General features: G+C 48.2%; 1 protein-coding gene and 1 non-coding gene across 2 annotated transcripts; both read right to left on the bottom strand.

Annotated features, from left to right (window-relative positions):
* Positions 1–14,709: 14,709 nt before the first annotated feature.
* Positions 14,710–100,778, bottom strand: Rcor1 (REST corepressor 1). The gene is made up of 12 exons (XM_042696879.1): positions 100,502–100,778; positions 100,363–100,422; positions 59,555–59,638; positions 46,099–46,151; positions 38,386–38,547; positions 36,959–37,077; positions 32,060–32,138; positions 29,292–29,486; positions 24,645–24,722; positions 24,136–24,193; positions 23,283–23,512; positions 14,710–18,596 (listed from the first exon to the last, which is right to left on the bottom strand). Exons 1-12 carry the CDS (start codon positions 100,776–100,778, stop codon positions 18,555–18,557), a joined length of 1,437 nt encoding a protein of 478 aa, XP_042552813.1. The 3' UTR covers positions 14,710–18,554.
* On the bottom strand, positions 76,126–76,194 carry Trnaa-ugc. The gene has a single exon. It is a non-coding gene; the product is annotated as a tRNA-Ala (tRNA).
* Positions 100,779–104,200: the final 3,422 nt, after the last annotated feature.

Genomic DNA, 104,200 nt, shown 5'->3' with positions numbered 1-104,200 from the left:
GACTACCTTCCTTACCTGCTTAGAATGTTGTTTTTTTTTATTTGTTTTTTGTTTTTTTTTAGGTCCGGTCATGGGGCCTGAACTCGGCCTGGGCGCTGTCCCTCAGCTCTTCAGCTCAAGGCTAGTGCTCTACCACCTGAGCCACAGCGCCACTTCTGGCTTTTTCTGCTTATGTGGTGCTGAGGAATCGAATCCATGGCCTCAGGCATGAAAGGCAAGCGCTCTACCACTGAGCCACCTTCCCAGCCCTAGAATGTTTTTATACCAGTCCTGGGGCTTGAACTCAAGGCCTGGGAACTGTTCTTAAGCTTCTTTTGCTCAAGCCTCATAGTGTTCTACCACTCAAGCCACAACTCCACTTCTGTTTTTTTGTTTTGTTTCCTGTCGTTGGGTCTGAACTCGGCCTGGGCGCTGTTCCTCAGCTCTTCAGCTCAAGGCTAGCGCTCTACCACTTGAGCCACAGCGCCACTTCCGGCTTTTTTCTTTTTGCTTACGTGGTGCTGAGGAATCGAACCCAGGGCCTCAGGCATGCAAGGCAAGCGCTCTACCACTGATCCTCCTTCCCAGCCCCTTTTTCTGGTCAGTGGTAGGGAGTGAACTTGTGGGCAGGGCATTATCCTTGAGCTTCTTCTGCTCAAGGCGAGTGCACTACCACTTTGAGCTACAGCACTATTTCCAGTTTTCTGGTGATTCACTGGAGATAAGAGTCTTATGAACTTTCCTGCCAGGGCAAATTTTGAGCCACAGTCCTCAGATCTCAGCCTCCTGAGTGACCAGGACTACAGGCGTAAACCACCAGCGCCCAGTTTATCTGCTTATAATTCTCGAGTAAACCCAGCTGCCCTGTGCTTCTGCTCTGGTGGGGCACTGGCCGGTGCATGCGGGCCTGCGGCCGGGTGCATGCGGCTGCCGCCTTTTCACCACGGGAGAGAGGCTGCGCGCTGCGCTTCACCTGAACAGCTCACTTAGCTTTTTTTTTTAATGTCAAGGAGCTGCTGGTTCTCCCGTTTGGTTTGGAAATGCCCTTCTTCCTCTGTCCTCCTTCTGAGGGACACTGTGCGTGAGGTCAGCACTGGCCGGCTTTGCTTTGGCGCTGTGGCTGGGCAGGGTCGGTGCTCTGCCACTCTGGTCGTCTCTGCGTGCGGCCAGCTGACTGGCACCCAGGGAGCCCTGCTTTGGTTTACTGAGACTCTCAGACCCAGACTTTAAGGTTTCCCACCAAATCTGGGGTGGCTTTAATCACCATTTCCTTAATAGCTTCCTATCTGGAGCTCCGTCTCTTCTGAGACAGTGAGGAATCTTCCAGATCTCTCACGCAGCCCTCTCCTTTTGCAGCTATGCTTACTCTCCCTCAGTCGTTCTCCATTTTGTTTGGATTCGTTCATTTCTATTGCCATCTTGAAGTTCACCAACTCATCTGCCATCTCTCCCTTGATAATCTGTCTTTATGGGGGAGGGACCAAACCCAGATCATTCATCTTATTCATAGGACTCTTACCTCTAATGAACCAGCAAAATGACAGAATTGGAAGTGTGGCTCAAGTGATAGAGCAGCAACTGGGAGCAGGGGAGGAGAGCCAAGTGAGAGCAGTAGGCCCTGAGTTTCAAGCCCTACCAGAACAAAAGAGTAACACTGCGCTGCATTGTACGTACTCCATCTGGCAGATAAGTGCCAAGGAGAACTCCAGTGTCTACTTACAACTTTACATTTCCAAGAGCCAGTGGGATGGCTTCCTCACTAAGCAGCTTCAAGGCCTAGACTCTGAGTTCCCAGCATCCTCTGCATGCGCCTTCCTGCAGGCATGCGTGGAGCCGTCCTCTGACAGTCAGATGCAGGAAGGACAGGCGCACAGACAATCCTGCCTTCCTCTCTCACCTGAGGTCCAGGAACAACACCGGTTTTTCAAAGAAGTTAGGCAATCCTCTCCCTTATCTCTCTCCAAGAGGAAGAAGTAAACTGTCCTCAGACATGACACAAAAAAACAGAGCAAACCAGCTATAAGAACTGGGACCACAGCTGGTCTCCTGTGGCTCACGCCTGTCATCCTAGCTACTCAGGAGGCTGAGATCTGAGGATCGTGGTTCAAAGCCAGCCCGGGCAGGAGAGACTGTGAGACTCCTATCTCCAATAAACCACCAGAAAACCGGAAGTGGCACTGTGGCTCAAGTGGTAGAGCGCTCGCCTTGAGCTGAAGAGCTGAGGGACAGTGCCCAGGCCCAGAGTTCAAGTCCCACGACCGACAAAAAAAAAAAGAAAAAAAAACGAAAGCCGGAAGTGGTGCTGTGGCTCAAGTGGTAGAGCGCTCGCCTTGAGCTGAAGAGCACAGGGACAGCGCCCAGGCCCAGAGTTCAAGCCTCATGACCGACAAAAATACAACACACAAAAAAACAAAGGTTAAATGAGGCCACAAGGGTGAGGCCACAGGACCGCGGCGCCCTACAGGAGAGGCCTCAGTGCCAACTCAGGGCCTGGATGTGGGACACCCCGCACCCCTGGCCCGCAGGGTCCACATGACGGGGGGCCGTCACCCCAGGGAGGCCGCCCAGCAGGGACCGCACTCACCTGACTCAGAGAGAGAGCACCCCACACACCCCACTCAGAGAGAGAGAGAGAGCACCCCACACACCCCACTCAGAGAGAGAGAGAGCACCCCACACACCCCACTCAGAGAGAGAGAGAGAGCACCCCACACACCCCACTCAGAGAGAGAGAGAGCACCCCACACACCCCACTCAGAGAGAGAGAACACCCCACACACCCCACTCAGAGAGAGAGAGAGAACACCCCACACACCCCACTCAGAGAGAGAGAGAGCACCCCACACACCCCACTCAGAGAGAGAGAGAACACCCCACACACCCCACTCAGAGAGAGAGAACACCCCACACACCCCACTCAGAGAGAGAGAGAGCACCCCACACACCCCACTCAGAGAGAGAGAACACCCCACACACCCCACTCAGAGAGAGAGAACACCCCACACACCCCACTCAGAGAGCGAGAGAACACCCCACACACCCCACTCAGAGAGAGAGAGAGAACACCCCACACACCCCACTCAGAGAGAGAGAGAGAACACCCCACACACCCCACTCAGAGAGAGAGAGAGCACCCCACACACCCCACTCAGAGAGAGAGAACACCCCACACACCCCACTCAGAGAGAGAGAACCCCACACACCCCACTCAGAGAGAGAGAGCACCCCACACACCCCACTCAGAGAGAGAGAGCACCCCACACACCCCACTCAGAGAGAGAGAACCCCACACACCCCACTCAGAGAGAGAGAGAGAACACCCCACACACCCCACTCAGGGAGAGAGAGAGAGAGCACCCCACACTACATTGCATGGCTGGCCGGGCCCCTACCTGAGGGTGGTGGGGGGGCGCAGGGCCCTCAGGGCACACAGCAGGTGGGGTCAGCAGAGCCACCGCCAACCAAGATGGCCTCCCACAAACAGCCTCAGAGCACCGGGCCCACTGCACTGCCAACACCCAGCCTCAGCCCTCACGGCTGTCAGCTGCCCAAGCCAGCTGGGGCTGGGCTTTCCCATCCCCTGGCCAAAACCCCTGCAGTGACCTGGAGTCAGCTCAGAGTCAAAGGCCAGGGGACCAGACCCCTGCACAAGGACCAACGTGGATGATGATAATTAACTCAGGCATACACAAAAGAGTGGGTAAGGAAGCCCCCAGAAAGCGACAGTGTGAAGCCAGCCTGGTTAGGAAAGCCTGCGAGACTCTCATCTCCAACAAGCCTGCCAAGAGTGGAGGTGTGGCTCAGGTGGTAGAGCTCCAGTCTTGAGTGAGAAAGTGGGACAGCGCCCAGGACCTGAGTGCAAGCGTGCAAGCGCAGCACCAGCGCAAAGTAAGAAAGTGGGCGTGCCTCTGCTTACCTGAGTGTAGAGCGACATCTTTGATCTGTGGTTCCATCAAGCACACAAATGACCCTGGCTGCCGTCCTCCTGCTCTGATTGCTGCAGGTCCCACTGCTCACCAGAAATTTCATTTGTTTTTCATTGCTGAAAATGGAACCCAGGGCCTTGTGCAGTCTAGACAACTGGTCTACCATTGAGCTACAAATTAGCCCCCATCCCTGCCTATTTGGGAATCTTGCCAGTATCAAACCAATATGATGAACCTTTTCTGGGTCTGTGTCTGTGTCTGTGTCTGTGTGTCGGCCCTGGGGCTTGAACCAGGGCCTCGGTGCTATCCCTAAGCTATTGTACTGAAGGCCTGGGCTCTACCACCTGAGCCACAGCTCTACTTCTGGTTTTTTTGGTGGTTACAGCTGTCCTGCCCAGGCTGGCGTCAAACTGTGATCCTCAGATCTCAGGCTCCTGAGTAGCTAGGATTACAGGCCTGAGCCAATGGCGCCTGACTTGAACCCTTTCCTTCCTTCCTTCCTTTCTTTCTTTTTCCTTCCTTTCTTTCTCTCTCTTTTTCCTTCCTCTCTCTCTCTTTCTCTCTCTCTCTCTCTCCTTCTCTCTTTCTTTGTCATGGGGCCTGAATTCTGGGCCTGGTTGCTGTTCCTCAGCTCTTCAGCTCAAGGCTAGCGCTCTACCACTTGAGCCACAGCACCACTTCCAGCTTTTTCTGCTTATGTGGTACCGAGGAATTGAACCCAGGGCCTCATGCATGCAAGGCAAGTGCTCTATCACTGAGCCACCTTCCTGGCCCTTGAGCCATTTCTTTCTTTCTTTCTTTTTTGGTTGTGGGACTTGAACTCTAGGCCTGAGCACCAAGGCTAGCGCTCTACCACTTGAGCTACAACGCCACTTCTGGTTTTCTAGTGGTTTATTGGAGGTAAGAGTTTCATGGACTTTCCTGCCTGGGCTGGCTTTGAACCGCAATCCTCAGATCTCAGCCTCCTGAGTAGCTAGGATTATAGGTGTGAGCCACTGGTGCCCAGCTGAGCCACTTCTTAACACTCTCAGTTTCCCAGGCCGTGTTCACATTGTCGCTGCAGGACTACAGTGACAATGGCTTCCCATGGTTGTGCTGCTCCTGTCATAGAATTGCGGGGTTAGGCCACCGCTTGCTGGCAGCGCGGCTGCTGTCTCTTTAGGCCCTGGGCTGGATGTTTTTTAAAATGCTATTAACCTGAAGAAACCGCACTCCTGTTTTGTGGAATTGCACTCGTTCTAAGCTGGCCTAATTGATTTTTTGGGGCCTCGTGTGAGCCGTTCCTCTATGTCTTCTGGTAGAGTAGTAATTAGATCTAGAGGTTCCTGGATTCAGCTTCAGTTCATCATGTTTTTGGTGGTGCTGTTGTTATTGGAAATCTTCCTGTTCTGAAGTTACAAAGGTTCCTCCTGTCCTTTCTTCTACAAGTTTTGTAACTGTGATGTGTTCTGAGTTGATTCTGTTTTATTTATTTATTTATTTATTGTTGGTTGTGGGACTTGAACTCTGGGCCTGGGCGCTGTCCCTCAGCTCTTCAGCTCAAGGCAAGCGCTCTACCACTTGAGCTACAGCGCCACTTCCGGTTTTCTAGTGGTTTATTGGAGATAAGAGTCTCATGGAGTTTCCTGCCCAGGCTGGCTTTGAACCCCGATCCCCAGATCTCAGCCTCCTGAGTAGCTCGGATGACAGGCATGAGCTACCGGTGTCCGGCTTATCTTTTTTGAGACACAGAGTTTTGCTATGTGCTCAGGCTGGCCTTGATGTCAGCCTCCTGAGTGCTGGGATGTCAGGCATGCCTCATGATGCCTGACAGGTGAGCAGACTTTCAGACATGGAGTGATGCGGGGCCAGGACTGCTTTCCTGCCCATGGACGGCTCCAGCCTGTCCTTGCAAGGCATCCTCATACACACCCCATTGGTTTCACTCACTAAAATGCCCAAACACACTAGCACGGTGTAGTAATGACTCAGAAAGATGGAACCCCCCCAACATCTCCACCAAAACACCCTGGTTCTTTTAGATCTTAACTTTTCCATTTGCAAATGGAAATCAATTTGTAATTAGAAATGATAAAATTAAAAACTGGTAATACCAAGTGTTGGCAAGGACAAGGATGGGCTGAACTTTTCAACAACTAAAATGCTTTTCACTTTGGAAAAGAATCCAAACCTCCATTCCATAAGATAAACATATTGTACTATATGGCCCAGAAAAGAAAAGGAAGAAAATGCATACACATCAACACAGACGTATCTTAAAATGAAGAAAAAAGACTAAAAACAAACAAAAAAAAATCCAAGCCGGGTGCTGGTGGCTCACGCCTGTCATCCTAGCTACTCAGGAGGCTGAGATCTGAGGATCACAGTTCAAAGCCAGCCCAGGCAGGAAAGTCCCTGAAACTCTTATCTCCAACTATCCATCAGAAAACTGGAAGTGGCATTATGGATCAAGTGGTAGAGCATTAGCCTTGAGCTGAAGAGCTGAGGGAGAGTGTCCAGGCCCAGTGTTCAAGCCCCATGACAAATAAATAAATAAATAAATAAAATCCAGTAACAAGTAAGACAGACATAAAATGAATTAGATCAGAAATCACTTTGAAGATCAATAGTATAAATGTGCCAATAAGAGCACAGACTTAGGCTGGGCGTTGGTGGCTCACACCTGTTATCCTAGCTACTCAGGAGGCTGAGATCTGAGGATGCCAGTTCAAAGCCAGCTCAGGCAAGAAAGTCTGTAAGACTCATATCTCAAGGTAATCACCAGAAAACCAGAAGTGGAACTGTGGCTCAAAGTAGTAGAGCACTAGCCTTGAGCAAAAAAGCTCAAGGACAATGCCTAGACCCTGAGTTCAAGCCCAATGACTGACCAAAACACAAAAAAAATACACAGATTGTCAAAGCGGATCAAAAGACAAGGCTCACTGGGTGCTGGTGGCTTAATGCCTGTATTCCTAGCTATGCAAGAGGCTAAGATCTAAGGATCATGGTTTGAAGCCAGCCCAGACAGGAAAGTCCATGAGACTCTTATCTCCAGTTAACTAGCAAAAAACCTGAAGTGGAGTTGTAGCTCAAGTGGTAGAGTACCAGCCATGAGCAAAAAAAGATTCTATTCTATATGATAAGACTTTTCTTTTTGTTGGTTGAGGCCTGAACTCTGGGCCTGGGCGCTGTTACTGAGCTCTTCAGCTCAAGGTGAGCACTCTACCACTCGAGTGGTGCTGAGGAATTGAACCCAGTATGTACCTCATGCATGAGAGGCAAGCACTCTACCACTGAGTCACCTTCCCAGCCTTAAGATCTTTTCTTGATGCTTTAAAAAATCCCTCTCTTTCTCTCTCGGATGTCAGTATTACAGCTTTAAACTCTTTTCTTTTTTTTTTTTTTTTTCACTCAGCGCTGGTGATTTATTATTTAAGCCACAGATCCTCCTCTTCTTCCTCCTCCCCCTCCTCCTCCTTCTCCTCCTCCTCTTCCTCTTCCTCTTCCACATTCTGGGTGTTTGATTATTCTGTGTTCTTCTCTGGATGGTCCTGTCTGTAAATTCTTTAGCTTCATGAAATTCCTTAGCCCTCTGAACACCTGCATGTTTCACTGATCACTTTTAGGTATTTTTTGTGGTGTGGGAGGGGAGAGGAGTCCAGAGGAGACCAAGAGTCCTGAGGAGAGGGGAGTAAAGGAAAGAGCAAGTTCTGAGGGGAGTAGAGGAGAGGAGAGAGTAGGGAAAGCCTGCCGGAGCAGAGCAGAGCAGACCTGTGGACAGTGGAGAGCCTGCAGTGGAGGAGGAAGGGAAGAAAGGGAAAAGCCTTCCCCTTTGGACATTTGGAGCATTGGAGCTTTGGAGGTCTGGGGTTGGAGGTTTGCAGGCCGACTAATAAAGGTCTGGGCTGCCCATTGCAGGCTTGGAGGTTTGGTGGTCGAGGCTGCTCTTGGTGCTGGATATCTAGCCTGGACAAGGTAGTCTCAGGCCGCCTTTCTGGTGTAAATAGTGTAAATAAACTTCTTTTGTTCACCTTTCACTGTGTCCCTCTCCAGAGGTCATAAGTGCGATCAGGAGGTCAGGCGATCAGGCTGTGGCCCAGGCGATCAGGCAGTCAGACGGTCAGGTGTACAGATGGTCAGGCGGCCAGATGCACAGGCAGCAGTCAGGAGTGGTCTGGTGGTGAGGAGGTCAGATGGTCATGTGGCTAGGCAGATGGTCGGGTAGACAGGTGGTCAGGCGATGGTCAGTTGGTCAGGCGGCAGTCAGGTGGTCAGGTGGCGGTCAGTTGGTCAGGCGGTCAGTTGGTCAGTCAGGCGGTGGTCAGGTGGTCATGCAGTCTAGGCCGTGTTCAGGTGGTCAGGTGGTCAGTCAGGCGGCGGTCAGTTGGTCAGTTGGCTGGATGTTCAGTTGGTCAGGCGGCGCTGGGCTCCGGGGCACAGGCCGTGCGCCCTCGCTGCTCAGCGGAAGGACGGACGGACTCGCGCCCGGCACGGCAGCGCGGGGCCCGGCCGTGGCCCAGGCAGAGGACGCGGGAGCCCGGCCGAGAGCGCGGAGCCAGGAAGCCGCGCGTCCGGGGCGGGCTCCCTCCGGGCCCCTGGCCGGGCCGCGGTGACGTCACCGTGACGCCAGAGGCGCGGCGACGTCACCATGACGCCAGAGGCGCGGCGCGGCCTGGCGCGCGGCCCGGGGCGTTTCCAGACCCCGCTCCGCGCCCGCCGCGAGCCTCCCCTGCGCGGCCCCGCGGTGGCCCCTCCGCCCCGGGCCCCCGGCCGGGCACGCGGGGTGGCGGGGGCCGTTTCAACTTCCTCACAGGACACAGAATGTTCCAGAGCCAGCGCAGGCAGGGCCTGGAGCAGCGTCGTGGCCAGAGCGCGCCGGCGGCCGGTGCCCTCGGCAGCGCCGCGCGGGCCCCGCCCGGTCTTGAACTGGTCACCCTGAGGCCGCCGCCCTTCCGTGGTCGGCCGTGGGCCCGAACTCGCGGCCTGGGCGCTGACCCCTGTCGTCTCACGGACGCCCTGCCCGGGCACGTCCCGGAGGCCTGGCCGGGCACCGGGGCCTTGCGGAGAGGGCGAGGGCGCAGAGCCCGGCCCACGGCCCCACGGCGCAGGGCGTCCCCCCGAGCCGGAGCGCCGGGCCTGGGGAGGAAGAGCCGCGCGGGGTGCGTGAACGCAGGCCTGCCGAGGAGGCCGGGCCGGAGCTGCCGCCGGGACGCTCCCAGCGCGGGCCGCGAGCCTCGGCCGCCGGGCGGAGCCCGCGCCTCCGAATCTCCATCCTCAGAGTCGCTGGGACGGCGGCGTGGGCCCCGCGCCTCCGATCCGCGGCGGGCCGCAGGCAGCGCGAGCGGACCCCGGGCCTGGGGCTCGGGGCGCCCTCGGGGGGACACCCCGCTTTCCCAGGGCTGCCAGCCACACACACTGGTCCTTTCAGAAACCAGCGCATCCGCATTTATCCGGTTTCCGTTCCACTCGCTGGCCGCTGCTTACGACCCGCTGCGTGGCGCGGGCCGCGGCCCGGGGGATGCAGCGCCCGGCGGCAGCGCCCAGCGGCAGCTCGGTGGCAGCGCCCAGCGGCAGCCCGCGGCAGCGCCCAGCGGCAGCGCCCAGCGGCAGCCCGCGGCAGCGCCCGGCGGCAGCGCCCGGCGGCAGCGCCCGGCGGCAGCGCCCGGCGGCAGCGCCCGGCGGCAGCGCCCAGCGGCAGCGCCCAGCGGCAGCCCGCGGCAGCGCCCAGCGGCAGCGCCCAGCGGCAGCGCCCAGCGGCAGCCCGCGGCAGCGCCCAGCGGCAGCGCCCGGCGGCAGCGCCCAGCGGCAGCTCGGTGGCAGCGCCCAGCGGCAGCGCCCGGCGTCAGCGCCCAGCGGCAGCTCGGTGGCAGCGCCCGGCGGCAGCCCGCGGCAGCCCGGTGGCAGCCCGGCGCTTTCCTCGCCGCACTCACTGCCGAGTCCTTGACTTCTAAACCGGGATGGCGACGGAGCCGCTGGTGTGTCGGGTTTGGATGAGGGACCCCGGCATCGCAGGCCCCGCAGGTCCGGGATGGACGGAGGGGCTTCGCAGGCTGGGCCTCCCTGGGCGGCGGCTACGCTCCTCGTGGGAGCGCAGGGCCTCGGCCTGGCCTCTCCATGCCCCGGTCAGACACCGTGTCACTCCGGCGCGTTCCCATCTGGCTGTGCTGCCCTCCCAGCCCAGCAGAGCTGCCCGACCCTGGACTTGAACCCTCCAGAACCACGTGCCAAAAGTAAATGTCCCTGGGGCTGGGAAGGTGGCTCGGGGGTAGAGCACTTGCCTCGCATGCATGAGGCCCTGGGTTCGATTCCTCAGCACCACATACACAGAAAAAGCTGGAAGTGGCGCTGTGGCTCAAGTGGTAGGGCGCTAGCCTTGAGCAAAAGCAACTCAGGGAGAGCGCCCAGGCCATGAGTTCAAGCCCCAGGACTGACAAAAATAAATTTCTCCCTTCTGGAAGTACCTCTATCAGGCACATTTCCAACTGGTCTGGGCAGAACGGGAGGCAAGCTAACTTTCAAAGAGTTTAGCAACTGTTACTAAACCGTAAGCACACATACTTTGCTGTACACAGTCACTACCTTTATTCAACCAAGTACAGCGAGCCCCACGGGCAAGGCACGTCTGCAGGCCCCAGCCCGCTGCATCTCCAGGGGGTCACAGTGGCAGGATTGGGGTGCTGGCAGACGCAGGTCCAAGGCAAGGGGTTTCAAAGGCCAGCCGAGCCGGAGCCCCACGCAGGAGGTTCATGTGAGCTGGACGGTGCTCCTGCCTGGCCCATGACCCGGCCTGGAGGCCTCTGGAGGGGGAGCGGCCTGCAGGACTGCCCCACCCCCACCCAGAGCCTCACCGTGCCGACAGGCACGTCTGGGGGGGGGGGGGTGAACATCTGCGCAGCTGCTGCAGGCCAGCACTCAAAACATCTGCTTAAATCTGCTCAGCTTAACACTGGCTTTGTGTGGGGCCGGAGAGCGAGGCGGGTGACTTGGGACGGGAGGCAGAGGGTGTACAAGGCCACCGGTTACCATCTCTAACCATCAGATTCGGTTTGAATTCAATTCCCCATCATTCTGGCAGCATCGGAATGGCAGGGTGTCCCACAGACAGCAAAGAGTCCCCCCCCCCCCCCCCCCCCCCCCCGCAGCAGACCCCGCCGGTGTCCAGCTCCCAGAGCTGGTCATGACCAGTAGGGGACTCCCTTCCCCCAGTGCAGCCATGCCTGAATCTGGGAGGCCCACGCGTGCCTCTGCTCCCCGGTACGCCCAGCGCCTGTCAGTGGCTGGTCACACACAGGGGACAGACAGCTTGCCATGGTGAAGACGGGCCTCCTCATTCCTGGCCTAAGAGTCTGGCACAGCCTCATGCCAGCGCAGGAGTGAAGCTGCATTGCCCTGCACCGGGGCTCCAGTCCCGAGGCTGAGCTCTGGAGCGCCCTGCTGCTGGCTCTGCACCCGTCTGTGCCATCCGCCAGGCTGCTCTACCGCATGCGCCCGGGGCAGAGCTGCCGTGGCGGGCAAGTGAGCCACGGACACAGTGAGGCAGATGTGAACAGAGCAGAGTCTGAGTGTGCAAACACACTTGTGGCCGTGTAAGGAAATGGCCGAGAGCAGCCTGTGGGCAGGACTGGCTGGTCAGAGGACCGGCCAAGTGCCTTTGGGTGTGCCTGCACGCCAGGTATAGTAGTTAAATGTAAAACCACTTTGGGGTTTCTCTTCATCTGGTGGTGAGGGGCTGGAATCAGGAACTCGTGTGTCAGGCGAGTGCTCCAACACCCAGCTGCACCCCAGCCTGTTACTTTGTGCGTCTACGTAGCCCAGGGCAGCCTTAGACTCACTATGTAGTCCAGGATGGTCTTGAACTTCTGAGTCTCTTGGCTTTATCTCCCAAATGCTGGCTAGAAGCCACCTCTTTACAAGTTTGTTACTATTATCAAATAACTAATCACATGGGCTTTACTACTGGACACGTGCAGTATTTCCAACACCAATGATTCTGGCCTATCAATTAACTAATGATACGGGCTTTACTGCTGGACCTTCTAGTTCATTCCATTGATCTTCGGACCTGTCTCTGTACCAGCATCAACTATTTTTTATTATAGCTATGATTGTGATACCACCAGCATTGCTTTTTTTTTTGGCCCAGAATTGCTTTGGCTAGTGGATGGTTTCTCTTAGTGAAGAATGTCATTAAGGAATGCATTCAATTTGTAGATCATTTTTGGCAGCATGGCCATTTTTTCTTTTTCTTGCCGGTCGTGGGGCCTGAACTCTGGGCCTGGGCGCTGTCCCTCAGCTCTTCAGCTCAAGGCAAGCGCTCTACCACTTAGCTATAATGCCACTTCCGGTTTTCTGCTGGTTTACTGGAGATAAGAGCATGTCTCACGGACTTTCCTGCTCAGGCTGGCTTTGAACTGTGATCCTCAGATCTCAGCCTCCTGAAGAGCTAGGATTACAGGTGTGAGCCACCAGTGCCCGGCTAACATGGCCATTTTCACAATATTCACTCTACATAGCTGTGAACACGGGAGGTCTTTGTTTCCTGATGCTGTCATCTACTGAAAGCCAACTCTGTACAGACATCACGAGGCTGAGTGGCAGAGCAGAGGCCACATCGTCTCGAGGCCGGGTCCTGCAGCGCCGCCTGCACCGCGCGCAGGGCTATGGACGGTGGTGGTGGCCGGCCCTCCTACTCCAGGAGCCCCGCACTCACCTGTTGGTTTCCACTGCAGTCCTCTGACCTTACATGCTTGTGGACGTTCCGGACAAGGCACTACAGGGAAGTGACAGAACCTTCAAGTCCCTTGTCCCCCGCCGTGAGACGGGCAGCCTGTTCTGCCACGGGCTTCTGCCTTGGTGAGCTAGTTGCTCACCAAAAGGGCCAAAAAGGGGAAAGCAAAGAAAGGGTGACATTATCCACGAAGCTCTGCACTTATTAACATTTAAAAAAGGGGGCTGACTGGTCACTGAATTAAAATCTCTAAAGTTGTGAGCAAAAGAAATCTCCTTTGGTAAATCTATTTATTTTTTGGGAAATTGATTTACTCAAGTACTTGTCAATTATAATAATCTCCTCATCAATCCATTATCTGGCGAAATCCAGGGAGACCCGCACACACCAGATGTGCTCCTCAGCGACTCAGAGACACCAAGCCCAAGGTGGGGTCACTTCCTTTTTACTTATTTTGGTCGGTCGTGGGGCCTGAACTCTGGGCCTGGGCGCTGTCCCTCAGCTCTTCAGCTCAAGGCCAGCGCTCTACCACTGGAGCCATAGTGCCACATCCAGTTTTCTGGCGGTTTAGTGGAGATAAGATTTTCATGAGTGTTGCTGTGGCTCAAGTGGTAGAGCGCTCGCCTTGAGCTGAAGAGCTGAGGGACAGCGCCCAGCCCAAAGTTCAAGCCCCATTACCAACACCACCACCAACAACAAAAAAACCCTCGACGTTCCCTTTGGGGCTGGGAAGGTGGCTCAGTGGTAGAGCACTTGCCTTGCATGCCTGAGGCCCTGGGTTTGATTCCTCAGTACCATATAAACAGAAAAAAGAAAAGCCAGAAGTGGCGCTGTGGCTCAAGTGGTAGAGCACTAGCCTTGAGCTGAAGAGCTGAGGGACAGTTCCCAGGCCCAGAGTTCAGGCCCCACGACTGGACCTCTCCTCCCCCGTCCCCCTCCCCCCCCCCCAAAAAAATTTTTTTTCATGGCTTTTTGTGCCTGGGCTGGCTTTGAACTGCGATCCTCAGATCTCAGTCTCCTGAGTATCTAGGATGATAGGCGTGAGCCACCAGCGCCAGCTGGATTCACTTTTGACTGCTCAAAAGCAACAAAGGAGCTGGGTGCTGGGGGCTTATGACCATGATCTTAGGTAGCTACTCAGGAGGCTAAAACTATGGATAGTGGTTCAGAGTCAGCCTAGGGAGAAAAGTCCATGAGAGGCGTGGGTCAAGTGGCAGAGTGCTAGTCTTGAGCAAAAGAAGCTGTAGTAGCTTGAATCGCTGAGTTCACACCCCAGTAACAGCACTTAATAACAAAGGCAAGCTGGGTGCTGTGACCCGGGCCTGTAATCCCAGCTACTCCGGAGGCTGAGGGCGGGAAAGTCTCACAGACTCTTCTTTACAATTAACCACCAAAAAACTGGAAGTGGAGCTGGGGCTGGGCAAAATAGTTCAGGGACAGCAACTAGGCCCCGAGTTCAAGTCCTAACTACCTACCAAAAAAAGAAAAGAGAACAAACGGCAATGAAGGCAGTGGTATGGTCTTGCACAGAGCCAGCCTCCAGGGTCAGCTCTAGTAAAGCTGAAGAAACAAGAGCTGCCAACAGTAGCCAGGCCACAGCGTGGCTCAGCCTGGCCTGTAATCCCAGCCTCCCCGGAGGCTCAGGCCTCAAGATCGAGGTTTGATGTCTGTCCCAGCAGGCAATCTGAGATTCTTATTTCCAATTAACTCCTCCCTCCTACCCGCCGGAAGGAGAGCTATGACTCCAGTGGTAGAGTGCCTGTTATCTTGAGCACTGGGAGCAGCACGTGTGTGAGCCCTCAGCTATGCTAAAATTTATGAAATTCTGCACCACAACCGAGGTCAACTACAAGACCATCACACAGGAAAGGACCAGCTCAGAGGTCAGGCACGGCTGAAGACGGACTTCGAGGCCTCCAAGGACCAGCTCAGAGGTCAGGCACCGCTGAAGAAGGACTGCGAGGCTGCCTCAGAGTTCAAGTCCTGGGAAGTCGCACATACCACGCCGCCCCCCCCCCCCCCACCAGGCCTGCTCAGAAGGAAGAACAGCACCCCACTTCATATGAGGGTGGAGATGGGGGTGCAGATACTGTTTCGTTTCATATTTTATTACATCAATGGCTTGAAAATTTTTATTTAACTTCAGCAAATATTGGAAATAGAAAAATGAATTCTGCAGAATTTCACAAATCTTCCAATTTCCACTAACAAATTTATCATTCAATGGCTAAGCAATTATAATGCTATGAACATTCACCACAACGTATGTGCTGAAATAGAAAACAGGCAGAGAGACAGGAAAATATTACTTACAACAGCATTATTACAACATATTTTCTTTAAAATTCCAAAGTGGATTTTTATCACTTCAAAAGATATACAGCATTTCCATTATATTTGCAAACTTAACCTTATACATCTTTTAAAATCTTGAAAAAGTTTTAAGCAATCTAAAAAGCACTTAGCAAAGTTGTAAGTCTACATGGTGGAGCAGTGTCGGCTCCAGTATGAACTTCGCTGTAGAAGGTGACTGTAAACACTCATTATTTTACAACATGCATAGACTAACTGACCTGTCTTCTTCTCAGCTATATAGCGTTCCTGCCATTGTGCTTTACTAGTTAGGAAAAGCCACGGAGGTCCGGGAGTGGCAGAAAGAGCATTGCACGAGGTCACTAGATTAGATTAGGAGGCTCTAACTACTCTGAGTAATTGGAGGCAAAGATTGCTTGATACCAAAAGCTTGAATCCTGGGTCACTACTCATAGAAACAGGCTAGTGGAGAGAGAGAGGCTCGTGTTGGGAGTTGGCTCTGTCTTTCCTTTGCTCACATAAAAGCAGGGATCCAGTTAGTGTAATGCACTGTTTGGCTTATTTTTGGTGTACAATTATACCAATAGTACATCTGATATTCAGAAAGACAAAAATAGGGTATAGTTGAAATTTAAAGTGACAATGAGCACGCAGAATGGCGTGTGATATTTGAGGAACTTTTATATGAACAGAAAGCAACTACTGAATTACTCCAACACAGTAAGCCTTTCGTCTTCTTTTGTGATTACAGGCTTGTGATCCCCAGCGGATCTTATAGAATAAAACCAGTAACTATCTTGAGGAAGCCATGTCTTGACAAACATACAAGACAAGGCAGCGGGCGGACAGTGCTAACCGGGAGCTCCCGCCCACACCGGCACCTGACTGTGCGCCCCAGCGGGCGACTCGGCGGGTGCCAGCTTCCCAGCTACAGCAACGTTACAGAGACGACCACTGCTGCTCGCCAGTCCACGCGACATTCAAGTAACAGGTGTCTAAATGGTAAGTGAAAAGGACTTTTACCTAAGCCTTTACACATCTACACAAAATTAAATAAAACAAACTTTTAATGCATATGCAATACAATTGATCTTTTAGGGATTCCTAAACTAAAAGTTAACTATTATTTGTGTTCATGATACTATATTTTGCACAATAACTTATACTTAGGAGAATTTCCCCCCCAAAATATATATAATTATGACATTCACATTGATAATTTTAAGAACACAAAGCTTGAGTGACATTCTATCTGAAGCAGTTACCATGTCCCAAATGCACCCTGCCAACGCACCTAATTCTTGATATGTTAGAGTCTTCACGTACGTAAGACCAGACCACTCAGCTTTGAAAGCTAAGTGGTTTCTTGCATTATCTCACTGGAAAGACAATGTAATAAAAAGTTTAAAGCACAGTGCTGTTTTACACGAGACCGCAGCAAAAGCAGCTATGCAAAGACCACCTTTCCCCTCTGTCCAATGAGAATGGGCGCCTCTTTCCCTCCAATGAGCGACCATGATCACAAGCGCACCAGCACGTGACTCTTCAGGGCTGGAGGCCGTTCCAAACCAGGAAGCACGCAAGGGGACAGGGCCCAGCCCTGCCGCTCTGCCTGCCACGCCTCCTGAGGGTTAGCATGAATTCTAGATATTGCCATGAGGGATTAAATTGGAAGGAAAAGAGCCTGGGCTTGAAGAAGCCAGACAGAACCACAGGCAGAGGGAGAAAGCCGCTGCCTTGGTGCTGGACACAACCCGCTAGCAGGAGCAAGCACTTGAGAAAGCGAGGAGAGCGGAAGGCGGTGGCAGGGGCTTGTGCAAACCGGGCCCCTCCAGCCCGCCATTCCCACCATCCTCCAACTCCACAGCAGGCTGGCGACAAAGACACAAGACTCAGCTGTGCCCAGTGTGGCTTTGCTACCTGCCCTCGGGTCGGACCAGCAGGCCAGGCCCTGGTCCTCATCTTCACAAGTGCTCCTTGGCCAACAAGCGCATGATCAGCAGCAGCAGGACCGGAAAGTCCTGCCTCGCTCCCTGCCCAATGACCTTCCTCCAGACCTCTCAGAAAGAACGGACACGCCACCAAACCCGAGATTCCTAGCTGAGCCTCTTCCTAAAGAGAAAAACCCCCAAAATCAGTGGACCTAAGTAAATAGAAAAAGCAAGGTGCTTGAGACTCAAAACACACCAATTTCTAATTGCATATTTAAATTCTTAAAAATTGTTTATGCATTAAAGCATCTACTTTTGTTTCCTTTTTGGTATTCAAAGCAGAAAAAACTATTTCAGCGATGCAACAACCAGGCTCCGTCTTGACTGGCTGACAACCCTCTATCCCAGGCAGGCAGACGGGCGGGCAGGCAGGCAGTCTAGTAAGAGAACAGAAGTCTGTAAGGAGCTCCGCTGTTCCTAGCCAGTCCTCTCTAAATGTATTCTGGAGCACTGCAGATGGATTCTTTCCATCCTGGTAGCAGTGGACCAGTACCGATCACTTCTCTGCCCTGAACTCTGCTGAGAAGGGAGGCCATGATGTTTGTGGGACCACACTGTACACAAATGACACAAAGGACACACACAGTCACACACAACAGGCCAGGCACACCAAAAGGGTGGGAACAAATGGTGTGTCTCTTGTAAAAAACCATCTCCAGCTATTCTAATGTCCTGCACTAGCCTGACATTTAAAAACCCTCATTGTCAGAACCTCCAGCTCCCGCCACGTCTTGTCTCAGCGATGTTCTCTTTGGCAAGCAATAAACATTAAATAAGACACTTCAACAGAAAAGGATTGATAACATGGTTGCCAAAAGGAGAAGGCACCAATTCCAAATGTACAAGCACCAGGTACAGTGATATGGACCGAATCTCTCGGGGTGGGGTGGTGGCAATGGTGGCTGGGGGATCAGGAAGAGATGGGGTGCACCCACCCTGGGATCGCACTGCTGAAGGCTGAAGGCAGAAAGCGCCGAGGTCCGTATTCCTGGTAAACTACAGTGTCCAAGGACAGTGGCTGTGAGCGAGCCACTTGGGAAGGGAGAAAGGCGTAGCATTAGAGAAAAAGGGGAAGGGCACCCAGTTTCTAAACCGTAGCTCTACACTTGGGGGCGGTGAGCGGCATCAGGATGGCTGGTACAATAAAGATTGTGAGTCTGCCAATAAACGTTTGATTTCCAAGGAAGCATGATATTACTTAGGTGGCTGCCCCCAAAAAGAACAAGGAGCTTTCTAGAAGGCCAGCAGGGCTGGTTACTTGGAGAATCGCAATACGCACAAAGTAGAAAGTGCGGGCCATGCAAGGGCGGAGCCGGGCCCTCCATCACGACCTGCCCTGCGCTGCTGCGCGGCTCGGGCGGGGCGGGGGTTGGGGTTGGGGAGCGTGCAGCCGTGGGCCCCAGCACGTCGGCGGCGGAGTGGGATGCAGCGGAGCTCTCTGAGAAGTGGCGCCAACATGGAGGAACGAGCAAGGACTTAAGGCAGATGTAGCGCAGGACTGGAAGTGTATGCCTTTTTTGGTAATAGCTGCTTGTCCACAGAGATGTGATGCAGATGGCTAGGTGATGTCTTGTAATACCTGATATCCTGGATAACATCGTGGAGTCCATACCAAGTGCTCCGAGCCCCCCGCGGCGCTCACGAGGCCGAGGCGTATCTCACATCGAGGACGGAAGCAGTCTGCAGGAGAGGAAAAGAAAGGAAAGATCAAAGACTGGGGAAAGGCACACAGCTATGGCTGGGTGCTCTGTGGGGGGAGAAGGTACATGCCACCAACCCCACGTGGCAGACGCAGTGCCTGGCCGCACAAGCGCTTCCTGGGCGGGGAGCGTGCGAGTGTGGACGCACGCGATCCCATCCACAGCAGTGTGCTCCTAGGTGAGGAAGGGCAGCGCAGGAGCACAGTGCTGGCTGAACAGCGCGGCAGTGGCAACGATTCATTGTCCAGAGACAGGTGGTGGCAGCCACTAATTCCTGCCAGAAGACAGAATGCCTGCTGGGGAAGCTGCCAGGCTGTGAATCCAAAATCCAAGAATACCATTGCTTCAGGGTGGTGCTGAGACAGAACGGAGATAGTCCTGCCAGAACTCTCCTTGTTGGCAATACATCCTAATCTTCAGCAAGACTCAAACCTGCCACCTCTCCAATTGGTAATTCCATCTTTACATAAAGAAGGATGTCAATGACCACTAGCTGTTGGTTATACATGCTTTCTCTTCTCCAGTGCTTTTCTTCCTTCCATCTCTATATATGGAAGTCCTGGGCTTGAATTCAGGGCCCAGGCTCTGTCCCTGAGCCTCTTGGTGCTCAAAGCTAGTACTCATTTGAGCCACAGCGCTACTTCCAGCCTTTTCTGTTTATATAGTTCTGAGGACGAATCCAGGGCTTCATGCTTGCTAGGCAAGCACTCTACCACTGAGCCACATTCCCAGCTCCTCCAAATAATTCTTTATTGAGATTAAGTGACTACATAAATTTCACAATACTGTGGCATAGTTATACTTAGCTAAAGTCACAAACACTCGCTGGTAGCTCATGCCTGCAATCCTAGCTATTCAGGAGGCTGAGATCTGAAGATCATGGTTCAAGGCCAGACCAGGTAGGAAAGTCCGTGAGACTCTTATCTCTAATAAACCACCAGAAAATGAGAAGTGGCGCTGTGGCTCAAGTGGTAGAGCACTCGCCTTGAGCTGAAGAGCTGAGGGACAGCGCCCAGGCCGAAGTTCAAGCCCCACGACTGGCTAAATAAAGTCACAAACACATTTTAACCACACAATGATAATCATCACCTTAATCTACAAAGCTTTAATAATAAAACTATTTCTTTCAAAGTGGGTGGCAGTACATTGCTTAGTATCAGCTCTTTCCTTTCTCTTCCATTCCCTCCCTCCCATCACAGTCCTGAAGTTGAAGTTGCTTAGTTCACTTCTGCTGTGTTTTTTTACCTGCTTTCCACCGATTCTATGCCCTCCTCCCAGCAGCCTCAGATGTGCATGTGTACACGGTACGTAAGGTAAAGAATACAGTCATCTAAAAGTGATAAGACAAATTTAGAAGTCCTTTTTTTCCTTGTTTTCGGGGTTCTGGCAGTCTGTAGATGACTGGGTGTCTTCTGGCTTCACTGTGTATGGTGTCTTCTGGCTTCACTGTGTGTATGGTGTCTTCTGGCTTCACTGTGTGTATGGTGTCTTCTGGCTTCACTGTGTGTGGTGTCTTCTGGCTTCACAGTGTGTGGTGTCTTCTGGCTTCACTGTGTGTGGTGTCTTCTGGCTTCACTGTGTGTGGTGTCTTCTGGTTTCACTGTGTGTATAGGTGTCTTCTGGCTTCACTGTGTGTGGGTGTCTTTGGCTTCACTGTGTGTATGGTGTCTTCTGGCTTCACTGTGTGTGGGTGTCTGGCTTCACTGTGTGTGGTGTCTTCTGGCTTCACTGTGTGTGGTGTCTTCTGGCTTCACTGTGTGTGGTGTCTTCTGGCTTCACTGTGTGTGGTGTCTTCTGGCTTCACTGTGTGTGTGGGTGTCTGGCTTCACTGTGTATGGTGTCTTTGGCTTCACTGTGTGTGTGGGTGTCTGGCTTCACTGTGTGTGTGGTGTCTTCTGGCTTCACTGTGTGTATGGTGTCTTCTGGCTTCACTGTGTGTGGTGTCTTCTGGCTTCACTGTGTGTGGTGTCTTCTGGCTTCACTGTGTGTGGTGTCTTCTGGCTTCACTGTGTGTGGTGTCTTCTGGCTTCACTGTGTGTGTGGGTGTCTGGCTTCACTGTGTATGGTGTCTTTGGCTTCACTGTGTGTGTGGGTGTCTGGCTTCACTGTGTGTGGTGTCTTCTGGCTTCACTGTGTGTGTGGTGTCTTCTGGCTTCACTGTGTGTGGGTGTCTTTGGCTTCACTGTGTGTGGTGTCTTCTGGCTTCACTGTGTGTGGTGTCTTCTGGCTTCACTGTGTGTGGTGTCTTCTGGCTTCACTGTGTGTGGTGTCTTCTGGCTTCACTGTGTGTGGTGTCTTCTGGCTTCACTGTGTAAAGGTGTCTTCTGGCTTCACTGTGTGTGGGTGTCTTTGGCTTCACTGTGTATGGTGTCTTCTGGCTTCACTGTGTGTGGTGTCTTCTGGCTTCACTGTGTGTGGGTGTCTTTGGCTTCACTGTGTATGGGTATCTTGAGTCTTGTTTACTTGGTCATCTCACTGCATTTTAAATCTCACATCTGCCTATCAGGGAGGACAAGCACCATTTGCCTCTCTGATCTTGGCTTACCTCACACAACATGATTTATTCTACTTTCATATATTTCTCTGCAAATGCCATTATTTTATCGTATCTAATGGCTTTGTTGTTTTGGTTTTTTTTTTTGGTCTAATCGTGGGGCCTGAACTCTGGGCCCGGGCGCTGTCCCTCAGCTCTTCAGCTCAAGACTAGCGCTCTACCACTTGAGGCACAGTGCCACCTCCGGCTTTTTTCGTTTTGCTTATGTGGTGCTGAGGAATCGAACCCAGGGCCTCATGCATGCAAGGCAAGCGCTCTACCACTGAGCCACCTTCCCACCCCCCCCCCCCCACAGTATCTAATGGCTTTGTAAAATCCATTTATATAGGTACACATTTTTTGGATCTATTTGTCTATAGAGGGGCTTCTGGGTTGCTTCCGTATCTTGGCCATTGTGAGCAGTGCAGCAATGAACATTGAGGACATATGTAGGTGTCCTTGAGTATCCTGGTTAATGATGCTCAGGGTAAATACCTAGGAGTGGTATGGCTGAGTCACAGGGAATGCTAATGTTTAAATTTTTTTTTTTGGGGGGGGGGGGGCCGCAATCATGGGGCCTGAACTCTGGGCCTGGGCACTGTGTCTCAGCTCTTCAGCTCAAGACTAGCGCTCTACCATTTGAGCCATAGTGCCACTTCTAGCTTTTTCTGCTTATGTGGCGCTAAGGAATCGAACCCAGGGCCTCATACATGTGAGGCAAGCACTCTACCACTGAGCCACCTTCCCAGCCCTTATGTTTAGTTTTTTGAGGAAACTCCTGACTGCTTTCCAGAGTGGTTGTACTAGCTTACATTCCCACCAGCAGTGCAGTAGGGTTCCTCTTTCTCCACATCCCTGCCAGCATTTGTCATTGCCTAAATTCAGGATATAGGTCATTCTGACTGGGGTAAGGTAGTATCTCAGGGTGTTTCCCTCTCTCTCTGTTTCTCTCTGTCTATTTAAACAAAGAGCAGCTCAAACAGTTTGACTTCCGACATTCAGAATTTAGTACGGTCAGGCACAGGATGGTGAGCGATGTCCCGCCAAGCTGAAATTAGGGAGCGGAGGAGAGGAGGGATGGGCTATGACTGCAATTAATTAGTTACTGAAGTTAGTTTGTTACTAAAGGGGTAATTAGCACTAGAACAGAATTACCGCCAAAAGGTCAAACTCCATTTGCTTTCTCATTTGCGACCGGGTCTCAGGTCTCAAGCTGTCACAAAGTGACGCGTCAGGCGTGCATTCATACAGGCCTTGGGGCATTTTCAGGTTTCACTGCTTTTCTAATGGAAGTGCTCAGAGCCCCTTAAGACCTGAGAGGCCCTGTGTGGCCTACGGTCACCCCTTCACTGCCATGCTCTGGGTGCCAGGACATTGTGCAAAGGGGCAGCAAACACATGCCACCCAGTGATGACATAAACGGACTGCAGGGGCTGTGGGATGTTTCAGAAAACTAGGCAAATCCTTGAATTATGATGTCAGTGAACAAGCTCAGATGTGCAGTGATGGGCTAGGCCAAGCCCCCTCTCCAGGTGTGATTTCTGGGAATGGAGGACAGAGCAGAGCAGGCCAGGCCAGGTGGGAAATGACAAGCGAGCCTGGCACAGGAAGCTGAAGTGTCTCTGGTCAGTCCAATCCTTCACACACCAGCCGATGGAGCGGAGGAAATGGGCACCCCCTCCCAGAAATGATGGCTCAGCCCCTGGCATAGCTGTTGGAGCTGGCAGAGGACACACACAGGCGCTCACCAGTAGGTGGCAGAGCCGGGCGGTCCGCGCAGTGTGCCGACGTGGCTACGCCTCCGCGCGGATCTCACACGTCTCTGCTGGGATCGCTCTCTACTGGCCACTGAGACCAGTGGCTCAGCAGCCTCTGCGTGGAGGCAGAGCACATGGATTATGGCATTTTCTGGGAAAAGCCGTTGGCACAGGGAGAGGGAAGGGTGACACCGTCCAAAAAAGAAAAATAGTCATAACTTGACGCACGTAACTGTGACCCCCGCCCCCCGTACATCACCTTTATCATAACAATACAAAATAAAAATAACATTTTAAGCAAGCTGCCAGCACATCTGACGGGGGAAGGTGCGTGCCGGTGAATGGCTGTGGGAAGGGACCGCTGCCATAGATTTACCTCATCTTCCTCCTCGGGCATCTTGATAGAGCTGTCAGGGGGCTTGGCAGGTCTCTGGTTACTGGGCCCATTGGTCTCTTCTTTACCATGTTCTGCCTCCCATTCTTGTAAAACTTCATCTATGTTGAAGCGGCGTCGATAATTTACAAAGAAATTTTTCACCTGTACCACTGACTTGTTCCCAATCACGTCTGAGATTGCCTGAAAATCTCGCCCGTATTTCCTGATGGCTAGGGAGACAAAGAGCATTTTTTTTTAAATGCAAGAGAAAAAACAATCCTTAAGAGCCACAATTGAGCCTTGTCCTTTCATCCTGATAACAAAACATAGAGTACAGGCTTCTGACAGCAGGCGTTCCTGTACATGTTTCACCAGTGGAAAGAGCGCAGCCAACTCAAGAAACAAACACCCCACAGATGGGCCCTGGACTTGAGTGACACCCTGCCACCCACAAACCTGTCTTCCCAGATGTAATATGACCCCATGGTGGGAACGCATTCTGCATTTTTTTTTATTTTAAGGGGGTCACAGCAGGTCTAATACATTTCCCATCTTAAAAATCTTAACACTACATCTTTTTCTTTTGGGATTTTGTACTTCTTGACTATGCAACACTCAACAAGCAACAGCTGAAGTGTAATACAGGTTACAAAACTGTGGCTTCCAAGTTCATATTTATAACTTATAAGTCATGGGGAATAAAACAAAATCAAGATATAAAAGCAGAGGAGCTATGGCTAAAGTGTGTGGAGAGAAGGTAGTGGTCACTGGGGGGGGGGGGAGGGGGGGAGGAGGTGGGACGTCCCCTCCCGAGACCGCCCGCCGCCGCCGCAGGCTGTCTGAGGCGCCGTACCTTGGACAGCAAGGAGCTGCTCTTCCGTGGTCCACCGGGCATTACACTTCTGAACGACCTACACATCCAGAAAGATGGTTAGCATATTACATGGAAAAAGAAGTATGTCTTTAAGGAATCTTTCTTTTCCTTGTAGAGAATTTTAACATAACTAGGTTTATAAAATTATGGCTACAACCAGGTGCTGGTGGCTCACACCTGTAATCTTAGCTACTCAGGAGGTTGAGATCTGAGGATCGCGGTTCAAAGCCAGCCCAGGCAGGAAAGTCCGTGAGACTCTTATCTCCAATAAACCACTAGAAAACTGGAAGTGGCACTGTAGCTCAAGTAGTAGAGTGCTCGCCTTGAGCTGAAGAGTACAGGACAGTGCCCAGGCCCAGAGTTCAAGACCCATGATGGACCAAAAACCAAAAAAAAAAAATTATGTCTACACCCTTCATGTCCTACAGCACGCACGCACACTGGGGATGCAGCCACACATCAGCCTCTGAGACAAGGAGCAATCCTACCTCTGGGAGCCGGTACGGTTCTATTCCACCATCAAGTTTTTCTTTGAGAGCACTATTGGTCTGTTTAATGTTCTGAATCTAAGAAGGAAAAAGATTTTCATTTTACAATTTTTTATAAAGAGAACTAAAAAGTTAAAAAAAAAAAAAAAGAGCAAAGAAGTTCCTAACCCCTGCTGTGGCCACAAGAACCTGGGCGTCTGTCTAATCAAACTTGCCAGTCTGCTCCCCGGGCAAGAGACAAGGGGCAGCCTCGGCAGGAAGGGGGCAAATGCAGCCCACTGCCTCCTACAGGTGACAGTCTGTGCTGCCCTACACCTAACTAGAGTCCGACCCAAGAAAGGAAGCGTCTGGGCTTCCCACCACTCACAAAGGTAACAACAGTTGCTAACTGCACAGGCTCCAGAGCAGAGCTGCAGCCACAGCCTCCCGGTTCAGCCCAGAGGAAGGGGCACAAGCACCCACAAGCACGCACAGGCACGCACAGGCACGCACAGGCGCGGGCACCTTCAAGAGGGAAAAAAGAATCAACTGTAACATTGTCATGTTTCCATAAGGTGTCTTTCCTCACATTTTTGCTTTGACTCCATGTATCGAACTGTCACTGCCTACATCCAATCAGACGCTTCACAGCCATCAAGCCAAAGCTGCTCTGATTTCCAACAGGTTTCTGACTGGGCTGACCACAGGAATGCCCTTTGCCCTGCACTCCACCAGCACAGAGGCGCTCCACGCTCAATGCAGCAACGCTGACTCTAGCATGTTCCATCTGTTAATAACCACACAAACCAATAAAGGAGTAATGGAAAGAAGAAGTCTTTCCCAGGAAAAAAACACCTTACAACACTCAAAAATAGAAGATACTCCAAAAAGAAATGAAGAATAGCAGGATTTTTTTTTGGGGGGGGGGGGGGGGGGGGGTCTGGTCGTGGGGCCTGAACTCTGGGCCTGGGCGCTGTCCCTCAGCTCTTCAGCTCAAGGATAGCGCTCTACCACTTGAGCCACAGTGCCACTTCCAGCTCTTTTTGCTTATGTGGTGCTGGGGAATCGAACCCAGGGCCTCAGGCAGGCAAGGTAAGCGCTCTACCACTGAGCCACCTTCCCAGCCAAATAGCAGGATTTTAAATGTAAGGCGAGAGCTGGGCGCAGTGCCTCACACCTGTAATACTAGCTACTCAGGAGGCTGATCTGAGGATCGCAGTCCAAAGCCAGTCCAAGCAGGAAAGTTTGGGAGACTTATCTCTAATAAACCACTCAGAAAACCAGAAGTGGCGCTGTAGTTCAAGTGGTAGAGTGCTAGCCTTGCATGTATGAGGCCCTGGGTGTATTCCTCATCACCACATAAGCAGAAAAAGCTGGAAGTGACACTGGCTCAAGTGGTAGAGCACTAGCCTTGAGTTGAAGAAATGAGGGACACTGCCCAGGCCCAGAGTTCAAGCCCCAGGACTGACTAAAAAAAAAAGATAAGGAGAGAGCAAGATGTGCACACCGTTTAATAATTCCTTTTTCTAAATAACCTTTTTTATACTTATATAATCTCATTCAAAGCTGCCTGATGCTGGTGGCTCACTTATAATCCTAGTTACTGAGGAGGCTGAGATCCAGAGGATCAAGGTTCAAACGGTTTGGAAGCAAAGTCTGAAAGACCCCATCTCCAAAATAATTAGCAAAAGCTGGACTCGAGGAAGAGCTCAAATGGTAGGTTCCAACTAAACAAGTAAACTGAACAAGCATGAACCCCGAGTTCCAACCCCAATACTGGCAGCGGGCTAAGACAAGAGAATGGAGAGTTCAAGACCACCCAGGGCTCTATAGCAAGATCCTATTAAAAAAACGAAGAAAAGGTAATTTTTAGAAAGGAATTAAAGAAAGCAACACCCAGCATTTAGGATCAGAACAGCAGTAAGAAGTCAGCTGTCCACACTGTGCCAGCTGAAAAGGAGCCAGGGTGGCACAAGCCGCGAGACAAGAAGATCCCACGGACACAAAGGAAACCAGGTGGAGCTGCGCGGCTGTGCACCACATAATGGAACTGCGCGCCCTTCCTCTCCGCTTCAGCCTGCGCTCCTGCGAGGCCACTCACTGTCCGCTGGGGCCCGCCAGGCTCTCCCCCTGGTACCTGTGAGGTGATGCCCGCTGGAGCCAGAAGCAGCGTGTAGGGTGCCACGTCACAAGGAGCGAGCGAGGGCTGCCCTGTCCTCTGCTTATTCCCCTGAATACAGATGTGATGGCTACAACACATGACCAAAGAAGAGAAGCCAATAAACTAGAGAGCCTCAGAGAACCCGGTGCGTCACGGAAGAGATGACGGCTGGACTGATGGCGATGGGGCAAGCATCATTTGTGGGTGGCTTGTTTTCAGGTGAGTGTCTCTGACATAGCTGGGCTCCTTGCATGACTGGTCCCTTTGAGTGTAGAAGGGCACCCGGCAGCAGATGCACTGCTCGGCCATGGCCCTGGCCCTGTGGCACACGTCTCTTCTCTATGTTATAGACTCTATGCCTTCCCTCCTTAAAATGTCAACTGTTCAGCGGCTGTCTTCAAATTATAACAATTCCTGCCCTTGACCCTGCTCTGAAAACCAGACCATGTTTTAATCTCTCATGGTAGAATAAGGAACCGCTCTACGGAAGAGAGGAGCCTCTTGTTTTTGTTTTTTTTTGGGTCGGTTGTGGGGCTTGAACTCTGGGCCTGGGCGCTGTCCCTGCGCTCTTCAGCTCAAGGTGAGCGCTCTACTGCTTGAGCCACAGCGCCACTTCCGGTTTTCTAGTGCTTTGCAGAGGACTGGAGAGGGATAGGAGCTCCCCGGCTCAGCAGCGATCTTGCTGCTCACAGAGGTTAACAGGCTGTGGCAGCCACCCTGACAGATCCTGGGAGATCAGGCTGAAAGGATTAATCTCCTCCTCAGAAAAGAGGCCCAGGAAGATTAAGTGATTCTCCTAAGATTAGAACACAGCTGTGCCAGTCCATAAGTGATTCTAGTTCTGGGGGCCTTGCTTGGCCAAGCCAGTGCTGCCTCCTACCCCCAACACAGTGGCCACAGACCCCCAACCCTTCTCACGGGGAAACCACAGCTGCCTCCCATCTAACCTTTCAAGGACACCATCAAGACTAACAAGGCAAAAGCCGCAAAATTCACAACTAACGGGCAGCTGCAATCTGCTGATGGCTTTCTAGAACCAAAGAGAAAGAATTAATGAGTTACCAGTACTAGATTATCATGCTGAATTTTCAGTCTGAGTGTATTCTGCAAATTGAAGTGATAAGTCCTTTCTAGACGGAATCTCAGAAGATCCTTACAAATATATCATAGCCTGGCGTCACTCAGGAACTGAGATCTGAGAATTGAAGTTCAAAGCCAGACTGGGCAGCAAAAACCATGAGAGTCTTATCTCCAATTAACCACCAGAATGCCAGAAGCAGAGCTTTGGCCTAAGTTGCAGAGTACTAGCCTTGAGCAAAAAAGCTTGGGAACAGCACCCAGGCCCTAGGAGCAAGCCCCAGAACCATCACAAAAACATAAACAAACGAACAAAACAAAAATTCTCTACAGAACACCAAACACCAAGGAGTGATGCTAGCAGAGGATGCACAAGCTTGTGCACAGAAAGCACACAACACACAGACACTGAAGGCCTGAGAGGGAGAGCGTGCGCCTCCACTCAGAAGATTCAATGAGCCGGGCGCTGGTGGCTCACACCTGTAATCCCAGCTACTCAGGGGCTGAGATCTGAGGATCGTGCTTCAAAGCCAGCCCAGGCAGGAAAGGCCGAGAGACTCTTATCTCCAATAAACCACTCAGAAAAATGGAAGTGGCACTGTGGCTTAAGTGGCAGAGCACTAGCCTTGAGCTGAAAAACTGAGGGACAGCGCCCAGGCCCAGTTTAAGATCCATAACTGACCCCCCAAAAAAGAGTCAATGAGGACAGCAAGTCCATAGCTAAAACAACATCCCAATCTTAATGTTAACAGAATTGTTCTTGGAAATTTACAAAATTTCCATTTTTATATGGAAATATAAAAAGCCAGGGATTTAAAAAAAAAAAAGGTATAGGAAGCTGGGCACTGGTTGTTCACACCTATAATCCTTGCTACTCAAAGAGGCTGAGAAGTGAGGATCCTGGTTATAAGCCAGCCAGGGTAGAAAAGTCTATGAGACTCTTCATCTCCAATTAACCACCAAAAAGCAGGAAGTGGACTTGGCTCAAGTGGTAGAGTACTCGCCCTGAGAGAAAAAAAAAGTAGCCAACAGGTTCATCTCAGCCAATAAAAGCTGAGGTGGTGGCACACACCTGTCGTCACTGCTGTGTGGGAAGAATAAACAGGAGAACCACAGTCCACACGAACCCATGCATAAACATGAGACCCAATGTGGAAAACAACTAAAGGGAAAAGCACGTGGGGCACAGGTCGAGTGATGCTTGCGCATAAACCCATCATTATACACACATACACGTACACACACATAAATGTACTGTATATAAACCTAACATCCATATAGTTGTCTCTTCTGTTCATTTCGTTAGGAACAAAGTGCTCTTTTGGGATGGTGTCTGTGTGAACGGCAGCCACACCTCTGGGATGTGCACTTGGCTGGTGGTGTCACTGCACACACGGTGGCAGCTGCCATGGTGGCTGGTGGGACAGTACCTGTCGTTTGATGGAGATCAGCTCCATGTCCAGCTGTCTCAGCACCGTGGTGGCAGCCGTGGCATTGGCAGAAACCGCTTCCACGTCTTCTTGAGAAAGAAACATTCCTCGCGGAGGTTTCCTTTTCGCTCTATTTTTGGCCTGTGTACTATGTTTTTCTTTTTTGACCTGAGGAACTGTCTCAGTAGGCGGTGCCTGCATGACATACATATTAGAAATATGAAAGTGTAAAACAGAAACATCAAATGAACGGTGCAAAGCCTATGTCCTTAATATAGCCCCAAATGACCCAAAACAAATACTACGCTGCGTCTGAATCCCCATTGTGGTCAGCAGCCACAGACTGGCCTCGGGATTCTTATTGTTTCCTCTTTCTCTCTTTACGCCTCTGATAGTAACAGGCAGAAAAACAGTTTGTGTTCTCTGTGAGCTCTGTGGCCCTATCTTTATCAAATGAGTAAGTGAAGCAGGAATAATTCTATCTCACTACTATACTATTCTCTAGCAATACAGACCACTACATGCCACAGACAGAAAAAATAGGCTCTGTAAATCTAAATCTTGTTAGTTAGGTGCTTGTTAGTAACTCGGGTCCTTGCAGTCTCGTTTGGCTTTTTTGCTGGTAGAGCTGTGCTCTGCCATTGTGAGCTATGCCCCCAGCCCAGCACTCTGCTGGTTAACGGCAGACAGGAGCTTCGGGGGCTGGCGCTTCAGCAGCTCCCACCCGCAGCCGCCAGCACCAGGTCCACGTGTGGATCTTTAACTCATCTGCAATACGAACTTTTAGGGCTCACAACTATAATCTTAGCTACTCTAGAAGTAAAGACTGGAGAATCAAATTGGACAAAAAATAAAATTAAAGTTAAAAGAAATTTGGCAAGAGCCTATCTCTGGGGTGGTGACTCACTTCTGTAATCTTGTATAGAAGGCCAGAGGTAAGAAGATCTTCATTTAAAGTCAGTCCCTGGCAAATACTCAAAACCCTATCTCCAAAATAACTAAAGCCAAGGGACTGGGAATGTAACTAGTGGTAGAGTGCCTGCCTACCATGCAGGAAGCCCTGGGTTAAACTCCTCAGTAGCACATAAACAGAAAGAGCAGGGAGTGACACCGTGGCTCAAGTGGTAGAATGCTAGCCTTGAACAAAAGAAGCTCAGGGATAGTGCCCAGGCCCTGAATATAAGCCCCAGGACTGGCAAGAAAAAAAAAAAAAGACTAGAGGAATGGCTCAAGTTGTACAGTGCCTGCCTAGTGCATGCAAGGCTATGGACTTAAACCCCAGCAAGCAGCCCCCAGCCCCTAAAAAACCTCACCAAAACACACACTGTAATATGAACTCTGACCTCTGCATATCACTGCTGAATGCTGGTGGCTGACAACCTGCAATCCTAGCTTCTCAGGAGGCCGAGACCTGAAGATCACAGGTCAAAAACAACGCAGGAAGAAAAGCATTCACTGTTTCCAATTAAGCACTAAGGAGGAGGTGGGAGTGAGTCAAATGCAGACACCAGTCTTGAGCAAAAGCCACGTGAGAGCCGCGGCTCTGAGCGGGGCTCAGCACAGGCACCACACAGCCACATATCCAAGGCAGGCTAACTTTTCTGTGATTCCTCAAAAATAAAGAATTCCCAAACTGAAACACAACAAAATCTTGGCAAGACAAGGACTGTCTTGCTAGTAATCATTTTAAGAAGAATAAGTTCCAACGGTTGCTCATGATTGATCTCCTTTTGCTAGGTTAACATTTGCTAATAGAACTATTAAAGTGGATTTTTGCTTCAAATTTTAAAAACTAAAATACAAAATACAAACTAAGATCTATGATAGTAATGGCAATTTCTGAAGTGATAATAACATAAAAATATTAGCAGGCATAAACTATGTTCTGAATAGCACTGTTTTATAAAGACTACCCAATGACCTGTGTGTGTTGTTAATAGCATTATACATTTAAAAGAAATTAAGATTAGCCAATTTTCTTTTTGAGTCAGAAATTGTGCTATGATATAAATAAGAATTATAGAAAAGCCTCTCCTTGTTCATTTTAAATACCTCACCAAAGTCTCTAGTAAGTAGCAATCTATCAAAACAAAGTCCACTCAAAATTCCAAGTACAACATCCTAAACCATGCGATCGAGTTAACTCTTAGACCTTGTCATTCAGGCACTCCTACAAATCATTTGCAAAAATACCATCCAGACAAAAGGCAGACACCCATATGAAAACACCAACAGTCATATGCAATTGGAGGAGCTCATGAGCTGCTTAAGTTCAGAGTCTTCAAAAAACATCTCTTGTGCAACGATATATATATTTTTTTTTTTGGCCGGGTGGAGGTGGGTGGGTAGGGGGTGAGGGGTGTCGGTGGTGGGTCTTGAACTCTGGGCCTGGGCTGTTCCTGAGCTCTTCAGCCCCAGGCGAGCACTCTACCACTTGAGCCAAAGCTCCACTTCTCGTTTTCTGGTGGTTCATTGGAGATCAGAGTCTCACGGACTTCCCTGCCCGGGCTGGCTTTGAACCACATCCTCAGATCTCAGCCTCCTGAGTAGCTAGGATGACAGGCATGAGCCACTGGCGCCTGGCTTTTGTTTTCCTATAAAGATTCTTTTACTTATGATTCCTGGCAAACAGAATTCTAAGTTGCATAAAGTTAAGTTGGCAGTAAAGTCCTAACAGGAACTTTTCACACGGCACTTAATGTACTAGGGAGAATGCGCAGAAAAACGAGTGATGAAGTTCCTTTGCCTGAGCAATTATGGGGCAATACCTCCTTTTTGCTTTCCTTGTTCTGATCAATCTCAATGTCAATGGGGTTACTTCCGTTTGTGTCTTCCAGTTCATCCTCACTGGAAGACAAGAAAAAATTACTAAAAGGTTATTCTGGATTAATTCTAGTTCATATAAAAATATAACTCGAAACTTGATTTAGTGACAAGTTTAATGTAAAATTACTCTACATGACCTCAGACTGCTGAGACAAAAACAGTTCATAATTCAAACTGAACAACAACCATTTCATAGTTCTACTGGAGTAGACGTCTAGGGTACGGTTATGCAGCAAGACAAAGAACTTCTACAAGAATAAACAAACTTAGCAACAAGTATCAATCCATTTTCAAGTCCCAACTTTCTGTTCACAGTCACAAAAAGCCTGAGGCTTTTGGTGACCTGCATTTTGTGTGTGTGTGTGTGTGTGTGTGTTTTCCTGGCAGTATTGGGAATTGAACACAGGCCCACACTCAACCACTGAAGTGATGACTCCTAGTCCTCTGATGGGAGGAGCATGGTTTAAGGGCAAAAACCCTGTAGCATCCATGCTAACAGGTAAGGTGGACATGGTGGTAAATTTCTGTAATCCCAGCTAAGTAGACAGGAAAGACAGGCAGGAAGATGGTGACCAGAGGGGACAAGATGACCTGAAAAATAACCGAAGGGGAACAGAAGTGTGTTGGGGGTGGGGTGTGGGGGGAGTGCGGGGTCATGCCTGACACTGGGCCGAGTTCAAACTCCAGTACTGCCATTAAAACAGCGACGACTTGCAGTGGCCTGACACTTCAAAGGTCCACCCGCGTGTGCTTGCTGGGAAGTTTTTTATTTTTAGGAGGAACAGAGTCAGGCTGCCTGCCCCCAGAGAACTGAGACGGTGGTGGAAGAGGGGAGTTCAGAGCCAGCCTCCACTGTGTCCCCGTCCCCATCTCTACCAAGCAAGGAGAGGCTCTGGGGGAGAGTGTTCAAGACAAGAGCCAGTGGCTACACAAGGCCTGCGAGAGCTCAGTAAACCCTCGGGCCACGGCCAGTGTGTGTCCTCGCAGCGTACGGTGCACAAGATGGCGCCCACTCTTCCCCAGCAGCAGTCGTGCGAAGAGAAGCACGTGGGTGTGAAAACGCGGGAGTGTCAGCCAGCACTCGAACGTCATAATCAAGGATAATCAATCCCAATCTATTTGACTTAATTTAGATTGCTGCTTAGTAGATTGAACATGCTTGTAGTAACAGATTCAATTTCATAATTAAAATAAATAACATATAAAAGAAGTCAAATATTTAATCAAAAACCAAAGAGTACTAATACATAAGTAGATCCAATAATCTGTATGCAAAAGAACATACATACAAATCAAGATTCATGGTTTTAGTGATGCTTTTTTTTTTTTTTTTTGCCAGTCCTGTGGCTTGAACTCAGGGCCTGGGTGCTGTCCCTCAGCTCTTCAGCTCAAGGCTAGCCCTCTACCACTTGGGCCACAGCACCCCTTCCAGCCTTTTCTGTTTATGTGGTGCTGAGGAATCAAACCCAGACCTCATGCATGCAAGGCAAGTTCTCTACCACTAAAGCCACATTTCCAGCCCCATTTTGTTTTTCTGAGAAGGGACTTGCTATCTGAACTTAGTTGGTCAAACTCCTGAGTTCTGGGTTCAAGTGATCCCCTGCCTTAGCATCCTTAGTGCTGGAACTAAGCACTAAGCACCACCACACACCCAGCTTTGGATAAATGTGGTTTTATTATTTTTTTTTGTCAGTCCTGGGTCTGGAACTCTGGGCCTGGGCACTGTCCCTCAGCTCTTCAGCTCAAGGCTAACAACGCTCTACTACTTGAGCCATAGCACCACTTCCAGCTTTTTCTGTTTATGTAGTGTTGGGAATCGAACCCAGGGCCTCATGCATGCGAGACAAGCACTCTATCACTGAGCCACCTTCCCAGCCCATGGATATGTTCTTAACATCAGTACCAATTTACACTTGGTCCCAGAGGTTCAAATTTTCCAAAAGTGATTTTTTTTTGGGGGGGGAGGGTCTGTCATGGGGCCTGAACTCTGGGCCTCAGCTCTTCAGCTCAAGGCGAGTGCTCTACCACTTGAACCACAGCACTATTTCTGGCTTTTTCTGTTAATGTGGTGCTGACGAATCGAACCCAGGGATCTCATTCATGTGAGGCAAGCACTCTACCACTGAGCCACCTTCCCAGCCCCTGACATTCTATTTTCAATGTGTTCTTGCACATAATTTTTCTTTGTAACAAGTAATATACTCTAGAAGGGACATTGGGGATAATGTATTTATTCTCCAAGGTATTTTGTACTTTCAACGTACTAAAACAGTATTATTATAGAAAATGTGGAAATACTTTTAAAGGCCACCTTGTGCATATGCAGTGCCTTTTGGATATCAAGCACCTTCAGCTACTATCACCAAAGCAGGCTTGGGAGGAACTAACTTTCCCAGGAGGATGCAAAGTGGGACTTCTGAGCCCAGCCTGGAGTCCATTCTGAGAGCTGAAGAGATGGCACTGTCACTGCCCGCAGCTATGGAAGGCTGAGGAAATGGCAGCTAACACACACCTTCCCTTACTAGGCGTAGGGAGCTTCTCTTCACTCTGATGATCCAGGGTGGGTGCGGCTCAGTGGTAGAACATAGGTCTAGCATGTGCAAGGCCCTACGTTTAATCCCCAGCGTGGGGGAGGAAGGGGAGATGACAAAGGGAACAACAGAGGAAAGGAGAGGAGACGGAAAGGGGCCAGAGAGAGTGGAGACAGAAAGAGAGGAGAGGGCAGAGGGGGAGAGAGAGAACTCAAAACTAACAGCAAGAACAAAACTAAATAAATGTATTATTATTTTTTTTTTTTTTGCTGGTCCCAGGGCTTGAAGCCAAGGCCTGGGTGCTGTCCCTGAACGTCCTTTTTTGTTCAAGACTAGCCCTCCACAACTTGAGCCACAGCTCTTCTTCTAGCTTTATCTGTGATTAATTGGAGATAAAAGGTTCGTGGGCTTTCCTGCCTTGGCTGCCTCTGAACTGAGATCCTCAGATCTCAGCCTCCTAAGTAGCTAGGATTACATACGTAAGCCACAAGCAACTGGCAAAACTAAATAAATGTCTTTTTAAGAAATTAAACAAGGGGGCTGGGAAGGTGGCTCAGTGGTAGAGTGCTTGCCTTGCATGCCTGAGGCCCTGGGTTCGATTCCTCTGCACCACATAAGCAAAAAGAAAAAAGCTGGAAGTGGCGCTGTGGCTCAAGTGGTAGAGCGCTAGCCTTGAGCTGAAGAACTGAGGGACAGCGCCCAGGCCCAGAGTTCAGGCCCCACGACCGGACCCCCCCCCCCCACCCCAAAAAAGAAAGAAATTAAAGAAGGGTCTGGGAAGGTGGCTCAGTGGTAGAGTGCTTGCCTTGCATGCATGAAGCCCTGGGTTCGATTCCTCAGCACCACATAAACAGAAAAGGCTGGAAATGGTGGTAGCTTGAATGGTAGAGTGCTAGCCTTGAGCTGAAGAGCTGAGGGACAGCACCCAGGCCAAGAGTTCAGACCCCACGACTGAGACAGACAGACAGACACACACACACACACACACACACACACACACACACACACACACTATACACAAATTAGCTCACATCTATAACCTTAGCTATTCAGGAAGCTGAGACCTGAGGATCATAGTTCAAAGCCAGTCCAGGCAGGAAAGTGTGAGACTCTCAATTCCAATTAACCACTAAAAGCCTGATGTAGAGATGTGGCTCAAGTGGTAAAGTGCCAGTCTTGAGCAAAAATGGTAAACCTGAGAGGCCGGGAAGGTGGCTCAGTGGTAGAGCACTTGCCTAGCATACATGAAGCCCTGGGTTTGATTCTTCAGCACCACATAAACAGAAAAAGCCAGAAGTGGTGGTGGCTCAAGTGGTAGAACGCAGGGACAGTACTCAGGCCCAGAATTCAGGCTCCACGACCAACAACAACAACAAAAGAAGCAAAGGGTGAGTGGGAGGCCCAACAAACAAAACAAAAACCCACACACAAAACTTGCACAAACAAGACAGATATGTAGATGGGTCAACAAAGGGAAGAAGGAAATCTAAAATCAATTATTATTATTATTATTTTTTTTTTTTGGGTCCGGTCGTGGGGCCTAAACTCTGGGCCTGGGCGCTGTCCCTCAGCTCTTCATCTCAAGGCTAGTGCTTTACCACTTGAGCCACAGCACCATTTCTAGCTTTTTTCTTTTTGCTTATGTGGTTCTTAGGAATCGAACCCAGGGCCTCATGCATGCAAGGCAAGCGCTCTACCACTGAGCCACCTTCTCAGCCCCTTTCTAGTGGTTTATTAGAGATAAGAGTCTCACAGAAGCCAGGTGTCAGTGGCTCACCTTGTAATCCTAGCTACTTAGGAGGCTGAGATCTGAGGATCTCTGTTCAAAGCCAGCCAGGGCAGGAAAGTCCGTGAGACTCTTATCTCCAATAAACCATTAGAAAACCGGAAGTGGCGCTGTGGCTCAAGTGGTAGAGTGCTAGCCCTGAGCTGAAGAGCTGAGGGACAGCGCCCAGGCCCAGAGTTCAGGCCCCACGAATGGACCCCCACAAATAAAGTCTTACAGACTTTCCTGGCCAGGCTGGCTTTGAACCTCAATCCTCAGATCTCAGCGTCCCAAGCAGCTAAGTTTACAGCCGTGGGCCACTGGTGCACGCCTGGCTATGTGTTTTTATGAAAAGGAGTGAAAGCTTTCATCTGTGCTTTAGTTGACGCATTCAAATCCAGTGGCTTCAGCTGCAGGGCATGAGCGCTCTGCTTCCCAGCGCTGCGCGAATGTTTGACAGGAGAAGAAATGCCGTGTAAGTCGTGCTGTCAGGAAGGTGTAGCTTCCTCCTGTGTGCTTCGCCTGACACCCCAGTTGGCGCTCACCTCTCTTCCCGCTCCCGCTTTTGTTTCCGGGCATGTCGGTCCATCACGCTGGTTTTAGTTCTTGTCTTCTTCCACGAGTAGTAAAATTTCACCAAACTCGCTATAGATTTATCAGGAAGCTAAATGTACAAACATGAGTTGGCTTAGGTTTGACACTCATCTTTACCAGTCAAATCCAATTAGATGTATTTAATAAGGGTTACTCTCACTTATGCAGAAATGTCTTAATTCACATCCTTTCTTTTCTGATAAGGAAAAACATTGACAAAATGAATTCTCTATACAGACAATAACACAGGTTACTCAAGAGTGCAATGCCAAATAAAGAATTGTGAAATCAGGTTGTAATTTTTTTTCACGTAATCCATGTCCTTAACGTACCTTTTGGTGCAATTTTTAAAAATTCATTTTAACATTAATGCAACCGTCAGTAAGATTTAAGTTGGAATTTACCCAAATAGCTTTTTTCCCCTCAGATGTGGTACTTAAACTCTGGGCCTGGGCACGGTCCCTGAGCTCTTCAGCTCAAGCAAGCGCTCTCTTTCTCTACCACTGGAACCACAAAGCCACTTCCGGTTTTCTGGTGGTTAATTGGAGATGAGTCTCAGGAAGCTGGGCACTGGTGGCTCTGTCATCCTAGCTACTCAAGAGGCTGAGATCTGGGGATCGAGGTCAAAGCCAGCCCGGGCAGAAAAGTCTTATTTCCAATAAACCACTCAGAAGTGCTGCCTTGAGCTGAAGAGCTGAGGGACAGTACCCAGGCTCAGAGTTCAAGCCCCACAACTGACCAAAAAATAATAAGTCTCACAGACTTTCCTGCCCAGGCTGGCTTTGAACCGCAATCCTTAGATCTCCGCCTTTTGAGTAGCTACAATTACTAGAGTGAGCCACTGGCGCCTGGCTTCATATAGCTTTTTTTCTTTTTGGTTCCAGTACTGGAGCCTGAACTCAGTCCTTCATGCCTTTGAGAGGTTTTTCTGCTCTAGGCTGGGACTCTACCACTTCAGCCACAACTCTACTTCCTACTTCCTGCTCTTTGCGTTAACTGGAGAAAAGAGTCTTGAGGTTATCTGCCAGAAATGGTTCTGAACCTGCATACCTAAGTATCTGGTATTATGGGTGAGAACCAACACCACCTAGCCAAACAGTTTTCCACTGCCTTGCTGGCAGGGGCATGGGTAGACTCATCAAGCAGAACTGGGGGAGGGGCGGTGACAACAGGTGTCAAGCCAGAAGCAGGAAGTGCTCACTCCAGTGGAAGAAGGGCTCACTGTAGCTGGAAGTTTCCCAGCCATAGAGCAGCACTAGCAAGCCATTCTTCCCCTAAAGCCATCTTTATAAATGAAAACTTTTGAGATTGAGGTTGTCTTTCACACAAGCTTCAAAGTAGAGACTAACACAAAAACAACACAAAGCGCACCACTTACCATTTGTTGGATTCTGTGGAAAGTTTTCCCATGAAAACTAAAGGCTTGCTCAAATAATACTTTATCTTCCACAGTCCACTCATCTGGGAAGGGGGTAAAGTTGGGCAAATCAGCCAATGATTTTTCAATATTATGCTTATGCCAAAAGAGCATCCCAAGAGCCTAGAAAAATTATATCAGTGAAATATATTAGATCAGCCAAGAAACTGATGGAAGAAGAGAATGTGTGACTTTCCATCCAGGTAAGTGAGTATCTGGCTACTGTACTGCTAAGCGGGACACTGACATCTTCCTCCCTCTTCGGTTTGTTCATTACTGGCAGTGCTGGCAGGGGTTGAACTTAGGCTTTCACACTTGCTAGTGTCAGTCTTGGGGTTTGAACTCAGGCCCTGGGCACTGTCCTCCAGCTTTTTTGTGAAAGGCTAGTGCTTTACCACTTGAGCCACAACTCTACTTCCAGCTTTTTTTTTTTTTTTTTTTTGCTGACTAATTCGGTCTGGCTTCAAACCATGAATCAGAATCTCAGCCTCCTGAGCCCCAGGTCACAGGCATTCTTAGTGCCCTTTACTTCAGGTTTTAGATAGGTCTCCTGCTTGGGGCCAGGACTAGCCTTGGTGTGCAATCTTCCTATCTCTATTGCCCCCCACCTAGCTAGAATTACAGGGACCTACTACATGCCTGGATTGTGTGTTGAAATAGGTGGCTCAGTGGTAGAGCACTTGCCTTGCATGCATGAGCCCCTGGGTTCGATTCCTCAGCACCACATAAGCAGAAAAAAAAGCCGGAAGTGGTGGTATGGTTCAAGTGGTGGTATGGTTCAAGTGGTAGCGTGCTAGCCGTGAGCTGAAGAGCTGAGGGACAGTGCCCAGGCCCAGAGTTCAGGCCTCAGGACCAGACACAAAAAAAAAAAGAAATAGGTTCTCAGCCAGGCCTGGGTTCAAACTTTGATTCTTTTAATATCTGCCGCTGCAGCAGCTAAAATTACAGATGTGCCCCATCATCCAGTCTTTTATTGTAATAAAATCGTAAGACACAAGTATCATCTCAACCACTTTAGTGTACTGCATACATTTAGCATTAGGTAGGCTCAGAGCATCCGTCCAGTTTTCATTTCGTTTTGATGTTCTGGAGACAGAATCTCACTATGGTGCTTCACTGGAGCTTAACTCCTGATCCTCTGGCAGACTGGAACTGCAGGCAGGTGCTACCGCAGCCTAGGTCCTCTGTGACTGGCTTATCAAGGTCCATCCATATTGCTTCCTCACTCCCTTTTTTTTCAGTGCTGGCCCAGGGCTTCATCTTGGGGCCTGGGTGCTGTGTTTTAGCTTTTTCACTCAAGGCTAGTGCTCTACAAGTTGCGCCACAGGTCCACTTCTGGTTTTTTGTGTTCTTTTTTTTTTTGTAGTTAATTGTTGAGACAGTCTCAGGGTCTCTCCTGGCCAGGCTGGCTTCAAACCACGATACTCAGATCTCAGCCTCTTTAGTAGCTAACACAGGTGTGAGCCACCAGCATCCAGCACCCTCTTTTAAGGGTGAACAAATTACCATGGTAAGTATAGACTGTAGTTTGCTTATTTGTTTGCTTGTTCCATACTTGGGCTGCTTCCTTGTTTTGGTTACTATAAACACAGATGTACAAATGGTTCTTTGAGAACCCGCTTTTGTTTGTTTGGCTATGTATCTAGAAGTAGAGCTGAATCCTATGGTAATACTGCTTTTAATTTCTTAAAGCACGGCACCTGCTCTCTTTAGCAGTCCTGCCATTTTACATTCCCACTCACAGCCAATGTCCCTGTCGTCTCTTGTAACTTGTTCTGATTTAAAGTCTATTTTGAGCTTAGTGTGGTTATACACACCTGTGATCCTGGCACTTGGGAGGTAAAGCAGGAGGTCTAGGAAGTCTGGGCTACAAAGTAAGGCAACCGAGGTCTCAACAAAACAAAACAAAAAACCCCCAAACCCTAAACAACAACAAAAAGTGTAAAGCAAAGTCTATTTTATAAGCTTAAAGTACTCCTGCCACTTACCTATTTCTTATTTATAGGCCTTAAAGATTCAACTTCTATATTGCCAACTTCTGTGTTCAGCTGGTTACCGGTTATGAATGCTTACGTTTATTTCTCATGTCCTTCTGCGTATGTGTTCTGCACGTGTTCTTGTTTCCCTCCTTCCCACCTCCCTGGGGTTTGTAGGGTCTCATGCTTCCTAAGCTGGCCTAAACAATGGTCTTCCTACCTCCAATTCCCAAGTAGCTGGCATTGAAATGTACCACCAGGTGTACGTGTATGCGTGCAAACGTGTGCCAGTCCTGGAGATCAAACTCAGAGCCTGGGCACTGTCGTGACCTTTTATGCTCAAGGCTACTGTTCACCCACTTGAGCCCCAGCTTCACTTCTGGAATTTTACTGGTTAACTGGAAGGTAAGAGTTTCATGGACATTCCTACTGAGCTGACTTCAAACCTTGATCCTGTGAGCTCAGCCACTTCAGTAGCTAGGATTATAACCATGAGCCACTGGTGCCCAGCTCTACTAGGCTCCTTTGTTGAGATATTAACTTTTAAAACTCTCTTTTGCTCAGGCTAGCCTCAACCAGATCCTATTTTCACTTACTGTCATACTCTGCTGTGTGGCTGTTTTTTCTTGTGGTTACCTCCATGGTTACAATTAAGATCTTAAACGATATTCTAATTTGAATTTATACCAGAGTACTTCCAATAAGGTGCAAAAATGTGGCTCTTTAAATATCTCTGTCCCATCCCTTTCAGCTGCTGACATCACAAAATTATATCTTTCTATACTGTACACCAATAATTTTTTTTTGCATGTACTGGTCTTTTAAACTATATGGGAAAAGTGTAGCATCTAATCACTAAGGTAATAATGTTAACGTTCAGACTATTTTTTCTACTATATTAGTTTCTTGAAGCACACAGAAAATCAAGAGTACACTTACAAACCATTGCTTAGTAATACTAGCTTTCACAACTACTCGTGTATTTTAAAATCTTTATTCTCCTGTAGGATACCTTGCTTGTTCTTGAATGGGAATGAACTCCCTCCCGGGGTGTGTGTGTGTGTGTTTTGTGCTCAAGGCTAGTTTCATCGTGTGTGTGTGTGTGTGTGTGTGTGTGTGTGTGTTTTGTGCTCAAGGCTAGCCATGGCTCCACTTCTGACATTTTGGTAGTTAACTGCTTGGGCTGGCTTTGAACCTCAATCCTCTGATATCAGGCTCTTAAATAGCTAGGATTACAGGCATGAGCCACTAGCACCTAGCTCATCTTCACTTTTGATGAACAACTGTCTATGCAGGCTTTCCTGTCTCTGTGTGGTGCTAGGGTTGGAATCTGGGACCTGGCACATGCCAGGCAAGTGCTCTAATACTGAACTACAAGAGCACACATACAGTTCTTGGTTGATGGTTTTTCCCACTTAGCATTGTGAATTCATCAGACGACGCAAACATTTCTGATGGGAAATACGATAATCCTACTGATGATCTCTTCAGTGTGAAAAATGGTCTCCCTCTTAAAGTCTCCTATCCCCACCTCTGCCCCCAGTATGTAATTTGAACTCAGGGCTTTGTGCTTGTTAGGCAAGCAAGTACCACTTGAGCCATGCCTCCTGCTATTTTCACTTTAGTTATATTTCTAGGTAGGTTCTTGCTTTTTGCCTGGACTGGCCAGGGACCTTGAGTCTCCTACTTAACCCCCCCCCCCCCATATAGCTACAATGACTGGCTTATTTGTTCAGATGTAATCTCATTTATTTATTTATTTATTTGGTAGGGGTGGGGAGGAGACTGTGGGTCAGTCATGGGGCTTGAATTCTGGGCCTGGGCGCTGTCCCGCAGCTTTTCAGCTCAAGCAAGTGCTCTACCACTTGAGTCACAGCACCACTTCTGGTTTTCCGGTAGTTTGTTGGAGATATGAGTTTCATGGCTTTTTGTGCCCGGGCTGGCTTTGAAGCATGATCCTCAGATCTCAGCCTCCTGAGTAGCTAGGATTACAGGCGTGGGCACTTGGCTCATTTTCTTTTTTATATCTACCAATTTTGTATCATGATCTTCACGATTTCTGCCTCCTGAGTAGCTAGGATTACACGTGTGAGCCACACACCCAGCCCATCATTGGCTTTTGGAAGCTTTATTCTGTGTCTTATGTAGGCATGGTTCACCTTAGTTGAAGTTTGTTGAGCTCTGATGTTCATACTCATGATTTTGATCAGCTTTGAGAAGCTATGGGCCATTATTTCTTCAAAACTTCTCCATCCTGAAGTTTTCTCCCTCTGAAATTCCCAGTGCTCTTGATTCTTCTCATTGATGACATCCTACAAGCCTCTTGGGTTCTATGAACTTTTTTTTTTTTTTTTTAATTTCTGCAGAGCTGAAGACCGAACTCAGGGCCTTGCATTAGGCAAGTGCTCTTGCATGGAGCGGAGCTAAACCCGACCCTTTTTCATCTGTTTTTATTTTGGCAGTACTGGGGTTTAAATTCAGGTGCTATACCGCTTGAATCACAACCTAGCCTTTCTTGTGCTGAGACAGGATCATGCTTCATACCCCGGCCAGCTTAGACTGCAATGCTCTTCCTTTTTTTGCTTTTTTTTTTTTTTGGTCGGTCATGGGGCTTGAACTCTGGGCCTGGGCACTGTCCCTCAGCTCTTCAGCTCAAGGCGAGCGCTCTACCGCTTGAGCCACAGCACCACTTCTGGTTTTCTGGTGGTTTATTGGAGATAAGAGACTCACAGGCTTTCCTGCCCAGGCTGGCTCTGAACCGAGATCCTCAGATCTCAGCCTCATGAGTAGCTAGGATGACAGGCATGAGCCACTGGCTCCCAGCTGCAATGCTCTTATTTGTGCTTTTCTCAATAGGCTGACAGTCATGTAGCATGGAAGATATCCAGACATTTGTTGAGATGGGCGTCTCATGAATGTCTACTCCAGACTGCCTTCAACCTGCAATGTTCAACCTCATCCTTCCAAGTAACTCAGACTGTAAGCTTGAGCCACAGCATCAGGCAGTTCACCCAGTTGTCCCCTCCTTCCCTTCTTCTTGCTCTTCATGTTCAGTAACATGTACTCTGATGGGGGAAACTCAGCAGACTTCCCGCCTGGCATGTGGGGGTCCTGCATTCCATCCTCTGCACCATAGATTACAAAGAAATTGTCCTATGCTCAAATGCACTGATTCTTTCTTTCGTCTGCTCAAAACCACTCAACTCTCAGATGAACTTTCCTTACATGTATTGTCATTTGTAGCTCCAGAATTTTTTCAAATTTCAAGTCAGGTTTTCTTTTTAGTCTCTCCATTTTCTCCGGCACACCACTTTGTTGCCGTCCTCCACGTGGTCTTTGGGTCAGGGGCCATGTCAGTGGTCTTTGAGGCAGGTCTGGCTGGGGTGTGGACTAAACGGAGGGTTTGCCCGGACCGGCATGCACACAGCGCTGGCCTCAGTCCTCAGCAATGCCCAAGAAGTCAAATAAAATAAACATCTTCAGGAAACAGGTTTTTGTCAGAGACAGATTCTGTTGGTTTGTTTTCCTGTCAATGGGCTATTCTTTCCTGTTTCTTTCTAGCTTTGTGCGGTGTGTGGATGTCTGAAGTTAAAAATGCAATTACCATGGTAAGTCAGATGTTCGCTGCTCTCCATAGTGTGTTATTCTTTTGTGATTATTTTTCTTTTTTTTCATAATTGCAATCTGTCTCTGCACCAGGGATCTGGTCTGATGTATGAGTTTGGATTTTTCTAAGCCTACTTCTTTCTCTAGCTATGTACATCAACTTTCTAATTTTCCCTCATATGTAGTTGCTTTTGAATGCCCTAATCTGTACTGGCTGCCTCTCAAGAGGAGGAAAAAAGGAGAAAAATGAAGGGAGCAGCAGAGGGCCTGGGCCTTGGCCCTTCCGTTCACCATTAAGTCACCGTATCTGAAAGGAGAGGCGCTCAAGGACCAGGAAGAGCACCGGCGATGACTAAGTCTCGGCCTGCGCTGCGATGAGAAGCAGACATCTGCCAGCAGAGCACAGATGCTGAGCATCTGGAGGGCAGGCATTTTGCCCGCTGGGTCCTGCAAGCTATGTATAAACTATTCCAGAAACACACATATAGCTTCCTGTCATAGGGAGGGCTGTGTCAGATCGTTCCATCAGTGCAGTTCAAGTTTAGATGGGGAGACAGATGCTTGTGCTACCCGGCCAGTCTCAGAAGCCTCCTCCTGGTCACATGACTTTCCGCACACTGACTCTTTTATCTCATGAGTCCTGTGAAGTGCATTCCATTATCTTTATGTCTCAACTCAGAAGACCCTGAGGCTCTGAGACACTACAGCTTTAACCAATGCATATGCAGAGCAGGCAGTCTACAAAAACAGTTGTTTTGTTTTGTTTTACAAAGAAACCTCTCACGAGTACTGTCGGATTTTTCAGTTCAGAAAGAAAAGAAATACAAGTAGGTGAGGAATGAATTAGAAACAAGATAATCCAGCAATACTTTCATATACAAATTTCCTATGTCCAATTTTTTTTTTTTTTTGGGTCCAGTCGTGGGGCCTGAACTCTGGGCCTAGGCGCTGTCCCTCAGCTCTTCAGCTCAAGGCTAGCGCTCTACCACTTGAGCCACAGCGCCACTTCCGGCTTTTTTTTTTTCTGCTTATGTGGTGCTGAGGAATCGAACCCAGGGCCTCATGCATGCAAGACAAGCGCTCTACCACTGAGCCACCTTCCCAGTCCCCCATGTCCAAATTTTAAAGTAAAAACCATCTTGCTAAATATGAAAATAATCAAGACTAGCATCCTTAAGAACAGATATACTGCTGGGCACTGGTGGCTCACGCCTGTCATCCTATCTACTCAGGAAGCTGAGCATCGTGGTTCAAAGCCAGCCTGGGCAGGAAAGTCTATGAGACTCTTATCTCCAGTAAACCATTCAGAAAACTGGAAATGGTGTTGTGGCTCAAGTGGTAGAGTGCTCGCCTTGAGCTGAGGAGTGCAGGGACAGCGTCTAGGCCCAGAGTTCAAGACCCATGACCAACGAGAGGGGGAGGGGAGAGGGGAGAGGGGGAGAGAGAGAGAGAAAATAGAATAGAAATATTTAGCAATCAGGTTAATATTTAAGCATTTTAGGCCATAAAAATTAATGTTTTTTTTCTGAACCAGTTTATGAGTATACTTTGGAAAAAGAAAGCCATTTTCTCTTTTGAGTAACTGTTGTTTTATGACTTGTTACTGATTCAAATTGAATATTAAAACATTATTCAACAGGCATGGTGATGGATGCTTGCAATCCCAGCACTTTTAGGAGGCTGAGGCAGGAGGACCTCATGTTTGAGACCAACTCAGTGAGCTCTGGGCCAGCCTGGACCACACAGCAAGACCCTTTCTCAGATAGATGAAAAAAAAAAAAAAAAAGAGTATGATACAAAATCAGAAAAAAAATCCCACAACCCAAAGAATGATCCACAAATCACATACTCGAGAAGAGCTTCGTGCTGCAGACGGGCGCCTCACTGCTCGCACAGGGCCACTGCCCTGGCGGTTGGAGACCTGCAGAAAGAACGTCTGCCTTCCAAAGCCAAGATCCACTCAACGGACACCCCAGCAAGGAGAAAGACAACCAAGGTCTATAACACCGCCAAAAGCCCATGAAGAGACACGGTGCTCAATAAACAGAGGAAACCATGTGGCCCCATTGAACAACAGAGAACATGCCAATACCTGCTCCATGTTGTACCCGTGCTTCTCTTTGGCAATGGCGATGTACTCATCCACTGAAAAACAGGAGGAAACCAGTGAACAGCCTGAGGAGAGCACAATCCCCATCCACGGACACGTCGCTTAGGGCTGCCACATCCCGGGGGAAATACAGGACACCTGGGGAATCGTGGGGTGCACAGAGCCCACAGGCGCGCCCGGGCACACCCCATTACTGATGGCCAGATGAGTGCTCTTGGTTCTAACTTATATTTTCTTCCTTTTCACTTTTTGGTGGTACTAGAGTTGACTCAGAGCCTTACGCAAGGCATGAGCTAGCTGTAGTTATTTTTCAGATAGGGCCAGCAGGGTCTCTGCTTTTTTTTTTTTTTTCCAGTTGGTCGTGGGGCTTGACCTTGCACTCTTCAGCTCAAGGAGAGTGCTCTACCATTTGAGCCACAGTGCCACTTCTGGTTTTCTAGTGGTTTATTGAAGATAAGAGTCTCATGGACTTTCCTGCCCGGGCTGGCTTTGAACCAGGGTCCTCAGATCTCAGCTTCCTGAGTAGCTAGGATTACAGGCGTGAGCCACCGGCGCCAGCTGGGTCTCTGCTTTTTACCTAGTCTGGTTGTGAGCTGTGAGCCTCCCCAGCTCTATATCCTGAGTAGCCAGGCTAACTTCCACTTTCTAAAACAAGTATTACTTTGGTTGGTTGAAAATTACATTTTGTAGTAAAAAGAAATATGAGCCGGTGTGGTGTTGCCCACCTTCAATTGCTGGATCGGGGAGGCTGAGACAGAAGCCCCCCCCCCCCCCCAAGAAATCAGCATCCTTTAAAGGGTTTTCTTGTCTTTTCAGGCATGCCAGATAGCAATGAACTACTGTCAAGAGCACCATCCATGGCTGACTTTGCTTTATAAATTCTAAAAACAGCATAAACCCAGAAAGTAAAATGGCAAAGAATTTCATGGAATAAACAACAAAATCTCCTCCAGCCCATATGTCCTCTTACTCCCAAATCTCACTGTCCAGGCAGAGGCACGACATGGAAAGAGAGGCCTGGTGTGTTTGCCTTGACCGTGGTTACCCCGAGAGAGAACATCTCAATCCCAGCACACTAATCCTACTGTATGCCACACATGCATTCCCCCGATTATCATAGAAATGACACAACCAAGTTTAAAAATCAATAGTGAAAAAGAATTCAAGCTCTTTTATTAGTATGTATTCTAATACTCAGAGGAAGAAAATTGTATTGACAAAAGAGAGTTGACTTAATTCAAACAGCAATCAATATGTAACTCAGTATTAATTGAGACTAAGGCACTAATTTTCTTTTTCTTTTTCTTTTTTTTTCCGGTCGTGGGGCTTGAACTCTGGGCCTGGGAGCTATCCCTCAGCTCTTCAGCTCAAGGCAAGCACTCTACCACTTGAGTCACAGTGCCACTTCCAGTTTTCTAGTGGTTTACTGGAGATAAGAGTCTCTTGGAGGGGGCTGGGAAGGTGGCTCAGTGGTAGAGCGCTTGCCTTGCATGCGTGAGGCCCTGGGTTTGATTCCTCAGCACCATGTAAGCAAAAAGAAAAAAACCGGAAGTGGCGCTATGGCTCAGGTAGTAGAGCGCTAGCCTTGCGCTGAAGAGCTGAGGGACAGCGCCCAGGCCCAGAGTTCAGGCCCCACAACCGGACCCAAAAAAAAAAAAAAAAAATTCTCTTGGACTTTCCTGCCCGGGCTGGCTTTGAACCGTGATCTCAGATCTCAGCCTCCTGAGTAGTTACGATTATAGGCGTGAGCCACCGGTGCCCGGCTAATTTTCTTTTATTAGTTTACATTAGTTGTACAATGAGACGAGGCACTCAACTTATATTTTTTCAAAATTTGAAATATTTACAAATTTCCTAGTTTCTTCACTCACAGAATACAGTAAAATTCCAACTGATTTATCACTAATAACAAATTGAAAGGTTTTATTCTGCCACCAAGGTTGAAACTGGTGGTTGGGGCTTAGAGCCAGGTATTACAAGACTATCTCTAGCTTTTTCCCTCATGAAAGGGTGGCTATGCTAGCCATTTGTTCTCTAGGCAAATCAAAGTCTGAAGAGTGTCTGGATCACCTGTCCTCCTGAGGCCGGTGCCAGCTGCTCCTGCTCCAAGAGTCCATCCTTTTGCATCAGTAACAGGCTCACGACTCATGCCTGGCCCAATGCCTTCAGAATGAGCTAAAAACTCACAAGAGAAGCACATGCACTTTGAGTGCTACTCCACTTCCCTCTGATGCCACACCACCGTATGGCAAAACCAAGGCACTTTTACTAAGATTGCCTTTCAAAGGACACTACTGTGAGATGTGCTATGAGACCACCCTGAAGACACAGACCTAAAGAACCAACAGCACCACTACTACCAGCTACAAAGGAGCTGCATAGGGGGCTCGGAGGGTGGCTCAGTGGTAAAGCACTTGTCTTGCATGCATGAGGCCCTGGGTTCGATCCCTCAGCACCACATAAGCAGGAAAAAAAAAAAAAAAGCTGGGCTGGGAGCTGGTGGCTCACGCCTGTAATCCTAGCTACTCAAGAGGCTGAGATCTGAGGATCGTGGTTCAAAGCTAGCCCAGGCAGGAAAGACCGTGAGACTCCTATCTCCAATAAACCACCAGAAAACCGGAAGTGGCACTGTAGCTCAAGTGGTAGCCCATCTTGATCTGAAGAGCTGAGGGACAGCGCCCAGGCCCAGAGTTCAAGCTCCACGACTGACAAAAAAAAAAAAAAAAAAGCTGTAAGTGGCGCTGTGGCTCAAGTGGTAGAGCGCTAGCCTTGAGCTGAAGAGCTGAGGGACAGTGCCCAGGTCCAGAGTTCAGGCCTACGACCGGACCCAAAAACAAAAACAAAAACAAAGGAGTCACCTAGTGTGCCTACGGAGCTCTGGAGACTAGGAAGAAATAAGGTCGTGCGTGGAAAGCCTTGTAACCTGTGAAATGACGCCATCTAATACGCACTAGCAAACACTTTTTAGCCATTCATCATCCTGAATTTCTGACAAAGCTTACACAAACAATTGCTAAGTGGCTGCTGGCAGCACTTTGATATATTCAATGCCAGTGTTTTCTTTTAGGTTGTCTGTCTAGCAAGGCAGCAAGGTCAAGTGTGTTTCCAAAAGGTCAAGATCCAATCTGGACTGTTTATTACTGAGTTCATGTGGCAGGGCAGAAACCACAGAAAGCATCTTTTATTTCCTTTAGGAACTTCCCTGACCTTCCCAGGGCTAAATAAAAATTACAGAGCACCAATCTGTACTGTACTAATCTGTACTGAGTCCCAAAAGACCAGGCTAGAAATGAAAATGGAGCCCTACAGCTAACAGTCCATGTCACTCAGCCAAGACTAAGCTGTTTATCTGCCCTTCCAACTCATCAGGATTAGACAACAGCCTGATGTCCCAAATAGGCCAGGTTCAACTGGCATAATAAAGGTCTTTCTGCTTTAGCCTTTACACAAAAGTAAACTGAGATAACTGGAAGTGACCTGGTCAGCATCTGTCTACTGTCTAGTCCTCAACCCTTACACTAATTAAGTAACCAGTTTACTTTTTGTTCTTTTGTTAATGCTTCCTCCTCCCCATGATCTTTTCAGTTTACATATAATAAATAAAGCCAATCAAGACCTTTATACTGCTGTGACTATTTTATAAGCCTGGGAAGGCGCCACCACAAGCAAAGCCTGGCCATCGCCTCAGGAGAAACCTCAGGCACCTCCCGGCCTCTTCTCAGCACGGGCCTTTTCCTGGCCGCGGGCGGCTCACGCCTGTCATCCTAGCTGCTCAGGAGGCTGAGCTATGGAAGACTCCGGTTTTGAAAATAGTCTGGGCAGAAAATTTTTGAGATTCCATCCTTAATTAAACAGCAAAATCCCAGACTGGAAGTTTGGCTCAACTGGTAGCATAATAGCTCTGAGCAAGCAACGCACCAAGGCCTGGACTCAGGGTCTAGAACTGGGAACCAAAAAACCCCACAAAACCCCATGGCTTTGACAGTCCACGTTTCTCTCTGCCTTCCTACCCCACACAGCCTGGGCTCTCCTCCCAAGTCTATGATTGCTATTCCTCAGCTAGGTGCCCCACAGATGGCAGCAGCTGCTATGGGTACAACAGTAATAAACGCAGATACAAGGATTTGAACTCAGGCCTGAGCTTGCTAGAGAGAAGCTCTACTACTTTGAAAATGTGCAATGTTCAAAACCAAGTCATTTCCTTAAGTGAAAAAAAGCTTTTAACATAAAAAAAATAAAACTAGCCTGGGCACTGGTGGCTCATACCTGTAATACTAGCTACTCAAGAGGCTAAGATCAGAGGATAACAGTTCAAAGCCAGCCTGGGCACAAAAGTTCATAAGACTCTTTTTGTTTTGTTTTAAAGGTTTCATCTTTTTTTAATTTTTTTTTCTAATTTATTTTTTTGTTGGTCATGGGGTCTGAACTCAAGGTGAGCACTCTACCACTTGAGCTACAGTGCCACTTCCAGTCTTTTCTGCTTATGTGGTGCTGAGGAATAGAACCCAGGGCCTCATGCATGCAAGGCGAGCACTCTACCACTGAGCCACCTTCCCAGCCCCTCATAAGACTCTTATCTCCAAGTAACCACCAGGAAACTGGAAGTGGCACTGTGGCTCAAAGTGGCAGAGCTCAGGGAATGTGACCAGGCCCTGGCTTCAAGCCCTACAACCAACAAAAGAAATAATAATTATCTAATCTTAATTATAATGCAAATGAATTATGCTCTATAGTAAGTAGATTGAGCCAGGTACTAGTAGCTCACACTTTTAATCCTAGCTACTCAGGAAGCTGAGATGTGAAGATCATGGCTCAAAGCTAGACTGAGCAGGAAAGTCCATGTGACTCTTATCTCCTATGAAATAGTCAAAAAGGCTAGAAGAGCACTGTGGCTCAAGTGGTAGAGTGCTTGCTTTGAGCTAAAGCAGCTCAGGGCCTAGGCTCAGAGTTCAAGACCCAGGACCCACAAAAAAAAAAAAAAGTAGACTGTTCAAACCCATGGCTGGCTTTCTTACAAGTTGAGAAAGAGGAAGAGGGAAGAAAAAAAAGGGGGGGGGAGAGATTCCTAAATACCCCAAAGTTACATGGCTGCACATCTTCAGTTCCAGGCTAGCGCTCTACCACTTGACCCACAGCGCCACTTCTGATTTTCTGGTTATTACAACTGGAGATGTCCCACAGGATTTCCCGCCCTAGCTGGCTTTGAACCAAGATCCTCAGATCTCAGCCTCCTGAGTAGCTAGAATTACAGGCGTGAGCTACCAGTGCCCATGCTCTAAGCTCTTTATAAGCCTTTTATCATTCTTACTCACAAATGAAGAGACAAGCTCAGGAAATGTAAGAAGCTGGCCAGAGTCACTCACTGATTTCTGCTATCTACACTGTGATCCCAGAATACTTGAAATCTTCCTTGAGAGCAGATAGAAGGAATTCCACTCAGTGGAAAAGGAAACCAAGCAAAGCCGGCCACACCCACTCTATCTACTCCAGCTTGAAAGGAGCAAGGATAACAGCTGTGGCTGGAGGGAGTGGTACCAGGGATGCTTATCTTTTTTGTGGGGACTCAGCTCTGCTTCTGTTTATTCATGGTTCAGTAGAATGAACCCAGTGCCCTTGGTGCAAAGGTAAGAGTCTCAAATTCAACTGCAAAAGAGACTGCAGATGAACACTGCCACCATGACCTTCACTCTCCCGGCCCTCCCGCGCACACTGCGCCTGGCCTGTTCCAGTGGCAAGCGCTGCGTAAGGAGCTAAGGACACCCCGTGGAGCTCTTAATAACCATTTGCTATCAGCATCTGCAGTGATGCTTACATACTGCAAAGGAAGCACGAGAGTGGCTCCCTCACAATTCAAACTGAGCATGCCAAAATCTTTGAAGATCATGGTCTTGGCTAGAGAAGGAGCAGAGTGCAGAGTACTTGCCTAGCATGCACAAACCCACCCCAGGTTTCATGACAGCACCACCAAAAACAAGCAGAATATGATAGCAAATATCCTGGCATCTCCATCTCCGTTATTATAAAAACAGGAAATTATCTGTCACTGAGTATCAAAAAAGAAGCTTGAATAAAGCAATTCTGCCACCTGGTGGCAGCCATTCTACAGTTTCATTCCAATGATCCCTCTGAGTAGCTGTAGGAGGTAGGTGAGAAAGAGAACAAGAAACAGATTGTTGATTAACCAGTCCTCCAGTCTGGATAAAGTACACCCTTTATAAGGAAGATGCAGAGACTAGCAAGATCACACTTCGAGGAGACAGCCAGCCACCATTCCACCTGCCTGTGATTTCAGCATGCAGAAGGCCTTAGGTAGACAGACTTGATCTCGGTCTGCGGCCAAGGCCTCGGCAAAAGCACAAAAAAAGATAACTAAAGGTAAAAGGGTTGGGAGTATGGCTCCAGAGGTAGAGTACTTACCTAGCAAGTGATGGTACTGCCGTAAGTGATTTTAAAATACATATTTAAAACTAAGACTAAGGCGCTGGGATTGTGACTTAGTGGCAGGGTGCTTGTTTAGCATGCATGACGCCCTGGGTTCCATTCCTCAGGACCACATAAAGAGCAAAGGCTGAAAGTAGTGCTGTGGGGTTCAAGTGGTAGAGTGCTAACCTTGAGCAAAGGAAGCTCTGGGACAGGGCCCAGGCTGTGTTCAAGCCCCAGGACTGGGGGGGGAGGGGGGAGGGCCGAAGGGGCGGTGGAGGTGCAAAAAATATTAAACTACAAATAATTTATTTTTAAATGTTTGGATGAATAATACATCAGAATTTCCTAAGTGATACAAGGACAAGACCACACCCCAGCTTTTGCCTCAGAAAGTCATTTGCACAATCCATCTCCTATATCTTTAAAATCGAACCTGGGTATGGTGACTCACACCTATAATATTAGGTACTTAAGAGGCTGAGATCTGAGGACTGCAGTTTAAAACCAGCCCAGGTAGACAAGTCCCCGAGACTCTTACCTTCAATCAATTAAAAGCCCAAAGTAGAACTATGGTTCAAGCAGTAGAGTACCAGCTATGGGAATAAAAGCTCAGGGACAGCTCTCAGTCCCTGAGTTCAAGCCTCAGGACGAGCACATAAATAAATAAATAAATAGTAGACAATGATGGAAAGCTTTAACAGCTCCAAAGACAATCAAGCTGAGTTAACATATGTAACATGAAAACTGTGTAAAATTTCAAACTGTGTCAAAAGACAAGGCAAAGTCAAATTAGGGAGCCAGAGCTCCACTTCTGCTTTCTCGGGTTAATTGGAGATAAGGTAAGAGAGTCTTGGACTTTCTTACTTCACCTTAAGGAAATGTAAACTGAAACCACACTAAGATTGTATCTCCATTTGCTCAGAATGGACGCCACTGGGCAAACAAACCTCAGATATTGGAGAGGATTCCGGGAAGAGGACAGATACGCTCCTAGGGGCATGGTGAAAAAACAAAGTGACATTAAATTAAGCACAAGGGGAAAAGACACAAACATGGGGCAATGTGAGATGTGTGAAGCCACTGGTGTGAGGTGGCCTTGCTGTTACCCAATACTTTTTTCCACATATTTCTTTATTGAGATTAAATGACTACATAAATTTCACAATACTGTGGTATAGTTAGTTATACTTAGCTAAAGTCACAAATACATTTTAACCTTCACAAGGCCAACTGTCATTATCATGGTCTATAATGTCTGTGAATTCTATGAGACTGAGAATACAACTATTTTTTCCACATTGGGTGATATATACACATTTCTTTCCTTTTGCTTAGTACCAGCTATTCCCTCTTTCCCCTCATTCCCTCCCTCCCTCCTTCCCATCGCTTAGTTCACTTTCATCAATGTCCAGTGCAGCTGATGGGCCCCTCCACTAATACTTCTTTTTAAGTACGAGTACAATTTAACAATTCAAAGTGTAAATGCGCAAGCCAGTGGTTCATTATCTTTACCGTGGACTTGCAGCACAATAGGTTTGTTTACACCAGCACTATCACAAACATGAACAACTTATTGGATACAACACTAGGCAACAGGAATTTTCAGCTCTATTATAATCTTATGGGACCATTATGTACATGTTGATAAAAGCACCATTATGATGTACTGTAAAAAAAAAAAAAAATGTCCAAGGTGCAATCTTAGCTGCTCTGGAGGCTGAGATCTTAAGATCACAATTGGAAGCCAACAGGGGCAGGCAAGTCCTTGAGACTCATCTCCAGTTAAACCAAAAAGCTGGAAGTGGAGTAGTGGCTCAAGACCCCGAGTTTAAGCCCCAGGACCTACATCTACACATCTCATTCTCTCTCCCCGCCTCTCTCTTCACTTTCTTCTGTTCTTTGCCTTTTCTTGTCATTCATGGGCTTAAACACAGGCCTGGGCGCTGTCCCTGAGCTCTTTTGCTCAAGGTATCACTTTGAGCCACAGTGCCACTTTTGGTTTTCCAGGTTTTATTTATTTTTGGGGGGTTGTGGGGCTTGGACCCTGGGCCTGGGCGCTGTCCCTGCTCTTCAGCTCAAGACTAACACACTATCACTTGAGCCACAACACCACTTCTGGCTTTCTGGTGGTTAACTGGAGATGAGAATCTCATGGACTTTCCTGGCAAGGCTGGCTTTGAACAGCGTTACTCAGATCTCAGCCTCCTGAGTAACTAGAATTATAGATGTGAGCCACCGGTGCCCAGCTGGTTTTCTGGTTTTCAATTGGAGATAAGAGTCTTCCCGGGCTGGGAAGGTGGCTCAGTGGTAGAGCGCTTGCCTTGCATGCCTGAGGCCCTGGGTTCGATTCCTCAGCACCACATAAGCAAAAAGAAAAAAGCCAGAAGTGGCGCTGTGGCTCAAGTGGTAGAGCGCTAGCCTTGAGCTGAAGAGCTGCGGGACAGCGCCCAGGCCCAGAGTTCAGGCCCCACGACCAGACCCCCCCCCCCCCCAAAAAAAAGACCTAAAGTGGTGGAGTGCTAGCCTTGACAAAGCTCAGGGACAGTGCCCAGGCCCTGAGTTCAAGTCCCAGAAAGGCAAAAAACAACAAGAACAACAACAACAACTTGACCTCCAGTGATAGACAATCACAGAAATGAAAAGAAGACCAATGGGAATTTACCCTGAGAGTGAGTCAGGATTATAACTCAATCCAGGAAATGCCCCGGTGAGAACAGATAGCAATTCCTGGTCTAGATGCCACACAGTGAGCCTACCCACCAGTCAATCATTTGCCTCTTTGACCTGCAGAATGCCATCTGTCAAATGGGGACAAAGTTCCCACAGATGGACTGTGGAGACTGAAAATTCCAGAAAAGTGAGTATCTCAGGACACTATGCTTGGCATAAACCTCAATAAATGCCTGTCTTTCCCAACATTCCATTTTGGGTACTGTAACTAAAGATGGGCATCATGACCAACTGGAACACATTTCTGAGGGCAAAGGAGATAAAGACACCCCAGAGTCACATTGCCTGAAAAATACTCAAAGCAACGTGGCAGCAAATTGAGGATAAAGCACATTTATCTTGCAGAACTGGGGGAAAGGGGGAGCTATATAAGTTATAAAGGAGGCAGGCATATTTTGAGCTTTCTGTAAGGAAGAACACTAAAAAGATTCCAATACAGTGCTCTTGAAAGTCACTGTAAGTGCTCATGGAGAAGAAAACAAACCAAAACAAAAAACAGGAAATATGAAGAACAGTTCTCCAAAGGTATCAGAAATGCTACTCAGTTCTCCACTATGAACTCATAAAATACCATCCTAATAGTAGTGAAATTAGGATATCCTTCAAAAATAAAAAAATCACATTATACTGAAAAGGTTATTCTATTATAGCTAAGTCCAATACCATTCAACTATTGTCGGTTGAATTTCCCACACTCGAGGAAGGGCAATTTAAAAAAAAAGATCCCCTGGGTCCCGGCTTCTTTCTGTGTGAGCCTTCAACTTTTTTTTTTTTTTTTTTGGGTCTGGTCGTGGGGCCTGAACTCTGGGCCTGGGCGCTGTCCCTCAGCTCTTCAGCTTAAGGCTAGCGCTCTACCACTTGAGCCACAGTGCCACTTCCGGCTTTTTTCTTTTTGCTTATGTGGGGCTGAGGAATTGAACCCAGGGCCTCATGCATGCAAGGCAAGCGCTCTACCACTGAGCCACCTTCCCACCCGAGCCTTCAACTTTTTAAACCCAGTAGGGCAGACTGTGACTGTTCAACACAGAGTACGGAACGCACACCGCCTCTCACGCTACCTTGGCATGGGAGGCTGGAGCACCTCTGTTACCACCGCTAGGCACAATCGGGGATACCCTGGCCGAAGCCTGAAAATTTCAGGCTTAACCTACAACTTAACCATTTCTTACAAACATAAACATGAACAGATCTTCCCCTCTGCCTTATTTTTGTGGACAAGGCCTTGCTATGGATGCCAAATTGGCCTCAAATTAATAATCATTTTGCCTTGGCCCATGGGTGTGTGTCCCCACACCAGGCGCCAATTGCCGCACTTGCCTTTTTGTAACCTTTTTTAATTAGTGCATATCATCTGTACTAATTCACTATCCAATCAATCAATTTCTAAGCCCTACTTTGTTGGAAAATAATGATTCGAAACTTGTATTTGTCAAAGATGCCTCTGAGAATCCAGAGTCCTTTACTACAGAAAAATGTATACAATATTAAAAAAAAGGTTATTGCATAATTAAAAAAAACATAAATACTATCCACAAACCTCACTAAAAAATTCTCAAAGAAGGACCTATCTTGTCTCAAATGATAAAATTGAAGTACAAAATGCAAGGAAGCCAGGTGCCAGTGGCTCAGGCCTGTCATCCTAGCAACTCAGGAGGCTGAGATCTGAGAACCACAATTCAAAGCGAGCCCAGGCAGGAAAGTTCATGAGACTCTTATCTTCAATTAACCAGCAAAAAACCTAAGTGCAGCTGTGGCTCAGGTGGAAAACTGCCAGCCCTGACTTGAAAAAGCTATGGCAGAGCCCAGGCCTGAGTTCAAGCCCCAGTACTAGGGCACCAAAAAAAGAAAGAAAAAAATTATGATATAGCTGATTTAAAAAATAATCTCGGGGGTGGGGGTGGGTATCCTGGGAAGATGGCTCAGTGGTAGAGTACTTGCCTTGCATACGTGAGGCCCTGGTTCGATTCCTCAGCACCACAGAAGCAGAAAAAGCGGGAAGTGGCACTGTGGCTCAAGTGGTAGAGCACTAGCTAGCCTTGAACTGAAGAGCTGAGGGACAGCGCCCAGGCCCAGAGTTCAGGCCCACAACCAACAAATAAATAAATAAATAGTCTCAGGGGCTAGGAATGTGGCTTAGTGGTATAACATTTGCCTAACACGCATGAAGCTCTAAGTTCCTCAGTACCTCGTAAACAGGAAAAGCCAAAGTAGGTGCCATGGCTTAAGTGGTAGAGCACTAGCCTGGGGCACAGAAGGCTCAGGTACAGAGCCCAGGCCCTTAATCTCACTTGGTATCATAAACAGTGTAGACAGAAAGTGAAATTAAACACCTATAAAATCAATCCTTCAAAAAAAATGTAGTACAGAACATTTACCTAATAAATTGCAGACAGCCTTGGGCTGGAGTATGAGCCAGAGGTAAGAGCCCGCTGTGCGGGGTAAGGCTCTGAGTTTAATCCCAGCAATGAAGAAGAAAAGAAAGAATTCTAACTGTCAGAAAGCCTCAAACTTTATTTCCAGATATGATCAAGTTCCATGTGATAAGGGGCTTTTTGTTGTTGTTGTTGCTGTGGGGCCTGAACTCTGGGCCTGGGCGCTGTCCCTCACCTCTTCAGCTCAAGGCTAGTCCGCCACCATTTGAGACACAGTGCCACTTCCGGCTTTTTCTGCTTATGTGGTGCTGAGGAATTGAATCCAGGGCCTCGTGCATGCAGGGCAAGCACTCTACCACTGAGCCACCTTCCCAGCCCAGGCTTATTATTTTTAAGTCCTGCTTTGTACTGGTCACTATGATACTTTTTGTCAGTACTAGAGCTGAACTCAGGAGCCATACACTCATACTCCCTTGCTCACCTTACTCACAACTGGCACTCTACTGACTGAGCAAGGCTTCCAGACCCCCTTTTTGTGCTGGTTAACTGATGATAGTCTCAGAAGCTTTTCTTCTTGGGCTGGGTTTGACCCAAAATCATCCAGGTTGCAGCCACCTGCACATCTAGGGTTATAGTCATAAACTGCTAGCACAGGGATGCACTGGCTATTTTTGAAACAGGATCTCATTTACTGTCCAAACATGCACCTGGACCTCAATCAGCTGATTTTAGGCTTCCAAGTTGTAGTTGCAATAACTAGCACACGCTACCAGCTCCACCAGATTCTTCTCCTTAGAGCCTTGAAAATGTTTCTGTATAATCTCTACCTCCAACAAAGCTTAGGATGAGAGGCATGTACCACTACACTCAGGCTGAGAAAGGGTCTCACAAACTTTTCTGTCTAGTTGGCCTTGAATAATGATCCTCTAATTCTCAATCTCCCAAGTAGCCAGGATTACAAGTGTGAGCACTGACATCTAGCCATTAGAGTCTATTCTTAATAATGTGTATTTGTCCTTTGCAGTCCTTCAAAGTAAAATCTGTCTCTTTAACTATAAATTCAGTCTGGTGGCATATGCCTGTAATCCCAGCACTCAGGAAGTTAAGTCATGAGAGGTCAAAGTTTGAGTCCAGCCTGGGCTACAATGTTGAGATCCTACACCAAAAAACAAACACAATAAAAACTCCATAAATTCCCAACTGAGAAAACAATTTACTACATTCTATTTTTCTTTCTACTATGAGTCATTTCTCCAAGTTACTTCAATATTGGCATATAAAGCACTTTGGAAAATGCAGACCTTGAAATGTTTAAGTTTCTAAACGCGATTAAAGAAATACTTACCAGCCAGGTATGGTGAGCATGCCTCATGACGAAGAGCATGCTCATCAGGAAAATGAGCAGGAGAATTACAAATTTGAGGCTAACCCGGGCTACATCATGAATTTCAGGACATCTTGGGCAACGGAGCCAGAATCTTGTCAGGGATGGTAGGGGGCGTGGGGGGGGGGGGGGGAGACAAAAGAGGAGAAAAAAAGAAAAACAACTGGTTTTGATAGCTCTGGCCGATAATCCAGGCTACTTAGGAAGCTGAGATCTGAGAATCACCATATAAAGCCAAAGTCAGTCCAGAGAAATCTTATCTCCAATTAATCAGCAAAAAGCAGAAAGTGGAGCTATGACTCAAGTGGTGAGTGCCAGCCTTGAATGAAAAGGCCAAGCAAGAACGCAACATCCTGAGTTCAAGCCCCAGTATCAGCACAAAAAGAAAAAGAAATTATTTCACTCTTCAAATTATTTTTAAAAGGTAAGAGAATGTAACATATAAGGGGATTTTTAGCTACAAAGATACCTCTATTAAAATATTACATTACCCAAGAAAGGTGGAAAATAGAGGTGCATGAAGACTTACGTTTTGCCTCTGATAGATTCTGATTAGGTGACCAGACCAACATGCCAAGGTTATCTCGTTCTTGACTGCGCCTTGCCAGTTTGGCTTGGTAGAAAGAAAAGAAAATTCTCATTATAATTGAGCAGATACAATAACCAATCAACACCGTCCGTTCTGGTCTTCCAAGCTTCAGAATGTGTCACCCCTCACCCTTTCCCTAAACAGGTGCTCAGGTGGCGCACAGTGGCCTCCCTGGAACCTGGCGGCAGCGACAAGCTGTTGAAGAGTTCGTGGGTCCCAGTCCTCTCCCACCTCCCCCACTCACAGAGCGCACAGGTGCGCAGGCGAGACGCTGCCCCTGCAGTCCAGGGAGGCACTCACAGCAACCGCCACAGCAGTGCTGACCGTGAGCAGGGCACTGTGCCCAAGGGCGGGAGCCCTGGCGCTGCTCTGCTCTGAGACAGCTCATCTGGAGAAAGCTTACTGCGGCAAGTTCTTTCCCATGGTGAGGCTCCACCAGGGAGAGTGGAATTTGTTGACAAGCCCTGTACTCCAGAAGATGAGGCAGGAAGAGGAAGGGCTCAAACCACCTTGCGCTACAATGTAGCTACCCCATTTCCAGAAAGAAGGAAAGAACTGAGTTCAGTGCTTTGATCACTTAACACTTCTCATTCATTTTTCAGTGTCTTGGTAACCCAACAATGAACAACTGTATAAAAGTTACTAACTCAAGCTTGTGAGATCCCTTCTCAACGCATAGCTGGATTCAGATGCATGCCGGCCATGCCAACCTACATGGAAGGCTGCAATGGCAGGGTGAGGTACAAAGCCAGCCCAGACAGGTAGGTGCACGAAACCCCATCTCCACCGAAGGTGAGCTGAATGAGGTGGTGTGTGTCCTTCACTTGAGCTACTACATTTAGCCCAAAGTGGATGACAGTTCAGGGGCTCACCCTGGCAGGAAGCAAGACCCTACCCTAAAAATAACCAGTTAAAACAGGGTTAGTGGCCCAGCTAGGAGTACTGCTCCAGCCTTAACAAGCACAAGGCCCAGGACCACCAAAATAAATAACTACTTACAAATTTAACCTGGCTCAAGCCTACAGTAAGATCTCAGCCTCCTACGGATACAGAACTATAGGCATGATAGGATAGAGGTCAAAGCCAGCCCAGGCAAAATCCCTGTGAAACTCTTATCTTCAACTAATCACTCAAAAACCAGAAGTGGAGCTGTGGTTCGAGTAGTAGAGTGCTAGCCTTGAGCAAAGGAAGCTCAGGGGCAGTGCCCAGGCCCTGAGTTCAAACCTCATGACCAACAAAAAAGAAAAAGAAAAGGATACAGAATAAATAATCTGAAAATATAATACAACTATGTATGAAGGCTATGAATGAAAGCTGTTAACCAAAAGAGAGGTTGGTGGGACAGGGTAAGAGAAAACAATGAAGAGAGTTACATTGCCCAAATTAATACATGCATGTCTGAAATACCATAATGAGCCTCCTTGTGCACTTCTCACTAAGAAGAAAAAAGGATGACAAGAAAGTCAAACATGGGCTGGGAAGGTGGCTCAGTGGTAGAGCGCTTGCCTTGCATGCACTGGGTTCAATTCCTCAGCACCACATAAGCAAAAAGAAAAAAACCAGAAGTGGAGCTGTGGCTCAAGTGGTAGAGCGCTAGCCTTGAGCTGAAGAGCTGAGGGACAGCGCCCAGGCCCAGAGTTCAGGCCCCACGACCGGACCCCAAAAAAAAAAAAAAAAAAGTCAAACAAACCCTATGTGGGGAAGGACTGGAAAAGGGATTGGGCCAATAAGATGTGTGAATGAGGATAAGTATGGTCTAAGTAGTTTGTTTGCATGTATTAAAATAGAACAAGGAGGCCAGGTGCTGGTGCCTCACCCCTGTAACCCTAGCTACACAGGAGGCTGCAATCTGAGGATCAGGAGGCTGAAATCTGAGGATCACAGTTCAAAGCCAGCTCTGACAGGAAAGTCTCAGACTCTTTATCTCCAATTAACCACCAGAAAACCAGAAGGTGGTGCTGTGGCTCAAGTGGTAGAGTGCTCGCCTTGAGCTGAAGAGCTCAAGGGCAGAGCCCATGCCCAGAGTTCAAACCCCATGACTGACCCCTCCCCCCCCAAAAAAAAATTTAGAATAATGAGCCAGGTGCCAGTGGCTCACACCTGTAATCCTAGCTAGCTATTCAGGAGGCTGAGATCTGAGGATCCTAGTTCAAGGTCAGCCCATGGCAGAGAAGTCCATGAGACTCTTATCTCCAATTAACCACCAGAAAACCAGAAGAGGAGCTGTGGCTCAAAGTGGTAAGCACAAAGAGGCTCAAGGACAGTGCCCAGGACCTGAGTTTCAGCCCAAACTGGCAAAAAATGAAAGAACCCTAACTGATAAAAACAATCACTACAGAATTGGGCAGTAAAAAAGTATGTAAAAACCATTAATTTTTATTGACAGGGATTAGAAAAATCCATGGCCATTTAAAAGAATACAGAAAATAAAATTAATCAGCTGTATAGCATCATGATTACAAACATTTAAACGTAAAAGTGATGTGTTGTGTCATGGGATACATTTAAAAGTTAAGATGTGCACAATAAAAAGCCTCAGAAATCAGGTTAACAGCCACACTAACAGAAGGAGGTTTTGCTCTGTAGCATCTTTAATGTTTCTTTGAGAATCTAGGGAGTAGGCAGACAGAAGAATGAAAAAGAAAGCCTTTGCTGCGGAGCGCGCATGGTTCACACCTATGATCCTAGCTACTCAGGAGACTGAGATCTGAGGCTGGAAGCCAGCCCAGGGAGAAAAGCCCATAAGAGGGCTGGGAAGGTGGCTCAGTGGTAGAGCGCTTGCCTTGCATGCATGAGGCCCTGGGTTTGATTCCTCAGCACCACATAAGCAAAAAGAAAAAAGCCGGAAGTTGGCACTGTGGCTCAAGTGGTAGAGCGCTAGCCTTGGGCTGAAGAGCTGAGGAACAGCGCCCAAGCCCAGAGTTCAGGCCCCACGACCAGACCCAAAAAAAAAGCCCATAAGATTCATCTCTAGTTAACCACCAAAAAGCCAGAAATGGAGCTGTGCTCAAGCAGTAGGACCCTAGCCTTGAACAGAAAAGTTCAGAGACAACACTCAATCTCTGAGTTCAAGCCCCAGGACTGACAAAAAAAAAAAAAAAAGACTTCTCCCTCACAATGACCAAATGGTCAGCTGAATGTGTTGACACATCTTGAAACCAAACTGGTGATGACTAACGACAAACCCCAGGGCTCAACGTAACACCAGCAGAAAGCTACCTACCCTGGTGGCTTCACGCTCCGCGGCTACGGTTCTCTCCACCTACATTCGCAAATTTAAAGACTCTGGGGAAACTACTTCAGGTGGCACTGACATGATCAAACTTTCTGCCTCTTCTCACTTCCTCTAAACCCATTTCATCTCTGAATAGTAGGAAGAAATATCTTTCCTGAGCTTACAATCCTAGCTACTTGGGAGACTAGAATTTAAGGTCTGTGGTTCAAAGGCCAATATGGGCAGAAAGTGCGTGAGACCTATTCTCAACCACAGCTGGGCACAGCAGCACAGGCTAAGTGACACAAGAGGCTAAGATTAGGAGGAGACGGATGCAGAAGGACTCGAGCAGGAAAGTCTCATGGTGGGAAACTGAACATGGTGACATGGTGACATGTCATCCCAGCAATGAAAGTCTAAAATACGCAGATTGCAAGCAAGATACATGCTTGGGCAGAAAGTGAGAGCAGTCAGCCGGGCGCCGGTGGCTCACGCCTGTAATCCTAGTTACTCAGGAGGCTGAGATTTGAGGATTGGGGTTCAAAGCCAGCCCAGGCAGGAAAAGTCCGTAAGACTTTTTTTTGGGGGGCGGGGGGGGGGGCGGGGGGTGGGTCTGGTTGTAGGACTTGAACTCTGGGCCTGGGCGCTGTCCCTCAGCTCTTCAGCTCAAGGCTAGCCCTCTACCACTTGAGCCACAGCACCACTTCCGGCTTTTTTCTTTTTGCTTATGTGGTGCTGAGGAATTGAACCCAGGGCCTCAGGCATGCAAAGTAAGCGCTCTACCACTGAGCCACCTTCCCAGCCCTCCATAAGACTCATCTCCAATAAGCCACCAGAAAACGGGAAGTGACGCTGTGGCTCAAGTAGAGCATTGCCTTGAGCTGAAGAGCTGAGGGACAGTGACCAGGCCCAAAGTTCAAACCCCAGAACCATTGAAAAAAGAAAGTGAGCCCACTCTATCTCAAAACCAACAAAAAGCAGAGCTGGGCCAGGTGCCAGTGGCTCCTGACTATAATCTTAGCTGTAATCTGAAGGCTGAGATCTGAGGGTCCCAGTTCAAAGCCAGATTGGGCAGAAAAGTCCCTGAAACTCTTTATCTCCAATAAATTACTCAGAAAAAGCTGGAAGTGGTGCTGTGGCTCAAGTGGTAGAGTGCTAGGGACAGTGTTGAGTTCAGGTACTGAGTTCAAGCCCTAAGACTGGCCAAAAAGACAAAAAGCAGAGCTGAAGATGTTGATCAATAGAACTTATGCCTAGCAAGCGTGAGACCCTGAGTGATCCTAGATAACAGGAGGCTGAAGACCGGGCGCCGGTGGCTCAGGCCTGTCATCCTAGCTACTCAGCAGGCTGAGGTCTGAGCATCAGGGGCTGGGAAGGTGGCTCAGTGGCAGAGCGCTTGCCTTGCATGCATGAGGCCCTGGGTTCTATTCCTCAGCACCACATAAGCAGAAAAAGCTGGAAGTGGGGCTGAGGCTTAAGTGGTAGAGCACTAGTCTACAGCTGCAGAGCTGAGGGACAGCGCCCAGGCCCAGAGTTCAGGCCCCACGACCAACAACAACAAAAAAAGAGATTTGAGGATCAATATGTATGTGTGTGTATACACACACACACACACACACACGCGCGCGCGCGCGCGCGCGCGCGAACAAGAGGTTTAGACTGGGAGGACTGAGGTCCGAAGCCAGCCCCACAAAAAAAAGCTGACAAGATTCCACCTCCAATTCGCTAGCAAAAGACTGGCTAGAAGGGCTGGGAAGGTGGCTCAGCGGTAGAGTGCATGCCTTGCAAGCAGCATGAGGCCCTGGGTTCGATTCCTCAGCACCACATAAACAGAAAAAGCCGGAAGTGGCGCTGTGGCTCCAGTGGTAGAGCGCTAGCCTTGAGCTGAAGAGCTGAGGGACAGCGCCCAGACCCAGAGTTCAGGCCCCATGACCGGCAAAAAAAAAAAAAAAAAAGACTGGATAGAAGCATAATTCAAGTGGCAGAGTGCTAGTTATGAACATGCATGCCTGTGATATGACAATTAAATGTAATGTGACACAGAGAGGGAGAAAAAATTCTGGAAAGACTAGTGAAATATTAACCATATGGAGTAATAAACTCATGTTGGTTCCTTGATTTTGATAACCACACCATGATGACAGAGGATGTCATCATCAAGGGAACCTGCATGACTCATCTGATATTATCTAACACATACACAGGAAGAGGAGAGGTGGGCAATCACCACACTACTTCTGAGACAGTAACACAAAATTCCCAGAGCCAGGTGCAGGGGCTCACACCTGTCATCCTAGCTACTTAGGAGGCTGAGATCTGAGAACCATGCTTAGAAGTCAGCCGGGTCAGGAAAGTCCGTGAGACTCAATCTCCAATTAACCACCAGAAAACCAAAATAGAGCTGTGGGTCAAGTGCTAGAGTGCTAGCCTTGAACAAAAAAGCTCAGTGACAGCACCCAGTCCCTGAGTTCAAGTCCCAGGACTGGCACACATAAAAATAATACCCGGGCACCGGTGGCTCATGCCTGTCATCCTAGCTACTCAGGAGGCTGAGATCTGAGGATTGCAGTTCAAAGCCAGCCCAGGCACAAAAGTCCATGAGACTCTTATCTCCAATAAGCCATCAGAAAACCAAAAGTGCTGCTGTGGCTCACTTGGTAGAGCGCTCACCTTGAGCTGAAGAGCTGAGGGACAGCGCCCAGGCCCAGAGTTCAAGCCACAGGATCGACAAAAAATAATAATTAATAAAGGAAAAGGATATGAATATGCATTTCTACACAAAAGCACAGGAAAAGATACTCAATATGGTCAAGCATCAGTGAAATGCAAATTCACACTCCCAACATGATTATAATTAACAAGACGGAGCAACAAACCCTCTTGTACAGTACTGCTAAAAATGGTGTAGTTAAGCTGGGCGCTGGTGCTTCACGCCTGTAATCCTAGCTACTCAGGAGGCTGAGATCTGAGGATCGCGGTTCAAAGCCACCCCGGGCAGGAGAGACTGTGAGACTCCTATCTCCAATAAACCACCAGAAAACTGGAAGTGGCGCTGTAGCTCAAGTGGTAGAGCGCTAGCCTTGAGCTGAAGAGCTGAGGGACAGCGCCCAGGCCCAGAGTTCAAGCCCATGGTGGGGCGGGGGGAGGGCAGAGACACTAATCCAGTCCATAACACAGAAGAACCTTCTAAGTATTACACCAAGTGATCAAGGCTAGTCATCCATGTCTCTATTTACATGAAAATGTACAGAACAGGCAACTCCAGAAACAGAAGTAGATCAGGAAGGGCGCAGGACTGGGTGGTTGAGGGGACAGGAGGTGACAGTGGGCATGGGGTTTCCTTTAGAGAGATGAAAACATTCTACATTAGGTGTGGTGAGGGCCCTGCAACTCTGAAGATGCTGTTTACCACAAAACCACACATTTGAAAGATGGATCAACTGTAGAAATTACATCTCAATAAAGCTATTATTTTTATTTTGTTGGTGGTGGTGGTTGTGGGGCTTGAACTCTGGGCCTGGGCACTGTCCCTCAGCTCTTCAGCTCAAAGCTAGTGCTCTACCACTTGAGCCACAGCGCCACTTCCAGTTTTCTGGTGGTTTATTGGAGGTAAGAGTCTCGTGGACTTTCGTGCCCTGGCCGGCTTTGAACTTTGATCCTCAGATCTCAGCCTCCTGAGTAGTTAGGATTACAGGCATGAGCCACAGGCACCCGGCTTCAAAGCTATTATTTTTAAAAGAAAGTAATTTCAGTGGGGGAATATCACATCTGCAACTTATTTTCCAATGTTCCAAGAATAAAAAGATAATAATATGTAGAAAAGAAAAATATGTCCTCTTCCTTTAAAATACAAAAATCCTAAGCTGGGCGCCAGTGGCTCACGCCTATAATCCTAGCTACTGAGGAGGCTGAGATCTGAGGATTGCGGTTCAAAGCCAGCCCAGGCACAAAGGTCCGTGAAACTCTTATCTCTAATAAACGACCAAAAAACTGGAAGTAGCACTGTAGCTCAAGTGGGAGAGTGCTCGCCTTGAGCTGAAGAGCTGAGGGACAGCATCAGAGTTCAAGCCCCACGACCGACCAAAAAAATCCTTGGACATCTAAAAATGCGTGTGTCTGGTTGAAGCGTGTTACTGGTGTTTGTCTTTCAAGGGCTTTCTGTGCCCTGTCCCTTCCTGGTTGCTGTGAGCTGAGCCGGCGTCTGTCACTCATTCTCGGGTCGATGATGGGTAAGTAGAGATGAGCCAGTGGGGCCAGGGATGAACCTCTGAAACTGTAAACCAAATTGTATCTTTTTCCTTTTTTTTTGGCCAGTCCTGGGGCTTGAACTCAAGGCCTGGGCACAAGCTAGCATTCTACCACTTGAACCACAGCGCCACTTCCAGCTTTTTCTGCTTACGTGGTGCTGAGGAATCGAACCTAGGGCCTCATGCATGCTAAGCAAGCACTCTACCACTGAGCTACCTTCCCAGCCCCATCTTTTTCCTTACATTGATTTCTCTCAGATATTTTGTGACAACCAAAAATTGACATAGTATCTAAATTCCAGTGTCATCTTCATTCTCAATCAAGTACAGTTAACTCCTCCAAGATTCTGGAGTCCTCTCCATTCTCTGTTCCGAAGTCTCACCATGGTATACCACCTTGTCTTGGGCTTGAACTAGAGCCTGGACACTCCCTAAGCTTTTGTGCCCAAAGTGGGAGGTGAGCGAGAGTTCCACTTCCGGCTTTTTAATGATTAACTGGAAATGAGGAGCCTCACAAGCTTTCCTGCACAAGCTGGCTGAGATCCTCATATCTCAGAATCCTGAATCGCTAGGATTACAGGCATGAGCCAGTGGGGCCCAGCCTCCGTTTTTTTTTTAATTCATTGTGATAGGCACTTAGTGGCTCTGTCCATCTGGAGACATAACTTTCCATCCCTGGAAATTTTCCAAAAGTTATTTTGTTTCCTTATAAGGTTCTTCTTCTTTCTCTAGAATATCTAATAGTTCAGATACCAGATATCCTGAATATTCCTTTCGGTTGTGAGGGTCTTTTTTTTTTTTTTTTAATTCACCAATTATAAACATTATACATAAATTCTTTCTTTTTCATTCTTGCCTATGACCTGTTTCTTTCCTCCTGTATATAGTATATGTGTATATTCCATCTGAAAAATTCAGACATCATGACTATTTAGTACTTATTTTCTAAAACTGAGGACATTTTCCTACATGACCAGTGTCATTATCTCACTTACCCAATACCAACATAAATTTTCACCATTCAGGATATAATCCTCAGTCACATTTACATACTTCCTCCTATTACCTCAAATAATATCTTTTTTTTTTTTTTTTTGTTCAGTCGTGGGGCTTGAACTCTGGGCCTGGGCGCTGTCCCTCAGCTCTTCAGCTCAAGGACAGCACTCTACAGCTTGAGCCACAGGGCCACTTCCGGTTTTCTAGAGGTTTATTGGAGATAAGAGTCTCATGGACTTTCCTGCCTAGGCTGGCTTTGAACCGCAATCCTCAGATCTCAGCCTCCTGAGTAGCTAAGATTACAGGTGTGAGCCACTGGTGCCCAGCTTCAAACAATATTTTATAACCAAGGATCATGAATCAAGGCTTGGGTACTGTCTGTGCCTACTACTTTCTAGATTTTCTGTTTCTTACTGAAGCTTTTCCTCCTATTTTCCAAGAGTTGTTTTGTTTTATTTTGTGTTTTTTTTTTTTTGGTCCGGTTGTGGGGCCTGAACTCTGGACCTGGGCGCTGTCCCTCAGCTCTTCAGCTCAAGGCTAGCACTCTACCACTCGAACTACAACACCACTTCTGGCTTTTTCTGTTTATGTGGTGCTGAGGTATCGAACCCAGGGCCTCATGCACTCTACCACTGAGCCACCTTCCCAGCCCAAGGTCCCTATTTTGTAGCATGCACTTGAAGCATTTTTGAAGTTTGAACTTGCTTTTGAAATGCACTTCCTGTTTCTTCACTCTGTTTCTTTTTATCTGCTTGCATTGGACTGTTACAGAGTTTCTTCATGTGCCTGATAATCCTCAAATCCTAAGGAAGTGCTTAGGCTTTAATATCATGAGCACAGATGGGACTTATTCAGTGGCAAGACTTCTCTGCAATGATAAGACAATGATCTAACTGCTTCACCAATGGCTTTGTATTTTCCAAAGGTGGCTACATAACTGCCCATCTCACAAGGTGGCTACATTACCACCCATCTTGTGGGATATTTTATTGTTAACTAACACACCTATGTGTGTCAAAAGAGGTCTATGTTCTCTCCTTTTGCACCTGGGCAAGTTTATAACCACAGCAGAAACTATGTGAGATGAAATGGGGGTACAACTCAGTATAGCACCTTTCAAGCATGCTCAGGGTCCTGGGTTCAATTCCTAGCACCAGAAATAAAAAGACTAAATTATAGGGCTGGGAAGGTGGCTCAGTGGTAGAGCGCTTGCCTTGCATGCATGAGGCCCTGGGTTCGATTCCTCAGCACCACATAAGCAAAAAGAAAAAAGCCGGAAATGGCGCTGTGGCTCAAGTGGGCTGTGGCTCAAGTGGTAGTGCGCTAGCCTTGAGCTGAAGAGCTGAAGGACAGCGCCCAGGCCCAGAGTTCAGGCCCCATGACCGGACCCCAAAAAAAAAAAAAAAGACTAAATTATAAAAAGCAATCAGTCAGGTACAGTGGCTCATGTCACTGTAGCTCCTGTGCAGGTAGTAAAGTCTGTAAGACTCTAATCCTCAATTAGCCACCCCAAAGTCAGAAATGCCCAACTCCAAGTACTGCATGCCTGCCCAAGCCCATACTCTTGGATCTACCAAGAGGATTTCTGCAACCACAGAAATAACCCGAGCCAGAATTGCCCAGCCAAAGATCTTCGAAATTCCTTACCTACACAAACCATGAAATTATTCTAATTCATAACCCTGGGGGAAGATGAAGCAGCAATGCTTTTCAGGTAGCAAGATTGAATGTACTGTGCTGGTGCCAGTGGCTCATGCCTGTAATCCTAGCTACTCAGGGGGGTGAGACCTGAGGATCACAGTTCAAAGCCAGTCCAGGTGGGAAAGTCCGTGAGACTCTTATCTCCAATAAACCACTAGAAACCCGGAAGTGGTGCTGTGGCTCAAGCAGTAGCTCACCTGGAGCTGAAGAGCTGAGGAACAGCACCCAGGCCCAGAGTTGAAGCCCCATGATCGACAAAAACAACAACAAAGACTGAATGGGACTGGGAGAGAGTGTGGGGAAAAGGTAGTACTGTCCACAAGAAGTGCACTCTTAGCCCGGTTCACACCTGTCATCCTAGCTACTCAGGAGGCTGAGATCTAAGGATCACAGTTCAAAGCCAGCTCAAGGCAGGAGAGTCCCTGAGACTCTTATTGCCAATAAACTACACAGAAAAAGCCAGAAGTGCCACTGTGACTCAAGTGGCAGAGCACTAGCACTGAGCACCAAGAGGCTCAGCGACAGCACCCAGGCCCTGAGTTCAAGCCCCAGGAATGGAAGAAAAAAAAAAAAAAAAAGGAAAAGAAATGTACTCTTTACCTGACTTACAAAACTGTAACCTTTACCTGTACATCACCTTATAATAACAAACAAACAAACAAACAAAAAGCAAACGGGAACTGAGAAGGTGGGTGAGAAATAGAGTGCTGGCCAAGCATGCTGGGAAGGAGGGCGGGTGAGAGGTAGAGTGCTGGCCAAGCATGCTGGGAAGGAGGGCGAGTGAGAGGTAGAGCGCTGGCCAAGTGTTCCATTCCTTGTACCACATAAGACAGTAAAAGCCGGAAGTGGTGCTGTGACTCAAGTGGCAGAGTGCTAGTCTTGAACAGAAGAAGCTAAAGCCCAGGCCCTGAGTTCAAGCCCCAGGACTAGTTTCTTTAAAAAAAAAAAAAAAGAGAGCAAATGGAACAGATTTTGGCTCCTGGAAGAGCTGCTGCTGCATCAAGAACAAAAGCTGGAGCTGCCAGGCCTAGAGGCCCATGCCTGCCACCCCTACCAGACAGGAGGCTGGGGTCTGAGGATCACAGTTAAAAGCCAGACTGGAGCCGGGCCCCAGGGGCTCACGCCTGTAATCCTAGCTACTCAGGAGGCTGAGATCTGAGGATCGCGGTTCAAAGCCAGCCTGGGCAGGAAAGTCCATGAGACTTTTATCTCCAATAAACCACTAGAAAACCGGAAGTGGCGCTGTGGCTCAACTCCTAGAGGCATTGCCTTGAGCTGAAGAGCTGAGGGACAGCGCCCAGGCCCAGAGTTCAAGCCCCATGACCGACAAAAAAGCCAGCCTAGCAAAAAAGTTCATGAGACTCTTATCTCCAATTATTATCTATTCAGAAAAAGCCAGAGTGGTGCTGTGGCTCAAGTGGTAGAGTCCTAGCATTGAACACAAAGAGGCTCAGGGAGAGCACCCAGGCCCTGAGTTCAAGCCCCAGAACAAAAAAGCTGAAATTAGAGCTGTGCTCATGTGATAGAGCACTATCCTGGAGTTAAAAGCTCAGTAACAGCTGGGCACTGGTTTCTCACACCTGTAATCCTAGCTACTCAGGAGGCTGAGAGCTGAGGAGTAATGTCTTATCTCCAATTAACCACCAGAAAACGGGAAGTGGTGCTGTGGGTCAAGTGGAAGAACGCTAGCCTTGAGCTGAAGAGCTGAGGGGTAGTGCCCAGGCCCAGAGTTCAAGACCCATGGCCAGAAAACGGGGGCGGGGGGGGGGGGGGGGGGGGGACGACAAGCTCAGCGCCCAGACCATTGTTTTATTTGGTCAGTTGTGTGGCATGACCTCACCTCCTGAGCACAGCAGTTCCTGAGCTCTTCTTTTTGTTGGTAACAGCCTGGGATGCGGGGTGACTATTACTGTACTTTGAAGAAAAGGGAGCTCTGTCATGCAGTGGAAGGAAATGTGGCCTGTAAAAATGTGGAAAACAAGCCAGGCGCCGGTGGCTCCCGTCTGTAATCTAGCTACTCACAAGGCTGAGATCTGAGGGTTGTGGTTTTCAAAGCCAGCCTGGGCAAGAAAGTCCATTAGACTCTTATCTCCAATTAACCAACAGAAAACCGGAAGTGGCACTGTGGCTTAAGTGGTAGAGCGCTCGCCTTGAGCTGAAGAGTTCAGGCCCAGAGTTCAAGCCCCACAACTCACAAAAAAAAAAAAAGAAAAAAAAATCCTGAACTTTCAGCTAATTCTAGGAGGGGCTTTGGCTGGAGGCAGGGTAGGGTGCGAGTGTTAATATACATCAACTATTGTGACCAAATTGAAAACTTGTAGGTATTTTCCAAAATGACAATCTTTATTTCATACCTTTCTCCTCACAATGAGCCTTTGATCCAACTCCTTTAGCAGAAGGAGCCCCTTGAAGCTGAGACTTGTGACTATGGCAAAAATGTGAGCCACATGATCTCCCTGGCCAGGTCCTAAAAGACCTTACCCTTCACAAACTTACCTTAGCTCTCAGAATGCTGGCCTTGGAAGCCTGCTTTTAAGCAGTCAGAGACTACTACAACAAGGTGAGGAACGTGAATCAGCCCGCGCAGGATCTACATGAAGAAGGATGTGTAGCCAGCCACCTCTGACGGCTTTGGCTCCATCTCTAGAGGGACAAGACCAGACCAGAGGTGTATCTGAACCATTCCTAAACCCTGGCAGCAAAAAGGTGAAGACATGCCGGCACCGGTGGCTCACGCCTATAATCCCAGTTACTCAGGAGGCTAAGATCTGAGGATCACAGTCCAAAGCCAGCCTGGGCAGGAAAGTCCGTGAGACTCTAATCTCCAATAAACCACTAGAAAACTGGAAGTGGCGCTGTGGCTCAAGAGGTAGAGCGCTTGCCTTGAGCTGAAGAGCCGAGGGACAGCGCCCAGGCCCAGAGTTCAAGCCCCACGACCAACTTAAAAAAAAAAAAAAAAAAAACTTCTTAGCTTCTTACAAGCCATGAGTTGGCGCCGTGGCCTGGCACTGCCAGCCTTTCTGAGGTCCTTCGAAGCAGTCAGCCCTAGAATAGCACCACACCACCACCCCTTTTGTTTTGCCAAGTAATGACTCCACTCACATCCACTTTTTTCATTTCTAAAACATGAATGCTATCTCCAAACTGCGCTTCTCTCCACAGAACCCCAGCACTCAGCACACCAACACACAAATCCTTGTGATGAATATAGTGACACAGCATTGGAATCCTGGAACTCAGAGGCAAGATCATGAATTAAAGGCCAGCCTGAGCTACATAGTCAGACCTTGTCAGGGAAGGAAAGAAGGGAGGGAGGGAGGGAGGGAGGGAGGGAGGGAGGGAGGGAGGGAGGGAGAAGGAAGGAAGGAAGGAAGGAAGGAAGGAAGGAAGGAAGGAAGGAAGGAAGGAAGGAAGGAAGGAAGGAAGTCTTTTATTAGCTTTTTTTCTTTTTTTGGGAGGGGGGGGTGTCCGGTCGTGGGGCCTGAACTCTGGGCCTGGGCGCTGTCCCTCAGCTCTTCTGCTCAAGGCTAGTGCTCTACCACCTGAGCCACAGCGCCACTTCTGTCTTTTTCTGCTTATGTGGTGCTGAGGAATTGAACCCAGGGCCTCATGCATGCAAGGCAAGCGCTCTACCACTGAGCCACCTTCCCAGCCCACCTACTCTTTCATCTCTAGTTTGTCTACATTCTCTCACAATTAATCTCTTCCATTTCTTTGTTTCCCCTTCAGATCCTGGATGCTTGTCCTAGACTAGCTTGATGGGCACTGGTGGCTCACGCCTGTAATCCTAGATACTCAGGAAACTGAGATCTGAGGACCATGGTTCAAAGCCAGCCAGGGCAGAAAAGTCCATGAGACTCATCTCCAATTAGCCACCAGAAAACCAGAAGTGGTGCTGTGGCTCAAAATATTAGAGTGCTAGCCTTGAGCTGAAGAGCTCAGGAACAGCACCCAGGCCTGAGTTCAAGCCCTACAAATGGACAATCAATAGAGACAGACAGACAGACAGACAGACAGACAGACAGACAGACAGACAGACAGACAGACAGACAGACAGACAGATGGCAGAGAATGTCTTAGTAAGTGGGTTGGGACTTGGACCTAACTTCTAGAACTATTTATGTTTGTGCGTACATGTATGTATGTATGTATGTATGTATTCTCTGATTCTAAGATTTAATGCAGAGCCTTGTACATGCTAGGCAAGAGGTCTACCACACCAGCCCGACTTTGAAATTTTTTAAGCTCCATAATCCTAATGTATTCCAATTAATTAAATGTAAAAGGCCATGGACCTCCTTACTAATTAAGAATATAAAAGGCCAGGGACCTACCATGTGGGAAAGGAGTGAAGGGAAAGAAGGAAACACTAAGCGCACCCGACAGAGCAGCGTGACAATGACACGCATCTCTCCTGCTCGCTCTCCTCACCCCACACACTGGCCCTAGGAGGTCACCAGGCACTCTCAAATGTTCCCAACATGAGAAGGTAAAGTTCCTCTGCCAAATGTGTGGCTCTAATGCTGCTCAAATATCCCACGGGACTTCTCCATTGACAGAAATTTCAAAGCTGGGCACTGGTGGCTCCTGTCTATAATCCTATCTCCTCAGGAGGCTGAGATCAGGATCATGGTTTGAAGCCAGTCCAGGCAGGAAGTCCATGAGACTCTTTATCTTTACAACTAACCACCAGAAAACCAGAAGTGGTACTGTGGTTCAAAGGTAAGAGTCCTAGCCTTGAGCGCAAAAGCTCAGAGACAGCACCCATGCCCTGAGTTCAAGCCCCACAACTGACAAAAAAAAAAAAAAAATTAAAAAGAGAAGTTTCATGGAGCTAGGAAGGTGGCTCAGTGGTAGAGTGCTTGCCTTGCATGCATGAGGCCCTGGGTTCGATTCCCCAGCACCACATAAGCAAAAAGAAAAAGCCTAAAGTGGCGCAAGTGGTAGAGCACTAGCCTTGAGCTGAAGAGCTGAGGGACAGCGCCCAGGCCCAGAGTTCAGGCCCCACAACTGACAAAAAAAATAAAATAAAATAAAGAGAAATTTCAGTCATAGCTATGTAAGCAGAAAGCCAATAAAGGAAGATACAGCAACCACCTTTGTGATACCAGCCTTTACAATCAGTTGATATACAACTTCAAAACCATAGAAATTATGCTAAGTAGGGGCTGGGAAGGTGGCTCAGTGGTAGAGCGCTAGCCTTGAGCTGAAGAGCTCAGCGCCCAGGCCCAGAGTTCAGGCCCCATGACTGGACCCAAAAAAAAAATTATGCAAGTATAGGAGCACACAGCAGATATAAAGCATAGCCCTGCTTCCTTGGAAAATACAATCTACTGGGCAAAGATAAGGTAAATCTTGTGCAAGTTATTTAACACTTCTATGCTTCAATTTCCTTATCAGTAAAATGGAAGTTGACAATAAATACTTCTTAAAATTATTCTATAAATCACTTATTAGCTGCTGCAAAGAAGTGCATGAATAGTGCCAAATAACTATCCAGTCAATTCTCTAAATTATAATTAGAGGAGGAATCTGGAGAAACAAAATATGTGACACAGACAATTTAATAGAAAGCCAATACCAAACCACTGTATCTTTTTTGAAATTTAGTTTATACCAATGAAATATTTGTTGAAGAACTTCTAATTAAATTGAGATTATAACAAACTAAAAATAGATGTCTCTACATCCACAAGGCTTCTCTAGTTAGTCCTCTGGACTCTAGGTCAGGATACCTAAGACCCAAAGCTGCCGGCCCCTCTGAGATGTGGGTAACTCGAGGGTAGGTCAGACACCCATCCAGCCCATGCTCTCTACACACCATCAGGTCCTCCGATGCTGGCAAGCCTGGAGTTAGAGCGAAACATCAATTATTTCAACTGATTCTCTTCCATTTCAAACATTCAAAACTTTCTGTGGTGCTCAGGGCTGAACGCAGGGTTTTGAGATTGCTAAACAGCTGTGCTGCTGCTTCATGCATGTCTCAGACCTGCTAGCTTTCGGGCAGGGTCTCCAGTTAAGTCTGCTCAGGCTGTCCCTCAACTGTGAGTCTCCTACCTTCCCTTCCCCAGTAACTAGGACTAATGCTGTTCACCACCACCCCAGAACTAAGATTACTTTCCTACTACAAAAGATTTACACAGTTTCACAGTTGTGATTCTAAACTAACCAACCTTCCCCCAACAGAAGGTAAAACATATATCCTTTTTTTTTGGGGGGGGTGGGGGGTGGGAGGTCTGGTTGTGGGGCCTGAACTCTGGGCCTGGGCGCTGTCCCTCAGCTCTTCAGCTCAAGGCTAGCGCTCTACCACTTGAGCCACAGCACCACTTCCGGCTTTTTTCTTTTTGCTTATGTGGTGCTGGGGAATCGAACCCAGGGCCTCATGCATGCAAGGCAAGCGCTCTACCACTGAGCCACCTCCCCAGCCCCCATATATCCTTTTTTTTTTGCAGGGGAGAGGGGCGATGTTAGCAGTAGGGTCTCAACTCCCATCCCTTTTTCGGCTTTGTTTTCACACAGGGTCTCCTGTTTTTGCCTGGGCGTGTCGCAGGCCACTGTCCTCCTAATTATGCCACTGGGAATCTGGTACAATACAGGCATGACACCATGGCCAACGTGTGTTTAGATGAGGGTCTCATTTATTGTTTGTGCTAGCCTCAAACCTCAATCCTCCAAACACTACCTCCTCCCTAAGTAGCTAGAATAAAATGTGGAAGCCACCGATCCTGGCCAAACACATTTTTTTTTTGGGGGGGGGGGTCTGGTCGTGGGGCCTGAACTCTGGGCCTGGGCGCTGTCCCTCAGCTCTTCAGCTCAAGGCTAGCACTCTACCACTTGAGCCACAATGCCACTTCTGGCTTTTATCTTTTTGCTTATGTGGTGCTGAGGAATCGAACCCAGGGCCTCATGCATGCAAGGCAAGCGCTCCTCTACCACTGAGCCACCTTCCCAGCCCCCCAAACAATTTTTTAAGCTAAACAGAATATTTGAAAGTGAGAGGAAAGCCCTGAAAAGACATCAGCTCTACAGCAGGACACCAGTGGCTCCCTCCCCGCTGTACTCCTAGATATACTTAGGAGGCTGAGATTTGAGGATCACAATTCAACTCTTTTTTTTTTTTTTTGGTCGGTTGTGGGGCTTGAACTCTGGGCCTGGGTGCTGTCCCTCAGCTCTTCAGCTCAAGGCTAGCGCTCTACCACTTGAGCTACAGTGCCACTTCTGGTTTTTCTGGTGGTTTATTGGAGATAGGAGTCTCACGGTCTCTCCTGCCCGGGCTGGCTTTGAACCGAGATCCTCAGATCTCAGCCTCCTGAGTAGCTAGGATTACAAGCGTGAGCCACCAGCGCCCGGCCACAATTCAACTCTTATCTCTAACTAACCAGAAGTGGACCTGTGGCTCAAATGGTAGAGTACTAGCCTTGAGTACAAAAGTTCAGGGACAGAGGCTGGGAAGGTGGCTCAGTGGTAGAGTGCTTGCCTTGCATGCATGAGGCCCTGGGCTCCATTCCTCAGCACCACATAAGCAGAAAAAGCCAGAAGTGGGGCTGTGGCTCAAGTGGTAGAGCACTAGTCTTGAGCTGAAGAGCTGAGGGACAGTGCCCAGGCCCAGAGTTCAGGCACCATGACTGGCAAAAAAAAAAAAAGTTCAGGGACAACAATCCAGGCCCTGCATTCAAGCTCCACGACTGACACCAAAAAAAAAAGAAAGAAAACAGAAGAAATGAGAATACAGCTCTCCACCCAGAGAGGGGCCCCAAGAGAATCCAATGGAGTCCTCTCCAAGGGTAGTTTAATGGCACAAGGCTCCTCGCGTATCTCTTCCCCCGGGCTTTGGGGTGATGGCCTGTGCAGGGACAGCCAAGCTCTTTTCACTGGTTGAGTAAGCACTCCAGGCATTATGGGAAGCAATGTTTTGAGCGGGAACTCGCAGCATTATGGGAAGAAGCCAAATACTTTTTAATGAGGAAATTTTAGTACACTGTGAGCTACATCTGCCTAGCAACATATTGTAAACTTATGTTCCCATGGATACAGTCATGAACGGTGCCGTCACAGCTGTAAAATCAAGGAAAGAATCTCAAGAGAATCATTCCAAACTTGGATAGAAAACAATTCTATAAAGGTAAAAATACTGCCTCGTTCTGTTTCTGTGAAAAGCTCTCTCTCCGCTAGTCTGAAAAGTGCTTTAAGATCTCCCTCCTTAAACATGCTCTGCCCCACCCAGTGTTGCTAAAGAACAGCCTGCTAACCAGCTACTGCAACAACTTATGTGCCTGGGTTGATAATGACCTCAGTCTATTTGCATGTGCGCTACTCCCAGAATTGGCACACAGGGTTCTGCTATTTCTGATGTAGCGAATTTGTAACACTGGCTTGAAAGGTAAAAACTCATTTTACATTATAAATCTGTAATGTGGGAAAAAGCTACATGTTTTCATTACTTTTGATAAACCAATCTTTTTTTCTAACTACTGACATTTGGAGGAAAAGAAGTACATAATCCAAACTGTAGGAAAGAAAAAAAAAATTTGGGGGGGGGGGGGGGGCCGGTTGTGGGGCTTGAACTCTGGGCCTGGGCGCTGTCCCTCAGCTCTTCAGCTCAAGGCTAGCGCTCTACCACTTGAGCCACAGCGCCAACTTCCGGCTTTTTTCTTTTTGCTTATGCGGTGCTGAGGAATCGAACCCAGGGCCTCCTGCATGCAAGGCAAGCGCTCTACCACTGAGCCACCTTCCCAGCCCCATTCTTATTATTTTAAGCACTAGAAATAAACATTCAAGCCGGGCGCTGGTGGCTCACGCCTGTAATCCTAGCTACTCAGGAGGCTGAGATCTGAGGATCGCGGTTCAAAGCCAGCCCGGGCAGGAAAGACCGTGAGATTCCTATCTCCAATAAACCACCAGAAAACCGGAAGTGGCGCTGTAGCTCAAGTGGTAGAGCGCTCGCCTTGAGCTGAAGAGCTGAGGGACAGCGCCCAGGCCCAGAGTTCAAGCCCCACGGCCGACAAAAAAAAAAAAGAAATAAACATTCAAATTTCAAGTAATTTTCTTGGGCTAGGAAGGTGGCTCAGTGGTAGAGCGCTTCCCTTGCATGCCTGAGACAATGGATTCGATTCCTCAGCACCACATAAGCAAAAAGAAAAAAGCCAGAAGTGGCGGTGTGGCTCAAGTGGTAGAGCGCTAGCCTTGAGCTGAAGAGCTGAGGGACAGCCCAGGCCCAGAGTTCAGGCCCCATGACCGACCAAAAAAAAAAAAAAAAAAAAAAAAGCCAGCCAGGGCATGGGACTCTTATCTCCACTTAACACCAGAAAACTGGAAGTGGCGCTGTGGCTAAAGTGGTAAGAGTGCTGGCCTTGATCTTAAGAGCTGAGGGGAGCTCCCAGGCCCAGAGTTCAAGCCCCACAACCAACCAAAACAAACCAAAACAAAAATCAGGAGCTAGAGACAGTGCCTAAGCCCTCAAGTGAAACCCCAAGAGACGAGATGGACAAGACGGCGTGCACAGGCACACAGGCGCACGGGCACACACACGCACACACACACAAAGCTAGTATTTGAAGAAATCGGTAATAATAATAATAAACTCCTGGCTAATCAGATCAAAGGGAGGAAAGAGACTCAAATTTATTAGAAGTGAAAAAAATAAAGAATATCAGAACAAATATCAACTTCAAAGGATCGTGAGAAAATGCTCTGATGGGGCTGCGAAGGGGGCTCCGCGGTAGAGTGTTTATCTTGCCTACATGAGGCCCTGGGTTCCATTCCTCAGCACCACATAAATAGAAAAAGCCGAAGTGGCGCTATGGCTCTAGTGGTAGAGCGCTAGCTTTGAGCTGAAGAGCAGAGGGACAGCGTCCAGGCCCAGAGTTCAGCCTCCACAACCAACCAAAATAAAAAAAAGAGAAAATGCTTTGAAAACCTATACTCAAACTGGAAAATCTAGAAGAAATGGGAGGGATTTCTAAATACAGTTGACCTACCTATTATGGCCTAACAGGGTTCAATAACACACTCAGGATTCCTGTTATCTGTGACATAAAGTTACACGATGTGTCTACATTTAGAGGTGGCACATAGAATACTGGCTGGATTAAATTACTCTAAGCTAGTTCTGCTGGCACTGTCCACTACAGCCCTCAGGCAGTGTTTAAGCTCTCAAAATCTCAGTCCCATTGTCAGCACAACAGTAAAGATACCACTCCTACAGGAGTGTTCTGAGGATTACATCTAATCTATCTGTAAAGCTCCTTAGATGGGCCCCAGAAGAATCAAAAGTTCCAGGCCGGTGCTGAGGGCTGGTGGCTCAAGCCTAGCTACTCAGGAGGCTGAGATCTGAGGATCATGGTTTAAAGCCAGCCAGGGCAGGAAAGTCTGTGAGACTTTTATCTCCAATAAATCACCAGAAAACTGGAAGTAGCGCTGTGGCTCAAGTGGTAGACAGCAAGGCCCAGAGTTCAAGGATCACAACCAACTTTAAAAAAAAAAAAAAGCACTGATGGGCATGGGCTGGGAAGGTGGCTCAGTGGTAGAGTGCTTGCCTTGCATGCATGAGGCCCTGGGTTCGATTCCTCAGCACCACATAAGCAGAAAAAGCCACAAGTGGCACTGTGGCTCAAGTGTTAGCCTTGAGCTGAAGAGCTAAAGGACAGCGCACCCAGGCCCAGAGTTCAGGACCCACGACCAACAAAAATATAAATAAATAAATAAATAAAAATAAAAAGCACTGGGTACTGGTGGCTCACATCTGTAATCGTAGCTACTCAGGAGGTAAGATCTGAGAATTGCGGTTCAAAGCCAGCCTGGGCAGGAAAGTCTACGAGACTCTTACTTCTGATTAACCACGAGAAAACTGGAAGTGGAACTGTGGTTCAAAGTGGTAGACCACTAACCTTGAGCAAAAGGGGCTCAGGGAGAACATTCAGGTCCCAGTTCTAGCTCCACAACCGGACCAAAAAGTAAAAATTAAATAAAAGCCCTCATCTCAAAAGAGTTTACTCTCGAGTTTCAGGAATCAGACAATATATAAATAAGGAAGTATGTTAAATAATGATAAGAGGGAATGAAGGTGGGGTGCAGAACAAGCAAGAGGAACAGGAAGTAGCATGGATACAGCTGAAATTTTAGATAGCCTAGGAAAGCCTCTCTGAGAATGTGACTTTCAGTGCGGATGTAAAAGAACCAGACTTGACTCAGAAGAACTGGGGGAGAGAGGCCAGGAGAAAGCAGACGCACTGAGTGCAAAGGCCTCTAGGCAGCATAGTTACCATAGGGCTATGGCAGCAGCAAGGAGCTGCCTGGGACTCCGTGCAAAGACGGGGAGACAGTGGGTAAGGCCCAGTGTGAGGCCCCAAGTTCAAACCCCAAATTAATAATAATAATAATAAACTTCAAACAGGTTTATCACTGATAGGTCTACACTGAAAGAAATCTCAAAAGGTGTTTCAAGCAACAGGAAAAATAAAGTCAGATGACAAAAACTTCAAAGATATAGGGAGACATGAAGAAAAAGTCTAATATATTAGTAAATCCAAACAGAGTAATTGTAAAAAGATAATTACTTAGGGCCTAAGGAGGTAAGTCAGTGATAGTGCCTCACCTAGCATGCTCAGGGACCCGGGTTCCACCTCTAGTACCACAAAAACAAAGCTTAAGAAAGCCGGGGCAGGCACCGGTGGCTCACGCCTATAATCCTAGCTACTCAGGAGGCTGAGATCTGAGGATCATGATTCAAAGCCAGCCCGGGGAGGAAAGTCCATGAGACTTTTTTTTTTTTCCCAGTTGGTCATGGGGTTTGAACTCTGGGGCTGGGCCCTGTCCTTCTCAAGGCAAGTGCTCTACCACTCCTGCCATGAGACTCTTATCTCCAATTAACCACCAGAAAACCAGAAGTGGCACTGTAATTAACCACCAGAAAACTGGAAGTGGCGCTGTGGCTCAAGTGGTAGAGTGCTAGCCTTAGCTGAAGAGCTGAGGGGCAGGGCCCAGGCCCAGAGTTCAGGCCCCATGACTGACCAAAAAAAAAAAAAGATACTAACTTTCAAACACTACCAAAAAACTGTCTAGCTGGGTGCCAGTGGCTCACACCTGTAATCCTAGCTACTCAGGAGAATGAGATCTGAGGATAGAAGTTCAAAGCCAGCTGGGGCAGAAAAGTCCCCATGAGACTCTTATCTCTAATAAACTACTCAAAAAAGCCAGTGGTGCTGTGGCTCAGTGGTAGAGCTCTAGCCTTGAGCGCAAAGAGGTTCAGACCCTGAGTTCAAGCCCCAGGACGGGCAGAAAAAGAAAACTGTCCAATCTGTATGTACCGATATTAACGTAGGCAAAAGGACAGGAAGTATTACTAGAGGTAAAGAAGGAAATTCCACAGGATAAAGAACAATCATGAAGAGAGTGGATATTCTGGTAAGATCATGTTCCTCATACAAGGGTTTCTTCAGACAGCAAAGATGAAAGGTATGGAAACGGCAAGAAAACCCAGGATATCTAGACCCAGAGTATCTAGACCCAGATACTCACAGGAAGTAAGTGCCACTGTGTTGAGTGTGAGAGGAAGTCACAGAAGAAATAAAAACCCGGATAGTTTCTTAGGCATGATGAGTTGCAGAGAGCTCACGGAAAAGGTTTCTAGAAGGTCCAGGGTAAAGGAGAAGGAATGCAGTCTGAGATGTCAAAGTCCACGATAGGATAAATGATGCAGGGGTCCAGGCTCTCTCCATGGCTAAGAACTAAGACAAAAGCGCACGATGAGATTAATACTGAGCGACTCCAAATACTCACTGATGAGAAATCTAAATGCTGAGGGCAAAGAAGACGGCCAGTAATATCTGAAGCTTCCTGAGTTTTCCATTTGAGTTCTGCTGCAGCAGCATCCAGACTGAAGAGTAGTAGTCTTAAGCACAAGAACAGTCTTCATTTCTCTTCAAGAAGCCGTGAGTTGGAGGACTGTTAAAGAATCCATAAACCGCTGGCAGCTACCAAAGGGTGGTTATCTCAGACGAAGTGGAGCCAGTATACAGCCCTTTCTTCAGTATATTTGAAGTTTCTGCATTTTTTTTAAGTTTCTAGAATTTATAACTGCCCAAATCTCAGAGGATTGTATGTCATTCCTAATAGTGTTGTTAAACACAAATAATCTAAATTTTTTATTTATTTTTTTTTTGGGGGGGGGTCAGCCATGAGGCCTGAACTCTGGGCCTGGGCACTGTCCCTCAGCTCTTCAGCTCAAGACTAGTGCTCTATCACTTGAGCCACAGCGCCACTTCTAGCTTTTTCTGCTTATGTGGTTGGTGCTGAGGAATAGAACCCAGGGCCTCTTGCTTGCAAGGCAAGCGCTCTACCACTGAGCCAATTTCCCAGTCCCTTTATTTTATTTTTTTGTAGGTTGTGGGGCTTCAACTCAGGGCCTGGACCGTTGTCCCTGAGCTCTTTTGCTCAAGGCTAGCGATCTGCCACTTTGAGCCACTGTGCCACTTCTGGTTTTCTGATGATTAACTGGAGATAAGAGTCTCAGGGACTTTCTTGCCTGGGCTGGCTATGATCCATGATCCTCAGATCTCAGCCTCCTGAGTAGCCAGAATTACAGGTATGAGCCACCGGTAGCCAGCTTTAATCTAAATATTTTCAATCTTACTTTTCTTAGCAAAGAATAAATATAACAATTTACCTAGCTTTCTGCCTTCATATTTATTTAAGAGATTGTTTTGTGCCAACTGTGTGCTAAACAATGCTCTAGACACTTAGGATATAGCAATAAACAAGCAGCAGACCCCTGTCCTTCTCATGTGGAGTTTGCATTCTACCACAGACACTAAACATACATACGTGAACTTAAGAGTATCTTAGAGCTATTTACTGCTATGAGAGTACAACAGATGAAATTATTTTAAAGAATGGTAAGCTACCTCCCTGAAAATACTTCTGTCAAAAGCAATTTTAATCAGACATTGGTTAAACCTCTAAGTACCGTTAACAGAAAACAAGGCAAAAAAAAAAATTTTTAATACCAGAGAAATGCAATCACCAAACCCAGAATGAAGGAAACCAAGACAAACTAGATGCTTTCCAAAAATTAACTAGAAGAAAAAACAAAAAGAAATTAAAGAAAACTCTATCTATAAAAATGAATGTGGGGGGCTGGGAAGGTGGCTCAGTGGTAGAGCGCTTGCCTTGCATGCCTGAGGCCCTGGGTTCGATTCCCCAGCACCACATAAGCAAAAAGAAAAGAGCCGGAAGTGGCGCTGTGGCTCAAGTGGTAGAGCGTTAGCCTTGAGCTGAAGAGCTGAGGGACAGCTTCCAGGCCCAGAGTTCAGGCCCCACAACCAGACCCAAAAACAAAAACAAATAAAAAGGCAGAGATTTGAGGACTGCTTCAAAACCTAGACCAGGCAGGACAGGAAAGTTCATGAAATTCTTATCTTTAATTAACTACCAAAAAGCCAAAAACAGAGCTGTGGCTCAAAGTGGTAGAACACTAGCCTTGAGCACAAAACCTCTGGAACAGTAGCTAGGCCCTGAGTTCAAGCCTCAGGACCAGCACCAAAAAACAAAACAAAACAAAACAATGTGAGACCAGAGAGACATCCGCACAAAAATGTTAGAAATATTTTTTTCCAGACAAAGGTCTTGAGCCAACAAAGGATAGATAGTGCCACCTGAAAGATGAGAAAGAGGCGACCCTACAGCTATCCCAAATTACTACCTGAAGTCTTCCAACATTTCTGGTGCCAATAAGCACCTGAAAAGATGGCCAACACTGCTAGACATAACAAAGAGTTAAAACCAGGGCTGGGAATGTGGCTCAGAGTTAGAGGGCCTGCCTAGCATGCATGAAACCCTGGGTTCCATTCCTCAGTACCACATACACAGAAAGAGCCAGAAGTAGTTCTGTGGCTCAAGAGGCAGAGTGCTAGCCTTCAGCAAAGAAGCTCTGGGACAGCGCCCGAGTTGAGTTCAAACCCCAGGAAAAGAAAAAAAAAAAAAAAAAAGTTAAAACCATAAAGAATACTACTGTAAATCTATTAACCTGGCTAAAGTTAAAGACTGTCAGCAAGTTTGTGGAGCAATGTAGATTCTGATGCACTGCTGATGGGAACATAAAATTATAAAACCCGTTTGCAGCTATCTTAAATTCTACTCAAGTATTTCCCCATGACAAAAAGTTCATATAAAGAACTGTACACGGGGCTGGGAAGGTGGCTTAGTGGTTAAAGCGCTTGCCTTGCATGCCTGACACCCTGGGTTCGATTCCTCAACACCACATAAGCAAAAACAAAAAAGCCGGAAGTGGCGCTGTGGCTCAAGTGGTAGAGCGCTAGCCTTGAGCTGAAGAGCTGAGGGACAGCGCCCAGGCCCAGAGTTCAGGCTCCATGACTGGACCCAAAAAAAAAAAAAAAAAAAAGAACTGTACACATGGGCTGGGAAGGTGGCTCAGTGGTAGAGTGCTTGCCTTGCATGCATGAGGCCCTGCACCACGTAAGCACCACATAAGCAAAAAGAAAAAAGCCGGAAGTGGTGCTGTGGCTCAGGTGGTAGAGCGCTAGCCTTGAGCTGAAGAGCTGAGGGACAGCGCCCAGGCCAGTGTTCAGGCCCCACGACCAGACCCAAAAACAAAAAAAAACAAAGAAAGGAAGGAAGGAAGGGAGGAAGGAAGGAAGGAAGGAAGGAAGGAAGGAAGGAAGGAAGGAAGGAAGGAAGGAAGGAAGGAAGGAAGGAAGGAAGGAAGGAAGGAAGGAAGGAAGAACTGCACACATAGGTGAGCACTGTGGCTCGCGCCTATAATCCTAGATACTCAGGAGGCTGACATCTGAAGACTGCAGTTTAAAACCAGCCACAGTAAGAAAGTACATGAGTCTCTTATCTCCAACTACCCAAAAGCCAAGACTCAAGGTAGTAATTTGGGATAGCTGTAGGGCTACCATGTTTCTAATCTTCCAGCACAGTCCACTACTGCACTGCTAACATTTTTTGTTTGGATGTAAATCTGGTCTCTCTCACTCCATGTTGGCCCAACACACACACACACACACACACACACACACACACACACACACACACACACACACACACACACACACACACACACACACACACACACACACACACACACACACACACACACACACACACACACACACACACACACTTTTTTTTTTAATGCTGGTCCTGAAGCTTGAACTCTATGTCTGGGCTTGTTCACTTAGGCTGGTGCTCTACCACTTGAGGCACAGCTCGACTTCTGGATTTTTGCTGGTTAATTGGACAAAGTCTTACGGATTTTTCCACCCAGGCTGACTCTGAACTATGATCCTCAGAGCTTAGCCTCCTAAGTAACTAGGATTACAAGTATGAGCCACCAGCTCCCAGCTCACATGATTTGTTAATAATAATACTCTACTTTCCTGTTGTTCCAATTTTTTCATAAGCTAGAAAGCTTATTAATATTTAGAAAACAATGAGAGAACTGTATAATCTGACAGAAAAATCAGTGTTCAGCTGCCAGAAGTTTAAGGAGTCAGGCATGGGGCTTGAACTCAGGGCCTGGGCCCTGTCCCCGAGCTTTTTGCTCAAGGCTAGTGCTCTACCACTTTGAGCCACAGCTCCACTTCTGGTTTTCTGGTGATTAATTGGAGGGAAGAGTCTCACAGACTTTCCTGCCTGGGCTGGCTCTGAACTGTGATCCCCATCACTTCTCTTACATAATGAACACCTAAAAACATGTGCTGAGAGAACGTATGAAAGCAACAGACACTCCATAGGGAGAATTATGCTCTCAATACACTAAAAAATACAAAATACCCTACCACATCTCATCTGACTCTTTCCAATGTCATACATTGGAAAATTTAAATTACTACTTCTTTCACAATTCAGCAGTCAACAAGTAAGCTGTCTATGATAGAAGCCACACGCTTGCAAAGATGCCTAATAATTACTAGCATTGTCAACTGCATTGTTTAGAAAATCTCTCTGCTCTCTCTGCTCTTTTCTAGCTCTTTCCTCTCTCTTTCCTCTCTTTCCCAGCTCTCTCTTATTCCCAGGCCTTTCCCAGCCACGTGGAGTGCCAATCTTGCCTGGTCCCAGCAGGTCTACTGTATAAACCTACCCCTTACCTGGAAAAAAAAAAGAAAGAAAGAAAATCTGCACTTGAACTAACTCATCTCAGCACATCCACTTTGAAAGCATTAATTGCACAAGGTTTTCCCGTTGATAGCCCGTCCGTGTGTGCAAGGCACCCACTCAAATCACCTCTCCCTCCCCTTCTCCTCTTTTTTACTTCCTACACCAATATTTCAACTTTTTTTTTTTTTTTTTGGTCGGTCGTGGGGCCTGAACTCTGGGCCTGGGCGCTGTTCCTCAGCTCTTCAGCTCAAGGTGAGCGCTCTGCCACTTGAGCCACAGCACCACTTCCAGCTTTTTCTGCTTATGTGGTGCTGAGGAATCAAACCCAAGACCACATGCACACAAGGCCAGCGCTCTACCACTGAGCCACCTTCACAGCCTTCAACATATTTCTTTTATGAAGATTTTTATCAGCATACATTAATTGCCAAGAAATTTCACCGTTTCCACATTTCCACACACGCACAATGTCCCCCACCAACCTTACTCCTCTACCACTCTCTCCTTGTTCCCCTCTCCCCTTTCATTCATTCATTCATTCATTCATTCATGTCGGTTATGGCTTGAACTCTGGGCCTGGGTGCTGTCCTTGCACTCTTCAGCTCAAGGTTAGCGCTCTACCACTTGAGCCACAGCACCATTCACTTCCGGTTTTCTAGTGGTTTATTGGAGATAAGAGTATCACAGACTTTCCTGCCTGGGCTGCCTTTGAACCGTGATCCCCTCAGATCTCAGCTTCCTGAGAAGCTAGGATTACAGGCGTGAGCCACCGGCACCCTGCACCTGGCTCAGCTTATGTCTTAATAAAGCATAAAATGTGGTTTTCAATGTTTGTTTGCTTGTTTATTGTTAGGTGTGGGGCTTGAACACTAGCCATGAGCACAAAGCTGCTCAGGAACAGCGCTTGGCCCTGAGTTCAAGCCCCAGGACTGGGGGAGGGATGTGGGGGGGGGGGGTTAATCCAATGGCTCACACCTGTAATCCTAGCTACTCAAGAGGCTGAGATCTGAGGATCATGGTTCAAAAACTGCCCAGGAAAAGAAGTCTGTGAGACACTTATCTTCAATCAGCCACCAGAAAATCAAAAGTGGGGCTGTAGCTCAAAGTATAGAGCACTAGCCTTCATTAAAGGGTTCAGGGAGACAGGAGCTGGTGGCTAACGCCTATAATCCTAGCTACTCAGGAGGCTGAGATCTGAGGATCGAGGTTCAAAGTCAGCCCAGGCAGGAAAGTCCCTGAGACTCTTATCTCCAATAAACCACTAGAAAACTGCAAATGGTGCTGTGGCTCAAGCGCTTGACTTGAGCTGAAGAGCTGAGGGACAGCGCCCAAGCCCAGAGTTCAAGCTCCATGACCAACAAAAAGAAAAAGGACTTCAGGGATGGGAAGGTGGCTCAGTGGTACAGTGCTTGCCTTGCATTTGTGAGGCCCTGGGTTCGATTCCTCAGCACCACATAAGCAAAAGGAGCCGGAAGTGGCGCTGTGGCTCAAGTGGTAGAGTGCTCGCCTTGAGCTGAAGAGCTGAGGGACAGCGCCCAGGCCCAGAGTTCAGGCCCCATGACCAACCAAAAAAAAAAAAAACAAAACAAAAACTTTAAAAGGTTTTATTTGTTGTGTTTTGGTGCTAGGAATGGAATTCAGGTGCCCCTGTCTTTGTGCTCAAGGGTAGTGCTCTACCCCTTGAGCCACAGCTCTCCTTCAGCTTTTTTTTTTTTTTTTGGTTGTGGGGCCTGAACTCTGGGCCTGGGCGCTGTCCCCCAGCTCTTCAGCTGTAGACCAGGGCTCTGCCACTTGAGCCTCAGTCCCACTTCCAGCTTTTTCTGCTTATGTGGTGCTGAGGAATCGAACCCAGGGCCTCATGCATGCAAGGCAAGTGATCTACCACTGAACCACCTTCCCAGTGCCTCCTTCAGCTTTTTTGAAGATAAAAGTCTAACAGGCTTTCCTTCCCAGGCTGGCTTTGAACTGTGATCCTCAGATCTCACCTCCTGAATAGCTAGGATTTCAGGCGTGAGCCACTGGCACCCAGCTAAAGGGCATTCTTCCCTCTCCTCTCTGTTCACACTGCCTCCCTTTCCTTGCTCTCCCCTCCCTCCTCCTCACCTCACCACCAACCATCTACCTTCCAATACCAAGGAAATATCCAGGGATACTTTCTAAATTACACTTCTCTCACATTAATTAGATGTAGTAATTCTTAAATAACTTACTTTTTAGAAAACAACTAAAAATAACTATCCTTTGAAGAATTCTGTATTACAATCAATGTATTAAACAGATTTCAGGGAGCAGTGAGATCAGATCAAACACTTATCATCAGTTCTAAAATGAACCGTGGCTATAAGAAAACAAATATTGCCAGGTACTGGTGGCTCATGCCTATAATCCCAGCTACTCAGAAGGCTGAGATCTGAGGGTTGCAGTTCAAAGCCAGCCTTGGGCAGGAAAGTCCATGGGACTCTTATCTCCAATAAACCACTAGAAAACCAGAAGTGGTGCTGTGGCTCAAGTGGTAGAGTGCCAGCCTTGAGCTGAAGAGCTGAGGGACAGCACCCAGGCCCAGAGTTCAAGACCCACGACCTGCCAAAAAAAAAAAAGAAAAGAAACGAATTATTCTGGTTTCTAAAATTCAAGTTGAGTACTCTAATCCAAAAAATCCAAAATCTCAAATGCTTCCAAAGATTTCAGATTCCAGCTGTCCTTTAGCCAGACACCAGTGGCTTATGCCTGCAATCCTAGCCACTCATGAAATTGAGATCTAAGGATCACAGTTCAAAGCAATCCCGGACAGACAAATTCATGAGACTCTTACCTCCAACTAGTAATTACCAAAAAGCCGGACACAGATGTGTGGCTCAAGTTGTAGAGCACCAGCTCTGGGTGGAAAAAAGGCACTAACCAAGGCCCTGAATTCAAGCCTATTAAAATTTCAAAGCATTCATATTTTCAGACTAGGCATGGTCAATTGGTGTGGGTGTATATATACATATAAAATTGATAATATTTAACATAATTATGAGTGTAAATGTTAATGTTTAACATTAGTAATTTAATATTCAATGTTTAGTATTAATAAAAAAAAATTTTGGTGAGTCATGGGGCTTGAACTCAGGGCCTGGGCACTGTACCTGAGCTCTTTTGCTCAAGGCTAGTGCGCTACCATTTTGAGCCACAGCTCCACTTCTGGTCTTCTGATGGATAACTGGAGATAAAAGTCTCATGGAGGGACTGATTTATGTAATTGTAACCCCTCTGTATATCACCTTTATAACAATTTAAAATTAGTATGTATACACATATATGTATAAGCACTTGAATTACTCTAGGAACCAGCAATTTTACACCTACTACATGCAGACTTCCTGGAAAATACAAGCAGTCTCCTAAGTAGCTGAGACTACAGGCATTCACAACTAATTTTACCTGGCTTAACTGTTATTTTTTTTTTTTTGTCGGTCGTGGGGCTTGAACTCTGGGCTTGGGTGCTGTCCCTGGGCTCTTCAACTCAAGGCGAACACTCTACCACTTGAGTTACAGTGTCACTTCCAGTTTTCTGGTGGTTTATTGGAAATAAGAGTCTCACGGACTTTCATACCCGTGTTTGCTTTGAACCGAGATCCTCAGATCTCAGCCTCCTGAGTAGCTAGGATTACAGGCGTGAGCCACTGGTGCCTGACTTAACTGTTAATTTAAAAATAGCTAATTTTGTTATGTGACATTCTCCTCAATTAAAAAAAAACAAATGTATAAACCAATGGTAGTAGCACAAGTTGGAGGCCATACATACCAAGACCCTGCCTCAAAAAACAGAAAAGAAGACCTGGGAATGTGGCTTAGTGGTAGAGTGCTTTTTCCCTAGCATGCAAGAAGCCCTGGGTTCAAGTCCTCAGCACCACATACAAATCATATTTGCCCCCACAGCCAAAAACCCATTTATTTATTTTTTGGTGCCAGTCCCGGGTCTTGATCTCGGAGTCTGGGTGTTGTTCCTGTGCATTTATCCTCAAGGCTAGCAGTCTAAGATTTGACCCACAGCTCTACTTCCATCTTTTTAGTGGTTACTTGGACATAGGATTTCAGGAACTTTCCTGACTACACTGGCTTCAAACCAATCCTCAGATCTCATACTGCTAAGTAGCTAGGATTCCAGGCTCACACCCGTAATCCTATCTACTCAGGAGGCCACAATATGAAGATCAAGGCTCAAAGCAAATTTACCTCCAACTAGCAAAAAAGAAAAAGAAAAAAAAAAGCAGATTTGGAGCTATGGCTCAAGTTGTACAGCACGAACCTTGAGCAAAACTCAGAAACTGAGTTTAAGCCCTTAGAACCAGCAAGAAGAGGAAAGGGGAGAAGAGAGGGGAGAGGAAGAGGAGGGAGGGGAAGGAGAGAGGGGAAAGAGGAAGGGGAAGGGGGAGAGGGAGAAAGGAGGGGGGAAGGAGGGGGAGAAGGAGGAGAGAGGGGGAGGGGAGAGGGAAAGATCAGGATACCAGTGAGCCCCCAGCACCAGTACCCAAGTCCTTCTGTAGTGTTAGATGGAAGTCAGGGCCTCTATCACTAACCTACACCTCCCACAACCACTCATACATACATTCTGTTCGTGCTATGTATGTGTATGTATGTTTGTGTCATACGCATAGAGTATATATACTATACAGAAGGTGTCGATACGGCAGAGCTATGACTTGAACTCAGGAGCCTAACCCTCTGCTGGCTTCCGAGACTTACTTCTATCACAAATGGTGCTCTCCTACTTAGAGCCACACCTCCAGCCTGGCTTTAGCTGATTACTTTTCTGCCCAAGCTGGCTTAGAATCTTCTATCTCAGCTTCCCAACTAGCTAAAATTACAGGCATGTGTTACAATGCCCAGCACCCGTGCGTGTCCTTTTAAATTTGGATTTTAAGTCATGAAACCACTAAAATACCATAACATTTGAGGTCACATGGGAAAAACAAAAACAAAAAACTATAAACACTTTATTTATATATAAATCATTTTGTTGTCATGGAGCTTGAAGCGTGGGTTCTGTCCCTGAGTTTTTTGCTCAAGGCTAGTGCTTCTGGCTTTTTTTTTACCTTTTCTTTTTTTGTTTTGTCGATTGTGGGGCTTGAACTCAGAGCCTGGGCGCTGTCCCTCAGCTCTTCAGCTCAAGGTGAGCACCCTACCACTTGAACCACAGTGCTACTTCCAGTTTTTCTGGTGGCTAACTGGAGATAAGAGTCTCACAAGCCTTGCTTCCCCGGCTGGCAATCCTCAGATCTCAGCCTCCTGAGTAGCTAGGATGACAGAAATGAGCCACCAGCGCCCAGTGATGTTTTTCCTTTCTTAGTAATATACAAAATAATGATGCCTCTTCTAGATGATGGCAACTTACTTAGACTGAGTTAATAACACTGGGCAGGTTATCAGATGAACCCTAACACTAAACTACTCAGTCTCTCAGTGTCCCAAGTGCAATATGAAGATAATAACTTCACCTCATATGACTGTCGGGACAGTTAAATAATTTAATAGTGTTCAAACCAGCCTGGCACAAAATAAGCACTACACTGACCTGGCACTGATACATCGTTCTTTAGAGGGCCTTCCATTAGTGATGAAAGGCGGTGCCTCCTGATCACATGCATCTTTTCCCAAGTACCAGTGGTAAATCCCTAAGACAGCTGGATTTAGTTTTAGCTCATAGCATTTAATCTTTCATAGGAAAATGGGAATTGAAGCCATCGTTTTAGCCTTGAACTTGCTACTATAGCTACATGCTAGGCAAAAATTAAACTAGAGCTTTCAAGTCATCTGGAACTATAATTTGGGTCAACAGCTAAACAGCATATCAACATGAACTGAATATCTGTATTTTTATTCCTTTCTAGTCAAGAAACTGAATCCTATATATACACACATTAAAAACAAAAACTATATATGCAACGAAAAATTGATTAATATCCCAAAATATGAATTCATACAAGTCAATAAGAAAAAGATAAAGCCGGCACCAATGGCTCACACCCGTAATCCTATCTACTCAGGAGGCCACAATATGAAGATCAAGGCTCAAAGCAAATTTACCTCCAACTAGCAAAAAAGAAAAAGAAAAAAAAAAGCAGATTTGGAGCTATGGCTCAAGTTGTACAGCACGAACCTTGAGCAAAACTCAGAAACTGAGTTTAAGCCCTTAGAACCAGCAAGAAGAGGAAAGGGGAGAAGAGAGGGGAGAGGAAGAGGAGGGAGGGGAAGGAGAGAGGGGAAAGAGGAAGGGGGAGGGGGAGAGGGAGAAAGGAGGGGGGAAGGAGGGGGAGAAGGAGGAGAGAGGGGGAGGGGAGAGGGAAAGATCAAAATACTGCGTGTAGAGGGACATGCCTGTGAGCACTGGGAATTGGGGTGAGGGTGGGGGGCACTACTACCATACAGAAAAATAACAAAACACTAGTAAGAAGAAACTGACTGGCAAAAATGAAGAATAGGGCTGGGAAGGTGGCTCAGAGGTAGAGTGCTTGCCTTGCATGCCTGTGGCCCTGGGTTCCATTCCTCAGCACCACATAAACAGAAAAAGTTGGAAGTGGCACTGTGGCTCAAGCCATAGAGTGCTAGCCTTGAGCTGAAGAGCTGAGGGACAGAGCCCAGGCCCAGAGTTCAAGCCCCACTACCAACAAAAAATAAATAAAGAAAGCAACCAGTGGCTTCCTTTCAAAGGAGTTTCCCTAGTAGTGAATCAGACTATGCAGGAACCAATTACTTGACAATAACCTGTTACATAAAAATCAGAACCATAGCAGAAACCATTTCGCGAGTACTCACTGAAGTTTGTCAGGCTTTTTACATATAGTATGTCAGTTAATGCCTCGCTGAGGACAGAGTTCCGTTTTCTGTAAACACACAGTGGTCATGACGATCTACCCAGACCAGGTAATTGCAGCCCAAGCTTCCCATCTACTTTATATTGCTTCTAGTTACAAAGATGCTACTCTGTAACTGACATTGCACTGTTTCTGATGAAAAGCAGTAATCCAGGACTGAGAAAACTGAGGCCCTGGAGATAAAAAGTGATCACTCCAGTTCTAACCTTATACTACCTTCAGGGTTGCAGACACAGGACAATTTTTTTTTGGGGGGGGGGGGGGGTCTGGTACTGGGGCTTGAACTCAAGGTTTGGGAACTGTCCCTCACGGTTTTTGTTGTTGTTCTTTTTAGTTACTGTTTTTTCTATCACTCTACACTTGAGTCATAACTCCACTTTCGGCTTTTGCAGGTTAGTTGGAGATAAGAGGCTCTAAGAGTCTCAGAGACTTTCCTGCCCAGAGTTGGCTTTGAACCTGATCCTCAGATCTCAGCCTCCTATGATCTCAGCTAGGATCACAGGCATGAGCCACCAGCACCTGGCTACATTCAATCTTTTGACAATCAACTCTGGGCTCCACCACACTCCTTGACTAATTGGATCATTCACAGGATTCATTATTTCCACTAAAGAAAGCCCTGAGCTCTCATTCTGGCAGACACGTCCCTAAAGCATGCTTCAATCACAAAGCAGTAATCATGACCTGTGAGTTTGAGCATTTTTATAATACAGATTTATACCATACACTGAAGCATAGAAAACAATGCATCTGGAGACAAGCACAGAGCATTGAACTGTCAGTGGAAACAAATGAAAAGCAGGTCAAGCACCTAGTCAGTAGAATTATCTATATCACATGAAAGTGACATTTTATTACTAAGCCAATGATAACCACAAATGTTCAAATCTGATCAAATACACAGAATTCAATGTTCAAAATACAGATTGCAGACAGGTGCTGGTGGCTCACACTTGTAACCCTAGTTACTCAGGAGGCTGAAATCTGAGGATCATGGTTCAACGCCCAAGCAGGAAAGTCCATGAGACTTATCTCCAATTAACTGCCAGAAAACCGGAAGAAGCGCTGTGACTCAAAGTGGTAGAGCTTTAGCCTTAAGCAGAAAAGGCTCAGGGAGAGAACTCAGGCCGAGTTCAAGCCCCCCACCCTCAAAAAAAAAAAAAAAAAAAGGTTGCCCTTTTAAATAACTATTGCCTCAGAAATACCACTAACAATTCCTGCACCAGACATAGTGGCATATGCTAGTGATTTGAGCACCTAGAAGGCTGAGGCCAGACGACCAAGTTTAAGACCAGCCTGGCCTACCTACTAAGACCCTGTCTCATCAACATTAACAAAATCTCCTCCTAGAGGGTTAGAACTATAACTCAGTGATAGAACTTGCCTAGTATATATTAAGTGTGGGTTCAATTCCCAGTACACACACACACACACACACACACACACACAGAACACACACACACACAGAAAATTCTCTTGGGTAAGAGATGTAATTTTAGCATGTGTGAACTGTGATAATGAAAACCAACTTTGGATAAGAGCTTGACATAACACATGCTTCAGAAAACAAAGAACTAAAGAACTAAATAGAGCCAACTCTAACATCCTATCACTGCACTCTTCTGGCTAGAAAATAACAAAGGAAGAATGCCTGAAAATTGACCAAAGAAGCATATAGGGGGCTGGGAAGGTGGCTAAGTGATAGAGCACTTGCCTTGCATGCATGAGGCCCTGGGTTCGATTCCTCAGCATCACATAAGCAAAAAGAAAAAAGCCGGAAGTGGCACTGTGGCTCAAGTGGTAGAGCACTAGCCTTGAGCTGAAATGCTGAGAGACAGCGTCCAGGCCCAGAGTTCAGGCCCCATGACCGGACCCAAAAAAAAAAAAAAAGAAGCATATAGGCATAGATCTTTGTCTACATGCCTATTGGCAAAACCAACAGACTTTTTTTTTTTTTTGGTGGGTCATGCATGGGGCTTGAACTCTGAGCCTGGGCGCTGTCCCTCGGCTCTTCAGCTCAAGGCAAGCGCTCTACCACTTGAGCTACAGCGCCACTTCCCGTTTTCTAGTGGTTTATTGGAGATAAGAGTCTCAGGGACTTTCCTGCCCAAGGCTGGCTTGAACTGCGATCCTCAGATCTCAGCCTCCTGAGTAGCTAGGATTACAGGCATGAGCCACCAGCTGCCACTAAACAACAGACATTTTTTATAGCAAACACCCATTTGTTTCAAAATAAGAGACACTTGGCTAGTGGAGGAAAGAACCAGAGAAAAGATGCATAGGAAAGCATCTGCCCTATGACTTGTAAATGCTGAGTTCTAAGGGGACCTGAGGACCATCTGCCAGAGTGCAGTGTGGCACACACAGACTGGGTACCATAGGTGGGAACGAGGCCCAAACGAAAGATGGCGCTTTGATTTTTGTTTTTATTTTATACCTGTCCTGGGACTTGGAACTCAGGGACTGGGCACTGTCCCTGAGCCTCTTGTACTCAAGACTAATGCTTTATCACTTGAGAAACAGCTCTACTTCTAGGTTTTTCTAAGTAGTTAATTAGAAATACAAGACTGTCTTGCCTGGAGTGACTTCAAACCACAATCCTCAGATCTCAGCCTAGCTAGCATTTTAGACATGAGCCATGGGCCACTGGGGCTTTGTTTTTGTTGTTCGAGACTGGCACCTTTGGGCTGGGAAGGTGGCTTAGTGGCAAAGTGCTTGCCTAGCATGCGTGAAGCCCTGGGTTGGATTCCTCAGTTCCACATAAACAGAAAAAGCCAGAAGTGGCACCGTAGCTCAAGTGGTAGAGCACTAGCCTTGCAAAAAAAAACTCAGTGCCTAGGCCCTGAGTTCAAACCCCAGGACCAGCAAAAGAAGAAGAAGAAAAAAAAAAAACTGGCACCCTTACCACCCTTGGGCCATAGCTCCACTTACAGCTTTTTGGTGATTAACCAGAGAAAAGACTTAAGTTTCATGAACTCTCCTGTCCCGGGCAGGCTTCAAACTGCACTCCTAGACCTCAGCCTCCTGAGTAGCTGGGATTACAAATGTGAGCCACCATTGCCCAGTGTTTTGCTTTTCATTCTAAATGGTCACACTTTCTTTCACTTGAGATATTTTTACCCACCGAAAAATAGCTCACATCCCACTGATATGGAGGTCTTCAGAGAACTAAATCAATACGTCAGAACCAGTGTGCTCTATTCATCTTAATTATCCTACATGATAATTAAGTGATCCTACATGAACTATACAGTGACTGTCAAGTAACCTTAGCTCCAACCATTCTAGAAAGATGACTTAAAAAATTAAAATCAACTTGAATTTCATTCACACTTTTACCACATATACATGCTGGAACTTAGGACCTGGGCACCGTCCCTAAGCTTCTGCTCAAGGCCAGCACTCTACCACTTGGCCACAGCACCACTTCTGGATCTTTCTGTTTATGTGGTACTGAGGAATTGAACCCAGGGCTTCATGCCCCACATATACTTTTTTTTTAAAGCTTTTATTAGTCAAGCACCAGTGGCTCAGGCTTATAATCCTACTCTGGAGGCTGAGATATGAGAATAACAATTCAAAGCCAACCTAGGTAAGAAAGTCCATGAGACTCTTATCTCTAATTAGCTACCAAAAGAACTGGAAATGGAGCTGTGGCCCAAAGTGGTACAACACCAGCCTTGTGCAGCAAAGGTCAGGGGCAACATTTTGGCCCTGAATTTAATCCCCATGACCAGCACACCAAAAAGAGAAGGAGAGAAAAAAAAAAAAAAAAAAGACTTAAGTCTAAGGACAAAAAAAAAAAACTATAAAGAAATGAAAATGGTGTACCATTTCTATTACAAAATAGAAATTTTTTTTTTTTTTTGTGGGTCGTGGAGTTTGAACTCTGGGCCTTCAGTTCCAGAGTAGCGTTCTACCACCTGAGCTACAGCACCACTGCCAGTTTACTGTGGTTAACTGGAGGTAAGAGTCTCATGCACTTTCCTGCCAAGGCTGGCTTTGAACCTCGATCCTCAGCTCTCAGCCTTCTGAGTAGCTAGGATTACAGGCGTGAGCCACCAGTGATCGGCTTAGATTTTAAATTAAATGAGAATACACATGAAAAATCACTAAGAAATAGTAAAGTTTCACAATATTCAGCTATATCTAGAAGTATGTCCTACCACTCAGATTGACAACACAGGGTTTGAAATAACTTCACACCATTTAACTTCCTTTCCAGACTTCAAATGAACACAATAGGAAATGTGGAAATGTTAACATCAAAACTCAATCCACTGACAAACAGCATTTGAGCATTCCAAATGCTTTACTTTCTAGAATAGAGGGGCTCTAGCAAGTCTATGCCTTGTACAAATCCTATGGTAAAGACAGTAGAAAACATGGACCTTTTGCCAGGCTCTGCTGGCTCACGCCTGTAATCCTAGCTACTCAGGAGGCTGAGATATGAGGATCAGGGTTCAAAGCCAGCCCAGGTAGGAAAGTCCGTGAGACTCTTATCTCCAAATAAACCACTAGAAAACCGGAAGTGGTGCTGTGGCTCCAGCGGTAGAGTGCTCACCTTGATCTGAAGAGCTGAGGGACAGCGCCCAGGCCCAGAGTTCAAGCCCCACGACCGACAAAAAAAAAACAAGGACCTTTTCACACTTGCTATTTCAAAGAACACAGGTCAGGTTTCTTACTAACAATGTAAGGCTGGCATTATTCTTAGCTGAGTCAGAAATGTAGATCTTGTGACCACTGAATAGATAAAGCTTTCAAAATTAATGTAGCAACAACTGAACAACCTTCTCAAAGATTTTCTCAATTTTTTTTTTTGGGGGGGGGGTCGTGAGGCCTGAACTCTGAGCCTGGGTGCTGTCCCTGAACTCTTCAGCTCAAGGCTAGGGCTCTCCACAGCACCATTTCTGGTTTTCTGGTGGTTAATTGGAGATGAGTCTCACAGACTTTCCTGCCCCTGCTGGCTTTGAACTGTGATCCTCAGATCTCAGCCTCCTGAGTAGCTAGGATGACAGGCGTGAGCCAGCAGAGCCTGGCAAAAGGTCCATGTTTTCCTGCCCCTGCTGGCTTTGATCCTCAGATCTCAGCCCCCTGAGTAGTTAGGGTTACAAGCGTGAGCCACCTGCGCCTGGCTTGATTTTTTTTTTTAATTACATGAAGGGAACCTTGGTGACAACCTTTATGTTTTGTGGATTTCTGCAGACTTGACCTACAAAATGAAGATAGGGTCAACTGTAACCAAAAAAAAAAAAAAAAACAGAATGCTTCCCCTGGTGGCCAGTCCAGGAATGGGGGAGCCCTTGCATGGAAGAGAGGCTTGGCCTCCAAGTTCTAGGCTGTCACTCACAAATGAGAAGTGACTACCAGAAAAGGGAGGAACGATCAAAACCGCTAACAGGGCTTTAAAGGGAATATGAATCTGAGGTGGGACTACATAAATGTAGAAGACTGGAGTCGATAAAACAAATTCCAGAAGGTAAACGTGGAGCAGTCCTTTACTTCGAGAGGATGCAAGATCTCTGGGGATCCACCCTGTTTTAAATTCTCAAGTACACCTAGAGTTTAGTATCTCAATAACAGCTTTAGAGCTATCTTTTTTTTTTCCCAAGGACTAGATCCTTGCTATTTTCCCAGTCTTGTTTCCTAGGAAAAGCATTTATATTTTTAAAAAGCAAAGTAGTGGTGTAACCTACTTATAGCCTCCAGCTCTTAAAGCCCTCCAACCAGGACTCGACTCCAGCCGTACAAGGCTCTCTTTTGAAATTCCTTTCTGAACCAAAGGCCCACATCCTTTCAAACACCTTCGGTAACAACCACCTTTAAATACAGACTCACACAGAGACTGGCTGAGAACCACTTGCATTAAAATCTGTCGAATTCCTTTGTCTGATTGGATTTTCCTTCCCTTGTACCACTTTAAATTTGCTTCCACACAGACAGTGGCAAGGGGAGCAAATGCTTCATACTTGAGTATAAGGACTTCTAGTCGATGAAAATCAATGGTTAGCAAAGCTTATAATGGTTCCAGTCTTTCAGAATCTCCACACACAAGTAACCCACAAAGGGGGGAGGGAGGTTAAAGGAAATGCACACAGGCTCACAAATAGGTCCAAAAATCAAACTGCCACACGCGAGGCTGCGGCGCTCAGGCAGGCGCCCCCTGGAAAGCACACTTCTTTTATGACTTGATTTGGGGGGTGGTGTGCCTCAGGATGGAGGTGAGTCAGAAGCCAGTGAGGGCCAGGCTGGTTCCGAGCGGGGGGGGGGGGGGGGGGGGGATCGTCTCAGGAACCCGTCGTTCCTGGCGCCCCGAGACCCCCGGCTCCCAGGAGCTGCCGCCCGCCCGGCCCGGGCCCCGCCAGGGAGCGGCTCACCTGGACCCGAGGGCCCCCGCGCCCCGCGGTCAGGTGTGGCCACGGGCAACGCTCGGGAGCGCAGGCCGGCCCGAGCGGGGCCCGCGGGCGCCGGGCGCGGGGATCTGCCGCACCCCCGCGGGCGGCCCGAGCCCCGCGGCCCGCGCGCGCCCCCCGCCCAGCCCCGCAGGGCCCCACGCACAAAAAGAAAGTTGTCGCCGGGCCGGCGCCGCTGGGGGGCCGGCCGGGCGCTACTCACCGGGGTCGAAGTCGGGCACGGCCGCCTGGTACTGGGGTCCCACCCGCATGCCGCCGCCACCTGCGGGGAACAGAGCGGGGCGGTCAGCGCGGGCCGGGCCGGCCGGGCCGGGCGCGGCGCGGCGGCGGCGGCGACCTACCGTGCTCCTCGTCGCTGGACGAGCCCGAGCTGCCCTCCTCCCAGGAGTTGCTGCCGCTATTGCCATTGGGCGCCGCGGCCGCCGCCAAACTTTTATTCTGGCCATTATTGGGGGCGGCGGCCGCGGCGGCGGCGGCGGCGGCCGAGGCGGAGGCGGCCGAGGCGGCGGCGGCGGCGGCGGCGGCGGAGGTGGCGGCGGCCGAGGCGGCGGCCGCCGCGGTGTTCCTCCCCCGCCGCTTCCCTGAGACCTCGGGGCCCTTCTCCACCATGGCCGGCATCGGCGGGGCCTGGGGCCGGGCCGAAGTGACGGGGACCCCGGCTCTCGAGGCGCGGGCGCCGGGCCGCGGGCAGGGGGCGCGGGCGGGCGCGGGCCCGGGCCGGGCGAGCGCTGGGGAGCCCACAGGCGTGAGTTGGGGGCTTGGAGAGACCCAGACCCGCACCGCGCTGCGCCGCCTCAAGCCCCCGGCGCCGACCCCAGTGCAACTTTGGCTCTCATCGCCGCCCGCACTTGGCTGGCTCTAACTACTCCGCGAGCCGCGGGCGGGGGGGGCGGGGCCTGCGCGCGGCGGGGGGGGGGGCGGCCCGCGCGCAACCTAACTCGTCGCGCTCAGGCCCCGCCCCCCAGCGGCGCCATTGGTTCTCGGGAGACCCTGACGCCGAACGGAGCCTGGATTGGCTGCATCGCGAGTCCGTCAGCGGGAGGGGGCGGGAGCGCGGGGAAGGGAGGCCCGGAGCTTCCGCTGGCTAGTTGGGTTGACGCGTACCGCCCGCCGTACGTGGTTGGAGGCTGGCGCTCGCTCGCCGCCCCATGATCCCTCTCTCGAGGCCACCGCGCGGGGCCGACCGGGCGCCCCGCCCCTTCCCCGGCCCCCGGCCCTCCCGCCGCGCCGCGCGGCCCCCGCCCCGCGCCCGCGGGCCCCGCGGGGCTCCCGCCGGCTCCTCCCTGTCGGGGCTCCCCACGCGGCTGCAGGAGCCGCGGTCCCCGGCGGGACTACTTTCCCCCGCGCGGAGGAGTACGGCAGCCTGCATGGGCGCTGTACAAAGACCGAAAACTAATTGGGAGAAACTAATTGTGCCGCCACCTTCCCCGGAGCCCGGGCCGCCGGGGGCTGCGCACCCCGGGGAGCCGCGGCGGCTGCGCCGGGCGGGAGGCACGCTCCGCTAATTGCGGGGACCGGCGGGGCCGGCCCGGGGGAGGCGGGCCGGGGGGTCCCGGCGCGGCGGGGCCGGCCCGGGGGAGGCGGGCCCGGGCGGAGCGGGAGGGGAGAGCGCGGCGGGTCCATGGCGGCCCCGGCCCGCCCCCCTGCCCGCCCGCCCGCGGCGGTGGCCGGCCGCGCCCGTCCCGGGGACCCCCGGGGGCTGGAGGGATGGCTTTTTCCTGGACGCTCAGCGTGGGCACGGTGTACCCCGCGCCCGATAAGCATAGCTACCGGAAGAAATCAGGGGTTTTACGGTTTCCTTCTCTTCCACATTTGGGATCCTCGCCGCGCCGCCAGGGCCAAGGCTGGCAGGCACACCTGTAATCCCCGCCCTCTGGAAGTTGAGGCCGGAGAACTGGGGTCCCAGGTCAACCCGAGGTGTCCCGTGAGTCTGTCTCAAAAATGGAAGAAGGGAGGACGGTGAGGGACAGCCGTCCAGCCTCCTGCGCGCCGGCCAGGGCGGCGTCCGGGCCGGCAGGAGCACGGGCTGCGCTGCCCGGGGCGGCTGGACACGGAGATGAGCGGCCTGCCAGCGTGAGAAGGTGACCGAGTCAGGACGGGCTCACCCCAGACACCCAAGCTTGAGGCCACTTCCGGAAACAAGCACGGAGAGCCAGAGAGCCGGGAGCCTCCACAGCTTCATCAGGCCAAGCCAGGGTCCCGCTCTCCTGCCCAGCCTCTCTCTGCCAGCCTCTGCCCGCCAGTGAACATGGAGGGTGGGCCGGGCTGATGGAAGCTGACACCGGACTGCGCACTTGGACCCTCCCTGCCTCTTTCCACCCCATAACCCGGACCTCAAATCCTGGCTAGGTTGTGGGCACCTCTCTGGTCCTCACAGGCCAGACCCTACTCTGGTGTGACCCCAAAACCATATGGACACCATATTGGCCTGCAGCTTCTCAGCCTCCTCAGCCATAAAACCGGGAATGGAACCTACTTCCAAGCATAACACATATACATATACATACACATACTTTTTTTTTCCCTTTTGTCAGTCATGGGGCCTGAACTCTGGGTCTGGGCGCTGTCCCTCAGCTCTTCAGCTCATGGCTAGCACCACCACTTGAGCCATAGTGTCACTTCTGGCTTTTTCTGCTTATGTAGTATTGAGAAATCGAACCCAGGGCCTCATGCTTGCAAGGCAAGCACTCTACCACTGAGCCACATTCACAGCCCACTATTATTTTCTTTTTCTTTCTTTTTTGCCAGTCCTGGGGCTTGAACTCAGGGCCTGGGTGCTGTCCCTGAGCTGCTTGTGTTCACATCTAGCACTCTACCACTTGAGCCACAGCACTACTTCCAGATTTTTCATTTTTCTGTGTATGTGGTACTGAGGAATCAAACCCAAGGCTTCACTAAGCCACATTCCCAGCCTGGGCCAATATTTTCTTTTTTCTTTTTCTTTCTTTCTTTCTTTTTTTTTTTTTTTTTTGTTGTTGTTGGTTATAGGGCTTGAACTCGAACTGGGCCTGGGCGCTGTTCCTCACCTCTTCTAGTTTTCTTTTTTTCTGGGTCCGGTCATGGGGCCTGAACTCTGGGTGCTGTCCCTCAGCTCTTCAACTCAAGGCTAGCGCTCTACCACTTGAGCCACAGCACCACTTCCGGCTTTTTTCTTTTTGCTTATGTGGTGCTGAGGAATCGAACCTAGGGCCTCAGGCATGCAAGGCAAGCATTCTACCACTGAGCCACCTTCCCAGCCCTCAGTGAGACATCTCCAATAAACCACTAGAAACCGGAAGTGGCGCTGTGGCTCAAGTGGTAGAGCGCTCACTTTGAGCTGAAGAGCTGTGGACAGAGCTCAGGCCAAGTTCAAGCTCCACGACCGACAAAAAAAAAAAAAAGTCTCACACACTTTCCTTCCCCAGGTTGGCTTTTAACTGTGATCCTCAGATCTCAGCCTCCTGAGTAGCTAGGATGACAGGCTTGAGCCACCAGTGCCTGGCTTAGGCCAATATTTTCTAAACACAGGGGCAATGGCTACTGAGCATCCTGAGGCCTTGGCTCCATCTCTCTTCCCCTTTGGCAGCCACACTCCTGCAGAGAGGAATCGACCTCCCTCCGACCTCAGTCTCTCCTCACCCTCCCCGCAGTGCTGTGTCCCACCACAGCCTTCCTACTGCCCTGTCCTGTGCTCAGTTCCTGGGGAGAACACTCCGCCCAGAAACTCACTTCTCCAGTTTTTAGCACCCCTGAGCCACCAGCTCTCCTACCCCACAGAACGCCCCCCTCCCTAGTCTCCTTTGTAATCTCCACCCTGCTTCAACCTGTAATTACCAGATTCCTGCTTGGCCTTCCCTGCCCTCGCTCTGCTTAAAGCATAGCAAGTGCTCATTAAATATTGTTAAGTGAGGACTGGAGGGATGGGTGGATGATGATGGAAAAGGAAGGCTGCTGTAGGGAATGGGGGGGGTCTCCTGGAACAGCTGAGGTCTGACAGACTTGGCTGTGGTGTGGGGGGGGGAAGGCCTCCGTGTGTCAGCCCAGCCTCTTTCCTGAGGAGC

This window comes from Dipodomys spectabilis, unplaced genomic scaffold (genome assembly GCF_019054845.1).
Source record: "Dipodomys spectabilis isolate Male_0828 unplaced genomic scaffold, ASM1905484v1 ptg000212l, whole genome shotgun sequence".
In the NCBI taxonomy this organism is placed as follows: domain Eukaryota; kingdom Metazoa; phylum Chordata; class Mammalia; order Rodentia; family Heteromyidae; genus Dipodomys; species Dipodomys spectabilis.
The sequence above is the reverse complement of the archived record's forward strand: the minus strand, read 5'-3'. Positions and strand labels throughout refer to the sequence as shown.

Coding starts and splice junctions, on each gene's coding strand:
- Rcor1 (XM_042696879.1), bottom strand. CDS start 100,778: ATGCCGGCCATGGTGGAGAAGGGCCCCGAGGTCTCAGGGAAGCGGCGG. Junction 46,152..59,554: donor GAATCTATCAGAGGCAAAAC/GTAAGTCTTCAT, acceptor CCTGTTTTTCAG/TGGATGAGTACATCGCCATT. Junction 24,723..29,291: donor TGATCTCCATCAAACGACAG/GTACTGTCCCAC, acceptor TTTCCTTCTTAG/ATTCAGAACATTAAACAGAC.